Consider the following 144,179-nt stretch of genomic DNA (forward strand, 5'->3'; position numbering starts at 1 on the left):
CACCAGTCATGGACTTGGAGTCAATGTGATAATAAAATCATCTGCAGTACTTTAACATTCCAGTGTTTGCCAGATTTATTTGACCCCGAGGCAGTAATAAATATTAGTGCAGTTGCCCATAATGTTCTGTATCTCGAGTTCATCCATTTTATGTTACTTTATATTTCCTAACATTTCAGGAGCAAATGCATGTTAACTTAATATACTTAAGTTCCAAACATTAATTGAGGATTTCTAATACTTGTTGTCAGTCCATTGCAGAGCCACAGAGACAAATCAGACAAACAGTCACCAGTTGACCTAACATGCATGTTTTTGGACTTTGGGAGGAAGCTGGAGTACCCGGAGAGAACTCACACATACACAGGAAAACAATGCAAACTCCACGTGGAAAATGCCCCAGATGGGGGTCAAACCAAACACCCTCTTGCTGTTATGAGACAGTGCTAACCACCACACCACCATGTATAATATTAATAATGATAATATGATTTATCATTTAGATTTAATGGTTGAGACAGAAATGTGTCTTGTCTCATTGTGTTGACATGATACAGTGTGTAACTGAAACTGATAAGATAGAGTCCATCATATCACTCTCCTCCTTGCTGGCAACAAGTCGTCACTAATTTAACCAGTTTTATGAAAAGTCACTAAATTTAATTTGTGGTAAAACAATTCATTAAATTTATCACATCATTCTTTGGTAGGAAACAATTCAATCTAACACGAGGCATCATTAAGCATGTTACTGACTGGAGAATAATTGTTCAACCTTTCAATCACAAGATCAACGTTTGTACACACCTAGTTTTTGTCTTCTAATATGTTTTAAGGGAAACAACATTTTTGTATGGTCGCAGGGAGGCTGTCAGGATGGATGAAATGCAAACACAGCACAGGATCTGACTGCCTCGTAGTACTCAGTGACGGCACAGGCGGGGCTGCATCGTTTGAGATGGAGCAGGTTAAAGTGCTAAGAGCTAATAAATATTCATGTGTATGTAGCCATTCTACTTAGCCCAACTGCTACTTGACCACACTTTGGGTGTCATGTTGATAATCCGAAAAACAGGTAGATGATGAATAATACAAAACAATTTGTTTCATTTAAGAAACCTTAAAAGCTTGGTTTCAATATTTTATTCTATTTCAACAGAACATGAAGAAGGTGAAAGATGTGCATTTGTGAATTTTAATCTGACTTAATGCAGCGTCTATTCATGACATCTATTTATCTATCTGGTTATCCAGGTCAGGGACACCGAGAAATGAGGACCAGGGTCATTTTTTGACCCTCCAGCCTAATGAGACTGCTCGTCTTTGTCAGCTAGGGGGCGATCCTATTTGGAGCTTAAACACTTCAGGGGGGTTTATGTGAAGACTGGGGGATGCAATCCACTGCAATGACAAATTCCTCAACCTGTCACACACGGTGTGAAAGGTTAGTTTCAGAGGCATTTCATTTGAGTTGGTTATACAGGGTCAGGACAAGGTCTCAGCATTTAAATCAAGGGCTTTTATTTGTATTGGTTTGATACCAAGGTGCCTCTGTACAGAGTTGCAGAAGTATACCCTGGCTATGAATCAGAGAATTCTTCTTCCTCTTGTTCATGTCCTTATCGTGACCCTTTTTAGCAGTGCCAAACACTGGCCAAATAAGCAGCCATACAACATAAGAGCCAGCGTGTAAGGTCCCACAGCAGTTTATAAGTTGCTGTCTGGAGCAACTGCAGTCTCACAGTTATGAACACAACACAGATGATCCATCGTTTAACCAACAGCGTATGCATTGTTGTTTCGGTCTTGTATTTGCATTTGACAGAGTTCATCAGTATTCGTAGCAGTCGCAGCAACTAAAACTCCCATCTTCTGTCATATCTTCTCTTTCATGACAACAAGATCAGAGTTTTGAATGCCTGATGCTGCTCAGGTAATTTGTTTTCACTGAAGATGACAGAGTGAAATGCATTTGAAGAAGAGATTGTTAACACACTGACCTTCTGCTTTGCTTTTGCTGTTTAGGTTTCCCTGCTGACTGGCCCTGTTTAGAAATGACTCCAGAGAGTCACCCACATGGACCTAATTTGTTTTCTGGGAACTTTTCAGTCCATTTTGACCCTTAACTTTTGCATTTGGTATTTTAATTTTCATTGACGTGCTTTGTATACTAGATTGTATGTGCAGTTAAACACAATCACTGTGGCCAGTGACACAATTTTGTGGTTTACTGGATACTCACCCTGTTCCTTGAAATGTGACTGAATTAGAGGGTCTCCTACTGCATTCTGTATGTTTTTTGTTTGGTTTTGATGCTGTCATACTGTTGAGTACTTTAAAGTGAGCATTACGTGACTTCATAGTCATGTATACCAGCAGCAAAACATGCTGAGACACTGTAGAAAATAGTGTCACTCTGGTCAACAAAACTAAAGTCTGAAGGCAGGACTTTGATACTTGAAATCCTCTCGTACATTTTCTGGCAGCTGTTTGCAGTTATGTGGCATCTGCCTCACAAAAGCAAAAGCTAATTACACATTTAGTGCCTGGGACTGTCTTCTGCAGAGTAGGAATAGAACAAAGGCACACTACATCAGCAGATTTGTGAAATGCTGAAAATAAATGAAAATGTGGGTTACCGATTATGAAAGAGAAATATGTAACAGCACTCAGCATTTATTAAAACCACTGGTAAGTAACTTCAGCATCTTTTACTCATTAAATATTGACAACAAACTGCAGCTGCTAAGCTGATACAGTGGAAGCCACTGACTGAAGTTAAAAAGGAATAATAAAAAAAAGAGATTGATGACAGCGAGAATCCTGATCCTGTTGACAGGAGTTAATAGCTGTCTGAGCCCTGTGGATCTGCATGCTCCTTCTTTGTTTCAGAAATGTGTCCCACCACAGTGACGTGCTGACAAATGTGTTTGTGACATATCATCATCCTCTCTCTTGAAGAGGAGGTAAATCTTGAACTGATTTACCTCTCACCCTGATACCTACAAAGTAACAAGTATCAGTCTGACCTAATCCATACTCAACAGAAGGGAGTTAAGGAACAGACATACAGTGATATCCAACATCTGTCACCTTTCAGTCTCCTGCTGACTCTTCTGGCTGCCTTTACATTCACAAATTAGCTGCTTGTTACCTGACTGGAAATAACTTTTCACAGGAATGGTTTGACTTTTCAGTAAATGTGATTACATTGACCCTGCTCATGTCTGTAAGTGGAATATGAAGCTTCAACCTGACTGCCTGGATGTAAAAGTAAAATCTGCTCATACGAAGTTTTAAGTCTTATGGAATAACTTTCTCTTGATTGTTCAATCTGAACAAAAATAGATGGCTAACAGTTGTTTGTAATTCTTACAGAGTTACTGCATGTGCAGCTCACTGGTAACTTATTGAGCTCATTGGATGTTACTTGCACTGACCAAATTCTTTCTAGGTCTTATTGCCATTCTACTCTGGCCGAGAAATATTCCAACACAAGACCTGCCCATAAAACTGCAAACTGGTAAGTGGTATCACTGCGAGGAAGGTCTGATAAATAAAAAAATATTCAGACCTTCATAGTTTTTGCATTTGCCTGTTTCTGCAAAGCAAGAAAATTCTTATATTTCTGTCAGAACCACTCTCGTCAAAACGAGACGAGAACAGAGATGAATTTCAGAAGCTTATTCTGAATGCATACAATTATGTTTGGCGGTATGGCTCTGTTCGGAGGAAGTTCCCGACTTTTCCATGAGCTCCATGGAAGCCAAGACAGGGAACAGCAGCATCCTCAGGTGGAGTGCCTTCCATTTGCTGTAAAGGCAACAAACCCCCTAGAACAGAGCAAGCAACAATGAACACAGTATGACATTAGCCCCTTTCACACTGCCGAATAACCCGCGTTTAATTCGCGAATTTAGCGTGTCCGCTGTTGTGTTCACACTGCCGACCCGGGCTGCCGCGTCAACTCGACTCGCCTTTCGACCCGCGTCGGACCCTAGTCTTTTTGCCGAGCCGAGTTTGATGTGAACACAATCGACGCGGGTCGGACGTGGGCGTGACGTGAGGAGTTTAAAAGACAGAATGGACAGCTGATTCAGAACAACAGCGACAGGTGAGGACAAGTTTTACTCTGTTTTAGCCTACATCAAGTTCGAGACATTTTTTAATATGGCCAACTGGTGAGACAAGGAGGTCCGCGAGCTCCTCAGCCCCCGAGCAGAGGACGTTATTTACCGCCACATGTCGGGGACGGTGAAGGATGGACCTCTGCTGGAAGGGCTGGCGAGAAAGATGGGAGAGCGCGGTTTCCCACGCAGCAAGACGCACCATAAAGTAACATCTCCATGAACTGCATTGCAAAAACGAGTTTTCAAGGTGTCCCGCCATCGTTTGTTTGAAAAATTTGATGCAGACAGGTGTATTTAACCCTACCTCCGGCGCATGGCTTGTGACTACGTCATTGTACACGCCCAGCATTTTATGTGTTTCGTGTGACGCTCTGCCACTAGGCAACTCCCCCTGAACTCGGCTTCAGGCGACACGGGTCACCCTGACACGCCAAGCGTTCACATTGCTCGACGCGGGTCGAAGGTGCAATTTGGACCCGCTAAGGTAGCGGGTCGCAGTGTGAAAGGGGCTATTGTTTGGCAATGAGAAGTCGGTGGAGCAGGGGAGGTGGTGGGTGCAAGCAGAGAGCAAAAAAAAGCAGTGACAGCAAACCAAGTTTAAATGAAGCGCCCCAAATGCCAGCATCCAATAGCGAGCTGCAGCTGATTACCCATTGAGCACAGCTGGCCATAAGGGTTGGGTCGACGTCAGCCAATAGGCAAAGGGCGCGTTGACTACGTGGTCTGCCAGAACTAACGCGGGGCTCCATTTCTGTCAGAACCACTCTCGTCAAAACGAGACGAGAACAGAGATGAATTTCAGAAGCTTATTCTGAATGCATACAATTATGTTTGGCGGTATGGCTCTGTTCGGAGGAAGTTCCCGACTTTTCCATGAGCTCCATGGAAGCCAAGACAGGGAACAGCAGCATCCTCAGGTGGAGTGCCTTCCATTTGCTGTAAAGGCAACAAACCCCCCAAACAGACCATACTGAAACGCAGCCAGCCAATTGGATTGTTGGACCAGGGTGTCCTACAACCCCCCAACTGACCATACTGGAACGCAGCCAGCCAATTGATAAGTTGGAACCAGGGTATCCTACCCCCCCCCCCCCCCAACGATTTATTAGCTACCAACGTGTGACACCATTATGATTAGTAGTATTAATATTACAAAATAATTATTAAACCGCGACTACGCTTGACGTTAAAAAGGTGGAACTGCCGTAGGCTCACATTACCACAGACTGAAATGTGATGCGAGTATTTAATTGGGGCAAGCATTGAACTCAACCACTTAGGTACACCATAAAAATATATTCGGTCTCCACAGCAGCGACAGCGCTTTGCGGCAGGGCAAAGCAGAGCAAGATCCAAGCAAAGCAGCAAGATCCAAGCAAGCAGAACAGGATCCAAGCAGAGCAGAGCAAGATCCAAGCAGAACAGGATCCGATCCAAGAACAGCAAATGAGATCCAAGCAGGCAGAGCAAGATCCAAGCAAGCAGAACAGGATCCAAGCAAGCAGAGCAACATCCGATCCAAGACAGCAAAACGAGATCCAAGCAAAGCACCATCTAAGCAAAGCAGAGCAAGATCAGATCCAAGAACAGCAAAACGAGATCCAAGCAAAGCAACATCCAAGCAAGCAGAGCTTTAAGGCTGAGTTATACTTCTTTTAACTGCCCTGGCGCCTTGCGCGTATGTTAATGGCTCGAGACGTTTATACTTCATTTTGCTTTGTCGGCGGTTGCGTGTGCTGCGTGGCGATTCACCGCCAGGACAGTAGGTGGAGTAGCGGGTTTTTTCAATGACAAGCCTACTATGATGAAAGGAAATTCACCGCCAGGACCTCTTCGAGTGGATTCATGCTTCTTCTTCTTGTAAATAGCCGGTATTTTGTCAGATTTCAACACTTTGGGGGTCTAAACGACTACTTTCTCGCCTGAAAATGTTTCAAATGTTGCTAAAGTTATATATTTACAGAGTTTATAGCTTAAGGGAAATCAGCTTTCCAGGCCAGCTGATTTCGGCTCGGGCAGGAGTGAAGTGCACTGTGTGTAAACGCTCTGCATACTGTTAGATCGAGTATGCCGTTTTCTAGTAGTAGGCGGTTTCGAACACATCCAGTGGCTTGCGCTTGCGTAAAGTTAGAAAATTGAGGTGACACACGCAAGGGGGGGCTTGCAACCGCGCAAGGGCTTGCGTTGCGTCTTGCGTTACCGACTATAAACCAGGCTTTAACACACTTCACCTGACCACCTAGGAAGTTAAAGTCACCGTGAGCTTGCTTATTTTGCTATCCACACAATTAAAAGCCATAAAGCCTGACACAAATGACCTCTGTCATTGCTGTTCGTGCCATCAATTCCGGGAGCGGTTTTAATGATTTGACTTCATCCCAAATTTATTTTCGATCTTAATCAGCATCTTTCATGCAAAGTTGAGCCCTACCAGTGGCTCTTGTTTTATTTAAACAGAGGCACAGCTGCACAATTTTTTATTTTTTTTTTTTTAAATATACCAGTAGGCAGCTATTCTAAGTGGAAAAATCACGTGCACAACCTCGTCCACAGAGGGGGAGGGGTTTGGGGGCGATTCGGAGCTTGTTAGAGGTTGGGGGAGGGACCTGAAAGTTGTATCAGTTCGAATTTTCCGACTTTAGACTCGCAATTTTGAAAACCTGCCTACTGCAGCTTTAAGTAAAAATATACTGAAAATCTAGCTGTGGAAAGATGAGACGTAGCATGGCAACTTGGCATCAACAGGGCATCACAATGGCTTGAGTAAGCAGAGAAACAGGATGCCATTTATTTTCAAACTTCCAAGAAGGCCAGCAGCCTCCAAAATGAGAAGAGGCAAGTGCTTCCTAACACGAGCACATCACATGCATAAGTCGTATACAAATAGCCAGAAAGCAACACTCAGTATTTGCAAGCAAGAAATTAAAGGGAAGAAAGAAAAGCCTCCAGTGTTTCCTGCAACATGTTTCTCAGAGGTTCATCCTGCACCAGTACTTACTGGACAGTTTGCTCTTTATCAGTTCACAGCTGAAATCAGCTTTTACAGGCTGCTTCTCACAGAAGGAAAAATGACAACGCTCCTCCTGAAGGGATTAGCTGTGTCATCAACCGTGGGGACGATGGTTGAAATGTTTTGATGTCATGCAATTAGCATGCCATTTGCTGTGCAAGAGCCAATCACGATCAGGCTGGTGTTACACGAAGTGCCGGACGCTTGTCCACAAAGCATCACAGACATATGCTGTAGAACTGCTACAGATGTCAGATCCTTTAAATCAGAGTGCATCACTGATCTCAAGTGCCAGCTTGTGTTTATGCTCAAGCCTTTAAACACAAAAACTGTTGGACGCATTGTGCTTGAAATTGTCCCCTAAATGGCCCCAAAGAAACGAGTGAGGATGGCAGGGATTGTTTGGACGGGAAGCACAAAAGCCAGTTGGCCAGTACGTATGATTCTCTTAGTATGCGAGCATCACAGCTCACACAGCAGTGCTCAGGAGAGCAGTATGTATCCTTATGATATGGTGTTATTTGTAGCTTAGAGGACTGGCTTTATAGAGCATAAGACTAGCTATCGTCAATTATGGAGCGTTAAATAAAGGATTCCTGTTAGAGGCAATAGCTGTGTATTACTGGACAAGTCTCTTTAAATCGCTCTATATGAGCATCTGTAGAGACCTCCACTGTTTAAAAATGTATAATTCCCAGAGCTCATTTACCAGTTGAATAAATATTCAAAGGTAGTTCAGTCAGCCAAGTACACTTAGGCTCCATTGTTTAACGATAGCCTAGCTAATCGCCTCTTACTGCTGCTTTTGTTAAGCAAAAAAAAATGCAGCTAAGTAGTGAAGTTTCACTGTAGGTCTCTGGAGGTTGTTATACGACGAAGTGCATGCCTATAGCAAACAGGGTAGCATCCTGACGTTCTTCTCTTCAGGATCAAAACCTTTCAGGGCCTATCAACGATGAGCCGAATTAATACAAGCAGACATTCATGAGCAATAATAATCACGGATCTACATGATGAGATCAATTCGACCACAGCCGGGCTTCATTCACAAAATGCTTTTTGTATTCATCCATTCTTCATCCATTGAGCATGGGATTTCAGTTCATGACACAGTGGTCATTTCAGCAGCAGAACAGCTCTGACTTTAGCATTCTCCATGCACAGAATTGATTCTCCCTCCACTGAGTTCACAGTGAAACCCTGAAAACTTGTCAATGAATCTCTGATTTTATTATAAAAGCACTCACTTCACTTTACCTGGCAGCTTTGCATTCAATACAGTGGGAAAAAATAAAAATAAAATAGACTTGTTTGCTGGTGGATAAACGAGCAATGCTGTAGCTAGCAACTGAGAGGAGGAACTAGTCCAAACAATGTTTCACCATTGACCGAAGAAAGGCAATAGTTGTTAATCCGCTGACTCACATCACCTCCCACTGTATCCACAGGCACAAGCACTCCACACCCCGACACGACGGGTGGCGCCGCACCCATCAGACTGTATGCAGATAATAGGCTACCAATCAACAGCGTGTAGCGCCAGAGGCGCGCGCTCCACCTTAGAGCATCACCGCGAGGATCCACGGACCATAGTCACGCAAAATCATGTGAATCGGTGTAAAATAAGCCGCGTGTCTAACCGCGGCAAGCCCTGCCACGTACAGGAGCCCGCCGCGGCCTACCTTGACTCTGACCGCGGCCTCTGTGACAGCTCGCCCGGTGTCGCGTCTTGGCTCGGCTGGATGTCCTCCACGCGTCCATCTCAGCCGAATCTCCGACTCCGCCGGCAGTGGGGATCCATGCCGGACGACAGGGTAAGCAGCACAATAATAATACTAGCATCGGCGCGTATGCTAATCGGAGCTAGTCTTGTAAGCAGAAGCAAAAACTTTTTGCCGCTACGCGGGGGAGCTGCTGTGGAAGGCTGCAAGCAGAGAGCAAAAAAAAGCAGTGACAGCAAACCAAGTTTAAATGAAGCGCCCCAAATGCCAGCATCCAATAGCGAGCTGCAGCTGATTACCCATTGAGCACAGCTGGCCATAAGGGTTGGGTCGACGTCAGCCAATAGGCAAAGGGCGCGTTGACTACGTGGTCTGCCAGAACTAACGCGGGGCTCCATTTATATCTTGCATCACAAATGCAAAATCTGTTTCTCAGTGAATATGTAGGATTGAAAATGTATTTTTAAGGGATTATACAAGACAACAGGTCAGGAGGTGTTGTTTGAGGATTACACTGTTGAGCGAGAAGTCTTTCAAAAAGTAAATAAAACTAAATTGTTAGTTATATACCTATTTCTGACTTTCAACATGGCAGACAGCTTGTCTTCTAAGGCGACTCTAATTGAGTTCTGTAAAGTCTTTCAGAAATAGGCTATTGATGGATTTTTTTGCCCCCTTCACAATATTCTGAGAGTTATAGCTTACTGTGCCGCATGTTCACTTGATAAGTTCAGTCAGGTGTCCATAGAAATGAGCTTCTCTCCCTCTAAAGCACATACCAACAGATCATTGCTCTCCATCTGCTTGACAGATGCTGTTTGCAAGAAATAATTAATTTTGCATCTAGGTCAGAACGTTTGTTCGGAGCTTTGAACATCAAACACACGATTCATGAAAATTACATTCAAAAGGAATTCAGATGAAAGATGCAGAGGATTTCTTCTAACGTCATTCAGCTAATGTTGCAGCTCAAATGCAGTATTGCTGCAAAGTTACTTTTTTTCATCTTTGCACATTTGTCTGATTGTTCAGACTTACATCATGCCGACAGTTCCTCTCTGTCCAGAGCAGATAACTTGTTATGATGAACCCATGTTGGCAGGGCAGTGCTCGAGTATATTTAGCCAATTCCATCACTGATAGTTATAATGCATCCAGTGAGAACAACAGGCACAGGATGTGTGAGACATGCTCAGAAAAGCAGGCATGTCATCTGTCTTGTTTGATTTCAGTATTCCCAATGTATTTCTTATGTTTTCATGGATCCCAAAATCAAATAAGACTTAGACTCTGATGTCTACAATCTACATGAAAACATAAATCTTCATGTTAGTTTAGGCTAACTGAAATCTCGTAGGGGGAGACATCTAAAAGATAACCTTTGTCAGTTTGCAGTATCCTGTGTCAAATGTAGCTTTGTATGCAAGAAGACAAGAATAGAAATTGAGTTTTGCCTCAATACTCACAAGATGTCTTTCTCAATAATGCTGCAGGAGTAGAGGGGCCGACTCTATACCCAGATTGCAGTGAGAAGACATTGTTAGGAGGTTTCTGGAGATATGAGTTCCTCTCCCTTAGTGAATGTGGTTGTCTCAGGCTAGTGGTGTCAGCAGTCACAATGCTTACTGTTGTTACTGCAAAATGAACCATAAATATGTGTCGGGTCCAACCTGGTATACTATGAATGTAACAAGCACAGACTGAATCAGCCTTTGAATTATGATTAAATTTTGATTAACCTTTGCAGTCTCGCACTTTCATTATTCCTAATAGGTTTATTCACCGAGGCAAAATGCCATAACCTCTGTCAGCAGAATGTGTTTCCTCACTCTGATTGATTTTTGAAGGATGGATTTTTGAAGGGTTTTCAATTATTTCCTTCTTGCTGTTGTTTTTTTCTGGAGCAGATTGATTGCACAACAGACATATTCTTTAACAAAAATGTCAATAAATTGAGGTGCAAGATTTGGAATTATTCTGGGTTTACTGAAATCAGTGAAGGGTCATATTTACACTCACAAGTTCAAAGTATACATGCAGCAGCCTTGATATTTGGCTGAACGTCCCTCAGAAAAATGCACTAGGAACAGACACTTTCAGCAGCAATCAACCAGCCTCTGGCAGAATTCTGGTTGGATATTTGAGCACTCTTGTAGACAGACTTGGTCAGTTAATCTAGTTCAGTCTTGGTAAAGACCTGACTTTTAAGTGTAGTTCATGATAAGGTTGAGGTTAGGATGTTAGAAAGACCATATTGACCTTCATCCCTTAATCATCATTTTTTTGTTCTTTTGCATTACTCAATTGTGTCAAACATTCAGGTGTCGGTTTGATGTTAGGCTGAGGAAATCATACTCTTCACAAAATTCCCCACTGTCGCCAGCAGCAAAGCAGTAACAAAACATGAAGCTGCCACCACCATGCTTTACAGTTGAAACAGTGTTCTTGGGGTTGAAAACCTCCACTTTACTCTTCCAAACATACCTCTGGTATACGTGGCCAAATAACCCACTATCTGTCTCATCAGGCAACAAAAGTTTTGCCCACTAGCTTTCTGTTTCTCCATTCGGTAATCTGTAAACATTTGTTGAGTTTGTGGTTGCTGAAATCTGGAACAAGGACGTCTATTTTGGATGGCAGCCTTTCATGTTCACAATGATATGAAATTAGTGTGAGTGCAGACAGGGACACAGATGTTCCAGCAGCTTCCAATTCATGGCACACCTATGACGTGGTGGTTCATGGGTTGTTCCTGAGGATCTGAACTAATTCCCATTCAGATTAGACCACATTTTCTTGTCATATTATGCATGGAGGTTACTCCTGCCAATAACTTTTACTCATATTAAATTAATCAAACTAATGGTCTTGTAGTCCAAAACGTTTTGGGACAATGTGTAAAAATAAAAAAAATAAAAAGAACAGATTGGTATGATTAATCTCATAAACCAATGTTTCATTGCCAGTGTAACATTGACCCAAAGGTCTCCTTGGTTCCCAGATGTTTACAGACTCCTGTTAAAAGAAGATTGGATGCTACACGGTGGTAAACATGTCCCAACTTTTATGAGATGAGTTTCGCCCATCAAATTCAAGATGAACAAACATTCTCCTATAAATAGTCAAATGTCTTACTTTCAGTATTTGATATGTTTTTTTGTGTTCTATTGTGAATAAAATATTGGTTTGTGAGATTTGAAAATAATTGCATTCTGTTTTTATTAACATTTTACACGGTGTCTCGACCTTTCTGGAACTGGGGTTGTCCAATCCTTTTTTCATATCTGAGCTGAGCTTCCTGGACTCTCCCATCAGGCTGTGTTTGTCAGTTCCAGGAGTGCCGTCAAACAAACCTTGTTTATGATGGCACAGAGAAACCACCAGCTGCTGTCAGTCATGATAACAAATAGAAAGTTAAGAGACCTTACCAAGATAAAATACCTTTCTCTGTGTGTATAGATTTTATACATGTGTTGCTTTCAGAAAAAACACAAATTCAAATTTGTTCATTCAGTTCTTTCATCGATTTAAGAAATAAATGTTGGATAATCCCTTCAGTCCAGAGATAAAAAAAATAGCTCAAAGAATTCGCTGCAAGCTCAATGCTGCCATGACATTCACATCAATGATGATTGTATGTTAACTGACTTATAGCTGAACTTGAGAAGTTTGTGAACTTTAAAACTATGTGTTTCTGACTCGTTTTGATGTACACTGACCTATGTTCTGCACATTCTGAAACTGGCCTGGAGCACTAGTGGGTTGAGATACCACGATTCACGGCTTTGGTTTCCAGCCCTGCACCTCACTGTTTTGCTTTATGGTTGCTTGACATTTTTGTGGCCTTTTCGTTGCCTCTTCAACATGGCGACAAATTCATGTGAATTGGCTGTATTTGCAGGGCTGACTCCTAGATTTCTTTCAATGACAGTGGTCATTAACAACAACTGTAGCGAGAGCCAAAGAGCAACAAAAATTTAGCCAGATTCTCTAGTGTTACTTTAAGAAAACATATTTAATGAAATGTCTGTGACAACACAGAGAGAAAGCACAGAAGCTACTTTTTCATCCTTTAATATGCAACCCTATGAAAGCGGATCATTTCAGAGCCTTGGAGTGACCCACTGGCTGCTCTTTTTTTCCATTCTCTGCCTCTCTTGAAAAATGTAGTTCTCAATAATCCTTGGAGCTCATTATTAAGGTATGAAAGATTATACAGTAAATAGCCTGAGAGCTCAGACCACACACATAACCGATTAAAACAATTTTGATTGGCTATGCTCTAGAACACAGAAAAAAGGGATTTTCCCATAATATGTCTCCTTTCAGCTGCATGTGTGTGTAGAATCTGCCATTACATCTCTGAATGTGCTAACTAACCACCAAACTAATCATCTCTGATGTACAGACCCACAATTGCTTGTATTCATTTGCACCGGTTGGGCTAAGAGCACTAATAATGTAGAAAATTGTATCTTTTGTGTAGATCTGAATCTTTTGGGTGGAGTGCAAACAGACTTTTGAAAACAAATTTCACTGTGGACCATTAAAGACAGTTTATACCTACCTACAGACTTATTCACCCAAATTAATACCCATACAGTCTAATCTGCCACCAAAGTTGATAACAAATACCCAGATAACAGAAATTCTTCTTTCTCCAGGTTTGTTGGAGAACAATGAGCCTCACTTTGAATTTTTTGAGGCACAAGTTAATCCATCAAAAGATGAGATTGTTTCATCGAGCAAAATTTTCAACGGGTCTGACTCTGCCTTCATTCAAACTAAGGGAGCAATCTGAAGTGAATCAGCAGTTAAATGTCAGCTCATGGCTACTTCAAAAGAGGAATAAAACTCACACAGCATTCCCATAGAGGACGTTTTAACCCCGGGATGAAGTTGCTAAAATGTAAAAAGCAAACAGGCTGCAGCTATCACAGTCAATATTCATTTTCACAGTTTAATCTGATTTATGGGCCTCTCAGTGGAACCTCATCCATCACTGTCAAAACCCAGTTAAATTGTAATGGATAAAATGTCACAAAGTTTTTATCTTCTCACTTGTTAACTTTTACTGAGTGTCACAGGATTAGTATGAGCAAACCTAGTAGATACCGGCTGCTCATGCAATTAGCTGTTTTGAAATCTTTCTACGTTATTGATTTAACACAGAGAACTCAAAATATCCAATTCATGCTCTTTTAAACCTACAGTATCAAAATTATGAGGCCTAAATACATACATGCTAATATATTACTACTGCAGTAATCAATATTTGTAATTACATAATAAATTGAGAGATTTTGTGCAAAGTAATATGTGCTATAGAGCAGTGTCCCTTGTGTCGCCTGTAGTTCAGCTCTGCAGAATGTTCACTTTCACATGAAGTCAATTTACTGAAGCAACAAGCACTTGTTTTCAGAGCTCTGAAATAACAGCGTACCCAGTGCCAAACTGCAAACAGGCACAGAGATGTTACCTCAAGATGTTGACCCGACAAATTCAATACAATTTTTTCTCAGTGTCTGCAAGGTGTTAGTGTTAATTAATCTGTATCTTTAAAAAGTGATCAGTTTTAGTGTTGTGTCTTAACTTGTTAAGTTGTTATTGAATTGTAGTAAATTCTCAAATGCAGCTTTGAGTAGGAAGGTAGCGGTTTCATATTTCATATATTTTGACATATTTGAATGAATTAATCGGGCTTAATAGACTTTGTGAATGATAAAACTATCTTAACAATTAAAATTGGAATATAATTCCTTAAAAAGCAATAATCACTGGGACTCAAAAGTAAGGGTGCTTTCTTCTTCTTCTTGAAAAATATAAGCTGAATTCCTGCTTCACCCATCATTGTGACAGCCTACATGTAGCATAGACAGATGTGCACCCCAAAAAAAAAAAAGCAAAAAACAAAACGGATTTGTCAACAAGTTCATTTGCATATAGGTCAGAGCATTCAAGTGTAAGATAAAAAGGGCAAAGATTCATCTGCATCTGAAGGCAATTACACCCTGTCAAGTCATTTCAGCTAATTTGTTCACCTATGGTCTTGATGCCTGGGGATATCTGAGAATATGCAGTTTAGGAATTGTAGCCATGGCAACGCAGTTGAAAATCTAATTCACTCTCATGGAAAACAATTAACAATGACATTTTTCTACATGTGAGGCATTTTAGCTTCAAGTGCAGCTTGAATACCCATATGCATTGTTCTCTTGAATCTGTTATTCTGCTTCTCTATAGCACTGCTGGCCGGCTGTAGATCACAAGTGACAAGTCATTTCATCTTTGGCAGGAGTTATGTTTATTTTTAAGGAAGAAGTAGCTGCTTGGATAATTCCCAGTTTCTGTTTCTGCTTGTGTGAGATGTCCCATATGCCCCACACTACTGACAGCTTCCCCTTTGCTACCTGTGGCTGCCCTGCAAGAGATACAACAGAGAAAAATTCGTTTTCTGCATCATAAGGGGCATATAGATACTCTTTCTTCTGACAAGCTGCTTCCCTTTGCCATAGGATTCAAAACTCAGCCGATTCCCCAGATCACACCACATCCTCTGCCTGTGAATGTATTTCTTAATGTTTTATGTCTCTGTATCGAGGGCAGGAAATAATGACAAGATGTGATAGGTTGCCTCTTGGAGTTTGCTCCCACAAGAGGCAAAAAGATGAATTATAGAGGAAAAGAGATAAAATAGGGGAAGTGCCTTAGATTTCATTTCAAAGGAATATGGAATAGTTTGACATTTTGGGAAATATAGCAGTTAGTATTTTTGTTTCAGGCAGAGAGATGATTTTCATGGCTGTGCTGTTGACACACTGAAAATTCCTGGCTCAACACAGAACACGTGAAACTCTGGATGAATTTGAACAATTACCAACAAGTAACAATTACTTGTTTTGAACCTTCGTTTTATCTATTTTTTTTTTTACTATTGAGTGACCCAAACTAATATATGATTATCTATCAAGCTCGCACGAACTGCAAAATCAGTTTGTTGCACAGAAAGGCATCTTCATCGGTGATATCAGTGAACTGATGCAGAACCCATTCGAAACCTACCTACCATACTGTACTATACCAAGATAACGAGACATCAGTATTCGTTGGCGTACCAGTAGACTTCCGGACAGTTTATTTCAGGCTGTGAGAGTGATTCCATCCTCTATGCAGCACAATATTCACAGACAAAGCAGTTTTAAATACATCTGGTTACTGCAATTTACAGCTGCAAATTGGGCCCAAACTTCTTCTGCAGAAACAGAAAGAAGCATCTCACTAGACCAAAATTATACCCTCATGAAGCAATAAGCAGATTGTTTAGGTTTGGCAAAGCCTAGGAGAGGTAGTGAGATATGAGTCATTGTACATGGATTATTGATTGGCAGTAATGACCTTTTGTACTGGTTCTCGATGGAGTGGAGCTGAAGAAGCCTTTGATTGAAGACAATCTACTGTTTGATCAGTATGATGTGTACAGGGTGTGTTATGTTGTCTATTAATATAACTTGTGCTGCAGGGGGTTCCACAGCAGTGCCCAGGATCTGTTTGTTCAGTTTTTTAAGTCACTGGCTGTCGGACTGCAGTGTTACCTTTCTACAGTATTACACATCCTTTGATTTGAAGTGTGTACTGTCTTTTTGCCGTGATCACTAAATCCCGAGGTCTAATCCCAGGAAATATGAGTCACAAACCCTTTTAAAAACCACAAATTGGTTTTGGTGAAAGACGATTTTTTTTTTTTGTTATTCTTTTAGGTTTATCTCTTGGCAAATGTCTGTGCACATATGAAAGTGATGTCAAACTTTTCAACTGACTCTGGGCAAGAAGATAGAAAATATGCATGTTTACAAAAGTATCCAACTAAAGCACACAAAATAAATCTTTAACTACAAAAGGAAGTGCAAGGAATTGTAGGGATCTGGAAATGAATCACACCGTAAATACCCTGTTTGAAATACCCAGTGCATGCCAAATAATCACAGATTACATCGATCGTTTTATTTAGTGAAACAGTGAAACCATTCGGCATGTCTTATAACCCAGTAACAAAAATATAATATGTGTAATTTTTTCTAAATTATTTGAAGTTTTCTTCTTAGATTGCTGCATCCTAGTTGCTCAAATTCTTATCTTTTGTGCTTCAATATTTATCCTGGTGTGAGTTACTAATGTCCCCCAAAAAGTTGATAGAAGTTATAATATGAGCAGAAGTTTGTTCAGGTGCATAGGAAATGCCCCATCTCCTACCCACCTGTTTCCAGAAATAGATGTGCAAAGTACCTCCTCTGTGTTCAAACTTATTGTTGTTCTGATTGTTGTTATTTTGGTCAATTTACCTTGCAACAATGTGCTTTAAACCCATAGATGAAGCTATTCTTCTGGCTCTTGCAAAGAGGAATGATACTGTTAATCCTCCAATTGTTTCCCAATCTTGATAAGAAAAAAATATAATATGTGTAATTTTTTCTAAATTATTTGAAGTTTTCTTCTTAGATTGCTGCATCCTAGTTGCTCAAATTCTTATCTTTTGTGCTTCAATATTTATCCTGGTGTGAGTTACTAATGTCCCCCAAAAAGTCCAAGATAATTATACTGTAGTTTGCATGAGGTATTCTAAATCTTCCCATTCAAATATACAGCATTACCTAATGTTTCAAGAGCATGCCTATACCAAAATGTTTGAGTTTCACTGATTTACAACAGAGGCAATCATAAAGGTAATGAGAATAAAGCACTTTTGTGGTGGAATAGACAGAAAATATCATGTTTTATTGAAGAAATACACAGCCCTTTTGGAATTTCTTCTATTTGCAAAAGAAAAATAGATCATTATTTTTTTTGCAGAATTTAAACTAAATAAGCTATCATTAAAAAACAGATAACCTTCTCATGCATGGGTTGAATTTTTCATGACAGTTGCCACAGAGAGGCAGGAGATCTGCATGTTAAAAGCCAGCGTTTAATTCCCATAGCAAGGCAAATGGCTGTCATTTTGCAAATGCTAGATCTCAAGGGAAGACAGGCATATTATCACCCTGGCTTCATCGAAATCAGGCCAGTTCTTTTTTTGACTCATGCTTACAGAGATAGCGCCACAGCTCCATCACTGCAGGATACAGTTGGATGCATCTTTTTCTCCACATTTACAGGAGTCTATTTCTCTGCAGAGTACGCCGTGCCACCCATCAAAGAAATACTGTCAAATCATTTTGTGCCACAAGACGATGTGCTAAGCAGCTGGCTGAAAAATGCATGTATTATAACAATATTAGGCAAATGTTCCTGAACACAATCGCTATCTGCATTCTAGAACGGAGTTGAAAGTAATGTTTGCAAAGTGCATCAGCAGCCGAGCCATCAGCCACAAGAAGATGTAAGTAAAGTGCAGAAATTTGGGCATGCAGACGCTCGTATTGCATATATTAGAACGTGTTAGTAGGGAGGTCCTTTTGATGAAAGTGGGTTTCCATGTAAGTTTAATGCCATGGTTTGCCGAGCTCTACTTGAATGTGGATGGTAATGAGGACTGACATGTTGAAACAGGCTGTGCTGCTCATCTCCTCCCCAGGTGCGCACAGCAGTCGTAGCAAAGAGCTGCCCTGCGCCTCAGCTTCTGTCCCTGCATTTGTCATCACAAACTGACAACATCACTTCCATGATTCACTTCCATGATTCTGTACTTTACAGTTTTAAGGGCAGGGTCGGCTTTTTCTTGCCTTAGATAATCATTTGAGCCCTGATTTCACATCAGCCCTTAAAATCCTGAACAGAAAACTGATGAAAAACAGTTTAAATGTATTCAACTTGGACTTCAAAGACCAAATCCACAACACTCTGTATGAAGGAAAACACAAGGAAATTAGACTAATAAATTAGGTGTAAATGAAGAGGATATATTTAATCATTTTGCGGCACATGTGCAGTATAACAGCTGCCAACATGTTTAAAGTGGGACCCTCATACCTTTTATTGTATAGAAAAAAATCCTAGCAGTGTAGATTAATACAGGTGAACACAGCCTGTAATACTAAGTAATAAGTAACTCAGAGAACCAAAAACTACTTAAACAACTCTTTATCTTTTTATTTTTGCAAAGCCGTTCTGTTTGGTTCTGTTAAACCTACAGTTTTTGTTGACTTTTCTGTATCTGCAGTGCATCGTTTTCTGAATATATGTTTTTAAATTGGCGAACCAACTCCAACACAAAAACAATTGACGATAGAGAGAAACTGGGATTGATAGCAGTTTCCAATCCTTTTAATTTCAGTCAGAGTGAGACACTGATTGTGCCTTTGGCACCAAATAAAAAAGGCACTTGTACTTAGTAGGTTACATCAGTTATTTTACTGATATACATTACAAATATTCAAAATATTTACATATAGAAAATATCATTTTCCAATTGTTTCATCCATTTCCCACAACTGTACAGCTGAATCTTTTAATAAAACTACAAACCTGAGACACTAAAATAAAACAATTACAGCAGGGACATATTCATAAAGTTTGCTACACAGTAGCAAATTACAAAAACTCATCTGACCCATTACATATTCTAAGTAAACGAAACTCAGATTATATAGTGTTTACCACAAAATATACTGCATATACTACATTGTCAAATCTGCAAAGTATCCACCACCTATGGCTGATCCTGTTGGCAAAATGAAATGTTTGACATTTCAGTTGAGATGTCGACCACTCATCAGAGGACGTCGCGTCACTCTAAATTAACTTGTTCAGCCATGCATCGTTTGTGCATGCAAATGCACACATAAAAAGCAACTCCATCCAGTCCAGTAGTCGTTGAGTCCAGTGTTTCTTTCTTTGATCATAAAGAGCTGCTGAACAGCACGTTTGTGATGAACCATTTCTGTCCAGTGCATTTCTGCAGAGCCAGTTGGTAACCAAACTCATTGTCGCTGCTCGCTACAAGCTCTAAGCATCTCTTTGATTTCCTGTTTTGAATGGATCCTCCCTGAAAAGATAAAAGCAGGCCGGTTAAAATTGTGCCAGGCTCCAGAAGAACAATTTGTGCGCACAATGCGACTTCCCTCCGATAAACACAGACTGCTGTGAACGGATATTGATGTGGGCTGCTAAAGTGTCATAAGCCCTGGTGTTTTCACTGAATCACACTCCCTTCTTCATTGGGCTCCCGAGATAGCATCAGCATGGTTTGAAGGCAAAAATGACAGTGTGATTGCCAGCAGTTTCTTTTACTTATTTTTTCTAAGTGAGGCAAAGAATTTAGAGGAAAAGTACAAGATCGGATCAAAAGAAGAAGTACAACCACAAGCAAAACAAAACAGACCTTAGAGAAAGGAGAATTTTATAACTAATTATGAAGGACACAGACACCTCCCATAAAGTTTAACAGCTAATTAATATTGTTTTGAAAACAATTATTTAAAAGTAAAACGTAGATCTTTAATTTATAATGATATGAGATACATGGGTGTTAAGGGAAAAACCTATAAACAACCTATAAACTTCAATATGATGCTGTTGCCGGACTCTGGACAGAAACGGCACATCAGATGAATAAAAATTCAATTCTGCAATATGTCCTCATAAAATGAAGCAGACTTTTTTCCTAACGTTGTCTGGGCTGACAGGGGGCAGTGACTGAAGAAGAGACCTTCACGAGTTAATATGTTGTGGAGAGAGCTGTGAAGAGAGATGTCTTTCCAATGTGATGAGAGGATGTGCAAGGAAAAAGACCCGTGGACAGGTTATAAAACTTGTGAGCTCAATTACTGTTTCCATATTTCCACAAGAGTTTAACCTTTCTGTGAGGTCCAAAAGAAATTTGGATGGCTAAGAGATTGTTAAAAAATGTTGAAAGCATGCATTTATGAGCCATTATGAAGGAATGGCCTGTGGCAACCAATGGTGCAGTGTGTGGTGCAATCAAGGGTTTAAAATGAAGACCATCAGCTGTACAGAGATCTGTTTCAGAGCCCGTTTGTATTGAATGTTTATTCCAATTAAAGCAGCTTTTTCTTTGTCATGACTGCTGTGATTTGCAAAAAGCTGAAAGCCTTTATTTAATTGAAAACAGTACAATAACAGACACAATAACAAATGTTGAAAAATAATTAAAAAAAAAATAATAATAATCTTATTCTGAATGTAATGCAGCCTACAAATTAAAAAAAAAGAAAAGAAAACATAGTTGGATTGGCAAAAAAAATACTGGAAAAATTTTGCATTTTTGAATAGGAAGCTCCTGTAAGTGTCCAACTCATCACATTCTCCAAACATCACAGAAGGCAAATGTAACAAATAATTAAAAGACCATGGGATTTTATTTGATAGAAGTTATAATATGAGCAGAAGTTTGTTCAGGTGCATAGGAAATGCCCCATCTCCTACCCACCTGTTTCCAGAAATAGATGTGCAAAGTACCTCCTCTGTGTTCAAACTTATTGTTGTTCTGATTGTTGTTATTTTGGTCAATTTACCTTGCAACAATGTGCTTTAAACCCATAGATGAAGCTATTCTTCTGGCTCTTGCAAAGAGGAATGATACTGTTAATCCTCCAATTGTTTCCCAAACGGCCATCAACAAGGACACAACGGGGCCTGTCTGAATTGCTGAACTGATTCACAGGTTTGGATCATGGCCAAAGTCAAGCTCAGAATTCCTGAAAAAACAGGAACAATAACTAAAAAAGTATGAAATATGGGTGCTGCTTCTCAAAAAAGCCTGAAGGATTTTACTATTGAATGTGTATGTGAGCATGTCGCTCATGTATAGCCACAACTCATACAAGCAAACCAAGCTATACACTCCCACTGAATATACTAGATGACTAATCTTAATGTAAGTCTTCACACCTTTTTTTTTTTCACATACTACTTTCAATAAGAGGCTTTTATAGTGAGTAAAAAAATAAAGAATTTTCTGAGAAATTAGACATGAATCTGTATCTGTAGCTAAACAGACTTTGTGCAGAATAGTGCAGTATTTGTAGTGAGATCAAACAAACTGTCGCTCTTATTTGTCGAGTGCTTCATTTCCCAGTGCTGCTGTGGCTTCATCAAGGCAATCTATTTCTGTGTGAGCCTGACACTTTGCACACGTGCAGTCACAACTGTGTCAATAATTGATGCCACATTTCAGAGACATGATATGCTTCAGCCTTGCTGTTATGCTCCCATCCCGCTCAATGAATTATGTAAAGTCAACTAAAATAAAGATTGGGGGTGAAGATGTGATTTAGGAGCATAAAAAGCTTTTTACACTTTGCGACCAGTATCGCAAACCCTGAGAAACGTGGTGGAGGCGTGATTTAGTGCATTTTTTGACTGAAAGATAACTGACAACAAAATTAGATATTTCGGGGACAAATCAAAAGGTGCAATAAATCTAATGCACTTAATGTAATGCGACATATTGTGAGGTACCTACATGTTGTGTTGAAACGCAGCATACAACTTCCAAGCTACCCATGACAAAACACAAACATAAAGTTTTAGGGACCGCTTATGTACAAATTGCAGCACAGGATGTAAGAAAACTCAAAGTTCTAAAGCACTTACACGATTTAAAGTCAGCGTCATAGTTGGTTCTGCTGTCACTTCCGACAAATTACCAAAGGGAGGCTAATCGGGAACAGAAGACTGAGTCCTAACCTTGTGCTTTCCAGTCATGATGTATGTTGTTTCGTGGGTTTTCACCTGAGTAAAGAGCCAGTGAAGCTTCATGCGTTTGGCTGCAGCATAGCTGCACTCGATGAGGCGCGTCCTGCCATTCACGTCCACCAGGCACTTGTTGTCATCGTCATCAACGGTGGGACTGAGGAGCCCAATGTGAAGCTGCTGAGTGCTGGTGTAGTACACATTCTGAAAGAAACACCACATCCTGGAGTAAACAAACTGTTTGGTGATGCATTCTGCATTCAGATGGCTGCTCTTGACATTTGGACCATCACTCATCCAGAGCTTTATATGTCCAAACAAATGCTTAACAATGCCATAAATGAGGCTTGTTCTTGTGCTTTCTTTGAGTATCTATTAGGCATCTATGGGTTGATTCACATACACTTAATATGCACATTTATTCTGCTTTCCAGATAACAACAATAGATAACAAGGAAAAAAACAGGCAATACAAACTAAATAAGTTCATTATTAATTTAGAAATGGGGAGAAAACTAATAATTGTGCTCTTTCTCAAATGCTTTTTTTTTCAGTGGTAACAGTTTGTTTATATTAAGCTTTCAAAAACCTGCAAATCATTTGCAGGAGAAAGGCAAAAGCATGTAATGTATTTACTGGCTCAATACTAACTTTAGTTTGGGGTAATGCCACAGCTGAGAAAAAGCACACTGATGTACTGCAGTACATACTTTATAGTGAATAAAACAAATTGCGTCTTTGGCCATTTTACAAAAGCGGAGAGTAATTAAGGCAACTTACTTGAAAAATCCAAATAATTAACAGACTGCACTTGAAAGAGTATTTGCACAACCTACATTTTCTGGTCATTTCAATTTTAAAACTTCACATTAAATATATGAAAATAAATGCACAGGATAACGTTGAACCTGTGGCTCCAAGGCAGGCAGACGTATGTGTCCCCACAGAAAACCACATTTAAAAATGTTCTTTGCAGGCTTCTTTCACAGTTTAATACGAGCCAGTAAATAAAGAGCAATGAATAAAGAGAAGCTTAAAGCAATGAATACCAATTTATTTGGCAGTAGATTATGTTCTTCTTTTCTCTCCCACTCATCACCTCGTGACCCCGCAGATTTATCTGGTGACACAATGTAAGGGCACAACGCCTACGTTGGCTGGACCACAGTATTTAACTATGCACTACGTAAAACAGTTAAAAGTGGATCCACGCAGCTAGAACAGTTAAACAATACACCAATGTCACAGGGGACATTCTTCTGCATAATATGCATTATTATTTTGATTTTGCCTATCTTTCTTGTAAAGGATCAGTCACTGGTGGCCTCAAACACTCAAATGATTAGTTTGCTGAGTCCAAATGATAAAGAAATTTAAACAATTTCCCTCAATTACCATTTATTTAACCAGAAACATTTACTTTTCATCCATTCATTCATCCATTATCCAATTCAGAGTTGCAGCTGCCATTTGACTAGAGGCAGGATACATCCTGAACAAGTTTCCACTCCATAACAGGGCTTTTTATTTTGTAAACAATAATACAATAAAAGACATTAATAAACAAAAAACAGGGCCATATTTACTTACTCTGCTGGTTGCATTAGTCTCATCTTAGTTGTCTGATAATGCCCAAACTGCCTCCCGCTTCCTTCATGCCAGACTTTTAACAGTCGATTGTATGATTTTTTTGTTTGCACTGCTCACGGGAGTTTACAGCTTCAGGGCTGCCAGGCTGTATGTGGCAGTGGCTTCCACTGTTGCTGTGATTAAATTGATATATCTTCTAACAGTTTGAGTTGAGGTACTGTACTGTCTGTTTGCTGGCAACTTGCTGTTTGAATGGTAAGCTTTATAACATTTCATGTGCACCTTTTGCAATTTCCTTTAAGCGCACTGACGTGCTGTGTTAATCACTGCGCCTTGGACACAAAATCCATTGCTCTCCCAAAGCTACATCAAGGAAAAGCAGCTGAAGCTGATAGTGACAAACTTTGACTGACTACAGCAAAAAATCTGAGCGGTCAATAAATTTGTGTCACTATATAGTCAACCTAAGGACTCGTTCCTCTTGATGATGCAACACTGGTACACAAAATGGAGCAGGCTAGACTTTTTCTTGCAGAGGAGAGTTCTAATCTAATTAATAATGCTGTTACTATTCCAGGGCTTTATTTAAAATGTTTGTATTTATGGCACAGATTCATACTTGGCTAGTTTTAAGGTTATTTAGACATCAGAAAGAATATTAAAAGTCGTTTCAGATGGATAATGGGTTGATAAGATTCCACATTATCATACGGATTACTCAAAAGTGACTTCCCCTGAATCACTTTTTCATTTGTACAGTGATGTTAATATCAATACAGGTGTAATGAGTGTGAAACATGTCAAGTAGATTAAGCAGATTAGTTTGAATTAAGAGGGGCAATGTGAGATCTGTCACAGCAAGCTTTAACGATCTCTAAAAACAATCTGTTCAGATGTAATGGGATGGAGCGATCGATATGAGGTGGAAGAGGCAGGAGAAGGTAAATTATTATCGTGATGTGCCATGAAGTGAAGATACTTTAACATGGTTATTTGGCCTAAATATATCCTGAACAAGAAGTCCAGAGAGTTAAAACCACAGATGAAATAGAACTAATAAAAAAAAGCAAACCGCTGTGATGTCTGATCCTGGCACTGTTGTTCACATATGAGGAAGACGTGGTGTTTTGTTTAAAATGTGACAGCTTTTTAGATAAATGTTGGACACATCACCTCTAAACAGGGGAAGTTGCTGGAAAGCAGAGAAGAGTAATTTTTGTTATATCTTGGAAAAAAAGGTCCAGTAAGAAAAACTCCAAGAATAAAATCAAATATAGAGGAAATATGCTGCAGAGATTCAGAATGAATGAGAGACTGGGAGTGCTCCAACCTGTGGTGTCATCCCGTGACAAAGATACAGGATAGGGACGTTGTCATTGTCCGGGCCCTGGTCCAGGCACAGATCGCTCTTCAAAGAGTTTTTCAGCTGTCAAACACAAAAACACACAAAAGATGTTGTAAAGTCAGTGGTCTGACCCTGCTTGACCAATTATTTGTAGCAATCAGATAATGGGGAGATCTAGTTCATGACATGTATTTTTGACACACTGAAAATTTGCATCTACGATCAATTCTTATGAACACAAATGTTAACGTAAACAGCAAAATGTTTATGAGCTTAAGTTCAAATCCACGTCCTAGACAGCTCTGTTCTTACACTCCCAGCTTCGTTAATTGATTTACTCATTTTATTTATTTACTCTTTCAAAGGATTTTAAAACAGGATGCTAGAGCAACTGAAGAGCTTTAGCAAACTAATCCAAAATGCACACAATCATGTCACTTTTGTATACAGTATCAATAGATCCTAGATTTTTTCCCTGCTTATTGCAAAAGATGTTGCTTTTCCAAAGGGAATCCAGTACTAATGTTCACTTGAACCCAGAACTTGCGAAAAGTTGACGCATCCAGGGTTCTTCTCCCCAAAACGGACGTGTCCACATCTAATTTGCTTCGCATTTGTTAAAGAGGATTCAGAAGTGATGGAAATTAATAGAGAAATAAAGAGGCTCTACAGATCTTAGAGTAAAACACTTGGTAAAAAGTGTCTGAAATAATAGAATAATACTGTTTTGTACACATTATATTAGTTGCAATCTACAGCTAATATCCATTGATAGATCAGTGAGCTGCATATTCTGAGAGGAAAAGAGAAACAACCATACAAATCAAGTAAACAAATCTTTTTTAAGCATGGTTCACTTAAAATTAAAAAGTTCTTTTTTAATTTAGTCAAATAAATCATAAGAGATTATCTAGGAGCCATGATTATGTGAAGGACAATTTCCTGAAAGATTGTATCATGGTTTATAGGTGTTTTTTATCGTTTTTAATGTTTCACATTATGGATATGCTGGTCATGTGGATTTGGGCTTTGATTTTTCATAGATCATTGAAGCAACTACACTGTGTAGAAAACAGCTGATGGTCCCCCTGTAAGCCATTAAACATTTCAGGGGTTGAAACTTTCTGTGTGTATCACAGAACTCTGCTGTTACACCTCTGAAACTGAAATTTTTTAATTAAAAATTAAAGTTAAAAAAAATTAAGCAAAAAATGTGACTCAGGTGACTCAGGGGTTGGCTTGATCCACTTGTGATCGGATCAAACGAGGAGAAGTGTTGCTACCAAATGTGAACAGGGCCTTAGTTTGTCTCCTGAAGTTGCTACAGATACTTTCTGATCACGTGTGGGTAATCTGATAATCAACAAAACACATGCAGAGGGAGGTTGCTTCATGCGCCTGCTCTCCTCATCCCTGCAGAACATTATTTGAACTACTGGGGGTAGATCTCATAGTCCAAAACATAATCCAACTGTCTTGCTTACCTATGACAATGTATTCAATTGAGAAAGAAAAAAAGATATTCATACCCCTCAATAACCATCTAATTCAATATAGACAAACACCCTCATTGTGATTCACAGAATGTAAAAATTTAAATATAATTAAAGAAAATATAGAAGAAGCAATAATGAGCTTGGACATCTAAAATGTGAAACATACTTTGAATCTGCTTGATCTCAATGTTGCTTAATAAAAATGCAAATCACAAGTGTTACGCTTCAAGAACATGACTCAGTGTTTCAGACCCAGAGAGTTATTCATGTTCGTCTTGACAAAGGTCTGCCTGATTGCAAGATCCAAACTACTCCACAGGGAGCTCCAGGGATAGCGGTTTGTGTGAGGAGTGAATTAGGCAAACATGTGAGATCAGACAAATACACAGCTGGGAATGATTTCAGCATCCCAGTGGCTCAGGGGATGTCTTCTTCTATCTGATAATCAGTAAACCCACAGGCAGGACATGCTTCTATCAACAGCATATGTCTAAATATTTCAAATGTGGTGAAAAACAATAAATATGCAACACGAGTGACACCTGTGGCGACACAGTCACAGTGTAACGGCATTTAAAGCCCCGTAGTTTCTGTAACATCATATATATGAATGAAATATGTAGAAGGGGTGCAGTTGCCAGAGGGATTTAAAACAGGTGTGACTGGACACCTCTGATATGAGCAACGCATATCAAAGTAATATGGAGTTTGACTGAGGACTTTTGGCTAACCCTAACCCTCTCTAAAAGACTGTGTGAATGTGAAGGGCAACAATTTAAGGAGGACATTTCTAAGTGTTACACTGTACATAATTAATTAATTCCATCATCTACAGTACATCAAATCATATATAATATTCAGAGAATCCAAATAAGTCTCTGCATGTGGTAGCAAGGCCAAAAAACAAACCTGATTTTCAACAAAGAGTTTTTACATTTGTGCAATAACAACTTAAAACTATATCATGCAAAACATACAAAACATTTCTAAAGAAAATCCAGAAAATCAGTTAACTTCTCTACCTTCTCATTTAAGATGGACTGTGAAGTGAAGTTGAAAACTGTCCTGTGGTCTAACAAATTCCTGTTTGGATACATATCTTTTAGGCTAAAGAGGAGTAAAGAAACCAGCATCCATGCTTGGAACAAGGGTGTATTAGTACAAATGGCATTGATTACTTGCACAACCATATGACACCAATAATGCTGATAATATGCTGATGATATAGTTCAAGTTTTGGAGTAACTTCCAGATGACTTTATATTATAGGAAAATGTCTTGTTGACCACAACAGGAAAATAATTAACATGAGAGAATCCCGGTAATATGGTCCTGTGCTAAATGGATCTACCTGCGATCCAGAGCTATCAACAATGTAAAACATTTAAAGGATTCCCCAAACTGTTGAGCAGCTTAAATCTTACACTGAGCAATGATGGGAGAACATTTAGTTTTCAAAACTGCAGCAGCTGATCCCCTCAGTTTATACGAGCTTACAATGCAACGCAGTGGCAAAGACACCCCTGCCAAAGTATAGTTGCTGGCAGCAAATTCATAGCGAGTGTACATTTTTCCAAAAAACACTGTTCAGTTGCAATACCTATATGATGTTCATTTCAATTGAACATAGTTTGCTCGTAAACAATAAGTGGTCTACCATTTTGACCAATACTGTACAGTGCAGTTTTAAGCACAAGACCAAATTTTAATTTGGACTTTGAATAGCGCTAGATAGGAAATGTTGGTGTCTTAAATGATAACTTCAGACAGAACACATACAAATATGCTACCTGTAAAATATCAGGTTTAATCTGAAAGCGCTGCTGTGCATGATTACAGAGACCTAAAGCTGATTACATGGTGGCACTGTGGACTAATGTTGATAAATTCATCTCCTGCTGTAACCATCACGCTGACTTCAGTGCAGCTCTTTGATTTTCTGTCTGTAGTATTTGTTTCCCTTGTTGGGAAAATGTTGCTTTTTACCCCAGGCTATGAGAAACAATACCTGAGGGGAATATAAGTCGAATCAAATCAAATCAGATCAGATCAAATCGCCTTGTTAACTAGTAATCCCAAATCACATTTGATTGGATAAAGTTACATGCACATTCTTGAGAATATAAATACATTCTTGAGATAAATTAATACATTTTTAAAAGACGTAAAGACTGATTATAGATTACAATAAAACCTAAACTTTTCTTTTTTGCACTGAACTAGGCCGACAATTTGCTCCATGTAATGAATCCCTGAGCCACAGGCTGACTAATCCATGAAATGCATACGACAAATATAGAATAATGAGGTCCCATTGCTCACAGAAATTAATGTAATGAGGTCCTTCGATATCTCTCTGTATGAGGCCACTATTTGTCAGCATGCAAAAAAAAAAAAAAAAAAAGCAGCGCTACCACAGTGTGTGCAGCTGTGCTGGGTGCATCGTAGTGATGCAACATGGAAGGACAGAGGAAATAAAGCTGTTTCAGAACAAGTGGAATGGCCACATAGAAATGCTGCCAGCATGGCCTGTTGGCTGTCAGTTTTTCTGGCAAATATTGCAACAAAACCCCCCCCCCCAGAAGAATATAAGACTGGGACAGTTATGTATGTTTTAGTTAATTTGTTTATCTATGTATCTAAATCTATAACAAGAGGGTATAAAACAGTTTGTCACTGGAAGCTGTTTGCACTCCTCACAGCAGCCATCAGCGTCCCAACATGAAGGATTTCAATGATTTGTTGAGGCACAGTTATTGCCATGTTCTGGATTTTGAAGACACTGAGTTGAAGAGGAAACGGCAGCTTACTACTCCGTATGCAATGGTGTCGCTGTACATTCTCATCTCAGGGTAGATGTTGACCAGGTACCAGCGAAAGGTTTTACACTGCAGCCTCTTCCTCAGAGCCTTCCTCTCAGAGATATCGCCGATATCAATCCCTGAGTCCTGGGATGTGTAAACAGCCACGTGCACACACACACACGCACGCACGCACGCACGCACGCACGCACGCACGCACGCACGCACGCACGCACGCACGCACGCACGCACGCACACACACACACACACACACACACACAAACAATAAAGCTGGTTAGATGCGGTTTGTGAAGAATTGAATCAGACAAAAGGGCCACTGCACCTACTTGTAGTGTTTTTAAAAAGCTTCTATGAAGTTTGGATTTTTCCTGTTCTGACTTGAAAACTATCTAATATCCAGCTGACAAAACCACACAGCAGCAGTCAGGGCCAGTCTCATGTTCTTATCATGGAAAACAACTGAGTACATTTACCTAACTGCTGAAGTTTTGAGGTATTTTATTTCAGTGTTGATCATTTTCATGCAACATTAGACCCACTTAACATCTTTTAGGTAAATGTACTTTTTACCTCACTTACTTTATTACAGTTATCACACGATCTATTTACTAGTTATATGTCAGATAAAGACTCTTTACACAGAATATATATGAGGTTCAGAAAATACAACACAATGGGCCTCATGCAACAACCGTTGGTACGAACAGATTTGTTTTCTTTTGAACGCATATTGTTTTGAGAAGCACAATGCTTTATTTTTGCGGCCCCAGCCAACTAGCCGGACTACCTTCGTCAACGCCAAAACGAGGCTGGAACTCGGCTCACAGGACGCAGTAGGGGGTAAGAAAATGTTCATGCACGATATTGCTATTATGGGGTGTCATACAGCTTCATGTCAGCTTAGCCTAGAGGCGAACTATCCCTTTAAGTCGTGCGTACGAGTGATTTAAGAGAATTTGCGCATTCACCAGTTTTTTCGTATTTTATGTTTTCTTTTAGGTACAAACAGAATTTACGAGTGATCGTAGGAGTTTCGTAAAATAGTCCGCTGTTATTCGAATCAAGTTTGCTTGACTAATGGATTGTATATTTAATTACTTTGAAGCAAACATAAATAAATATATACATTATACCCCATAATGATGCTGACATTATTCTGTTTGACTTAAATTATACACTAATTGAAGGTTAATTTGACTCTGTATGTAACAAGGTTAACCAGCGGCTGACTTTCTACTTCTGGATGCCTTAGCGCGTCAGGCTCTTGGAAGAGAGCGTGTAGATGTCCTTGCAGAGACAGACGAATGGCTGACATCGCGATTAAGACTGCCAAGGACTGTGCTGCTGCAAATATGCAGCTTGCTAGAGCCACAACTCCAGGAGGCATGCCCGATTATTCTGGCATGCTGAGTTTTGCACAATATTGCCATGAACGAGGGTCTCCCACTACCTGAACCAGCCCAGACCAGAAGGTGTGGTGCCAGAAGACCCCCCTACATGGACCGCCCCATCAAAGTGCCATCATGATGAGACAACAATTGATTGCACAGCTTTAGTTGGAGTCATTGAGTGCATTTTTAAGCCATTTTCATATCAAACCATTTCTTTTTTTATTTTGGTGACATTACGAACTACAGGTGACATGGAATTAACAGCACTCGTAACAACTTTGCTTCAGCAGATCCCGTAATTCCACTGCTGACCCTGCTAAAAATGACAGATTTTCCTTTTTGGATATCTGAAAGTAGAACTTCAATCTCAGAGCCCGTAAAGTTGTTCTTTTTGCGCCTTGATGCCATTCTCACGACCCAACACAACACTTCATGGCACAGGAGAGAGGAAGCAGAGCCTTATATTGTATCATTTTGGGCGTGGAGTACACAAATCTACTATCCTCGTGCACGTGCACTTAAATACGCACGGGCATTCATCATTTACGCAGGTCGTTTACACACTTTTTCTGAAGTTAAGAGCGTTTGTTGAATCTGACGTGGCGTGTTCGTACGAGACCTTCTTACGAAAAAAGTGAGAGAAATTTAGAATAAAAATACGAAAACGTTCTTGCATGAGGCCCAATGTTAGTATTAAAGAAACTAATATTCTAACGGTCTCTCTTGTTTATTAGTCTCACGACACCTCCGATTTAGCTGCAAATAATCATGTACTTTAACTTACCTTGAATCAAGTGTAATAAAATTCTTAGTGTTTCACCTGTACTTTTACTTAAGTTAAGGATCTGACTACTTCTTTCACCCCTGCTTGTTACCACCTGTCGCATATTTTCACGCATCTCATCTAACATTGCTGAAGCTGGTGCAGATGTTGCTGCCGTAGCTCTGATGAGCTTAAAAATTTCACATTGTGAACTCAGATGGGTGCAAACTTCAGATAAACATGGTGTTGATATTTTACGCTCTCAATTAGAACTGATGACTTTGTTGTGTAAATGATTGATGGGGCAAAAGCTCTGGTTAGATTTCATGCGTCTTGAATGCAGCCTCTGCTAAACACCCCATTATTGACTGAATGAATTGCCTGCAGATGTTCATCTATTCATAACATGGATTTACATATTAAACAGATTACGCAGGACAAGAAAACAAACTAAGTAAACAAACATTTGACTTAGGCTTTAGGGGATGCTACATTAAACATAAAATAACAGACTAGGATCATTTATTTTAATTGATTTCATCCAGTTTAGGATCAAATAAACGTTTATTTCTCTCAAAACTGATATATATATATATATATAAAAACATAACACAAAAACACACAAGATGTGAGAGACGTCTAGTGCTAATTAGGTTGTTGTTGCTGCAGACATATTTCTGAAGTAATGCAAAGAAGCCCCAAATACAGAAATGAAAAATAATAAATGTGCTTGAGTTCTGCTGAATAAAAGCAAAACCAAATAAAATCAATTAAATGCATCTCACATCTTTGATTGTTCTTGATGCATTATTACTTTTTTTTTTTTACCCCTAAGTCACAAATTCAATCCAATTTAGCTCTTTTATTTATCTTAAAATGTTATTGTTTGCCTCTAAAATGACTTTTTTTTAAACTGTTAATCTCACCATTGAGGCCATTTTAATGAATCTGATTATATATTTATTCATTCAGTGGCACGTATCTAATTCAAGCCACTCTGCAAAAGACATTTCCTGTGGGCCCTCAGAAGGTGTCGTGGGCCTCGTCCAAATAAACATCTGCAATTAGAGGAGAGCAGATGACACTCAACATTGAAACATTTAAATTAGGTGGCTGCAGAGCAGACTGTGCCCGTTGGTGCTGCAGATTCATGCCTGTGTTTTCTGATATCTTGCACAATATATTCATCCAAGTAGATATATGGAGAAGTTTATTTTGGATAAGATCCAGAATATTATATGAATCAAGACTTATGACTAAAAATAAAATTCAAACATTGACAAAGCATTTATGTGTTTCAAGTAAAGACAAATAATAGCTACTGTTATATCATATGATGTGTTTTTTCTATGTTATTAATATATGACATATATATTAGCATCTGTTATTGATATAAGGAATACTCTCATATGCTCACTAGTGATATTGTTTATGCTTCTTTATGCATTTGGCAGACGCTTTTATCCAGAGCGACTTACACTGGTAGGGTAAGGGGGTCTTGCCTAAGGACCCCTACTGGAGGTAGTACCTTTCATGCAGGGAATTTGAACCCAGGTCACCCACATAAAGGTGACAGTCTTACCTCTATATTATCCAGCCCCTAAATTGTAGTTCTGCTAACTGATACCTTGAGCTAGTTTATGCCTGATATATAGAAATGGTAAAATGGTTTAAAAACCATGCTGTTAAGCAGACACTGTCCTTAAAACGGTGAAACTAAAGCAACATCTCATTGTGGTTATGTTCTAGATGCATAGTTATAAAGACTAAGGTTTCTGTTTTTTTTGTACACATAAAATGTGTTTTATTTTGAGAATTGGATTGGGCTAATATATTACAATTGATTTTTATCTCTATTTTATTAAAATTGTATGTATCTAATGAAAATGAGTAGCCAGCAGGGGTTAGAACAATGTTGAGTAAAGGTAAAAATGACAAATCCCAGCAATCAAAGTGGGCAAGAGGTAAAGACACATGTCATTTAACCTCAGCATGTCTTTCTGCTTCTTGTTTGCATGTGGCCAAAGACATTACTCTCGTGGGATGCCATGAATGATGGTTATGTGAAAAAGAAAGTAGATCCTGTAGAGATCGTTGCCTTTTTGACATATTTTCAAGGAGGAAACATTTGATTCTCTTTGAACCCATTTCTTAAAGATAAAGATGATACACTCTAACAAAGTAAACATTCAAATTTAACCGAATCATCATCACCTAAATTAAGAAACGCATTGATTAGTCTCTTGAAAAAGTAAGGACACACATTTTTCACGCTTTCAAATGCTTAACAAATTAAGAGGGTTTCAGATAAGGGGCCAATGATTAGATCCTCTTCATTGAGTAACAGATGGAAGCTGTCCTATCTAAACCTCTTACATCTAAGATCTAGTGTTCTTTTTGCGATTGAATTGCATAGCGGCATTAGGCCAACATCTAAGAGCTCTCCTAGGCATTCTGAGAAAAGGTTGTGAGTGTGCCTAATTATTTAAAAAAATTACAAACTATTTGTTAAATAGTTTATCTTCTCACAAAATAACACATTCCATCAGAGAATGTGCAGATGATTGTGCAACTTCTGATGTCAGAGTGCTTGAGTCTACAGTTAGAAAGAAGTCCCACAGATATGACCTATACGCAGGTGTGCCGGGAGAAAGCTTTTGATGTCCAATTAGAGCAAAACTACTATTTACGTGAACATGCAGGCAAAGACGAGTCACTTTGGAATGGTGTGTTCTCGATCAAAATGACAAAATAATCAGATACGTTGCCACAGTAACACTAGACGTGGTCTGTCTTTCAAGAAAAAAAACTTTATTCCAGCAATATAGCCTTGTGGAAATGTCACAGTTTGGTGTGGCGTCCAAATGAAAAGCTTCCTGTCATGGATACGACGACATTTTTTGACAACATGAGAACATCTGCTCTAAATCAGAGCAAAAATTGACCTTTAAAAAAGGATAATGATCTTCAGCATATCCATCAACGGTTCAGAATCAACAAATGAAGATTCATGGAACTGCCATGTGGAAGTCCAGATTTGAATTCCATTGAAAGGCTGTGGGAGATTTATTTGAATAGGCAGTGCAAATAAGAAACTCTTGAGCATTTTGCAGCTAAAAGAATTTTGCATACAAAGATTTGTGGGTAGTTATGCAAAACACCTACAATAAGGTATTTCTTTGAATGAAAGTAATTTTAGATAATGGGGGACAAGGGTGTTCTTACTTTTTCTGCAGAATAATTGTCCTCATTGTCCTGTTCAAATATACCATTTTTGTTGTTGTTCATAACAATAAAATGTATGCTTATGTACCAAACTTATTTTTTCAATGGATGCAAATGAAAACAACACATTAACTCACCTCCATGGGAATATTCCAAGCCATGTAGACGTGGCTTTTGAACTCATCCATCCAAACTTCTGCAACCCTGAGGGCATTTCGCCGCACGTGAGACGTCAGATCCTCTGTGTAAGGCTTATGAGCGCGCTCTATATGGGCAATGCGAGCACAAGGCAGGACCTCAACACTGCCTCCACACTGCCACACCTGATTTTAAACAAAGAGAGAGAAAGCTGTCAGCCATCTTCAGTAAAAGCCCTTGAATTAACACAGTGTAGAACCTTGAATTCTTAGCTTGCATTAACAAAAAAAGGCCTGTGGAGTAATGAACAAACATCTTAAGTTTAACTAAGGAAGTCAAGAGTTTAAAGCCTGACTTCTGGAACAATCACTTTGCTTTTTATGATACTTGAAGTTCATATGTATTTGTGAAAAACTAACATCAGTCTTGCAAATATTGTAATATATATATATATATATACATTATATTATAATGTTACTCAGACGTAAAGGAAGTTTGAAATACTCCAAAGAGTTAGTGCAGCAGGCCATGATGTCATCATGCTTTGACGACACATTCTGATATGCACATGCCCCTCAGCACCTCTGCCGCCCACTGCATCCCTGACTGTGAAGAGGGAGCCTCAATGGTGCAGAATATCAATAGTCCCAGAAAGAAAAGCCAGATTTCTTGATGACTAAACGCTATAGCACTGACTTTTCACATAATGAAGAGCTCTGGTATGCTCAGGACAAACTTTTCCCACTTGTGACACCTTTAACCAGCATGACAGGTAAAAATAACTCATCAATTACTCTTTTTTTTTTTGTTGTTGAATATTGTATATGCATTATGTATTATAATATGCCTACAATACACATACTGCCCTGTGAAAAAAAAAATCCTACAATTATTTCTAAACGACATGCAATTATGCATTAGGAGTGTTTTTTATGTAAACCCACCTGAGTTAAGTTCCTAAATTCTATATTCTTATATTCTTACGCTCTTAAAGTCTTTAAAAGCTCTTATAGTCACTTTTTCATTAGCATGATAAACATTTTAGATTATTTCATTTGAAAATAATGCTGCAATTAGTATATTGCTGATTAATATGAATTAATCTAAATGCAGTTCACAAATAGTGACTAAAATGTGCTCATCTATTTATATAGAGATGTCACTACCAGGAACCAGGACCACACAGCACAACTGTCACTCTGTCACTCCTTCAAAACATAAATGACATGAAAAGCAAGTGGTGTAAGTAAGCATCACCAAGGACAAATAACAAACATCAGATGTGACATGAACTTGATTTGACTGGGACACTAATGATAGTACACTTTCTGCACACATTAAGCCATCCATCAAACAGATCTGGCTGTGACATCAACTTCAACAACAAAAACTTCCATTTTAAAACAGTAAGGCAAAGTCAAAAGTAGTAGAGAGGATTCTTAATCTAATTTCCTTTTTGTAACTGCACTTACATCTAATACTGGCCATGGGCTGAGAATGACCTACATCATAATACGCTGTACATATTAACTCATGCACTTAGCTTTATGGTTCATAGATCTTTCTTTGCTTGGCAAAAGATCTGAGATAACAGGTAAAATAATAAACCCAAGAAAGTGGAAAAGAAAAGAAAAAAACAGAGGATGGAAATGACTTAACTGACTAGACAGAATACATATGTAATATACTGATGATTGATTAATCAGTTGATATTCAAAGGAAGATTCCTTCATCCCTGAAAATGACCTTGATTGACTCTACTACTGTGTCAAATTATTTGTTCATTCCCACTACCAATCATGGATGGTATCATTAGTACCATGTTGGTGTGCTTGTGACGCTCAAAAAGTTGTGTGGTACATTGTACCCCACCTATTCCCAATGGCTGAGTACAGGGAGGGACCAAAAAGCAATTCTCAACCAGTCGTGTGTCAGCTTCAATATCCAGGCTAATGCTTACTAGCTAACAAATTGGCCCACTCTCAACAATTTCAACCCTTATATACAAGGAGGGTAGCCTTTCGCATCAGAATGTAACATCCTACATATAGTAAAATTGGTTAAAAAGGTGTATTTGTACATAATTTGTAATTCTAGTGCCTAACCTACCCCAACCACACAGTGAGTGAAACCTGTTTAAATGAATGGAAACAAAAAACAACCCACAGAAACATAATTGCAACAAGCTCTCAAACTGTTTGTCCCGTTCTGTGACCACTTCTCCTCCAGGCCCTCATGAGGGTCTCATTGTTTCACAAATTAAAATGCTCTTAAGGATGTTTGCTGCACTCGCTGTTGCTGGCTAATTTTGGCGGAGTTGGTAAGTCTTTGCTCTGACACCGAAGGACACCTCATGTATATCAAGTTAATGTACAGATAAGCCTGCATAATATTTATACCATCTTACAAGATTTTGGCATGTTAAAATTTTGTAATCAGCAGGTAACAAATATGTTGTGTGTCAAAGTTTGGTAGGACTGATGTAAATATTTTGTATTTATTTTAATCTAAATATCTGTAATGTCAAATGATGAATAAAATTTTTTGACAAATCTTACAGTAAAAGTTGTAGAAAATTAATCCATTCTTCCAAAGTGGAAAAAGAAAGTTTAATCCATATGTCAAGCACAGCCATCTGTTATTAGATATTTTGCATCAAGGCATTAATGTCACACTTGTTGGCTCTGAGCACCTTGTGTCCACACCAAATTCTATGACAATACGTCGAACAGTTGAAGGAGACAGTCCACTACCAAAATGCGTATGCGTGTGCGTATCGCTCAACCAATCACGGCTGTTGTTTAATGTGCTTCATTGTTCATTATGAAAAGCAGAGCAATGAGACCTCCAGAAGCTCTTTGTCATCATCAGCTCGTCTTCATCACATTCACAAGCAGCTCTGTGTCTCTGTAGGGTTACATTAGCCGCTTTCGGACAGAGGCGTTCTAAGAACGCAGTTATCAGAACTGTCCTACTAGAATTTCGTTCTGATAACTGTCCTTCCCCAGCGGAACTCTTTCAGTCTGCATTCGCACATGAGTCGGGACCAGGTCGGGACTGATGCGCTGCGCGCAGCCATCTGCGTCAGTGACGTGTTACGTTAGCCGTTTAGCGCCACATTCAACAACAAAACAAAACCCGGTAAAAGTAAGAGAAGAAAAAACACCACAATGAAGCTAATATGGAGAGCGGGGAGGCCACCGTGTTCATGGTCTGCATGATGGTGATATTAATCATGGACGATCGCATCAGGCGTCTAATATCGAGGCTGGAAGAGCTCACAGAGAGAGTCAGGAGATGAAGGATCGAGCGCAGGTGATACTTTTTCATTTCATGAAGGAAGAAAGGAGAGCAGAGCGCTGCAGACAAAGGAGACAACGTGTAAGTTTAACTTATTGTCGTATGAGTAAAAATTTCAGCGGTGATAGGATGACAAGGGGCGTAGCTACCGACCACCAAACACCTCCGTCAGATGCGTTCTATAGAACCATGAAAAGACCCGACCTCAGAGAAGGAGCTAAATAGTTATAGGAACTGAGGGAGATGGTCCCGAGTTCCTGTATGTCCGAACACGGGAGAAAACGGCCCAGCGGATTAAAAGGTTATTAGAACTGCCAAAGGTTCCTACAGTCCGAAAGCGGCTATTTAGCTGTCTGCTTCAGCCATTTTGATTGTAGGAAATTTTCTCTTCACAACCTGTAGTTTCAAACAGCCCAAAAACAGCTGGCCCACTGATTAATTGTGCAGTTGAAACTTCAAAGGGCTACACTAATTATATGAGACTCAGGCTTCTCAGAGCCAAAAAACCTCTACGAACAGATGCTTCCCATTCGGAAACCGTAAGAGCTACGGAAAAAATTCTCACAGAATGAGCGCGGGATGCCTTTGGACTTCAATATTCCCGCGTTTCAGATCTGTAGCACATTCACAGTGAAAGCACGGATGAGAGAAAGAAGGGCTGCAGGAGCTGCTGAGATTCTGAGAATTGGATGAATTAAAATGGGGATTTGAGGTCTTTGAGCCCCGACATCACTTTGCTCTGAGGGGCTCTGAGAGCAAATGGTCAGCCCTAAATGAAATAGGAAAACATTTTATGAATCCCAACATGCGTGCCTATTATGACAGTACATAATGGCATTGGAGCAATATTTGTAGGCGTGAGGGCGATTCGAAAATGAATCTGAGGTCAGAACTCTTGCTCTTCCCACACTCTAATGAAATGGCAGTTGTGCTCTAAAAATTGTGCTCAAAACTTTGGTTCGCTTGGAGGCATACTGTGGGAAATCCGTAGCAGGTACCAACATGGCGTCTTCACTTCTGAACACAGCACGGACGTATCTACAAACTGACATTTGAATGGCGTTTCTAGGTTAATGCATGATGACACAGTAACTGCTCAAAATTTTGGGTTTTTTATGATTTTTCCAGGTCATCCCCCTGTTTATTCCTAGGGGGGCTTTGGGGGGCTGTTTTTTGCTTATTACGTCGCCATGGTAACTCCAATCTTCAATAAAAGTAATAGCCCGCGAAAACTCATCGAGCCGGTCGTTTTGATATATATATTGTTGGGATGTGCGGGCCCGTATGTGGACGGAAGAATAAATATATAAATCTACCTATAAATAAATAAAGAGACACGTTTTCAATGTTAAATCCCATAGACCTTTGCCAACGGAATAGTAATAGGTGCCTTGCCATGCAGTGCTTTTCTATGCAATGCTATGGCAGGCCCCAATAACTTGGACTTATATAGCGCCTTTCAGGGTACCCAAGTTCGCTTAACAAGAGAAAAGAAGGGGGGAAGGGTAGGGCCGGAGGGGTGGGTTTAAGAAGAGTAGGACATGGAGAAGAGATGTGTTTTTAGATTCTTTTTGAACTGTAGCAGAGAGGGGGCAGAACGGATGTGAAGTGGCAGATTGTTCCATAGGGTAGGGGCAGTTGAACAGAAGGCCCTATCTCCATATGTTTTTAGTCTGGTACGAGGAAGGGAAAGTAGGTCCTTGTCTGAGGAGCGCAGAAGCCGTGACTGGGAGTAGGGGTGGAGGAGTTCAGAGATGTACTTAGGTGCAAGTGAGGGGAGAGATTTGTAGGTCAAGAGAAGGATTTTATAGGTGACGCGTGCTTTGACTGGGAGCCAGTGAAGTTGCTTTAGGATGGGGTGATGTGCTGCCAGGGCTTGGTGTGATTATGGGGTGTTGCTCATACAGACCAAAAAAGAATATTGTAAAATATGCGACCTCTAGTGGTCAGGAGATCAACTCCATTTGATCGTAAAAATAGTGACCATGAAGGTGTACGTCACATCCGCATTATTAAAAGAATGCAACCATGATGATTTTTTTTTTTTAACCCAAACCAAGTGAAGTTATTGGCTAAATCCATTTATACATTACTTTTGTCATGTTGTGTTTATTTTCTTACAAGACAACCAGCAAAATGGGGTCCATAAGGGTGAAGGTCACCTAGAAAAAAGAACATATCTTAGACCTAAAAACGGTTGTTTTCTTATCTTAACCAACAGGTGTTATGTAAACCCAAACTGGTGGTGACAGAAGTATTTTAGGAAAGTGAACATAACTCAATATAAACAGTGAAAAAGCCCTTACATCGATGGTAATACACCTTATGATAATTTTTTCTTTTAAAAAGAAACAAGGGATTTGTATTTTCCCCTTAAAACTTGTCTGGGTGATACTTAACATGCACTGTAATGGGTTGTATTTAGGGATAATACTTATATGATCGTATTAATCAAGACGACTTGTTGAATTCTCAGTCTTAGCCAAATTTTGCGTCGGCTGACATTCCCAGAGTAATGCTGGTAGATAGACAGAATAGATTGGATACAAATCAACACATCCACCGTTGACGTATGACTTTCGAGATCAGCAGCCATGCTTTATGGCATAATTTTAAGCTTGAACAATCATGTCAGCATGATCTAAAGGACAGCCACGACTTGTATGCAACCTTCGCCCAAAAGTGATTCTCAGTCCATTCGTTTAGAGTCAAGTTACCTTTCTGACAATGAGACAACTGCCTCAGAGCTTTTGGCTGCATTGTGAACCTTCTGCAGTTTACCACAAATTGTTATTGCCTTTTTCCAAATTCATTACAATAAATGGGCAATTACTGTCAAGACAGAGGTCTGTGACTTCCATAACTATCACCAGTTTTATTGTTATTCCACTCAAAACACAACAGCTTCATACTATCAGATATTAGTGTGTTCTTCCTAAATGATCAGACCAACACTTAACTGACGCACTGACTCATGCAATCTGTTCTCCAGAGTGCCAGTAAAGTGAAAACAATGCTGCAGCAAACAATTACAACACTTTGGTCATGCACAATCTTTAATGAGACACTGCTCTTAATTTCCATACAGTCAAATAGCCTAAATGTGTAAACGTAATTGCTGACCCTTACTCCATGTCACTTGTAGATGGTAGAATCCTTAACCCTTACTGTGGTACAAAGGAAACCCCAATGCACCACTTATAGCCAGTATGTGAATCTGCTATATATATTACTGAGAGTCAGGTCCTAACTCCACCAAATCGTCCTGACTTCACAACAATGGAACAATTTCAGTCAAGGCAGCACAATCACTTCCTAAAACACAAGCCCCATCTCGTGTTGCACTTCACGTCTTCTTTTCCATTTTCTATCAAACCACTGTCTGCCAGACCCTCTTTCTTATACTCTCCTGTCTACATCTTGTCTCACTAACCACGGCAGCTGTTCTTCCTCTAATTTCTTTTTGTAGAACTTTTCTGGCAGAGAATCTGTCTCACATTACAGTTGTATTTGCTTAGATCTATTATCCAGTCACCATCGACCTGAGCGTAAGCTAATTTTAATGCTGCCCTCATCATAATTAGCTTTGGATAAGAGCTGAAGCTTATACCTTTAATGTAACTGTAATGAGAGGGAAAGGGGCTTATTCATGTGTTTAATGATGCCAGTTACAAAAAGGGGACACAGTGGCTTTTAGTGGATTTTGTAGGAACACTCAAAAGGTAATTTTGAAACAGCTGTGAAGCTGTGTAGCATTACAAGGATTCCTTTTACTGTGCAGCAATAGTTATAATCAAATTCCAAACAAAGACTCACGATTGTCAATCTAATTTAAGAATTTTTGCCAGCTCCTGATTTGTGCACGGCTCACAGCCTTAAAGTGCACAACAGAAACTGTTCAGTGGCTCATAAAGCCTCATAAAGCCTTTAGAATTTTACAGATTTTACCCTGAATGAACAAATATATTTTAACCAAAAAAAAGTCCAAAAAGTAAGTGAAACCCAAATGACACTATAATATCGAAAATTTTCATATATCTACAAAACTACATAATTCCTGAGGGGACAAATCTATAAAACCTTAAGTATTAGAAGTTAAATTGTAAAATATAATTACAGTCGGGTGTTTTCAATCAGAGGGATGACAAACTGGAGTTACAGTAGTTACAGAATGCGGTCACACCGGATGCCGTATGTGACAAATTGGAATATTACCTTCAAATAAATGAACAAGCATATTATTCAAAAAGCTGATTTCTTCTCAAGCCATTTATGACATCCAGTGATTTTAGGTCATCTTTGTGCACTTAAAGGGGAGAGTTTACAAACCTTTAAGCACAATTACCATGTCAGGCAATCACCTCCTGCAGTGGCAACTAAGATTGCTTTTCTCCTTCACTGGAGGCATCAGCCACTTGAGGTTGTCTTAATAACAACAAAAGATGCTCATAGCCAAAAGGATCAAGATTCGCATATGACGTCTTTTCTTTTCCAACTTTTCCCTGCTGTTCACTCATTCAATACTTTTGGACCATACATTAAGAAATAAATGTATTTGCTACTTCACTTTCAGTTGAAAGACGAAAAATGCTTTACAATAATATTACGCAGTTATTAAAAAAAAAGCAAGAAATAACCGAGTACTGTGATTACGCTAATGTACAGTAATCGACAAGTATTCTAAAACTGTCTTCGTACCTGAAATAGTTACTATGCTTTAATGTAGTTCTAAGAGGTAACATATCAATAAGTAACTGCACTGTTGCAGATCCGGTTAAGCTACACAACGGCTTAATCAGGATCAGTATGTTTGTGCTGTGTGTACAGAGGTTGCAAATGCTATTAAGAGTTAGAGCTAATGTTTGCAGAAGTCATCAGCAGACACAGTTTTACAGAAATCAAGAGATGATGTTAAGTAGCCAGCTGGCTACAACTTAAAGCTTTGCTGGTGACATTCAGCATGACTTCAGCTGACAAAACTGGATCTGAGATGAGAATTAGTCTTTCCTTAAAGGGGCACTAGGTAGCATTTTCACCTAAAATTATAGCCTTCAGGAGTTTAACAAAGGCTAAACAAGTCAATAGTAAGCGAATGAAGCCTGTCTCGCTCCCAACAGGGGTCTGTATGCTGAAAATCCCATATGTAACTTCGGCAGGAGCGACCCGCTTCTGAAGTGTCGTGTGACGTTCGATGTTGGCACTTCCCATTTGTGAAATTTCTCCAAGCGTGATCTTGTTCATCTACCATAGTGATCTGCGTTTTAGATCGCAAAGAGACAGGTGATGACGGTGCTCTAATTCCCCCCTGAGTTCGAGACGTAGCCTAGCTTCAGAAATACACGGACTGACCTGATTAGAATAAGAATAGCGTTTTGATCCGAACAAGAATTGTTATCTACAAATGAAAATTGATTAATTTGTGATTGTAATCGGAATAGTGTAGAGCTAGTCTGCGTTTATTGCGGCGTGTGTTGGTAGTGCTTGCGCGCATCTGTCTAAGATGTAACTTTTGTAAGTGTCTGCTAATACAAAGGAATCACTCCACGAATACACCATGATGAGGGAAGAATCCCATTCAAGATCAGCAACAGTCCATCCATACATCCATTATCTGCCGCTTGTCTGGGGATCGGGTCGCGGGGACAGCAGCCTGAGCAGAGAAACCCAGACGTCCCTGTCCCCGGCCACTTCCTCCAGCAACAGGATTATAAAATATTATCTTGAGTTCTCTCTTCAGAAAATCTCTGATTATAGTATCTTACGTGGGCAGTCTACACTTGTGAATCAGATGACCTAACTGCACTGACTAAATAACACAATGGCAGCATTCGCCACGATGGTTAGTTAGTGGGTGTGTACAGGTGGGCATTTTTACGACAGTGTAGAATTTCAGTTTGACCAATAGAGATCGCTATACTGCCGCTAAACTACCTTGTATCCCTTTAAAATGATATGAGAGATTTTGGGTGGTCGATTAGACATCTATGACAGAATGTTAAGCTTGACAGACATAGCATCGGTAAATAAAGCTCATCAAACTATCGATTGTTGCCCTCTGTTTACCATACTATAAACATGCACGCATCATACTTTCAGTTAGATACTATATCTACTACCACTGGATATTTTATACTACTTCCTTTTAAAAACAGACCCAAAAGTGCTAATCTTAATAAACTGATCTTAATAATGTTGCCAAAAGTATTTTACAGAAAGTACATACAAGAACGTCTCAGTGAGTTGATTTGTTGCTCTCGTCTGAAATGGGGCTATGGGATGCTGTATGTAAGTGAGGACGGCGAATGGACTGAAGTAACCGGAGGGGTTTAAAAAAGATGATGTGGTGTCGTTTTAAGCTCAGCAGAGTGAGATCTAGGGAAGAATGAAGAATGAATCTGCCATGAGTCATCACTGCAAGCTAGAGGGCTGGTGTGAATCTTCCTATTAAACATCATGGTTCTTTGACAGTTGAATGGCACCAAATACAAAGATATAACTTGTCAATTTAGATTGAAACATGTTTAGTGATCACGGCTTGAGTGGTTTCCTTAGAGTTTCTAATTTCCATCCATCCATCCATCCATCCATCCATTATCTGCTGCTTGTCCGGGGATCGGGTCGCGGGGGCAGCAGCCTAAGCAGAGAAACCCAGACGTCCCTGTCCCCGGCCACTTCCTCCAGCTCTTCTGGGGGGACCCCGAGGCGTTCCCAGGCCAGCCGAGAGACATAGTCTCTCCAACGTGTCCTGGGTCTTCCCCGGGGCCTCCTCCCAGTGGGACGGGCCCGGAACACCTCACCAGGGAGGCGTCCAGGAGGCATCCTAACCAGATGCCCGAGCCACCTCATCTGACTCCTCTCGATGCGGAGGAGCAGCGGTTCTACTCCGAGCCCCTCCCGGATGACCGAGCTTCTCACCCTATCTCTAAGGGAGAGCCCAGACACCCTGCGGAGGAAACTCATTTCGGCCGCTTGTATTCGCGATCTCGTTCTTTTGGTCACTACCCACAGCTCGTGACCATAGGTGAGGGTAGGAACATAGATTGACCGGTAAATCGAGAGCTTCGCCTTCTGGCTCAGCTCCTTCTTCACCACGACGGGCCGGTGCAGAGCCCACATCACTGCAGACGCCGCACCGATCCGTCTGTCAATCTCCTGCTCCCTTCGTCCCTCACTCGTGAACAAGACCCCGAGATACTTGAACTCCTCCACTTGGGGAAGGATCTCATTCCCGACCCGGAGAGAGCATTCCACCCTTTTCCGGCTGAGGACCATGGTCTCAGATTTGGAGGTGCTGATTCTCATCCCAGCCGCTTCACACTCGGCTGCGAACCGCTCCAGTGAGAGCTGAAGGTCACGGCCTGACAGCGCCAACAGAACCGCATCGTCCGCAAAAAGCAGAGACCCGATTCTGAGGTCGCCAAAACGGACCCCTCAACGCCCTGGCTGCGCCTAGAAATTCTGTCCATAAAAATTATGAACAGAATCGGTGACAAAGGGCAGCCCTGACGGAGTCCAACCCTCACAGGAAACATGTCCGACTTACTGCCGCCAATGCGGACCAAACTCTGACACCGGTCATTAAGAGACTGAACAGTCCATATCAAGGAGTCCGGCACTCCATACTCCCGGAGCACCTCCCATAAGAGTCCCCGAGGGACATGGTCGAACGCCTTCTCCAAGTCCACAAAACACATGTAGACCGATTGTGCGAACTCCCATGCACCCTCCAGGATCCTGCCGAGGGTATAGAGCTGGTACACTGTTCCACGGCCAGGACGAAAACCACACTGCACCTCCTGAATCCGAGATTCGACTATCCGCCGGATCCTCCTCTCCAGTACCCCCGAATAGACCTTGCCAGGGAGGCTGAGGGGCGTGATCCCCCTATAGTTGGAACACACCCTCCGGTCCCCCTTTTTAAAGAGGGGGACCACCACCCCGATCTGCCAGTCCAGAGGCACTGCCCCCGATGTCCACGCGATGCTGCAGAGGCGTGTCAACCAAGACAGCCCTACAACATCCAGAGCCTTGAGGAACTCAGGACGGACCTCATCCACCCCCGGGGCCTTGCCACCGAGGAGTTTTTTAACCACCTCGGCAACCTCAGCCCCAAAAATGGGAGGCCCCACGTCCGAGCTCCCCAACTCTGCTTCCTCATCGGAAGGCGTATCGGTAGGATTGAGGAGGCCCTCGAAGTACTCCCCCCACCGACTCACGACGTCCCCAGTTGAGGTCAGCAGAGCCCCGCCCTCACCATACACGGTGTTGACGGTGCACCGCTTCCCCCCCCTGAGCCGCCGGATGGTGGACCAGAATCTCTTCGAGGCCGTCCGGAAGTCGTTCTCCATGGCCTCCCCGAACTCCTCCCAAGCCCGAGTTTTTGCCTCAGCAACCGCCGAGGCCGCGTTCCGCTTGGCCTGTCGGTACCCATCAGCTGCTTCCTGAGTCCCACTGGTCAAAAAGGCCCGATAGGACTCCTTCTTCAGTTTGACGGCTTCCCTCACCACTGGGGTCCACCAGCGGGTTCGGGGGTTGCCGCCACGACAGGCACTGACCACCTTACGGCCACAGCTCCGGTCGGCCACCTCAACAATGGAGGCACGGAACATGGCGCATTCGGGCTCAATGTCCCCCACCTCCCCCGGGACATGGTTGAAGCTCTGCCGGAGGTGGGAGTTGAAACTCCCCCTTACAGGGGATTCCGCCAGCCGTTCCCAACAGACCCTCACAATACGTTTGGGCCTGCCAGGTCTGACCGGCTTCCTCCCCCACTAGCGGAGCCAACTCACCACCAGGTGGTTAGTGGTTGACAGCTCCGCCCCTCTCTTCACCCGAGTGTCCAGGACATACGGCCGCAAGTCCGACGATACGACCACAAAGTCAATCATCGAGCTGCGGCCTAGGGTGTCCTGGTGCCAAGTGCACATATGGACACCCTTATGCCTGAACATGGTGTTCGTTATGGACAGTCCGTGACGAGCACAGAAGTCCAATAACAAAACACCACTCTGATTCATATCGGGGGGGCCGTTCCTCCCAATCACGCCCCTCCAGGTCTCACTGTCATTGCCCACGTGAGCATTGAAGTCCCCCAGCAGGACGAGGGAGTCTCCCGGAGGAGCACTCTCCAGTGCCTCCTCCAGGGACTCCAAAAAGGGTGGGTACTCTGAACTGCTGTTCGGTGCATAAGCACAAACAACAGTCAGGACCCATCCCCCCACCCTAAGGCAGAGGGAGGCTACCCTCTCGTCTAACGGGGTAAACCCCAATGTACAGGCGCACAGCCGGGGGGCAATAAGTATGCCCACACCTGCACTACGCCTCTCACCACGGGCAACTCCAGAGTGGAAGAGAGTCCAACCCCTCTCGAGGAGGCTGGTTCCGGAGCCCAAGCCATGCGTCGAGGTGAGTCCGACTAGTCCGCCAGCTTCAGTAGCCGAGGATCAGACCGCCAAGGTCTCCGCCTTCGGCTGCCACCCAGCTCACAAAGCACCCAACCCCCTTGGCCCCTCCCACGGGTGGTGAGCCCGTCAGAAGGGGGACCCATGTAGTTTCTTCGGGCTGTGCCCGACCGAGCCCCATGGGCACAGACCCGGCCACCAGGCGCTCGCCAGCGGGCCCCACCCCTGGGCCTGGCTCCAGGGGGAGGCCCCGGTAACCCACGTCCGGGCAAGGGTACACATGTCCATTTTTCTTAAACATCATAGAGGGTCTTGTGAGCTGTTCTTTGTCTGGTCCCTCATCTAGGATCTGTTTGCCATGTGTGACCCTACCAGGGGCTTAAAGCCCCGGACAACATAGCTCCCAGACTCATTGGGGCACGCAAACCCCCCCCACCACGGTAAGGTGACAGCTCATTTTTCAAATTAGTTTCTAATTTGAAAAATTAATTGACAACTTGTCTATTTTAAATGCAAAGCTTGAAAATAGATGCAACAGCAGGGGAAACAACACAGTACATCTCCAGACTCCTGACGAGATGAAAAGAACTCCCATCACCATGTGTTCCTGTGATTTATTATGTTACTTCAGGAACTTTCTCATTTTAACTTCTTTTTGCATATGAAGCTATCTGCTTTCATTTTCCTGCAACGCTCCTCCTGTCCCTCCAGAAACGTTAACTGTTTTTTTAAAAACACCTCTCTGCATTAATTTCCCATGTCCTTAGTATCTTAATGAAATCCTTCACATCAAAGCATAGACTTACTTTAAGGGTAAAGCTTAGTTTATTCTTTTGCTGCCCAGAGCATGAGAGAGGCAGTGCATTAAGTTTCCACTTTGTATCAGGTCGCACTTGTCTTTTATTTGGACTGGGGTGTTCATCATTTCCCATCTCCAGAGAAATGTTAAACCATTTACAGAAAATACTGCCCTGAAGAGGCAAGTCAGGAAAAAACAACCCTATTCATATTTTTCACAAGAGAAAAATGATCATGTTAATCTAAACCTAGTTCAGACATGCACTTGCATGTAAACAAGTTGGCCATTTTTCAAGTGAGTACAGTACAGTATATATTCACCACCACAGAACTCCACTATAGTCTGACCATTATTCCATCACCTGAATCCCTCAAACTAAAGAGGGGGACTGAGCCTGACTCCAATAATCTTTATCTGTCACTTCACACTCATCCTTAAAATGCTAATTGTCGCAGTGATGATTAAACGTGGAGGCCTGAACAGAAATGCGAAAAGGCAGATGCAAATTATAATTGATTATGAAACATTTTTTTAAACATATGAAGGAAAGGTAAGATGTTAATTTTAGGTGAGGAAAGCTCAAGACCAAGTTGATTATTTCAGTGTAGCCCAGGCACATACAGTGTTCAGAAATTTTGGCCTCAGACTTCAGAGAGAAGCGTGATGAAAAATTCACCAGATCAAGTTTCCACATTATCTCATTATAAGGTCAACTGCCCTATAAACATGGGGATAGACGTTCATATTCTGCATCAGTTTAAGGCAGAATTTGGTAACCTTTGAAAGATGGGCTTGGTTTGAAAATGTAAATGAATGCACTCACAGATCCTTTCCCTCCCTCTCTGCTGTGCTTCAGCTCTGCTTCCAAAGCCTGTCCCTATAGAAGAGGTTGTAAAGAATGTAATAGCTGCCAGTAACCTTGGCAACTGCAGAAATTGTTGAAACCTTTTAAAGATTCCTGGCTCATTGTAGATTTTTTCTTTCTTTCTTTTTTCCCCCCATTGAAACATGGTTGAATCTTGCAAACTATATTAGAAGCACTCTGAAGGGCCTGAAGAACCTCATTTTCTCCCCGCACAATACCAGTCTCATGTATTACGGTCAGGAACATAACAATAATTTCAGCAAATATGGCCAACTTATGTTCTGCTTTGAGCTATAAGCAGAATAACTGATGCCAAACAAAACACTATTTTCTACAACATAAATAACCTCCAGTAAAGCAAACTCACTAATGGACACATGGACACTTCTATCAGCATCACCATTTCTCTTTTTGCGCCTGAAGTTGCAATGATAGTTCTTCCAGAACAATACATTGTGCTGTGTACACATTTCTGGAGTTTTAGAGCTTATTTCAGCCGCTTAATTACATTTTTTTTTTTACAACACATAAATAAATAAAAGATTTTTCATTTATCTAACTAATAAAAAGTGATTAATTATTGCAAAATAATTAATCAAGGCAAAAAAAAAAACAATTAAAATTAGTTTTCATGTTTTAGCTCTAGTATATTTATTTTTAAGATGTGGTTGATGCAGTCTAAATTGAAATTCAAATTATACATATTTTTAATCTTGGAATGGTACATTAAAATAACAAAGACACTTAGAAAACCATTACAGTCTTAATGTAAGGTTGCACTTAGAGACCTTTCTGATTATCACAAGCTTTTATAATCACTTCCCACCACAGTAAGGTGTCTCTAAAGGTAGATTAAGTTGGTAAAAACTATTTTCATGAGAAAAAATCTACAAGAAATAAGTAAGAAAAATAGAGCAAAATAAATCTGCTGAGGTTTTAGGCACAATAGAATTTTACATTGTTATCCATCACAAAATACCAACAAAGAGGCATGTGATCAGATCCATATTCTGCAGTAGGACAACAACCCCAAACATTATGCTGGAGTCACAAAGTTCAGAGTCTTGCAACAGGTGCGCCCACATCTGGGATTTACATGAACAGACAGAAGACACACAATCTACAAGGAATCTGTGGGAAGATGCATCGAACAACCTATCTGTCCAGTAAGATAAGACAAAATATGTGTGCACGTGTACCAAGCAGAACTTGTTGTGTGTAAAAGGCAAATTAATAAAAGCCCTCAACAGTAATACTGATGTGGGAAATTAAAACAGGGTGCCAGGGTCATGGGTCTGTGTTGAACAGAGAACTGCATTTAAACACTGTTTCCTTGAAATTGCTGCTGGGATTGCGTGAAACCAACTCCAGAGGCAACAACATAAAGAACTTAACTAATCTGTCTTAATGACGAGTATCTCTTTGGTAAGTCTGTAATGAGGAAATCCCACAAGCAACCACTCGAGAGGTGGTTTTCCCAAAGTAAAAGCCTGCATGCAGAAACACTGACATGCTCAGTTTGTTATTTGTTACGTTACTAATTCTATTTTAGTCCAAACACTTTTCTTCAACCCCACAATTCCGAGCGTAAACATACTACACAATTGTCTTGGGAAACATTTCTCGTAATAATCCAGCAAGTTCTCCATTTATAAAATACAACTGATCATAAGACCAAGATTGATAAGTTTGTGAAGCATTTACCCAAACACTATTACAACTACATATACTTTAACTTTCTTCTTACTTCTAGCTGTGCCACCGCATGTTATTTTGTAAATAAAACTTTTCTGATATACAGGATGGAAATAAACTTTCTGCAGCGTAGAATGAGACCTGAAATACAATAAAGAAATTTGGTTGTTAGCAACAAAAACAACCTTTTTATGTGTGGCACATCTTCATTTCTAAGTAAATGACAAGAAATTATGGTTAAAAAATGTTCATTTCTGGCACTCTACTGTGTAATTCATGCCTGCTGTCAATAAGAGTCAGGTTAAAATAGTGTTCCCACATTTCTTTTCTCTTTTTTTGGACTTCATTCTGGTTCAAATAGCATTACTGTTCAACAAAAACCCTCTAACGATGCATGTAGCTGTGATATTTTTCATTCTGTACGAGAAGCCTGCATCACCATTCAGATCACTTTTGTTAGACAAAGGCTTTTTCATTGATTGTCCTGTTGGTCTGAGATTATGCAGTGGGATTCGATAGATTTTTAGCAGCCCAGGGGTCATGGCGCTCAATCAGTGCTGTTCTACAATTACAGTCTGAGTCATTACGGTAAAACGTGTTGTTACTCACTCTGAATGATAACATAGAACTCAGTCTTTTGTACTTTCCACTGGGTGAATAAAGTCAAAACACTGGTGTAAAAAGTGAATACAGACATTATTCACTGAAAAATAACTTTATAAAAAAAGTCATTAGAAACAAGATATGATGCTCTACTACTACATGTAATGGCCCTGTCACACTGTTGCGTATGAGAGAAGCGTATGAGTTGCGTATGAAAATTAATAATATAATTTTCATACGCATGAAAAGTCCTTGAAAATAAAGAATGACTAGCGTATGAGTAGCATATGAACTGCGCATGCCCAGCGTACGTTTCAACGTGCCTATATCAGTAGCCTTTCCACATTGCTCCATTATTGCAGTAGACGACGCGCTATCAACATCTCTCGAGACATTCATCTCGATCATGCCTCCCAAGAAGCAATAGTCGTTTGCCCGGGCCCTGGGCCGAGGAAAAGGCAAAAAAAACACAAGAATCATTCTCACCCAAACCTGCTGAAATGCCTGATGCACCTGCGGCTGATGAGTTACATGCTTCTGAGCGATCAAGATCCCCAACTCCTCCTCCTGACCGCTCCCGTGAATCGTCGGTTGCCTGCCGCCTCCATCTCCGCCCGTCTGGCGGAGATGGAGGCGGCAGACGGGCGGAGGCTATAAATACGCTAGCTGTACGGTACACCTTCATGCCAACAAATGGCAATTTATGTCCAGCGTTCTCGACCTATCAGTAACGTACCTATATCGTACCTCTAGCGTATTCAGCGTATGCCTAGCGTATGCTTAGCGTATTAACCATACGCACAAAAGTTTTGAGCATGTTCAAAAATTTATTTCTGCCTCAGCGTATGCCAACGTATGCCAACGTATGCCAGCGTGCTTGAAACGTATACAACCTATGCCTAACGTTCCCCTTGATGTCAGCGTATACCAGCGTATGAGTGATAATTTTCATACACGACTCATATGCTTCTCTCATACGCAACAGTGTGACAGGGCCATAATACTCTATATTTTAAATTTGAGAAATAAAGACATGTTATATTTCTCCTTTACGATGTCTGTTATTCTAATTCATTATTTCATATACTGTTTATTACCACCATTACTCAAACTGTCCAAACTGTGTCTGTGAGAATATTGCAAGACCATCGACAAAGTCTGATCAATGACACTTGTGAATATCAAAGAGAATGAAAATAAATCACAAAAATAACTACAAACACCTACCTTTGTACGCATAGACTGGCACTAAATATTGCATGTATGTGCTGAATTCCACTTGGTCTGAGAGGAAGCCTCACTGATTTTATTGCTTGTTGTACGGCATGCAGGTAACTCTGTTACAATCTCTCTTTAAAGGTGGGGTATGAGATCTTGGAAAAACGGTTCCTGCAAGCTATATTTTTGAAAATACACAACCTTGCCTCTCCCTTCAGCCCACCCCTCGAAACCACGCCTTCAAAACACATGAACGAGTCACGAGTCTGTGAACGCGCAGGGGGGAGGGGGGAGGGGGGTCAGACATTTCCTCTTGCTACACCCTCTACAATGGACTAAAATATTATTTTTTTTTTCCAAACATTCTATTTTAGTGGGTGCAATGGGGTCGTGAGGAGATTTTCAGACAATATGATAAAAAATGCTCCAGAAAACATCTCATACCCCACCTTTAATGCTGTTGAAACACTATTGTCATGAACACAAGTGAATGTATGTTTAATCAAATCACGGTCTATTCCAGTCGATCCTGGAAATATGCCACAGTTTTTTTGCTGGCTGAAGTTTCAATCGCTATAATTAATTTGCTTTAAGGGATATTTGCATTTACAACTCATTCTTTGGAATTTTTTTTAAAACAGTACGAATATAATTAAATTACTTATTAAGCCTTTGATTGTAATTTGCAAATCATGTGATTAATCACAATCAAAGACACACACACACACACATATATATATATATATATATATATATATATATATATATATATACATATATATATATATACATACAGTATATGTACATGTTTTGCAAATATAAGTAGCTTTTTTTTCTTACATATTACAGGAGATTATAAATCAAACAGAGCACCTGGCCTTTGTTTTGAATTTCTCTGAGTTTGATTTATTGTGTATACTATCGCAGCCTTTCACAAAGCCTTTTACAGTGCTCATACAGATTACACTTAGTTTTTACTGAATATAAATTACATGCTGAATTCTTGGCATAAATCTACAGTGTAAATCATTATTATGACAGTAATGGTATTTTATTGCCACTTCCATAAATACTGTTTACAAAGCTCGCTGTATAATTGTTTTTCATAGCCCTCAATGGTCATCATTCCTCAACGTAACCTTGCTGGCACTCGTTGAGAGTGATGATGTCTCCTTTGGTCTGTTTTTGATGCATTGTCCTAGGTAGGCTTCCAGTGGTGCAATATCCAGTATTCACAGGTGTTTTGGGAAATCACTTATTTTATAATTCCTTCCCAGGGTCCTTTGATAATTTGCTGTGGATTCTATTGTACTTGAAGGATCACCTCAGAAACCTATACTTCTGGTCTGCCGCAGGTTTAGACTTTCAGAAAACAATTCAGCATCTTGTGATGTGAAGCTCAAACAGACCGACTATATAGATTTGTGTTGTCAGTGTCTGACTTGACATTGTTATCTATGGTGGAGTGGAGACTTCTGGGGGAAGATTTTTTTTTTTAGCTTATTACTGCAGAAAACGATTATCGAAACTTCCCTGCATTCACCGGATCAATCTGGGAACCCATCAGCTATTGTCTGATGGCTATGCCTGTTGGGGGGGTGGCCAATGTTTTTAGGCCTGTAGAGTGATCAATGTATATCCAAAAAGTGGATATAAGGCCAAGACTTTCTGCCCTGGTCAGATTAAAAAGCTAATAAAATGTTATTGGATGACAGCTAATGTGGTTCCACATGTTTTGCTTCTGCCTTTTTGAATGCATCCTCCGGGCTAAACTCCAACACACTCAGTCAAGCTTGATTTATGGTTTTGGATTAAATCTTACAACAGCGAAGTGAACCTCATTTGGTAGCTATAGCACAGCCTGATATGCACCTCCCCAGTGATTAAAGTACACGTTGCCGTGATGTAGACTGCCTCAGCTGCAGTCTGTGTTTACTCAACATATTGCTTTGGTGAAAGATAATGCTCCTATGAGACTAAAGTTTTTTTTCCCCGACTTAATTCTAATATTAATAAAACAACCAGTACTTTGCCTCTGTAGTTATATCCTGTTTTATCATTTTGGTAGTTTTGCTGGTCCTTTTATAGACTCAGTCTGTTGAACACTTTTACTCTTGTATATTGGGGAATTTCACTAATTTCAATGAAAGTATACGTACTTCAAAATGTATTTGATCTAAAGTGCCATCAAAATCAGGCTTAAAACTCTTCTTTTTGATAAAACTTACAGTTGAGAGCTCAGGTGACCGTGAACCATCCCTTTAGTTATGCTGGTATTGGCCTTGACTGCTGTGGACCAGTGGCGGCTGCTGACTTTTAAAACAGGGGAAGCCCATATTACGCGTTCAGGGTTGTAGTGGCTCGTGCCATCCCAAAGCAGAAGATAGCAAAGTTAAAAAGAATTAGTTATAACATAGCTGTGTCTAATATGACAAGTATGCCCAGCAAATACACAGAAAGAAGGTATAGACTTTGAAAATTCACACAGCAAGGTCAAAATCAAGTATGATCGAATCTAAGGCCTGTAAATGGCTGGGTCAGAATCTGTGGAGCATTTTTCCCTGTCATAATGAATACTTAGAGTTTGATGGTGGTGGTAAGTATTCTTAAAAAAGGTAACATTTGTGAATGGGCAGCATGAATTCTGGAAAGAAACAACTAAAAGTATGAGTGAAACTCCGACAGCACTTTCACAGACAACCAGTCTCTTTCGTATCCGCTTTGGGACTGAAGTTCCAGCGTGCTTCTCCCCGCTTAAAAGTTCGGCTGCCACAACATCTCTCATGATGGACAAACACTGACTCCAATCATCACGACACAGCCCCTCATATTCACACGCCCACATCTAATCTACCCCCAGAGAAGCCGGGCAGCCTCGGAAGTGATGAATTTTTGTCGAATTAGCCAATGATGACCTAGAATTGTAGAAAAAAACTTGACTCTCCCGCCCCCTCCTGAAGCCGGGCAGCACTCGGCTCGGAAGCCTGGCTGTTAGTGGCGGCTTCATAAGATAGCCAAAGACGTCTATAGACGTCAATTGCGTTTTTTTAACGGAGCGGGCTGGGGGACACTCTAGCGGAGCGTCACTAAATCTTAGGCTTGTAAACACTAAACAGAGATTATACTGGCAAAATTACCCGCAAGGTGGCAGCAGTGCCACTTTGCACAAAAAAAAGCTTGTTTTCTCCATTTTTTTGGTCAAACAGCTGTTTTTGGTGAAACCAACCTATGTTCTACTGTCTATTACTAAAGGACTGAAAATGGCGGAAACAAACTTTTTTTTCCTGATCAAAGAAGAGAGTCTACTCTTTCTTTTGGTAATTTGGTGTGTACATAGTCATAAGACACACTTTTCTGTGGGTCTTGGAAAATCAGTCAAAATACTGTAAAACACTTGGCAGTATGGGTCTCTGCACTGAAAATGGCTGGCAGCCAATGAGTTAAAAGGAAGTTCTCCACTCCACTATTGCCCACCAGCCTAAACATGCTTAGGGTGGCAATTGAGTCAAAGAGAAGATTCTAAAAGATCCATTGGTTTCCTTAAATACAATATTTTAATGAATTTATATAATGTGAATACAAAAGTAATGAATTATGCTGATTTGGAGTTAATTAAGTCATTATGAATCGGATTGAATTGGATACTGAATGGATTTAGTCAGAATTATTTTTTGTTCAAACTGCGAGTAGATATCAATGTTGTGAACTGGCACTACATAAATAAGTTGAATTGAACAGAACTGAAATTTAGAGTAGACTATCAATACGGTTATGCTGCTTTTAAAACAGATTTTTTTTAACATCTGGCATTAAAAAACCTTGCCACCAGGGTGCATTGCAGCTGTGTAATTACAGATTGATACAGTCACAATATAACCTGACATTTGAGTAACAAGCCAAAGGCAGACTCCTATATATACCATTTGGAAAAGGGTAGTCATGCATAACTTGGAGCCAGGAAAGATACCTCGCTTGCGATTGTGACCTGACAGGTCTCGGGCAAAGCCTGCAGCAGTGTAAGGTAAGACACACCAGTAGCCTACACAGATAACCATGCTTAGAAGAGCCAAGACTCTGTGATGGTCTAACACAGAAGTATATATCAAACTTTAGAAAAACAAACCTTAAACCCAGCTAATTTAAGGGTTGGACTCCCTAAAATTGCAGTCGCATGAAGCAGAATTAAACCAAATGCTTCGCTGTCAGTCGAATTGTGGAAATATATGACCATGATTTACAGCTACCCTCATTTAATGGATGTAAATGTGTAGTTTTCAGTTTCAAATCATTAGTTTGTGAGTATTTGAGATTTCTTCTATTAGAATATATAACTTTATATGAAAAATAGAAACAATCAACTGAAAAATGTCAATCCGTGAAAAGTGTTTCTAAATGGATACTAAGTTGCAAATTTCACGTTATTTAGACCATTATTTTGACCATTTTTGTTTACTGTTTCAACAGTAGCAATCATCTGCATCTCTTTAAAATAATGCTTAAAGTCTCATATAATTGACATAGGTTTTAACGAGGACTTATGATGCACTTCTAATGACAGAGCTCGTCACACCTCTCTATGAGAACAGATAATACATAATGCATATTATGATATAAATATAATGCTTTCACAGTGTAATCAAATGTGAAAAGGGCAGTGGTTAATTTCATCCTCAAGCTATTGAGGACAGACCTTTAAAGCCACAGCCAAAGCCTGTGGGCTGTTGGTCTGATTTAAGTGTGTCTCTGTGGATCCCTCAGCCACCAGTCTGTGTGTTGGCAGGTGGTCTGAGGGCATGACCAATATACAGACAGGCAGACAGTCAGACAGACCCTGCTGGGACTCCATGGGATTTCTAATGCGAGGCCAAGACAGGGTCCTCCAGGCTTGTAGTTCTCAGTTCACTGTGTCAACGTCTGTTTCAAAGCCACTACACAACCATCGACTACATTCACCTCCAGGCAGGAGGCGAGTACCTACAGTCCAACATCGCTAAGTACACGACAGAGCAGTAACTGTAATATAAGCAAGTATATGGCAGAGAAAAACTCAAATCTAACAAAGCAACAACCTGAAGTCATATTATAATATTTATGATGAAATCATAAATGTGTCCATATGTAAGCTAGGGGGGGGGGGGTATTGACAGGCCCAGTAATTCTAAAAGCAGAGAATATCTGGAGGAAAATGACTTGCAGGATTAATCTTCCTTACTGATGATTGCATTCTCTCTCATTAGCGAGCATAGACATATCCACATCCAGTGTCCTGTTATGAACTTTTCCCCATTTTCTTCTCACTCTACATTATAGCAAGAGAGCGGCTGAGGAAGAGTTGTCTGTCCCCCATCTCTTGATGTTATTGAACAGGCTAATAGCTCCATTAATGATCTCAGTACACTATATGTGTGCAACCATTAGCTATTCCTAAGAAGGGCAGCTCCTAATCTAGCCCATCTGCTCATGGGTCTGTTTAATTGAATGTACATCAAGCAATTTTCAGCTCCCAGTCAGAGCTGATGGTGTACAAATTGATTATAGCGCAAATGACAAAGTGTGTCTATCTCCTCTGAACAATGTCAGCATCCTCCTCACACGTTGATAAAAGTAACACTGACGTCCAATAAGTCTCTTCAGAGCAATCACTACAGGAGGATGGGGATTGTTTAGACTTCAGAAAGAAATCAGTAATGATAATTTGCTCTAGCTAAAACTACACAAGTAAGTATATCACAACACATTCTGACAAACACAACCCAGGTGGTCAGATAATTCAGAGATTCCAGCAGCAGTTCAGTTTTGGTGAACCTGCTCTGGTCTGTAATGGTTGCCCGATTTAGGTTTTGTGCGTGATGGATTTCAGCCAGTTTGTGCAGAGAATAGGAAAATTGACCTATAACAGCCTAACCATATACCAGGTTATGACCTTAACCTGTTCTATATATAGAGTTAGTTTAGTTACAGAACTCCAAACAAGACACTTAACCAATTTTGGAGCACTATTTATATGTTTCATCTGTGACTAGTTCTACCTAAGAATTCCAGCGAACTGGCCTTTTCTTCCTTTGCGTTGCATATATCAGAATCCCTCTCAGTACAGAAAGTAACAGCCTTAGAGATAGTAATCCCACACAGTGCAAATCTTAATCTTTCTTCACATTTTACACTTTCAACAGTGAAAATTGTAAGCGTTAATAAAGATAGGCTGTGGCCTGCATGGTAGTGGGGTTGTTCAGTAAAAGGGGAAATCTGGGGCGGTCGGTGGCGTAGTGGGTTAAGCTGCTGCCCCATGTACAGAGGCTATAGTCCTTGCTGCAGCTGGCCCCGGTTCAAGTCCCGCACCAGATGGCCCTTTGCTGCATGTCTTCCCCATATCTCTGCATCCTGCTTCATGTCTCTCTCTCCAACTGTCTATCCATTAAAGGCATAAAAAGCCCAAAAAAATATTTTAAAAAAAAGGGGAAATCTTGATCTTTTACATTTGTGGTGATGATTTCTTGTGTTTTCCCACCATTTTCACCAAAACAAGTTCCAGATTGACACCATGTTGTTGAAGATGTCAGTGCATCCAAAGCTTACAGTGGTTGGACTGAAGAAATACATACACATTTTCAAGAGGTCCTCCCCTTCCTGCAATGACTGTGTGTGTGTATAGACAAGAAAATGTGCCTGACATCATTTGATAAACTGTCGATACAGAAAGGTGACACATCTCACTGGTCTGCACACTAATCTGTGATTCTTCAAATCTAGCCTTTATACTGTAACTTTAATGCTAAATTATACTGAGCATAATTTTGAAAAGCATTGTTTCAGTAGTTTCGATTGTGTCTAACACCTTTTTTTTTTCCTCCCTGCCGTTTAGACCGCCTGTTAGCCCCATCGTGTCTGACTGAATGACCAGTGAGTGACGCAGTTGTGCTTAAGGACGATGTGTGAACGCTGTGCAGAGGTGTGGATGAGTCTGCATTATGTGCTATGTAACTTAATTGCTGTGAATAATTCTGGAAATAAGTTATTTATTTGATTTGGCAGAGTCACAGAGAAAGGGCCAAGTTTGAGTGTTTACAAGTAGTCGGTAATTATGGCTTTGTATACAAGAAAAGTGTTAAAATATGTACATTGTTTGAAGGTAGGCACAATCAAATATATCATATTGACAAAGCACATAGACAAAGGCTGAACCCAGTGTGACCTCTGGACACATGTGTGGCCATGGTTCAGGTGGCCATTGTTAGGTTATCCACTAATTAGTGGATTGTCTGTGGTTTAGTTCACCACCTGTGTGATGTCCAAGCGTAATTGGGCAAGACACCAAACTCCAAGGTGCACCAAAAAGAAGACAAGCCATGCATGGCAAGAATCTGGAGCTGAATGTTCAACTTTATTCCGTTGTGTGCAGAACGATTATTCACCAAATTACTGCTCCTGATCCCTACAACTTAAAGGGATAGTTCGCCTCTTTTGACATGAAGCTGTATGACATCCCATATTAGCAATATCATTTATGAACATTGACTTACCCCCCGCTGCGTCGAGCCGAGTTCCAGCCGAGTTTTTGCGTTGACGAAGGTAGTCCTGCTAGTTTGCTAGGGTCCCGAAAATAAAGCGTCTTGCTTCTCAAAACAATATGCGTTCAAAAGAGTAATACGTTTGCATCACAAAATCGTCTGACCTTTCTGACCTCCAGAAAAAGTCAGACCTCACAATCGCTTGGCGCTATTTCTCTCTACCTTTGTATCACTACGGGCTGTGTAAACTGTGCAGACCGAGCACTCCCCTGCTTCTGAGCAGTAAACACCGTAACAGGTGCGGCTATCGCTAGGTGGCTGAACGCATTGATATGAAGGGAGGCAAAAAGAGCGCCAAGCGATGTGAGGTCTGACTTTTTCTGGAGGGACAATTTTGTGATGCAAATGTATTACTCTTTTGAACGCATATTGTTTTGAGAAGGAAGACGCTTTATTTTCGGAACAGCAAACTAGCCGGACTACCATCGTCAACGCCAAAACAAGGCTGGAACTCGGCTCACAGGACGCAGCGGGGGGTAAGTCAATGTTCATAAATGATATTGCTAATATGGGATGTCATACAACTTCATGTCAAAAGAGGCGAACTATCCATTTAACCTCAGCACCACTGTTAAGTGCACACACCACATTTCTTGATGTCAGTTCAGTGTTTTAAAGGGATATGCCACCCCCAGGCCAAATTAAGTGTATCCCCGCATTCCCGAGACATAAATAAGTGTGTGGGAGCATTTTCCTGGCGACCCAGGCATTGTCCGAATCTCACAGCACTGACCACTGCTTGGTTGCACGTAATACATACATGCTAGCGTCGCCAGCGTCGCCAATCGAAGTATTTCGCCCAACGTGAATTAATTTACTTGATTTACCTTCTAAATACTGTGTGAGTGGTGTACTTTCACATCGAGTGCTACGTCTTTGGGAATCCCCACCCCCGACTTCCTCAAACAAACCAGCGTGAAGCAGCCAGGGGATGGGGATTCCCAAAGACGTAGCGGGGAGTGTGCTTCGGCTGTGTTTTCCGCACTGGAAACTAGTTCCCAAACTGACATGAGCAAACCAAGCCTTCCGTGTAGATTTACACAGTCATTTGCACTCGATGTGAAAGTACACCACTCACACAGTAATTAGAAGGTAAATCAAGTAAATTAATTCACGTTGGGCGAAATATTTCGAGTGGCGACGCTGGCGACGCTGGCAACGCTAGCATGTATGTATTACGCGCAACCAAGCAGTGGTCAGTGCTGTGAGATTCGGACAATGCCTGGGTCGCCAGGAAAACGCTCCCACACACTTATTTATGTGTCGGGAATGCGGGGATACACTTAATTTGGCCTGGGGGTGGCATATCCCTTTAAGTATAAAGCGAGTGAGCAAAGCTTTTCCGTAACTTTGCTCCAGTATGAGTGATTATCACATTTAATTCTTTACACATTACCTGAATGAACAATAGACCTCAGGTATGACAACACAACTCACCCTGATGCCCAGCTCCACATTTTCTCCCCCGTACACCTCCATCCCTTCATCCAGCAGACCAATCTCCTCAAAGTACAGCCTATCCACCACAAAACAGCCAATCAGGGCTGGGCTCCTGGAGGATTTAAGATGATGAACATCAGTTTTGTTTTTCAGTTGCTATAGAGACAGTGAGGTGAAGGAAGATGTGTGACCAAGCGGAATCTCTAATTTGCTTACAAGTGCTACGTGAATCGCCATTTTTAGCGAGGTTGACATTTGTTACACTTAATGTTATATATAAATCATGCAACATTATTTGATATTTGATGTCAGATTGTTGTTCACTTACTGGATTGGTGCACTCTTGTTGCCCTTGTGCCACCAGGACTTGGGGGGATTGAGGTAGCGACACCACAGTTCCCAGTCAAAGCCCTGGGCAGACAGCGGATATTCTTCAATCTCGAATGTGTCATACTTGATGTTATCAAATGATGGGGATATTACTCGAGTTCTGTCCTCTTTAATTCTCTGCAGAATAGGTTCGGCCCTGTAAATATGGAGAGAGAAAGCAATTTCACTGTGTGTATTTGGTTTGACAGGCTTTCTCTATTACCTTTGCGATTGTCCTTGTCATGCAATCGTAATTTCAGGATATGTATTAAATTCAATCTATGAAAAATGACAAAGCCTATTACTCAACTGATAATACAGTTTTACTTTTCATTGAAAATTAGGAAATACAATGTATTTAGTCATTTGCAAACTGTTACTAACATGTACTGGACTCATCTTTAGGATTGCTATTGAATCAATTGGGAAAAGAGATATATCCCAAAAAAGGAGGGTATTAAAATTGGCTAAACAGAATGTGGAAAAAAAAATCCAGAGAAGAGAAAGACTTAAAAAAATTTTGTAGGCCTGTACTAGCTGTTTAAAAAAAGTGTTATAGGCATAGAATCCAATATGAGCACCTATCTTTAAAAAGTTTTCTCACTTTTACTTGGTATGTTGTCTTCGTACATTTTACAATAGTTAACAACAAGTTATTTATTCATAGGGTTTAAATAGCTTGTACTTCATTGCATTTTCTTTCAGATGATTCCAACTTTTTAAAATCAGGGCTGTATTTCTGTTCCTCCAGTTAATATTTATACACTATGGTGGTATTCAGTGTGAGTGGATTTTTACTTTCCATAGGTACTAAAAAGAGCCAGCATTGCAGAGATTCTTTAGAAACTGAAACAATTTTGCAAACACGCCCACGGGTGACTCAAGAACCAGTGTTGAGTTCAGCTTATCTCTCCTCGCGCTGTACTTCTGAGTGACTCACCAGCCAGCATTAAACTCGACGTGGGCATCAAACAGGGCAACGACTGGGGCAGTCGCAGCCCTCCATCCACTCACTCTGGACCGGATCAAACCCTCCTGCTTGTCATGCCGCACCATCTTAATAAATCCTGGACGCTGGCTGTTGGTGTCAGACACAAAATCATGCAGCTTCTCCTTCAGCTCATCTACAGAAAACACACAGACATACATTCATTTGACATCATTATCTGAGGAGTTTTTGAAGGTCCTGTTTGTGATTGGTGAGTAATTGTGAGAGCTGCCTGTGAGCAAACCACCCACAAAGCATCATCATGTCCTCCTCCAGTGGCCAGTATTTCAGTGGTCGGAGGCCAAAGGCACTCATGCTTCACTGCTTTGATCAGTCGACCAAATATGGAGCAGCTTGAGCCAGCACTGCAGACCTCCATGGGGCTTGCCAGTCATAATGGGGTATTGCGATATTAAAAAGAATCTGCAATCCCTTTCAAAACATAGGGGGATCCTTCAAAGTTTACCTCCATTATTACCCGAGTTCCTCCATTATTACCCTGCAGGACAACAGTTACTGTTACTTATATGTGCAGTGGTAGCAGGTTTTTGTCTTTTCTTGGACCAGCATACGTGTATTACATTCCTTTCAAGTTAGATTTAGAAATATGTCAATAATTGTTAAAGGGCCAAACTTCAGTATTCTGTAAAATATCACAATCAAATAACAAGTCTCCACTCTACTATCAATCAAATCCAGCTGGAAATAAAATAAAAATAAGATATAAGAAAAAAAACTTTTATCAGCCATGAGCTTTATCATTCCATATATAAAATATTTTTCTTCTAAGTTTCCCAATTTTAACCAAAGGTGCATTATGAGCTAAAAGAGAATGGGAAGCAACTGCCACCAGACAAAAGTGGTGTGACATCCTGCTGTGTCCGGCTTATGTAGAAGCAGCATGACACATTTCACAAATTCAGAAAAACTTGATGTAACAACAATACTTAAGAAAGTTCTGTTACAGAAACAGTTACATTAGTGTATATTAGCGTCCAATCATTCATTTTATGCACAAAGTTTCTCTTACACCCTGGACAGGTCACCGGTCTATCACAGGGCCACACCGAGACAAATGAGACAATTATGCACACTCACACTCACTCCAAAGGCCAATTTAGAATCACTAATTAACCTAACATGCACATGCACTGTGGGAGGAAGCTGGAGAACCAGTGTGTGGTAAGATCACACTCAACCCAAAAATACTTACCACAATGCACAGGAATCTGAATGAAGTTAGCACTTCAAGGTCAGTGTCTGTTATATTGGCAGCGTGATTTAATTTCTACCGATATGGTCCATTTTCTCTCTCTTTTCCTGTCTCCATCTCCTCTCCTCATGATTCGAGTATTATGACCACTTTTCTATCAAACTAAACCAAAGCAAACCAGGCAACAGTGGTAGAAACCTGCAGCTGGTGTATTGTACCTCCACATTCTCTTCAGGAATAAGCAAAAGGCCAATCAAGTCAGCTAATGCACACCCAACACTGTCCTAAGACAAAATAAATGTGAATAAAAACATGGACGCACTGTACATCAGGGTTTCAAAATGATTAAATAAATTGATTATCTCAATTTGTCAAAACTTTTTCTCAGACAAATACTGACAGCAAAACTCACCTGGTATGACAAGTCTATAAATATTTCATAGACACAAATCAGAAATTCAGAATGTTTTACTCCTTGAGACACCAAGGTCTGCTGCTATTTCCCAGCAGGGACTAAACAAGTGTGGAACAGAATAACTCTGTACCTTGTTGAATGTGCACTCTGTGCAACATGACACTGTGGCACACTGTAAGTTTTTTCTTGGTGTGGTACGTCCCTTTTTGACTCTTCCAGACTAATAAATCAAGTTTTAGGACATTTAGTTGAAAGATTAGCATTATAATTAATTTACTTTGGACTCTTAATTCTAGCTGGAGGAGAGCTGCAGTGACTCACAAGAGCTGCTGCAACAAATCTAGTAACTTTTAGTCCATCAATAATTAAGACATCCTAATGTGTGTGAGAAATGAAAAAATACGAATGATGTGGCGTTATGCCTTGTAACAAATCACAATAAAGAACCATTAATTACACCAGAAATGGCTGATGGCCAGTGCTCATCAATCTTTCAGAACTGATGTCTTGCAGGAGCTCTGCTGGAAAGAAATGTGCTTTGGAATGGAGTTGGACTGGAACAAACAAGCAAACAGGTTAGGCAGTCATGAAGTAAATCAAGTGACATAATACTGCTCAAGTCTCACAATATTTTCTCGGGTGATAATGAGAAAAGCTAATTGGTAAATTGAAAAATCCCCACAGCATTAATCTCAGGACTGCCTTGCTCTCAGTCTGACCTAAAACAGTAACAGTACAGTGTGTGACTGCCTGCATATACAACACTATATAGAAGCTTTCTACATTTAAAACAACTAAGTTTAAGCTCTTGTTTAGATTTTACTTTGTAGATATTTATTGTGACAATATCAGACATCTTTGGTGTTTTTTTTGTGTTCAATAAGGAAAAAGATATTTTAATTTATAAGTACAATTTCAATCATGGTTTCCTTTGATCTATGACCTGTTCCAGGACTGTACAGTACATGTGCATGTGACTAAGCTCAGCTTGTCTGTCTACGCCTCCCTTATTGAATGTGCTATTCATGTGTCTTCAAACAGAACACCATTTATCATCATTTATGTGTTACTGCAGATGGTAAATCAGCAGGTCTCACACTTGTTGCTGTGTAGTTTGTATGGCACCACATGGCAATTCCTCACCACACAGCTCTACAGTTGGAAAATTTGTGTTTGAAATATCCAACAGATACTGGCTCTTCTTCAACAATCAAACCCACGGTCCACTTGCTGTTTGTTAAAAACACCTTTGCTGAATTTCCAGTATAAATATAATCCAACTTGGCTCAACAGTACAGACTCAGTTTTGTTGATATCATCCCAGGATTGTTTGCCCTCCAGCTTTCATTAGCTGGACCATCAACAGCTGTTTGCTTGATGTCCAATTGGTTTCAAACTGTTGCTGTAACTTGTCTGCTCACCTGAGGTGCTGAAATTAATTTACTTGGGGCCCCTCCTCTCGCAGAGATGCATAATGCTGGAAAGAGGTTCGGTGTTTCTAGCTAGAAACAAATCATAACACACACCGCATGAAAGAAAAAACATAAATAAGTAAAAGGACATTTTTGCTGTTTCTTCTGGTGCTATACTATAGTGCAGTGTTTCCCAACCTTTTTTGGCCTGAGTACCCCCTGAGCCTTCTTGTCACACCACGAGTACCCCCTCACACATACAACGCGTGCGATGATTCTCCAAAAGTAGAGCAACACAGTGGCTATTACATGAAAATCATTTTATTTAATATCCTTAACTTGAACATAAAATTCTCAGGCTTTCTCTCTCTTTTTTTTTTTTAACCTCAGTTGAATTCAACATAAGAATAAAAAAAACATTTTCTTGAAATATAAATAATTAACCAAAATAGTATAAATACTAAATCAAAATAATCTTCCTTTGTTATCTAACTTGAACAAGTAACATTTCTCTTTTTTCTAAATATTTAAAAAAATATTTAAATATTTAAAAAAATAAAAAAATAATAAAAAAAAAATCCCTGTGCGCCGCGTACCCCGGGTTGGGAAACACTGCGGAATATCTTTACATTTTAGGTTAAAACATAACTTAACCTACAGTATTACAGATTATCAAAGACATTTGAATTTTTTTACTATAATTTTCAAGGTTCAGTGTTAAGGATGTAATCGAGGATTTGGTGATAAAACTGTTGACTGTGACCAACTGAAACCTTCCCCCTTCAAATATGTAGGAGAAACTATGTTGGCCTTGAATAACTCAAAGAACGAGAGAGGCCTGCTCTAGAGCAAGCGTTTGCATTGTCCATTTTATGCTACAGTAGAAATATGTCAAACATCTGTAAACATAAAAGACTAATTATCACCTAACAAAAACACAATGATTTTTTTATTCTCATCTAATTCTGCACTAATAAAAACATCCTGAATATTATATTCCATTTCTTTGAACAGCTGACCAAAAACACTATGGCATTTAAAAAAAAAATTTCAATAAATTTAATTTTGTAGTTTACAATTGGCTTTGTTGGTTGAAAAATAAATAATGGAAGCGGGACAAAAGTAATATTAGGTGAAAAAAACTCAGCTTTTAAGACACGAAAGCTGAAAAATTATAAGAAAAAAAGCCCTTTTCAAATTTATGAGGAAAAGACTGATATCATACATCAAAATCGTGGATGAAATCTAACTATAGCGTTAAATATATGAAACACACAGGACACTATAGTGCACCTTGCAATCAGATTTATCAATTGGGAAAAAGCTCTGGTCTCATCCCAAAATCATCATGTTAACATACTGAAAGTATCTGAACTTTGGTGAGACTGACTTGGACTGACTTGGCCTGTTCAGATGATAAGATTGTAGTGATTTGGATGAGATAATAATGCAGCCATTGGTGTGGTGGTTAGCACCGTCGCCTCACAGCAACAGAGTTCCAAGTTAAATTCCCAGCTGGGGCCTGTCTGTGTGGAGTCTGCATGTTCTCCCTGTGTATGCGTGGGTTTTCTCTGGGTACTACAGCTTCCTCCCACCGTCCAAAAACATGCATGTTAGGTTAATTGGTGTCTCTAAAATTGTCCCTAGAAGTGAGTGTGCGTGTTGTTTGTCTCTGTGTGGCCCTGTGATGGACTGGCGGCCTGACCTGTATCCCGCCTCTCGCCTAATGACAGCTGGGATAGGCTCCAGCCCCCCCGCAACTCTGAATTTGATTAAGTGGGTAGAGAAAATTAATGGAATAATGCAGCCATGTCGGACCTGTGTGTGCCATTTCCTTTTTCATGACATCTGAGGTGTGATGAGGTGCATCTACTCATGCAAAGTAAAGCAAACTTTGTTAAAAATTCAGTTGATAAAACTAATTATTGATTATCAAATCATTCATCTTTTTTTGAGGACACTTGAAAGGCTCCATTGTCTTGACATGCTCAGATACAACAGCTGACTCAGACATTTCCTGACAATTAGTGACGCTGCAGAGACAGCTCGCCAGAGCAACTACTGACTTAAATAATATCTTATTCATTCTCTTCTGCTCGAAGATAGCATGTTATCACAGAATTCTTTACATGTAAGTTGAAGGATGAAATGCTACATCTTCTGTACAGCCTGTCTGATAAATTAACCCCCCCATCCTAAAAATCTAGCTCTTACACCAGTGATTCTTTCTTAGGCTACAGTTTGGGACATTATCCAATTCAGGAGAAATCACCGAGGCCAATTTGCCCTTTTCTCCCTTGATGGCTACTTGTTCTCCTGCATACTAATACCTCTCGGAGGTGGGCTGTGACAACGCAGGATAACTAATGTAAAGTTGTGGATGCCTGGAGGTTAGCTCAGGATGATGACCCATTCAACAATCCCAGCGGCATCGTGGGTCAACAGGCTAATAACATTTAGCACAGATGAGATACACAGTCATGATGACAATGATAACACCCAGACTATCAGACCCAGTGTCACAGAATGCTCAAGTAAACTGGGTGAAATGCCATCAGCAAAATGTCAAAGCGTGAATTTAGTCTCTGAAGGAGCTCGAGATCATGACTCTTTAAGCTCTCAATTATGTGATGAAATATGGATGTCTATTGCATGTGATATGTGGTAATCCTCAGTTTCACTTTTCTATTTTTGAACTTTAGATATATTCAGCAATAATAACCCGAAAGACTATTCTTATCCCAGTGTTTTGTGTTAAATTAACAAAATATACCATATTGATCTAAATTCTGTTTCAGAAGGCTGCAGCACACTGCATGTTTTGCATTATTGACTTTGGTAAACACTATTTCCCAAGCTGACTGTCTCAGTCCTTGTTACAAGCAGCACAGCCAATCTATAAGAGTAAAACCTATAAATGACTTTGGCACAGTATCGTTACCGTTTTATGGCTTGCTTTCTGCCTTTTTAGTGTTGTCCTGCGCTTTAAATTACCAGCTACTCCTTTCACAGGTGACTTTGAGTCTATTTTTTATTTTTTTTGCATTGCATGGCAGACGTCTCCCATCTCCCATGGCAGTCATCTCGATGTTAACAGAGCTCAGAAGTCCCACAATGTCAGAAAAGACTGAATATTTTCTTAAATTAAGTCTATTTATAATACGACCAATGCATGCAGATGTAAGAATTTGGCTTAGGAATGCAGATAAGATACTTGCAAACACCTCATCACCTCACTGGATTGTTAGATACCACAGGGCAAATTTCATGGCTCTGCAGCTAATTAGTGTTATTCATCCATCGACTCAACCCAGTGAACACGGCCCCTTAATTAACATTAAAGGAGTCTGGAAACCATCAGAGGAGCCATAGATATACACGTACCCCCTGTGACTTGTGAGTCTGTCACAGCTTATTCTATTTAAAATGCCTTTCAGACCAACCAGCACTAATGGCAGAAACTCTGACGCCATGCGCGTAATTTGCACGGGGGTTACGGGGGTCATGACCCCCTCAAAAATCAGATCCAGCTAATATAACCCCCCCAATATCATCAAATCAAATCATCAAAAAATATCATAACATTCTGAATGAATAACTTTTGTTTGTTTTCTTTATTCATTCATTTCATTTCAAGATAGTATCATGTTTTAAATAATCTGTAATGTAACCCCCCCCCCCCCCCAAACCGACTACTTGGTATTACCCAACCCAATTTCTCTACCAAAAGTTTGTTTATGCGCAGCCGCTGGACCTGGTGAGTGGTGCCAGAGGGTGCCAGGGATCACTGTGTGGAACCAATGTCACTGAACTGTATCTAAAGTTGCTGTTTGCTCCAAAACAGTCACACTTTTTTGGGGTTTGTTGTGCTAAGAGGTGGATTAACGAGAGTTAAATTGATGGAAAAGGGCTGTGACGGCTGCTCAGAAAGTTCACAAAGCTAGCGCAAAAATCTTGAATGTTGTCTTGCACATACCAAGACGTTCACCTCATGTGTTCCTTATATGTGATCCTGCAAGGCGAAACCAGTCGCTTTGGTAAAATTTACAAAACTAAGTTATTGTGCTCACATGAACGGCCATAAACTAAGTTTCCAACGATATGTATATTGAGGCTATTGCTATCGCTAAGATAACTGCATCCAAAGTTGGCATGGTTCTCCTGTCACGATAATGCTAGAAGAGGAGAAAATCACCTTTTTAAGCGGCGTTGACAACTGGAATGACTGCTAATGTGTTAAATCTTCACCGGGCTTATCAGTCAAAACATATGTTTTTCCGTGAAATTTGTTCAACCCGCCCAGTTTTCCAGTCGTTTCAGTAATATATTGTGGTCAACTGTATCAAATGCAGCACTGAGATCTAGTAGAACTAAGACTGACATTTTTCCACCGTCTGTATTCAGACATATGTTGTTAAACTCTTTGTCAGAGCAGTCTCAGTGCTGTGGTTCTGTCTAAAAGTTGACTGGAAGGTGTCATAGCAGTTGTTTTGTTTTAAAAAGTAATTAAGTGGTTGAAAAACCGCTTTTTCAATGATCTTACTTAAAAATGGGAGATTTGAGATAGGCCTGTAGTTGTTCATTTGTGTCTTGTCAAGACTGTCCTTTTTCAGCAGAAGTTTGATTACAGCTGTTTTTAGTGGCTCTGGAAACACACCCGACATTAAAGACAAGTTCACCATCAGTAACAGGTCTGACTCCTTTAATAATATTATTATTAATTTATAGCAATCTTAATGTGATAGTAAGTGGGCAATATGTGAAATCAGTTCAGAATAAAGGTGCAAGCTGCTCTCCAGTGCGCCACCCTGTATTGTGTGATGTATCGAGAGTTGCATTGTGCATAATACATTTGCTGCATGTAGGTGCCAATACAGTGATGAAATTGATTTATCTTTAAGTTCTTGTCATCTGCCAATGTTGGCTAGTGCTTAAACACTGAATTTAACTACTGTGTCGTTATGGCATAAATAGTGAAGTGAACTGCTGCATTTACGTTAAGTAGCCTAAATCAGTAAAAGTATCACAATGTATTTCTAACACAGGAATGGCAAATTGGCGAGCAAGAAAATGATTAAATAAATAAATAAATATGCTGCGAGTTTAACCCCCCCAATGGTAGACCCAAAGTTACGCCCTTGTCTGACGCAAGCTGCTCCAATTCTCATCTAATCAGGACTATCAAGTAATTTTACAAATTTTACACGATTTCTTTTCAGGTGAAAAGGTTATCATTTTGGATATGAGGCCAGTGCACCCAGTTTATCTCCTTTCAGATATCAGCTGTAACATCTTCACAGATGTAGACCAGCAGCTGGATGAAACTGTCTTGTCACTTCAGCAGCTGGCAGACCTGTGTTTGAGATGACTGATCGATTAAATGGAAACTCTGGGACAAAAGTGTCATCTTTCGAATTATGAGTGAGAATGCTACTTAAAAATGACTGCAATGTAAGGGGGAAAAGTGCTCATTTGAAGAAAAACGCCTTAATTTTCCGCTGTCTTGGCATGCTTTTTATGTGCCGATGCCACATCAACAAAATCCTTTAAGCTTGTAAAATTACCACTGATCTGTCTGCAGCAGGTCTCACTGCTCTCAGAGCAACATTTTCTTCTCAGGAGAAGTTGCATTAATGCATTAATTCTTCCCATATTTGACTCTCAGAAGCTGTACTGATCGAAATAGCAACTGTAAACGCTCTGGTCTGCAAGATGCAGTGTGCAAACAGCCATTTATAACACCAGTATAGCCACAGCAACAACACGTCTCATTCAACCAAACTACCAACAGATAGTTTGTGAAAGCTTTGCGAAGAGCAGGAGATCAATTTGTTGTCAAAATTGAAAAAATACAAAAACTATTTTTTGTTTTGTTTTTAAACTGGAAAATAACCGTTGGGTCTTTGTACCTTGACTCTTAATTTCATTCCAAAGTTCACCAGAGGGCTCTCTTTACTCACGATCACACTCTTGTCATCCTTCATCATTCAACAACTCAAGTCAGCGAGATATCAGAAACATATCAGACGCACATTTATCTTTGCCGGAATATGTACAGTATTGTGCGAAGAAATTGAACCAACACTCATTTCCTCATATGCTGTGAGGAAAGTCTTTGCTAAGTTGTATGTGATATTTTGCTTGAATTATTCACAGTTCAGTGTTAAGTGAGTTAACAAAAAAAAAAAGCTCCTCTGAAAATAGTCAGGTACTGAAAATGAACAAATAAGTAACCATTGTCTTAAAAAGGGAAAAATATTCCGAAAAGACCTTCAAAAAGACCTGCAGAATTATAGCTCAAGTCCCTTTATAAGATAACAAGAGAGTAGAAAAAAACAAGGGGCGGTTCACTTTTGCAAAGTACTGTATATTGTTGTGAGAAACAATGAAACAAGGACTCTACAGTTGCACCTTGGATTACATTGAAACCGTTTCACAGCAGCCAATTTGAAGTTTGTGTCAATCAGGATAACAGGGTCCATGTATAAAAACAATGAAACTGTCTTTTAATGCCAATCATACCCCAGGAGTAATTTCTGTCATTTATCTTTTGCATGCCCATGAATTAATGATCAAATTTCGGTGTGTTAATGTCTCCATATATTTGTCTGAGGATAAAGTTGCTCCAGTGAAATTCAGCATCAATAAAATGCAAAATATAATTCTATATAGAATAATATCACGGTAACACGCTGGAATTCACTGAGCTCCTGAGAGCGAGCCATTCTTTCACAAATGTTTGTAGAAGCAGTCTGCATGCCTAGGTGCTTGAATTTATACACCTGTGGCCACAGAAGTGATTGAAACACCTGAATTTAATTATTTGGATGGGTGAGTGAATACTTTTGGCAATAAAGTGCACGTGGAAGCAGTGTTTTTAGCATTTTGTATGCATGGAAGAATTCACAGTATGACAATAATCTCTATTACTACAGACCTTCACATGTTGATTCAGCAAGTTGATAAAGCCAGAGCTTGAACAGAAGGCCAGTTCTCCTTTCAGCTTCTAAGCTACAACTAAACAATTCCAATTTGAGGGAGGGGATTAGGTGTCAGCTCACACTTAATGTATGAAATGATGCTTCTTACCGTTATTGCTGTTGTCGTCCACCAGGATTATCTCTTTAAGAAGGTGGGAGGGGGTCCTGTTGATGGCAGAGTGGATGGACCGCCGGATGACAGACAAGGCTTCATTCACAAAAATGAACACAACGCTCACTTGAGGGAGATTCAGAGAATAAGTAATGTTTCTGCACCTGTGGAGGATAATGAAAAATACTTGCTTAGAGTTGATACATTTGTCATGTTCAAAGGTTTAAAAGATGCATTTGGGTCATAAAAAGCAGGATGTTGTCAGTTTTTCTGCCAATCCAGCTTCTTGGAAGATTTACTCAGGACTTGTATTCATTAATCACACAAGCATCTATAAAAGTAGTTTACGTTATAAAGTGGGTCAGTTTTACAGAGAACGTAGAATTGATTGTGTGCTAATGTCAGGCAGCAGTCACGCTCATTTCTTTCCCGTCTAAAACCCTGTTTTTTCTATCAACACATTGATATGATTTAAGCCTCTTCTCCCAAGAGGAAACTGATGCCTGAAACTTCCAAGAAATATAGGGAAAACAAACTGCAACGGAACAACCCTAAAACTTCAGGTAACATACCTTTGAGTTTGAACTACGGCTTTTTAAAAACCAAAATCCTCATTATCAAAATTTCTTCTTCCTGTATATCCTTCCTTCCCAATAGTGGTAAAGTGCCGAAGCAAAATCTTATTAAAATTCTCCAGTATAATCTCTCGATATGACTATTCTATCCAATTGTTGAGAAAGAATTGCATTGGAATTGTGATTCTTAATCTGTTCTCATCCAGCCAGCAGAATACCACAAAGTCACACTGCTGCTCACGGTTCTCATGCTCTCCATCATGCTGTATCCACAGAACGCCCCGGCTTGGTTACTGGAGATTTGAAACAGAGACACAAAATGTGTCTGATAAATGTCTTTCCTGCAACCATTTCAGATGAGTGCAAAGAGCCTGCATTTAGTGGGATTTAATGGTTTGCGGGGAGTTCAGAGATGTGGAGAAAATGCCCCGAAGATCTTTAAGCTGTGCAAACTTTCACACCAGGATGTCACCTCACCTTCTTCTTCAACCTTGGTGATGTTAACATGCAAGCTGAAGTAAAAAATGGCTCACAGGTTGTCAACACTTCTTAGAAGGTGGTGCTAGTGTTCCAGGGCTAAATCAAAGCACAAACTTTTATAAATACTTTAGTTTCCAAAGTAGGAACCCAGGGGCTAAACAGAATGGCATGGATATATTTACCATTATAATGCCACTGTTTGGGAGGTAGATCTACTAATGGTGTTTTTCCATTAAAATTCTACTTGACATTGCTCTTCTCTGCTTTGTTTTCCATTTCGGAAACTATCCTCTTGATGTGGGCAGGAACAGCCGTTCCCCATTTCAGCATGCTGCTAAGATGTGGTGACATAGCAAACAAGACACACCATTTCCCTGAGTGTGTGTGACTGTGAATGAATGTGTACAGTAGCTAGTGAATTTGCAACAGGATTTCAGAAGACAAGGTTTTCAGTATCTAATTGTTGTGATCATAATAGCGTGCTTCAGAGCCCAACTCTGGTCAGCACAGAAAAAAAGTAATCTTTAAATCCATACTCTTAGGAAATAAATGTGCTTAAAGAGTCATAATTCTGCCACATATAATCATATGTGATTCATACACCCACATGAGATACCCGCGTTTTGTGATTCATGCCCACACAATGGCAAATCGTCCGCACAGATTTTCAAAATACTTAAGAGTACAAGTACGGCTGTATGTAGAGGGCTTCAGCGCCACTGCAGAGAAGTTGTTGTTACATCCACAGGTGAGGATTCTCTCAAGGGGTCTGCAACATTTCCACTTAACACTGTTAGCTTGCATGCTGTGGTAAGTCGAACAAGACCAACAAAGAACGAGGAGAGAGAGCTGCGATCAAGAAAACAGCGCTGTGATGCATCAGAGAAAAGTAAGAAAAAACGAGACATTTTAGGGAAATATTATCATTATTACTGTATTATTGCTAAAGAAATAATAATCTATAATGGGTTATATATTGATAACAGATATTAACTTCCAACTCAAAAGTTAAATAAAGAAAGCTCTGGAGCACTTGGTTATTCCTGAATTAAAAAACAACTTTTTTGTTACAATAGAACTGGATCAATAGAAAACAGAGACAGAATGTTGTTTGTTTGTTTCTTTAGAAAATTGAAGAATTTTCATTTGGGTTGATTTGGTGTATTTCTGGAAAAGATTTTGACTATCTGTGAAGTGGTTGACATCAGTGGTGAAGAATTAGACGAGGAGAAACACTGAAGTTCAACCCATCTGACTATAGGCTTCCTGTGAAAACATCAGCGGTAAGTTTTTAAAAGCACAGGCGGTTTTCTCAAAATTATGGGTTCCTTTTTCACAGTTTATTGTCAAGTCAGTTGTTAGTATTCAATAAATAAGGAATACTGCATTCAGACACTAATATACTGTGTTTCCCCATACCTGATACATTTTTTGGACACTGTAACCCATTCAGCAACAACCATTTAGCTGCAAATTTATTTGTAGAAATTCACAACTATTCAGTGAAAATTATTAGTCATTAAAAAAAAGGTCACTGGTAAGACTACAAAAACGATTAAACAAGCTCTGAAGGCCAAACTGTAACAATTTTGGACTAAAAAGTTTCTGGAGAATAGCTTTTGGGTTTGGCATCCTGTGAACTTAACAGAGGTTTTCACATGACAATTCTTTTTATTATCCAGTAATTCTGTGACATGATTCAGAACGGTTAGGTGAGTTGGCCTGGAGTGACTCCATTATGAACATGATATCATGCTGATATCAGCATAGAAAACAGCCTCACGGAGCCTCCATTAAGGCTGTTGACTCAGTCTCTTTATAATTTCACAGAGCACGCTACCTATCATGTCAGAACACACAGCACAAGATGTGCAAAAGGCATGTATGGCCGCATGTCAAAAAGGTACTTGTGGTACAGGAAAGGCCCTAAATTTGTGAGATTGTTATGTTTTGATCTGCACCTTTTTTTGTACTAGACAGAGTTCAGTTAATGAATCATTTATGTGTTCATATCTATGCCAATTTTTGTTTTGTTTTTATTTTTTCTAATGCGCTAACACGCCATAACTGTCAGCGAAACTGAAAATTCACAAGTCCTTGGATGGCAATGGGTCAGATGAGGCTCCAACTTGGTTCGTTGGTATGAAAGTCTGTGATGTAAAGCTGCACTTTTCTACTTCTTACTCCTATATAGGCGTTTTTTAACATTCAATAGTTGTAATAGTGTCACTTAATGAAAAACATATGCATATATTAATCTGCAAAGGAAAACATAGGCTCGTAACATATTTTGAGCCTTAAAGCGCAGAAATTTTACAAAATTCAATCATCCAAGGCAGTTTCATGGAATTGTTTAGGCATGTTATGTTTTTGGAGCTCTGTCCATTTTCAAACCTTTAATGTAGTTGTTATACATTTCTGGAAAAAAATACAACAGCAAAAGCATTTACCCAAACATATCAGATCTATATTGCTGACTAGCATCCACTGTAGGGGTGGTATGTAATCTCTGTTTGACCACTACTCCACCTGGAGTCTTACCCATCAGGCCTGAGGTCGGGTATTGGCCTGCTTAAAGAGAGACGATCACTGAGGTAGGCGTTATATCCATAGTACTGGAACATCTTCAGTGCCACCCGCCGGTTGTCTGGACTGAGCTCCTGACCCCAGTGAGCGAAGAGCGACGAGTCAGAGAATGATGTGTCTGGCTGACCTTCCTCTCCCCTCCCTGGTGTCTCTAGTGGGCACAGGAAGACAAAAAATATGATTACTCGTCGAGGTCACGGCCTCGTAACCTACTAGTGAGGTTGAGGTTGTGCGTGAAATGACATTTAAAGTATGTGAATAAATGATAGTGCATATATCATCAGTGTGATGAATGCTTTTCCTTGTGCTGTAATTTATGTTAAGGGTGAACTGTTATTTAAAGATATGGACTGGTTGTCCTTCGACAGAAACACCATCCTCTCTAGGAGTTCATGCAGATGACAAGCTCTCCTGTCCTTGAGCATAAGAGTCACTCCCTGCCAGCTGTCGATTGGCTGTTCTGTAGTAGACTGCTCTTCACACACAGGACAAAGTGAGACTAACTTCCCGAAAGATGTTGTTTCAGTAACGCACAACCCTAATAGTTAATGATATTTTGTCACATTACATATGATTGGAGAGGGACTAATTTTTCGCTCCAAGAGCGCTGAAATCAGAGTGGTGCAAAAACAAGAGCAGAGAGACATTCAACAAACAGTTTACTGTGACAAGCACAGCATTACCGTTTGTACTCCAAGACTCACTTCTTGTACAGACTTCATACAAATATCTGCTAAACATTCTGTACAGCTTCCAAGCGATTTAACTGCACTTTGATGCAAACCTTTGTGCTTAAAAGTCAGGAAGTTTTATCCACAGGAAAAGAGTTTAAATGCCAAAAATACCGAACATAAAGTGGATACAAATGAAGTCTAGTCAAAATCATCTAGAGGAGTATGCAGTTAGTTATTCTCTATTTTATGGCCTGATTACAATGTCTAGCTATGAAAATCTAAGGGTAGTCTGAGCTTTCACTGATTTTTCAGTTAATACAGATATTTTGTTGAGTCCTTGTGCCTGTTGGGACATTATGCAGAGATTCAATAGTCTGCAACAGTCAGGTCTGAATATTGAGGGTGATATTTATAATCTCTGGAAACATGGGGAAATGCTGAGACATTTTATTTTGGAAAACTACAGGCTCTAAGTTAAATTTCTTCAGTACAGATGCTAATGTAGAGGAGTTAGCTTGAAAAAATTTTACACATTCATACTCTAAACAGCGGCTTTCTATAAAAATAAATACATAAATGATCAGGAAACAGTGTATCTCCTAAAATCTACATCTCAGCCATGGATAATAGTATGATATCGTTAATTAAAATGTCCCACTCTACAGGAAATGAAGTCTAGAGAAAACTAAATCAAGGTATCATGCCCCTGCAGGATACAAATTTAAAAAGGAAACAAATGTCATTATAGAGCTTCAGTTTTCCATTTTGTGACTGACATATTGACATTAGCAAGAATTCTCATCCTACCAGTCAAAAACAGCTTTGTTTTCTTTTTCTCTGTGACATGAAGTTAGGAAGAGTGACCAGAGGAGTTTCTTCTTGATGTCATTTGTCACGATGGGGATTTCTGCTGTTTTTTTCAGCTCCAACTCTTATGAATCGTTACAGCTTCAGAAAACAACAACAGTTTAGGATATTATATGAGGACTGAAATCTATTGTATAGCCATAAAGACCCATAGATGAAGGAGGCTTCGAGTCCTCAGTGACACTGTGCAAAACACAAGGTTATGGGTGTGTAGATGTGCATGTGTACAGCGTGTGTTTTTAGCAGACTGTGTTTTATGCAGATTGGGAGTAGTTAATATTTATGAGCAGACTGTTTTACCGTTGAAATGACAAACCGTGTCAGATGAGTAAACACTTAAACAACGGAGGGGAGGTAGGTGTGAACGGATTACATTATGAACCAAAACGAAAAAAAAAGAACTGCTTCTAAAAGGGCAGCAGATGACAGAAAATTCTTTGAAAGGTAAGCAAAGCTATAACAGTTTATATCCTGTAAAATAATGCCAATGCCTCTCTGACACACCTGTTTATGAGGCGGACATATTTATGTTTCCATCTGACTTTTAAGCTGGCATAAAATCAAAGTTTTCAACAGCTGCTTGGTATGCCAACCTCTGTCAACCACAGAGGAGCTGCTGTGGCATGCACAATGTGGGAGAAGAATACATTGTATTGCAGCTTGTTGCATAAGGGGTTGTGTGGCAGACCTGTCACACTGTCCTTGCTGACCTCTGCCCACCCCCCCAAAGAATCTATAATGTGCACACAGGCATTAGTATTGAACAATAGAGCAAAGGTAGAAGTGCGATGAATCAGATTTTTTCTTTTACATCATGTGGACAGCAGTGTATATGTGCATCAGTTATCTGGGTGTTTAATGTGAGGCAAGTAAAAGTAAGTACGCAGGTAAACACAAAGCTGTGTAAAACTCAATATATGAGTAAAGCTATATATGGTTTAGTCTACACATACTAACAACATCAGCTTTACATGCAGAGGGAAGTGTCAAGTTTATGATTGTACTGAAGAAAACAATATCAATTCTGCTACATTTATTCTTATCTGTAATGAAAGCTTAATCCTGTTTTTGTGTGTTTCTGAAATGTGGTGAAGTGCTATTCATCTTCTCAACATCACAATGGCAAAACTCTGTTTTAAAAGAAAACATGCAGTGAAATGTTAACAATCAAAAAAAAAAAAAATCAATCAACATCTAAGGTTAGAAAACACAATGAATGTATGAGCCTGAGGTGGAATAACTCCTCACATCCAATAAGGCTGTTAAAAGTTCCACTGCTGTGAAGCAGAGAGGAAGACTCTGCTCTTAATAAGACAACCCTGTGATTAGGATAACAGTTCTGTAAGTCTTTCAGTCTGTTTAAGTCTGCCTACAGACCCATTCGTCTGACTTCTTGAGCTGGAGATTAATTGATTCTACAGAGAGCTCCCTCAGCAGTGAATCCCTGAAGCAGCGGTCAGGGCAGGTTGGTGTTGTTTGAACGGGGAAAATGAGGGATTTGTCTGTTTAGAGTGTGTACATATACATGGCAGCCATACTTTACGTATCGGTTCAAACAAACCACATGGGACAATGTACAATATATCACATCATTTGTTTTTATATCAAGCAGATTAAGAGGCTAACTTTTAACCTTGTATTAAGGGAGTTGATTCCTTCGGAGGACACGTTCAATCAAGTAACCCAATGTTTCAAGTTAGGCATGATCAAAATAGTATGTGTGTGTGTTTGTGTGACTGTGTGTAGAAAAGAAAAGCATGCCCTAATCTTCCAGCAGCACTCACACCATCTGTGGTGAAACACTAAGTGCGCTGTCATTGTGTGCAGAGCGAGGAACCGAGTTATAGCTGTCTGCCCCCACGGTTACAGAAGACAGAGACGGGTAAAAAAAGATACTAGAGGAAAACACATTGTCTTCACCCTAACTGTAAAAAACTGCATCTTTAGAGAGAAGACAACACTTAATAAAGCCAACACTGGTGGAGGACAACAAATCTACAAAAGAGAAGTACATGTTATTTGATTCAGTAACATAGTTCGTAGTAATGAAACCACAGAATTGATCAAATTAGATTTATTCATCCCAGTGTGCCTGCAGAAAGGATTCTAATTTGTGAGATACCTGTGAGATAAATCTCTCCAGCGTTAAATCATGCTGGTACAGATGAAGACTCTTGATAAGGCTGCTGTAGGCAGTAGGAGTTTCCTCTGTACTCCCCAAGTTACACTGGGAGGAAATATGGGAGCATTTGCACTTTTAGAACTGTCTTAGTGAGAATCAATGAAAAGTAAAATCTCAGTCATGACATTTTAGTCCAGTCCAGATGCTGTAAACTGTAAGAAAGCAAACTGAGGCACTGCAGGAAGGAAGCAGAACATTCTCCTCAACCTCATCAGGACTCTAAAAGCCACCGTTGAAAATCTTTTGTTTTTCTGCATGTTGTCCTATTTGTATATTTTACAGGTTTTCTTTCTAAAACCACAGGATTCATGTATGATTCACTGTATTTCAACAATAACAGTAATTGCAGCTTGTTGTGAAAGGAAAGAGACATATAGCAACTGAGAGACTTTAAGTTGAAAGCTCAAATTCCTCCTGTTCTTCCAGACCCAAAAGCTCAGTTTGCAAGCTTTAGGGCCGCAGGAATTACTTCTAACAAATGTTTATCTCATATTTAAAGACAGAAAGGAAGAAAGACCCCTTAACCTCTGAAACTCATAAATATTAACAAATGGGTTTAGGTTTCAGTAGACTGGTTGTTACCTTAAATCTAAAATCGACAAGCAAGTATTTCTTTAATCAGCTAAAGATACTCTTTTGTGATATTTCAAAACGACTCTGCAGCTCTTTGTCTGTTTCCATGATTTCACTGTCAGTTAGTACCCTTCAATTAAAACAGACAGCTTATCCTCAGTAATTGTGTCATTCTACATCCAACATAATGAGCTGGAATAAGAATCCAAAACATCAAACGCTTTGTAGCTGTCAAAATAATCACTGTACATTAATTCTATTACTGACTGAGGAGGCGGAGGAGGAGGAGACAACCTTGATGTAGACAACAGTCTTTTATGGAGGCAGGTCTCACAATCAATGTGAATATCTTAGGACACACCAATGCTGTTTCCTATTCACATCATAGGAGCTGTCATCTGAAAGAGAGTAACTTAGAAAACTAATATACCTGAAAAAAAAAAAAAACTGGAGGATTTTTGCAGCTTCCGTTGTGATTTGAGTGAGTAATGATTCAAAATCATCAGTCTAACTGCGCTCAGTGGAATCATAATGTTATGGTACGAAGGTATCGTATCCATCTTGGTGTCTTGTTTATTGATCATGTTACACATGTGAATAGCTTTGTGAGATAACGCATAAAAGTATACATACCTATATATAGTGCTGAGGAGTAATTTGGACACAAATAAGAATTCAAAATAAACAACATATTGTTATTAGTGGTTAATTCTTAATTGTTACTTGTACATTTCGGATGATGATGGTCATAGCATTCCTTAAGATAGCTCCACTATCGCTAAACAATTAAAGTTTGTCATTTGAATCAGTCCTTTGCTAATGTGACTGACCATGTTGCACCTCTGGGCTCAGTCAACACACAGGGTGGGATTCACACTTTTGAGTTTCCAGTCTTCATTTCCAGTTTACATAACGTATATTCTTTGTGCAACTGCATGCATCAGACATCCACATCCTTTCTAAATGTACCTTTGATACTTCATTACATGACATTACTACATATAAAGACTCCTAACTCAAATGGTTGGTTCTCTTAAAAATAAATAAAACAGTGACTCTGCAAATATTAGGACCAAAGGGAATTTGAATGAAGATCTTAGTGGTTAAACTTCTGGTCAAATCTACTGTCATTACTGAATAAAAAAAATTAAAAAAACCTAAAGACAAAGAGAGAGGTGAAGTTTCATCAACAAATACACCTTAGGGGCAAAACTGTTTAAAACAGGGTGTGGATTTCACTAATTAAGTCCCTGAACATCAAGCAAGCAGAGGTGCAATCTGTTGTGAATCGTCTGAGTTTGAATATTAAGAAATTTCTGAACGGACACTGGAAAAAAAAAAAAAAAGTAAAGAGGCAGAGAGACTATGAAACAAATCTGAAGTGAGAGATTCATGCGTTCTGATCACAAATAAGATGCAACACCTGTTTGCAATTCTGACATGGACCTTACTTTACGAGGTAATCATGGCAGCAAAATCTTTATGCTTTGATCAAATCAAAAATTTCAAGGTAAACGGCAGAAATGCAGTGTTCGTGCTACAGACAATCAACAAGCCAGCTGCACTTACATATAAAGGATTCAGCACTTCAGAGATTTGCAGGGTATGTGACACCACAATTTATCAAGTCAGCCACAAGTCTTTTGTTTGGGAGCACTCGGTTGGTTGCTCAGAGTGTTAACTCATTGATCCTGTTCAAGTGAATGAGAGAGCTGATCTGGAAACAGATTCCTTAATTTGTGATGGCTGTCTTATCTTATTTCTTGTTCTACAGTATTTCCAACGGCAACCCACAGTTACCACTTCATCATGTAAGTACTAACATAAGAAAGATTCACATAGAAAAGCACGAATTTGCGTTATGCAACAGCCTGACTTCCTTCACTATTTGTTCAAAAGCCTTTGTCTCAAAGAGTAGTTTTTTAATTTTTTTTATTCTAACTTCACACTCAAACAGATGAAGGGACATGTCCAACTCAGTTTGAATTATAAATACTATAAAGACTCTTATAGGTGGGTCAGTCATGCTTTTATCTCTTCATGAATGAGCTTTCTCTGTTCCCGCCGTTGCCAGCTACAGGTATTACAAAATATAGAGGCTAAACGACACAATCCCATTACTCCACATCTATTATCTTTGCACTGGCTCTCACTGAGGTTTAGAAGTACTTTAAAAGTTTAACTGATTTTGGCAATAACTGATTCCAAACCATTTTTACATTTTTAATTTCAGTCCCCACAAGGGACTTTGGGTCATTAGGAAAATAATTTTGGCTCATCTATAGTCCAGACTAAAGATAGCCTGGGCCCCAGTGCCCAGATTTATAGAACTGCTTTTAATCAGTGTATCTGGCAGTTACTATTATCACGGTCATTTTGATTGGGAGTCAGCTAAGTTGTAAGAAAATTCCTTGAATTAGACTAAATGAGCATTGACTCCAAAAAAAAAATAAATAAATCACTAAGCCTGTTGTGAAATTAGCAGGAAAAGGGACAGTTAAGGCAATCTTGTTGATGATGTCCTAATTTCATTATGTGTCCCATAAAGACATGAGAGAGAGCACGACTGAGCGATACAAATGGAAAAAAACAGAACCCGTTTCCTTACATTAGTTTGGGAAATTTACCTGATTCATCTGAGCTGTGGTTTGTGTTTAGGGGGTCATAACTGAACTATGTGACGTGAATTCAATATCTTGTTGAGTAAAGGTCTACAGCCTGGAAAAAAACCTGTCAGAACAACAACACAGTTATTTGTAGGATAGTTTGGGGGTTGTTTTTTTTAATTTTCCTCAGCTAACTTTATGGTTTGCTTTATAACTTTATGAATTCCACTCAACAGTAATAAACATGCAAAGCACAATACTGGGCATGTGCTAATAGGAACAGGGTAAATTAGTGCTGCACTGTCTCGCTTGTCTGTGCAGTGAGTGTCCTTTTTTCAAATTAGTTGTGAATTTGTTTTTCATTGCATAAGAAAATAAGCATCTCCTATGAGAGCCTGTGAAAAGTGTGTGACTCTCAGCCCTGTAGAAAATGGTATCCCATCATTTTTTTAAAAGAAAAGGCAAGCAGAGGTGCCAAAAGACACCTTTTTGGTACTATTGATTTGAAAAGATGGAAAATTGCTTTGTTTAGGTGCGTCGGCGGGTTTTCTTAAAGTTAAAACCAAAATGATCAGAGGATTTGAGTATTTTTTTTAATTCTCTTCTGCTGTACGGTTATCCACGATCATTTCTGTTAGAAGTGATTCAGCAGCGACTCCAATGAACCTTCCTGTGCCCCACCTCACTGAATATGGGCTGAGCACTTAAGCAGTTGCCGAGTGCTGGTTGGATGGTAACCCGAGGAAAAATTAATTTATCGCCAAACCCTTAGCGGCACAAATGAGTTTTTTATATTAGAATTGGAGGTAGGATGAATATACTTCGCGTTAAAGGTGCTGCATGTGGTGACAAACTCACATAGAATAATCATTTGAGTCTTCAGTTCAAGATTTTAGCTGCTAAATAACCTGGATTTTTTCTGGTGTTGAGCTCTTTGGATAACAAAACAGAACTAAAACAGGAGTGAACATTTTCTTACAGTCATGAAGTATACCCTTAAAAAGATCATGCTGACAGAGAGAAAGGAAAAAAAAACAGATGTAGTTTTGTAGAAGTATGTGTATGCTACAATAACAAAATCTCGTCACCTACGTTCTCATTTAGTGAAAAGAATTCTAATGTTTTTTGTAGAAACTAGCACCTCTTACACACTATAATGAGTTTTGCTTTCTTGTACAGTAGATTTCCACTCAGTACACTCTGTTATTACTGCTGTCTCACTTGAAGTCCCTTCTTTCCCCACAAACCAAGAATAAATAACCAATAGGTCTGTTTACTGACTGGAAGGTTGAGTCCACCACTGCATAGGTGCCTTATGGAGCTCTGTGGCTCGAGGAGTGGGTTATTCTCTCATTAGGACGCATCAGTAGCTGCCCCGTCACACAGACATTTTCCTCATGAAAAGAGAAAAAGGGGTGTCTGGTTTTGTCTTTCCTCTTGTTTATTCTCAAGAGGTGACATGCAGTGGCAGAATTTAGGAGAAGGGTCATGTTTACTTGGAGCAGCCTTTGTCATTTCTACCCCTTTTGTTCATTTCTCCTCATTAAAGGGCTGAAATCATTTGTGCCTTTCAGAGGGGTACAAAGGCTTTCTTTGTGCTTTTTCATCCATTAGGAGAAGGATTTCCCTCCAGAAATTCAATGTCATTAACGCCTAAAAATTCGGAGCAACTAGCTGCAATATTTCTCCTTCTATTAAAGAACAGCCGATGCTATAAAACAGTGCCTACACTATCTGATAGCAGGCTCTGACTATTTTCCAGACATATTTCTCATTGTTACTGTTGGACTTGAAAAGGTGGGTTATGTCATTCCATTAAATTCACTCATCTGAGATGCCTTTTCTATAATATCTTTACAGATCTAACTTTCTTAGCAGGGCCTGTGAAAAAAGAAAAGAAAAAGCTATTAATCTTTCAATTCTTATCTGTACCCTTAATATAACATTACCTGTCCTATATTGGACGGGGAGGTGGGGAGTGCGTGTGTGTGTGTGTGTGTGTGTATGGGGGGGTGTCTCAGAGTCTTGGGTATAGCCTCCTCTCAGAAGGCACTTGTCAATATAGGATATAAATAAAAAATATTTCAGAGTGATGAAAGCAGAAAAATAAACTTATGTAGCTCAGGGCATGGAAACATGTCTGCTGGAAAATCCCAGTCATTTCTCACAAAGGACAACTAACTTTTCAGTTTTAAAGTATAACCACTGGAAAAACATATACTAGGACCAACGTTTCATGTAGCTTTCCTATAAACCTCTAAATGATAGAGATAATAAAGATAGACATAGAATAACAATCACTGTTTTTAAAACAAAATGATCAATTGAAAAACTGCATGAGTAGAAGAATAAGAATGAATGTTGTAAAATGTGTCATCATCCCCCAGTGAAATGGACAGGGAACGAGAGGTCTCCATGGAAACCCAAAGTGTAGCTAATGACAAAAATAAATAATAGGTTTCTGCTGTATGAGGCACATTAATGCACAACAAGGCTTTGAGCTAAATGCTAACACCAACATGCTAATATATTCACCATGACATGGCTAACATTTCTTATGTCAAATGGATATGATGTCAGTTTTGTCTATTTGATAACTACTAGCAGGCTCAGTTTAATGTGAACAGCTAACATTTGCAAATCAACACTCAAAGCACCTACAAAGGTTTTTTGAACATCTGAGCACCATTTACCAAAGCATTTGTTTAAATATTGCAAGCTATATTGTTATCGCATTACTCAGTGATATCACATCTCTTCTGTTTGCTAATATCATGCAGCCTTACTCTGAGTATCTACCCCATCTGATTTTATAGTACATAGACATCAGATTGTGAAGCACCACGTCATGTCTCCAAAACATAGACTCAGTAAAGCCTGGTTTATAGTCGGTAACGCAAGATGCAACGCAAGCCCGTGCGCGGTTGCAAGCCCCCCTTGCGTGCTTGCGTGTGTCACCTCAATTTTCTAAACTTCACGCAAGACGCAAGACGTGAGCAGAGCTATAGAGTAGCCACTCTGGACGCGAGCACAAGCCACTATCTACATCACATCCGGCGGCGTGTTCATCTTCCAGTTTCATCCCCTAATAAAAGACCGCTGTTTTCAAATGCCAAGGTAGAAAGCGAAGAAGAAGCATGAATCCCATAGACATAATATATTATATATATTATGTCTATGATGAATCCACTCGAAGAGAGACTTGCCGAAGAGGTCCTGGCGGTGAATTTCCTTTCATCGTAGTAGGTTTGTCACCTACTGTCCTGGCAGTGAATCGCCACGCAGCACACGCAAGCCCCAGCAAAGCTAAATGAAGCATAAACGTCTCGAGCCATTAACACAAGCGCAAGACGCAAGCGCAAGGGCAGTTAAAAGAAGTATAACTCAGCCTTTAGACTTCAAACGGTGTTGTGTGGTAACAGACACCAAGAAAGCAACAGATCCTTTATTCTTGTAAGTGATAAGATCAGGCTTCTGTGGATCAGACCTTTTCCAACAAATCTTACAGGTACTCAAGCTGACTAAGATTTACAGATTTTGGAGGCCAAGTTTTGAATTGTTCCCCAAACCAATCCTAAACATTTCTACAGAGTGCATTATCTTACCCAAAGAGACACCTCTGCATGAGTAGATATTGTTGCCAAGAATGGGCGTGGGTCTGCATGGTTGGCAGTAATGTTAAAGGTAGATCCTAAGTGTAAAAGTAAAATCCCCATGAACGCCAGAATCCAAAGTTTCCCTGAAAAACATTTCCAGATCATCACTGCTTTCACTGATTTGCCTCACATAATGCATCCCGCTGCAGTCTCTTTCCAGGAAGCACTCGCCCACACTCAGCCACTTATATCATATTAACGGTAATGTAATTTATTCTATTAGCCCACTTTCTCCCATTTGTCTGTGGTCCAGCTCTGATACTTACAGTCGTTACCCAAGGCAGCTGCAATCTGCAGTGGACAGGGATCAGACTTGGGGACTCTGACCCTTGTCCTCTTAGCCAAATGCAGCAATGAATTGTGTGTTTTGACACCTTCCACAGCAAGCATGAGGATTGTAAACTATTTATGCAGAAGTAACTCTTCTGTGGGACTGGATAACACAGGCCAGCGAGTCCTGCTGAGCCCATGACTGTCACAACTCACCAATCGCTCTCCCTTGGAACACTTGTACTAACCACTACATTTCGGGAATAACCCACAAGACCTGTGGTATTGAAGATGCTCTGATGAAGTCATCTAGCTATCATAATCTGGTCTGTGGCATAGTCTCTTAGATTTCTTACTCTTGTACATTTTCCAGCTTCCAACACATAAACTTTCCAAACTGACTTTTTACTGGCTGGTCTAATAAAGTCAAACCTCTGACAGGTACAAAAAAATGTTTCAGGGTCTTGGGGAGACTTTTTCATTTAATCTATTTATTTTTGGACCAAAGTATGTTGCAAAAAAGAAAAATGTGTTGACATTGTTGAACTTTGTATCGGGCTCTGCCAAAAGGGCAATTTAGCTGACACGTAGAAACAAGACGAAAATTCCGGAAGCACAAATACAGTAATGGTTTTTCAAGGTTTCAAATCAGCATATTTCATCCGCCTCTGCCTTCTTGTAGATAACTGGCTATCTAAATAAAATCCATCCATCTATCCATTTTCTATACTCGCTGAATCTGTCGGTCGGGTCGCAGGGGGGCTGGAGCCTATCCCAGCAGTCATCAGGCAAGAGGTGGGGTACACCCTGGACAGGCCACCAGTCCATCACAGGTCCACACAGAGACAAACAACCACACACACTCACAAGGACAATTTTTAGAGACACCAATTAACCTAACATGTATGTTTTTGGACAGTGGGAAGAAGCCGGAGTACCTGGAGAGAACCCACGCATACACGGGGAGAACATGCAAACTCCACACAAAAAGGCCCCAGCTGGGAGTTGAACCTGGAACCTTCTTGCTCTGAGGGTGACAGTGCTAACCACCACACCAGCATGCAGGCCCCTAAATAAAATCTTTAAGGTAAATATTCAGAAATATCTAGAAATATTTGTAAATACATTGTGCATATGAATGATACATACATTTAAAATAAATACATTTTGTTATGAATTGAAATCTAACAAGAAATATTATCTTTGTTACTGTTATACTAAAGAGCAGATGAATCATTGCTTTTTAGTTGTTGGAAATACTTTTAAATATTTTCAGCCAACAATTAAGTTTAGCCCCTGAACTAAACACTATGAAGAGGAAAATCCAGGTGCTCCACACTGTACAGTCTAGCTCACCTTGTAAGACAACTGGATTCTTGTGAGATCTGTATGATCACAGTCACAAGGGAATCCATCCACAAATATTTGAACCAGTCAGGGTCTAATATTGGCAGATTTTAGGTGTGAAGATATTGAACGATGTCAACTCCTTTTCACTTGCAGTGCTTCACTGATCTGACTGGTTGATAATAGACAGATGGTTGTTCAATCACCTGCTAAATATTTCTTCAAAAGTGCCGGCCCTTTTTTGGAATAGTTTTGGTAGAGGGCTTTCCAGATGGTTCTGCGTAATAAGCCATCTGGATCATTAGGTCATGATCCATCAACTGTACTCCCTACGAATTTCATAGCACTCAACACAGCAATTGTTGAGATATTTCACACTGTACACCTTGATTTTTTTCATCAGGTGGTATTGAAGAAAAAAAGGTACAGGTAACTTAACAAATGAAGCTACTGTATTTAATGTCACTATTCAAAAACCTGCTTTTCTCCTGAGGTTTGTGCTGTTTTTTGTTGTGATTTTTTTTCTTTCAATCAAAATGCTCATAAACACTTCATTGCATATAAACATGTGACTTTCCCACTAGCACAAACCAAATTTTTTAGATATTTTGACTAACGTGCATGTAGCCATGTCTTCAAACTTCAAACAGTCTCGCTGTGACAGCGGAGCAGTAGGATGCAGCCTTGTGATTAAAATAATTCCATGAAATGTCAGAATAAAACTGAAAGTATCCACTAGAGATTATAATAAGCCCGTTTCTGCCTCAGAACATAAAGCTGACTTTGTGTATCTCATTCGCAACGCCAGGAAAAGTCGAGCATTCCCACAAAGCCTGTTCTCTAATCTCATCATTAGCATCCTGACATAACACACTCACTTGGTTTCCTAGAAATTGCATTAGTAAACATGAAATGTTTGACAGCTAAGTTGTTTTTTTTATATATATAAAGCACCAGCTGAAATAAAAACCCTGCAACACGTAATGAAGAAAACCAATTAGTCCAGTGAAAACAAAATTTGATATAGCCGGTTTTATGTCATGCACCTTCACTGTGTAACAAGTATGCCACAGATCCATAAATACTTCTATAACCAGTCTTTATGAAAGAATCTTATTGACAACTTAGTTTTATAAACAGTAAAAACGCACCTGCTCACATCTATTGAAATAAACTGCTAACACGATTTTCCCGTCAAAATTAACTGCTCATTGTATACATTTCAATTAACAAATCTATGGCAACAATTCACTGCCTTTACGACAAGAACTGCAACAAAATAAGGGCTTTAGCTGACTGGTAATTTGATTTGATGATGAATAAAATAACGAGCAGTGCATCACCAGGAGGTAAAAGCTGGAGAGACTTCACAGAACCGAATGTGCAGCATGTAACTTAAAACTGTGGGTTCAAATCAGTGGTTGTAACAGGAGCGTTGCTTTGACACAGAGAAGAAATTGAGGGTAAAGAGAGAGAGAGACAAATGCTTGAGAAAAGAAATTGGGCTCTTGTGGTAGGCTGAAACAAGTAATGGTCAAATTCCTAAGGTTTGAAAACAGACCATCTATTCTCAACATCTGCAAGTAAGCTGGCCCATGACATGAATCAAGATTTCTAAACAAATGAATACAAATCATGAAAAAAATGATAAACCACAAAGCTGACAACAGAGATGGAAGGTAAGGATTAAAAACAGGTTGAAAATCTGCTACAGAAATACCCGTTCGGCTATATCCATTTTCTTGTTAAAATCTAGTGTTGTTCAGCTCTAATTCACTCAGAATGAACTGGTCAAATAATTTACAAAGAGGACACCTCAATGTTACACTGCTGACAAATTACTGAAAACAGAAGTGTCAACTCTGCTTCCAGAATAGCAGATCAATTAGATCACCAGAGGCCTGATGCATTAACGATGCAAACATAAGCCAAGCGCAGGACTTTTCCTCCATACAAACTGCTGTTTAGAAAGGAAGGATGTGTGCATCTCATGCATCTCTTCAGATCGTGCATACACACCTCTTTGAAACTGTTAAACCAGATGGGAAATTGAAATAGAAAAAGGCAACATAATTTAAGACAAAATTAAACAAACAACTTAACTAGAATAGTGTAAGCGTGATTTTTTTCCTAATTTTATTTTTTCTTATTAGTTTTATAATATCCTCTCATTGCAGGTACTAAAACTAAACTTGGCCGTGCATCATAGTCAGGCCTACTGTTGGCCTGGTGTGCACTGCAGTTGTTGAAAGATTTTGGTAATGCCAGAGAACAAGTATATAGAGATTGTTTTTTTTTCAGGCACAAGAAGATAGAGGCTTTATAGAGCTGTTCTTCAGCTGCGTGAGGAACTGGTTTTGTGTGACATGATGCTCTTTTTTTTGCCTCTTTGTGTGTAATCTGGCTTTTTCTTTTTCTCTCTTTATCTATTTATGTATGTATTCATTTATGTATTTATTAATCTATTGTTTTTTTCACCTCTGGAACTTTTTGATCTTAGAAGGCCAGATAAAGCCGATTTCCTGTTTCCTGCTTTCAGTTTGATGTTTGGTAGAATTGCTCTCCTTCAGTGTTCCAATGTTTTATTGTCATGTCTATTAAACTGTGGTGCAAAAAATGTTTTTGTATGCAAATTACTTTCTAATGGTGTGTCACTCATTCATGGCAAAAGAAGAAAGTACAAATCAGGCTCGTGCACATGCATGCGCTATGACAAAGATTCATTTGTTGATTTCACTTTAGAGTGAGAACCAGACGTACACCTGGCTTAATAAACATGGTAAGAATAATCTCTGCACATTTCTGTCTTTGTGTGCACACAGTTATTTTCATGAAAGGACACAGATTTTCATGCGTCAGGTCTTTGGGCTTTGATTTGTTTTTAAACAGAATCAGAGGATCTTCACTGCAACAAACATAAGGTAGTGCTGCTCGAAGCTATATAATATACACTATATAAGTACTATGACTCCTCAATATTCACACACTAACAGCACGAATACATTGCTGTTTATGTTACAGGTCTTTCAGATCTTTGTCATCACCAACTACACACCAATGAGATAAGAATCACTGCAGTTTTGAAATTAGCTTCACATTTGTCCATTTGCTGAAATTATATCCACATCTTGTGTAATTTCAGTTTATAGACACTGAATAAAACAAGTTTTTCCATGTGAACATCTCTTACTGTTCATTTTCAGTTCAAGTGGTGTCCTCATTTGTTTTGCCCTTGTTTTTTTTTTAAGAGAGATTTGTAAAAGAGACACATGAGGTTTATTTTTTTCCCTCCTTGCTTCTGTTTTATAGCTTTCATGATAAAAAAAAAAAAGAAAAAGCATTTCACAGGAACATTTTTACAGTAAGCGCAGTTCATGCTAGTGTATGATAAGTGGGAGTACAGTATTTAAAGCATGTGAGAAATTAAAAAAGCTGTTAGAGCACAGGGAGCTGCTACAGCGACTACGCTCTCTTCCGATACTTGAGGTTTTGTGACTGAGACAAGAGATCAATAAATCAGACGGTACAGTGATTGGATGGGGTAAAAAATCTATGCACTGTCAGGCCTTGATTATACTTTGTCAAGAACAATTTTTCTACAATGCTCCACTATCAATAGGCGTGTCAGTGCTAGAAAACTACTTATTGCTTATTTGTCAGTTAATAAGGGTTAGAGGCAGGTAAAGAGAATGCATAATAAACTACAAGATGTAAAAAACAAATAAAATTTTATGAGAGCAAAATCATTTCTTCACTGCAGTACAGCTGTCCTGTAGCCATGTCATTGACCGCATCATCCAAAATATACACACAGAGCCGAATAGTTTGCAAATGATAATCTACTTAAAGAATATAGAGTAGAAATAAATATTAAAAAGATATTCGTAGTTTGGTAGCTACTGAAAATGTATTTTATAATCATTAGTGTTGGTGTTCTCAGTGAACTCAAATGTCTGTCCATATGCATGAATGAACAGGCATGCTCATTCACGCGGAAATGAAGACTACTAGCCTCAGGCGGTCTTCTTTTCCAAAACCAGCTGACATCACATGCTGCACCTTTCACCACACCTGCGTGTAAAGCTTTCAGTTAAAAAGAAGACGCAGTAGCAGGGCATAGAGGTCAGATTTAAGAACAAAATAACCAAAGCCAGTGTAACAAAGGAAAAATACAAGTAAGTGAATGAACAAAAATAGGGAGAGTAGGCTACTCTTAATAAAACTCCAGCCAAGCAAACTACAATAGAGGGAACAAGCCAAAGCTGGATCCAAAGCGCAGCAAAGAAGTTTAAAAAACCTAAATAGTACAAACTAGAAGTGCTAAAGACAGTTTTATTTGTTCACGCAATTATTTGAAATGATTTACGTTCATTAAGGACCACCTAACCCACACAACAACCTTTATCCTAAGGTCATGCATTACCAAAGCCAAACCAAGACCTATTGCCTCATTAAGATCAGGCTTTAGTCCCCATGAGGACTACTGGTTTCGACAGGGGGTAAGATTATACCAGAAAATGTTCCCAAATATGTAAAAAAAGAGCTACAGATGGCAACTAGTCACTGTTGGTGACGTAAAATTCTATTTTAATAGCATGGAAAGCTGTTACAGCTTCCAGCTGATTTGCCAAACTTTAAAGTTGCCATATGTGATTCCTTTGATGAAATTCTTACATTTTTATATAATAGACACAACAATTATATAGCAGCTATTTTTTTTTAAATTGCGTTTCTTAACCTTAAAGTTTTTCTGTATATATTTAAGAGCTGGCATTGTTAGACAAACTGTACATGTAGTGGTGTCGACTGCATGTTATATCTGTGTGTATCGAGTTATGTATGTTTGCTGTCCTTCTGTGGCTGGTCAAATTTTAGTGACTGCCAGGGACCACAAGCTGCGTGTTACTCAGCTATTTGAATCACAACAAAAAGCAAAGCACAAACTGTGCTGTAAATGTAAATTTGGGAAAGCTTCAAGACAATATTCAAATCAAATGATCGGCTAACATCAACAGTCATCAGCTTGGAAACTGGCTGTGTGGCTCTTGGAGCTGAAGTGAGATTATTTTATTGCTGACTGTCACAGATGCTACACTGCTCAAATATCAGGCACTACCAACCCATCAATTTACAGAGAGGGGTCCTAGCACTGCAGTTAAATATACTAAAGAAAATATTTTTTCTATCTGATGGTACAGTTTTGACCACATAAATGCATGTATCAAAGCAAACAAGGAACAAATAGGATATACAGATTTATTCAACAGGAAACAACCATCCCAAAACACACAAAAAAAGACAAAGAATATCTCACAGAAAAGCAGGCTAAATGTTTTGGCTGTTTGCTCCTATAGGCAAGGCAAGCTGTTCAACCTCGATCCAAAAAAAAACTACCCACACCCAACCGTTCTTGCCAGGATACACTGACCAGTATTTCAGTCTTTATAGCTACAGTGAGTCCGTGTACCAAACCCTGGGCGGCTGATTTAAAGGAACTGCCAAAGCAAATACTCCATTATGAAAAATAAAGGTTTATTTTGCGTTCTGTTTCAGGTCTGTAATCTCAGCAGAGCAGATGTGCTCCTTCATTTTGCACATCACCTTGAAAAAAAGCCTTACAACCTGCTCTGTAGTCACACCATCACAAATCATGACTTGTATAGGTCGAACATTAATTTCAACATGAACATAAGGAGATATATAATTAGCTCCAAAACTTGGTACTTTGTTACAGAAAGTGAAACAGCCGAGTGCTTATCACCACTGAGCAGATGCCCTGCAGTGGCTCATGTCAAGGGAGTTTTTCCGAGTGCTGGTTTGCACCTCAGGCCAGGCAGATGGAAAAGCTGCTGGCTTGCTACTGATGGCAGTTTCCGGCCTCTGTAGCAGGCTGACAAAACTCTGCCTGACAGCTGAGTCTCTGTCATGTTGTGTCAGAAAATGTAAAAGCTTTCAGAGAGCTGTCAAATGAGGAGAACAAAGAAATACAGTTTTAAAATCAATATTGATACCATGTCATTCAACGTCAAGCTTTTTCATTGATTATATGGGTTAGGGGTTAGGACATACATGTTTATTTGTGAAGTGTTATGAGAGAAAATATACACATTCTCCACTTAAAGAGCTTTTATTATTCTGATTAATAGATTTAAATTTCATTAAGGGGTCTAGTAGAAGCCATTTATTTGCTGTCATTTTAAAAACTTCATTTTTTTTCAAACATAAATTACTAAAGCAACTTTCATCCCTCATGTCTAAAACATGTCTTCCTTCCTAAAGGATCAAGTGCAAAAACTAGCCAATAGGCAGACAATAACATGTTTCACAGCAGTGGCGGTTGCTGACTTTTAAAACAGGGGAAGCCCATATTACGCGTTCAGGGTTGTAGTGGCTCATGCCATCCCAAAGCAGAAGATAGCAAAGTTAAAAAGAATTAGTTATAACATAGCTGTGTCTAGTATGACAAGTATGCCCAGCAAATACACAGAAAGAAGGTATAGACTTTGAAAATTCACACAGCAAGGCCAAAATCAAGTATGATCGAATCTAAGGCCTGTAAATGGCTGGATCTGTGGCTGGATCAGAATCTGCGGAGCATTTTTCCCTGTCATAATGAATACTTAGAGTTTGATGGTGGTGGTAAGTTTTCTTAAAAAAGGTAACATTTGTGAATGGGCAGCATGAATTCTGGAAAGAAACAACTAAAAGTATGAGTGAAACTCCGACAGCACTTTCACAGACAACCAGTCTCTTTCGTATCCGCTTTGGGACTGAAGTTCCAGCGTGCTTCTCCCCGCTTAAAAATTCGGCTGCCACAACATCTCTCATGATGGACAAACACTGACTCCAATCATCACGACACAGCCCCTCATATTGACACGCCCACGTCTAATCTACCCCCAGAGACGCCGGGCAGCCTCGGAAGTGATGAATTTTTGTCGATTTAGCCAATGATGACCTAGAATTGCAGAAAAAAACTTGACTCTCCCGCCCCCTCCTGAAGCCGGGCAGCACTCGGCTCGGAAGCCTGGCTGTTAGTGGCGGCTTCATAACATGATTTCCTCAGCGAACGGCGGCCATTTCAGAACAAATCACTTCATTAAGCTACAGGACAACATGTTGTAGTTATGAAAGTAAATGCAGTATTGGGCATATCTTGTGTTTTGTGAATAACTGTTTTATCGTCAATTTAACATTGAAGATGTAGCAATTTCGCCAGAGAATGGGAGAGGCTGTCTGGCTTCCCGTGTTGTCTCTGAATAGCCGCGGCTGGTAACAACAGTCTTCACTTTCTGTAGAAAAACGAGCGCATGACTGATTTCTTAAAAAGGAAAATACCACTTTAAATAATATGTTATGCATGAAATTTTAAATGCCAAGTTTTCTGTGTGAATTGTTTTTGTTTTAATTTCCATCAAATAATTCCTCCTCACTAAGCCTTTGTTTATTTTTGATTTGAGTGCAATTATATTATGTACACAGAAACTAGCCAATAGGCAGACAATAATATGTTTCACAGTGATGTAATAAAGTAAAGCAAGAAAAAACCTTTCCACGAGCATTTTTGTCTCAGGTAGTTAAAGAACAGTATGTTCTGTGGGCGAGAATGACTCTTTGGTTTGAACTTTGGGACTTTGTACACGCAAAACATGCTATACAGTGCACACTGAAAATGAGTACACCCCTGTTGAAAAGTAACATTTTGAACAATATAATCCCGAATTGGGATTAATAAAGTATTTATCTATCTATCTATACACACACAAGTTATTCCCAAAACGTGCATAGAGTAAGTTTAATACAACATCTGTTCAGCTTACAACAGAAAAGAAAGGTCAATAATATAACTTAAATGACATATTTGTCCATTTTTGTGAAATTATGCTGGTGCAAAAGTGAGTACACCCCTATGTTAAACTCCCTGAGAATGGGCCGTGTTGGCCCGAAATGTCATGAAATGAAAAGGCATTAAAAGGGAGGTCATCGTTGTGCGTTTCATCCTTGCCTTACATTGAAATTTTACATTTTGAGTCTGCACCAGGCTAAAAGAGACGTGTGTGAGATTTGACTGAAATCCTATGGAGAGTATCATGATCTGCTTCAGTAGTCACAGTACATGTTGACAAGCATGTTTCTTTTGGTGAAATTCAGCTTCCTACTGTTGATGGCATCCATACAGCCCCAAACCATGTCACTCCCACTACTATGCTTGACTTTAAGCATGGGGCACTTTTCTTTGTACAAATCACTTTTTACCACCACACAGGCTTGACACCATCGAAAGCAAATTTGTTCATCTTGGTGTCATCAGATCACAGGACATGGTTCCAGCAATCCATATCCTTAGTTTGTTTGTCTCTGATGAGACAATGATAAACAAATTTGCTTTCGATGGTGTCAAGCATGTGTGGTGGTAAAAAGTGATTTGTACAAAGAAAAGTGCCCCATGCTTAAAGTCAAGCATAGTAGTGGGAGTGACATGGTTTGGGGCTGTATGGATGCCATCAACAGTAGGAAGCTGAATTTCACCAAAAGAAACATGCTTGTCAACATGTACTGTGACTACTGAAGCAGATCATGATACTCTCCATAGGATTTCAGTCAAATCTCACACACGTCTCTTTTAGCCTGGTGCAGACTCAAAATGTAAAATTTCAATGTAAGGCAAGGATGAAACGCACAACGATGACCTCCCTTTTAATGCCTTTTCATTTCATGACATTTCGGGCCAACACGGCCCATTCTCAGGGAGTTTAACATAGGGGTGTACTCACTTTTGCACCAGCATAATTTCACAAAAATGGACAAATATGTCATTTAAGTTATATTATTGACCTTTCTTTTCTGTTGTAAGCTGAACAGATGTTGTATTAAACTTACTCTATGCACGTTTTGGGAATAACTTGTGTGTGTATAGATAGATAGATAAATACTTTATTAATCCCAATTTGGGATTATATTGTTCAAAATGTTACTTTTCAACAGGGGTGTACTCATTTTCACTGTGCACTGTATAACAAACCCACTTACGGAAAAAGATAGAAATCAAATTGAACACTTTAACATTTCTAAAAGCAACCAGTATTGAGAGTGCTACAGTTGCAAATTGTTGTAAGAAAATATTTCTGGAACTGGGATACAACAAAAGGACAAAACAAAAGGAGATTGACAGGCGGATCGGTGCTGCGTCTGCAGTGATGCAGGCTCTGCACCGGCCCGTCGTGGTGAAGAAGGAGCTGAGCCAGAAGGCGAAGCTCTCGATTTACCGGTCAATCTATGTTCCTACCCTCACCTAAGGTCACGAGCTGTGGGTAGTGACCGAAAGAACGAGATCGCGAATACAAGCGGCCAAAATGAGTTTCCTCCGCAGGGTGTCTGGGCTCTCCCTTAGAGATAGGGTGAGAAGCTCGGTCATCCGGGAGGGGCTCGGAGTAGAACCGCTGCTCCTCCGCATTGAGAGGAGTCAGATGAGGTGGCTCGGGCATCTGGTGAGAAAGCCTCCTGGACGCCTCCCCGGTGAGGTGTTCCGGGCCCGTCCCACTGGGAGGAGGCCCCGGGGAAGACCCAGGACACGTTGGAGAGACTATGTCTCTCGGCTGGCCTGGGAACGCCTCGGGGTCCCCCCAGAAGAGCTGGAGGAAGTGGCCGGGGACAGGGACGTCTGGGTCTCTTTGCTTAAGCTGCTGCCCCCGCGACCCGATCCCCGGAGCAGCGGAAGATAATGGATGGATGGATGGATGGATGGATGGATGGATGGGATACAACAGATATTTTTCTCATCAGTTTACAATTCAGCTGAGACAACCTCATGCAAATAAAACCAAGTCGCGGGTATTATCTTTGGTGAGAATATGTAATCACTTCATTTCTGCACCGAATTACCCCCTTAAAAAGGATTGGAGTCTATTTTTATGCTAAGCATTTGCATTCAAGAGGCATTTGTGAATATTTGATGGCTTGTACTTGCACCAGGAAGAGGTTCAGACAGGCAGGGGATGTTGGACAGTGCTTTAGGCATCTGCTGCTGCTCCTTAATGTGACCAAAATCATCTGTAATCTCATACTTTTGTCAATGAAGTGCATATGGGCATCAGTAACAAATGAAGACATGAAAATGTACATTCTTTTTTCACAGTAACCTTTCTATGCTCCATTATTTTCCTATCTTATTCATTTGAAGTAAATCTGTTTATTTAGTCTAAAGTTATCAGGAAAAATAAATTGACAACCTCTTATCAACTTAATCATTTATCATATATATCTGCTTTCTTGCTGGATATATATACACACACGTATGTATAAAATGGAGTATGTACACCATAAAAGAAGCCGAAGTTGGTAAATATGCAAAAGAATAAAAACAAGGTTAAAGTACTCATCTTGCACAATGTAATGCAAAGTTTCATTATCAATTCATCTTCTAATTTTCTGATCGGTATCTTAACAAAGTGGTCTTTAAAATGTCAGAACACCACAACAAACAAACGGCACATTTTGGAGAAGTAACAACCAAAAACTCCTGTAATTTTTCCATGAGATTTTAAACTAACATCAATAAGAAATTCATGAAATTGCTGCACGTTATTTTGTAGACTTACTAGGGCTGGGCGAGTTAACTCATTATTATCGCGTTAACTTGTTAATTATTTAACGCCGATAAATATTTTATCGCGCATTAACGCAGGTTTTATTATTGTAAAAGTCTGTTGCTCACAGGCTTTTATTTTGTAAAATTCTGTTGCTGTCTGTTGCGGAACCGGACAAAAAAGTAATTGGCGGATCCACCAAACAAACACCAAACAGAAGGGTACGGAACTTTTACTCGGCCATTTTCATTTTAAAGTTCTTCCAGACGGCGGAGTCGACAGAACCAAAGTCATCTGTAAACACTGCCAATATACCGCCCATTGATTGGATGCGAGACTCCGGTTCTTTTCACAGATGTTTATTCACGCCACATCAACACCATAGAACTAAATGTTCAAGTAAACAAAGTAAAAGACAACATTAGTTGTTGTAATCAATAAAGACATAGCAGTCTTAGCATTGTCGTTGGTAATAATAAATAATCAAAGTAATACTTGCCACTTTAGCCTGCTTCTCAACCAACGGCAGAGTCATTCCCCAGAGGGAATCTTCACGGTCAAAACTAGGATTCTTTTACACTTCTCCTCTGCATCACATTCACACAGTTACAGCAAACACCACGAAGCATGGAGTAATAAAATACAAATAAACTAGCAGGTAACATCACCGTTACAGGTGCTCCTCTGGCTGTGTTCGAAACCGCATACTTCTCCTACTACTCCTACTAACTTTAACTTTTTTAAGTTCTCGGATGCATACTAGATTCGCCGAAACGTTGAGTATTCATCATGAGGTTACTTGTCATACTCAAACTACCCAAGATGCAACGTAACTTGACGTCGCCGATCATCATTTCCTGTCAAAACGGCAGTTTCAAGCTAGCTACAACGAGGGTAGGTTCACTTCCTGTTTTCAAAACAAAAGCACCAATTGTATCGTAATGGCTTTCCCTATAATAAAAGGCAACGGGTATTTTATTTTGTGAAAATAACCGGAAGTGCGTTACTCACTGCGGCTAGCTTTAGTAGCGCCGAATTCGTGGGAAGAAAATTGTAAATAGCCGGTATTTATTCAGATTTTCAACACGTTGGGGATCTAAACGACTACTTTCTCGCCTGAAAATGTTTCAAATGTTGCTAAAGTTATATATTTACAGAGTTTATAGCACGAGCTGAAATCAACTTCAGGCCGGCTGATTTCGGCTCGGGCAGGAGCGAAGTGCATTGTGTGTAAACGCTCTGCATACTGTCTGATCGATGAGTATGCCGTTTGCAAGTATGTAGTATGTAGTAGGTGGTTTCAAACACAGCCTTGGTCTCTGTGTGAAGCTCACAGAGCTAACCGGCGCTATTTCCTGTTTTACTTGTTTCAACATAAAACCAAGTATTTCAAAATAAAAAATTTAAAAAAACTCCTGCATTTACAGCCAAGTTGAATTGTCTTATCACCGTAGTAGTTCCAGTCTAAAATATCACTTAAAGGCAAAACACACAATTGATACCAGCAAGTCATTCAATGAAACAGACAGTAGAGCGAGGCTTCTACATAAAAAATACATAAAGATGCTGATGTTAAAAGTGTGTTTGCACAACAAATGTTATGGCACTTTCATTCATATGGCAGTCATTTAACATAAAACTAAATGCTAAAGGCTTTACACTACTTTTGAATAAATTTTTGGATTTTGCGTACAAATGCGATTAATCGTGATTAATCAGGGAAATCATGTGATTAATTAGATTAAAAATTTTAATTGATGCCCAGCCCTAATACTTACTAAATGATAAATTGACAGAGTGTTTTAGTACCAGCAGGTAAAGAGACGGGCTTCTCTCCTTCACAGCATCACTCAAAGTTTCCCATGACCATGAGGCATGTGACGCTCCATTTGTGAGAAACAGCAGAAAGCAGCTCATGTTCAGACTTGCTCACACATAGTCCACATACTAAGATGTTTCAAACCTCCAGTGCTATCCAGACTAATGTGGGGGAAAAGGTTGGGTGACTTAAGAGCTCAAGTTTTTCTCAGTTATTTGAACCTTAGAGCCATTAAAAACTTCAGGACAAGAGGTGAATTTCAATTTGGATACTTACAACACGAGTTAAAAAAAAATGCTGCAATACATGAGCAGAGAAGAGCTTCTAAGCAGAAATATCACAGGAAGAGAATCGATTTAACCACTATAATGTTTTCTCCAGTGCCACCTTTACTTACACATTTTTCATATATATAAAGATATATATATGTAAATGTGAGTTAGGCAAATTTCCATTGGGATCAATAAAGTATCTATCTATCAATCTAAAATGTTGTTATGTTTGGCCAATGTCAAACTGTTGGGGATTTAAATGATATAATAAATGATCCTATAGTGCAAGCTTATGCCATATATTTAAACATTTCACTAAAATGATTCGTGGTAACTTTCCACTCTTTTGCAGCCTTTGAAGATGGGATTATCATGTAATTGACAACAAGATTTTCTGAGTATCTTCTTGGCAGCATATTAATAGTTTGCTTGTGATCTAGCTGTGAAAAGAGTTTCTGTCTTTCATGGCATCTGCATTTCGATTTCAGACTGTTTAAGACAGATTTGGGGGTGGGCTAGTTTACAAGTAAAACTTCTTTGCTTTTGTATGAAGAGAAAGCCTTTTTGGCGGTAAAGACAACTCTGCTGTGCATTCGAGTGTCTCTTCAATTTAGCAAAAATTAAAATAATGAATAGAAAATTGTGAGAGGAAACGCTATTAATTTGGAAAAACCTGGAACAATATTGATTTTCCTCTTTGCTGAGATAGAAAAAAAGTTCACCTTAAGTTCACCTTCACTGAGGTACAACTAGCTGTAGCAAGAGTCAGCAGGGACACAAAAATATCAGCTGACCAAAGGCAAAAGGGACAGTAAAAAGTCTGCACTATGTGTGTAGGGAACACGGGAGCAAAGCTGAAGAGCTCCAAGTAATACAACTAACCAGACAAACTGACAGTAGGCAAAAGTGCAAAAGTGGTAATGACATAATAATAGGAAACAAGTAATCAGGGGTTTGATGGGAACAGCTGATCTGGAAACGTAGGATGGGTTAGAGTTAGTGAAGGGCAGATTGTAGGGCTGGATCTGAAATGTCAGGATGGTTTGTGGAAATGTCAGAGAACCCAAAGAAGAATGAATGAATAACTTCATGCAAAATAAATCAAGTTTGAGAACATCAGGGGTCCGTTTCACGTAGCAGGTTCAACCAACTCTGAGTCTATTCCTGATCTCTGAGTTGATCTACTCTGAGATAGAAGGCAAATGCCCATAAAACGGGTGGTGGCCACCACCTCTAACGGGAGGGCAGTGGCTGAGGGAATCCCCGGAGGGAATCCACCCCCAAGACACGATTGTCTTTATAAAATATAATAGGCCTATATATGTCTTTTTTAAGCCTATTCATACAAATATTTATTTGTCTTTTATGTCTTTTTTATCTTTTGTCCCAACACATTCTGATGGTGCCGCTCAAAAAGATAATTTTCTGTAAATGCAAAAATCTATGCGCGGTCTGATAACCATCTCCGACGAATATTTATTTCTCTGCGCAATAATGCTGCACCTTCATCCACGGGATCGTTGTCAAAAGGACATTTCCGTGAAAAAAGTTGCCTCCTACTGTGCCTAATGGACTTATAGAAGTAGAAGAACTCGCTCTGCTGACTGAATGAATGAGGAAATCAAATGGCGTGTGTGGCTGAAAGAGGGCGGAGACAGAAAGAAACTCAAGGTTTCTTGAATAAAACCTGGTCCCGACCAGGTTAGGTTCAGAGAGTCTGTTACTCCGGTAACTGACCGTGAGGTTAAGTTACCTCTCTTTGTGAAACAGGCTAGAGTTACCCCTCTTTCTCGGGGTTGAGTTACCTCCCTTTGTGAAACGGAAAACTCAGGGTTTCCCTCATTTCAGGGTTAACCAACTCAGAGTTTTCACTAAACCTGCTACGTGAAACGGACCTCAGATCTAAACATAGATATTTGGGATCCCCAAATCCTCTTTTAAATAAAAACAAGAAACAGAAACGCTATGTCTCTATTCTCTGTGTAGCGTGCTCTCAGGAAAGACAGAGAACGGAGATGTTTACATAAAGATCCAACCTTTCTTGACATCAAGAAACATCCCCTTTTTATGACCCTTTCAACGGATTAGGCCAAAGGAGATAACGGAGCCAGATGTGAATTCAACCAAATGGGGTCCTTTGTTTGAGTCTTCGCTCCCCCAAACCAGCTACGAACAATAAATTATGCAGGACACCTCCTGATAAGGGAAGCAGATGTAAGCTCAACTCCTGCCTGGTACCAGTCAAGGAATGTTCAACTCTCTACTTTTTTTTTAGAATGAGAATCAACCATAAATCCTCACTTTCCCGGAAATAAAACTGTGAAAATCGGAACTGCATAAATCTACAGATCATTTTGAAACATTCGCCATTCTTTTACATGAAGTATTTACCAAGTTATGGAATACTGGATTTAATAGAATTTCTTCCGTGGAGCCACAGCGACACCCAAAGGACACGGACGACGGACACTTTCACTATGTCAGCCTAATGACCATGGACAATTTCAACTATGAGATGCCGGAGATTCGCGCTCTTATCTCTTACAATCTTATGCTCTGACTCTCTTACTTCTAACGGTGCGTTCACACCAAACGCGATGCGAATATTCGCACCGCCTTCATCGCGCGATCGTTGCCGCAGGTGTAAATTAAATTCCATCGCCTCAAACGCCTCTTTCGCGCGAGTAAAAAACGAGTGAATAGTTCAAGGGGCTATCCATGGCTGATCGCGTCCTTGTACCTGCTGTGGCAGTCCGAGATTCGTCTGAAACGCACACGCCATCGTGTCTGGATCAGTGACATCATCCGGTGGTGCATTCAGCTCGGATAATTTCATCGCCTTCTCCAGGAGTTGCTTCTGGATGACGGCCGCCTCGAGCGGCACCCCAGGCCCACCAGGACCCAGCCCGACGACCCGCTCGGGAGGACCGGCGCCTGCAGCCGGCGTCCCGCCGAGAGATCACGGCACCGATCCTCCCGAGCAGGCCACCAAACTGGGTCCCGGCGAGCCCGAAACACCGCTGGAAGCGGCCGCCACGGGAGGATCGGTGCCGTGATCTCTCGGCGGGACGCCGGCTGCAGGCGCTCCGCAGCTGGGCCGCGGCTCCGTTTCAGCTGCGGGGCGCCTGTGGCATTGTGTCCTGCCGAGAGATCGCGGCGCCGGTCCTCCATGAGTTCCGTCTGGATGACGGCCGCCTCCAGCGGCACCCCAGGCCCACCAGGACCCAGCCCGACGACCCGCTCGGGAGGACCGGCGCCGCGATCTCTCGGCAGGACACCATGCCACAGGCGCCCCGCAGCTGAAACGGAGCCGCGGCCCAGCTGCGGAGCGCCTGCAGCCGGCGTCCCGCCGAGAGATCACGGCACCGATCCTCCCGTGGCCGCCGCTTCCAGCGTGTTTCGGGCTCGCCGGGACCCAGTTTGGTGGCCTGCTCGGAGGCGGCCGTCATCCAGACGGAACTCATGGAGAAGGCGGTGATTAAATTTTTTAATTTTATTTAGTCAGGGACCATGTGCAAAGTACATTAATAACAAAGTAAATAGATGACCTGCACCAGATTGTAGCTTAGAAGCTAATTTCCATCTGCAGTCCCATCTGCATGTCACAGACAGCGCCTGTCCATCTGTCTCCACGTCACTGTCGTCCAGAATCTCAACGCTGATAGGCTGTCTGGCGCGAATATTTCGCCAAAGTTGGATTTTTTGAACTCGCGCGAATCGCATATTTTCACTCGCGCGGCGGCCACCGCATCACCGCACCGCCTCACCGCTCCTCACCGCTCCTCACCGCGCCGCCCGACCGCTCCTCATCGCGCCGCCGGCTCGAATCCGCGTCTAATCGCGTCTTTGCATTGACTTTGTATGTAATCGCGTCGCCCGACCGCGTCTGGTGTGAACGCACCGTAACTCTCAAAATCCGCAACTCTGGGACCGGTCCTCCAAGCCTTGACCACTCCCTTTGTCCCCTCAGCTTACGCTTACAATTTTGGACCTCTTGTAATCTTGCCTTCCCCCGCAACTCTTTTGTCCTCTCTCTGTTTTACTCCGTAACTATTAATTCCCATTTTTTTTAGACTTCCCTTTTTTTTATAAAAGTCTGATCCGATACACGCGAGTGTTTGCTAACTCACACCGCCCGGCCCAAGAAGAAGAACAGTCGACTCAACGTCACCCAGCCGGTCACCAAGGAAACGTGGTCTCCAACAACGACGCCCAGCCGCGGGTAACCAAGGAAACGTGGTCTCCAAGGACTGACGCTCACCTTGTAAAGAACCACGCTACTCTACGGCAAAGTAAGATGCTGAAGTCTGAGATCTTTGGAGCAGTAGAACTCTGCTGAACTCGGAATGCTGAATCCTTCCTCTGGAAGTGATGGTTGTGCAGAGATCCGTAGGAAATAACCGGCCGAAGTGATTAGCCATAGCAGCTCCGTGTGAAGGCCCAGACTTAGTATTAACGTTTTAACCCCAGGTCACTAGTCCTCCCGTTTAGCTAAGTTATCTCTCCCTTTCAACCGTGTTTCCTTATAACTATTGCAAAATACCCATATTCTGTCTCTTATCAATTGTTTATACACCTATATACCTGTGCAATGTTGAATAAATGTTTGTATTAATCCATTTAAGAGCGTCACGGACAGTTACTAAGTCGGTTGTCACTTCAAACAGAACGTACGAATCAGAATGAGACTACCCATTTTATTATCTTAACAGTTTTCCTCTCTGAACTGTAACTTAAACAAGTTAAACAAATCAAAGAGGTGGTGCCCTAAGTTCGAGGTTTAAGGTTTATTTGAGACAGTGAGAACGTCTTATAAATCCTTATATTTGATGCATATATAAATGCCCAATAACGCTACATCTGTTTTAATTTTCATTTGTAATTCGGATGGCAGATATTTATGATATAGGGCAAGAAATGGGCTAAAAACTGTAAATGATATTAAAATCACCCAAACTTCTAAGAAATAAATGCTATGGAGCTTGAGTTTAATTTTGTCCAAAACACTAAACCAACAGACTTGCAGAGTTATTACACATTACACAATGGTCCATGGTCATTTTTGCCCAAAGTATTTAAAACACAGGTGTAATGAGCTGTAGAAATGAACAGATTTAAGAAAGCTTTTGTTCTCATGAACAATGACATTTCACAGCCCTCTTAATGGAAAAAAAATTCAAACAATAATTTTCATGTCATTGCTGTAAATGTTTTTCTCTGGACTTTGAGACAGATAACTACAGTCCCTGTTGTGTCTGCATCAGTGATGGATTAATCATTAATGACGGTTTAGAAAAAGTACTTTGATAGATCTCAATTATGGTTTAGCCACGGCGAGTCTCATTTTGAGGCTACAGTAATTCACTTCTCTATTGTTGAGTCTGAGCCTGTGATCCATCTCCACCTTCCCCATCATTGAGCAACAACTCAGCCAATAAAGATTGTACGCTGACAGTTGAAATCCAGTGTTTTTGTGGACAGGTTGTGCAGACTGGAAAAAAAACAGAGCAGCTTCAATGGAAAATAGGAAAAATGTTTATGTATCTAATACACCTTGTGGTGGGTCAAAAAAAACCTCTGCATATAAAACTGCACATAAAACTACAACTAGAACTTTATTGGATTTATTGGAGGCTTTCGTTCGTTCGTGAGCAGACTGGCTTTGTGTACTGACTACATATATGAACAGCACGTTTTGCCTTTGCCATGCATTCAGCATATTATCAACTATGCTTCAATTAGTACTTAATAATCTTGCTACATGAAATTTGACACATGCTTCTATCACCTTTTATTTAAAGATGCAGTTCCTTCTTCACAGGCGAGAAAGGTGCCGTGACTGTCATTGAGTAAAGAGGGCCTTATTGCACTTACAGTAACGAGCACACTTGTTGCCACACTTGCTTTTTTTTTTTAACTTTGCTATTTCCACTGTGGGTTGTTTGCTGTCTGCTGTGTTTGACACTGATGTAGAGGAAAAACAAAAGCTTTAGCTCCAATTTGAAAGCTCTAGAGAATAGTCACACAATGTTTCTCCTGCTCATTTGGCTCAAACGATGAGAAAAATGCTCAGTCACGAAATCCTAATAATGATGGAAAAACCCTTAAAGAAAGCTTAGAGAGATTCTCAGAAAAGCTTAAAATATGTACATATAGTTCATATTTGTGCCGTGTTGAAAGAAACACATAAATGTTGAAGCAACACAGACTTAGTAAGCTTGTTATTGCAGCTTTTTTTCCCTTTTGGAAAATCCCCACAGCACACATTCAGATACTACATGCTCAGTTGCTGTCAAATCAGTGGAAAGGAGTGTGTGTCTGAATGGTACTTTTGTTTTTGTTTTTTTCATTCATTCATTGATCAAGCTCCCTAGTTTGACCTAAATCTCTCCCTTGGGTTTTGCTAAATGCTATATGAAATTAGAGATTCTAATTTTCTGTAGGAGGCTTTTTCTCCTGACAGCCTCACGTCAGAAATAGGCAAAACATTTGCTCTCAAAAACATGAATATTATGAATTTGAATAGGGGTTTTGACATATTGGCAGAGACAGTCTCAGCAGCAAGAGAAAATAAATAGGCTACACTTGTTCTTACACTAGATGAAAACAGTTCCTAGTTAATGATATGGGTGTGTCTGAACCGGAGCACACTTTCTAATTCAATGTCATTAATTATGAAAAAGTGCAGAGGGGTGAGAAAAAAAGACCGCTGACAAATCTTGAAAATATTGAGCTACAACACACTTCACGTTCCTGTTTATAGCCTTTACGAAGGCAAAGGCAGCAGATATTTTGTAGTATGGAGGTTAAAACCTCAACAGTGCAATTTCCATCTTTTTTCCTCCACACACGATTTATTTTCTTCTACCACCCTCACAATAAATTGTCAAAACCCAAACGTTTTCATTATGAATGGTTTGAGTTGCACAAAAATCACCACAAAAACATAGTTCAGTGGATTGACTGAGAATGTTTCACAGATTCATTTCAGAAGAAATTGTCTGCAGGTAGAGTGTTTTGCACATTAACAAAAATTTGTCGTGCTAACGTCAGAGCAGCATGATGTTTCTGACATAAATGTTTCAAGAGTTTATATTCCAAATATCTTTCCAAGGCAAAATAAGAGGGTTTTGATGCTCATGTTACTCCAGGTCAGATAATTGGAAACATTTGGCTAACAGGATACCAAAGATGCGAAGATGATCTGATTATCATTGTAGTGTCTCAGTGTATAAAGATATATGGCTTTTTGTCAACTTGGGTTTTCTCTTGCCTTCAGAGTTAAACCAGATTTTAATCTGAGTTACAATGTTTTTGTCTGTTTTTTTCTTTCTAATCTTCCGTAACTCAGTCAGGGGAAACAAAGCCACACGAAGAACTAAGAGTTCTCCGATCACAGATCATTATCGCCAGATTTTTGGGTCGAAATTATTTGATAGGTGGTCACTGAAAAGACTTATGAGAAGGGCTGACCGTAAATCAGAAGGGTTTTTTAAACCACCCAACCTCAATCTTGAGACAGACATTAAGCGTAAAGTAATGAGCACATGTCCAATCGGCATATAGACAGTATTATGGAAACCATTTCTTGGTAAGTGTAGCACTTATTTCCCTCTCATGAATAAAACAACTGTAACTCGCCAGAACAACTGAATAAGTGGAACAATGGCAGCATAAGAAGGTGACACAAAGGGTCATGTTCCAGCGAAACGGGTGACAAAAAAAAATAATGAAAAGAAGAATTCTGTGTTATTAAGGCACAAAATGCAGTATTTAAAGTCACTGGGGAACAATAACCATTTAGTATCAAATGCTTCTTCAATTTTTTCCCCCTTACTCTTACTTTACTATTTATTTCTTTTTGTTGGACCACAGCTTCATGACCTGGTGTTTGGCATTCTGGCCTAAACAACAGCAACATAATAAAACAAAACACGGCCACAGTATTATTTATTGCTAACTTGTTGTGTTGTTCCCATTTAACTTTTATTGTAATCTATATTTCATACCAAAATAGAGCTATATTCTTTAAAGCTTGAAGCTGTTACCAATAGCCAAAAGTGATCAATGATTTGCCCCAAGTAACTGAATTGGAACAGCTTTATTAAGTACATTTACAATGGTGAACTGATGAACTTGGTATAAATTGTCATGGGACAACCTTTGAATCAGCATTCTTGTAGGAGGCTTTTACTTGTCTAATTTTGTCTCTTCATCATGATTTAGCCCTCCGGAGTCAAAATAATACATTTTTTTAATTCCAAACATTCTCCAGTTGCTTCATCGCCCTGCAACAACATCTCGATTTGGGGAAATGACAGAATATTGCTCCATTTCATATTCCTACTTCTCACCCTACACAGACTCTCTCACATGAGCAGCAAGTGCTGACAGATTAATCAGAGTTGTAATAAATCTACAGCAGAATATTAACAGTCCCTGTAACATTAGCTCAGTATGTTAGAAGAGCATAAGACTCTATGCAGAGAGGTAAAAGATGCATATTAAAGGGATAGTTCGCCTTTTTTGACATGAAGCTGTATGACATCCCATATAGCAATATCATTTGTGAACATTGACTTACCCCCCGCTGCGTCCTGTGAGCCGAATCCCAGCTGAGTTTTGCGTTCCACGAAGGTAGTCCGGCTAGTTGGCTAGGGTCAAAAAAATAAAGCGTTTTGCTTCTCAAAAAAATATCCGTTCAAAAGAGTAATACATTTGCATCACAAAATGTTGTCCAGGAAAAAGTCAGACCTCGCTTCGCTTGGCGCTATTTTTGCCTCCCTTGATATCAATGCGTCCAATGTAAAACAGTGCAGACCGAAGAGCAAACCGAGCACTCCCTAGCCACCTAGCGATAGCCGCACCTGTTACCGTGTTTACTGCTCGGAAGCAGGGGACTGCTGGGTCTGCTCTTCGGTCTGCACAGTTTTACATTGGACGCATTGATATCAAGGGAGGCAAAAATAGCGCCAAGCGAAGCGAGGTCTGACTTTTTCCTGGACAACATTTTGTGATGCAAATGTATTACTCTTTTGAACGGATATTTTTTTGAGAAGCAAAACGCTTTATTTTTTTGACCCCAGCCAACTAGCCGGACTACCTTCGTGGAACGCAAAACTCAGCTGGGATTCGGCTCACAGGACGCAGCGGGGGGTGAGTCAATGTTCATAAATGATATTGCTAATATGGGATGTCATACAGTTTCATGTCAAAAGAGGCGAACTATCCCTTTAAGTTCTATTCAATCTTTTTTTTTTTTTTTTCAGCCAATGCTGAGGTCTGCAAAGCACAATCACCAATGATAAGTTCACAAAGACTAAGAGGCTTGGTCTATTATAACTCCTTAATTTCCATCTGTCTCTCTAAACGTGGCCAGCGTCCTGCCTGCTGCTTTCTGAAGAGGCAGTAAAATCCTGCCAACTTACAAAGACTACAATATACACTCAAAAAAACCTTAAATCCTTTCATGTTTTACACTCAAGCCAAACAAAGACATCCAGCAGCTAATATAGGTGATCAATATTAATCTGCCACAAATCAGCAATATAGGAATTCATCAGATGTCATGTGTAAACACCAAAGATACGGTGGCCTGCAAAAGTATTCAGCCCCCTCGGCATTTTTCATATTTTGCTGCCTCACAACCTGGAATTAAAATGGATTGATTGAGATTTTGCACCATTTCATTTATAGAACATGCCGACAACTTTGAAGATGTCATTCTTTTTTAATGTGAAGCAAACAACAAATTGGACAAAATAACAGAAAACTTCAGCAAAGTCAGTACTTTGTAGAGACACCTTTTGCAGCAATTGCAGCTTTGGAGTTGCTTTGGATGAGTCTCTATGAGCTTGCCACTGGGATTTTTGTCCATTCCTCAAGGCAAAACTGCTCCAACTCCTTCCTGCTTCAAGTCTACCCACAGATTCTCAATTGGATTGAGGTCTGGACTTTGACCAGGCCATTCCAACATATTTAAATGTTTCACCTTAAACCACTTGAGTGTTGCTTCAGCAGTATGCTTCAGGTCATTGTCCTGCTGGAAGGTGAACCTCCGTCCCAGTCTCAAATCACAGGCAGACTGACACAGGAATATCAAGAATATCCCTATATTTAGCACCATCCATCTTTCCCTCGACTCGGACCAGTTTCACAGTCCCTGCCGCTGACAAACATCCCCTCAGCATGATGCTGCCACCACCCGTGCTGTTGTGGAGCACACTATTGGTGAACTGAAGGCCAGGTGGGTGTGTCTCGATACAGTGGGGGGGGACTGCTCTATAGCCCAGAGAAATCTGGCATGCTGCGTTTTGCACAATATTGCAATGAACGAGGGTCTCCCACAACCTGAACCAGCCCAGGCAGACCAGAGGGTGTGGTACCAGAAGACCCCCATCATGGACCACCCCATCAAAGTGTCATCATGATGAGGCAACAATTGATTGCAGGCTTTAGTTGCAGTCATCGAGCGCCTGCCCATGGCGAGACTTTATTATTTTTTTTTTAAGCCATTTTCATATCAAACCTTTTCTTCTTTATTTCGGTGACATTACGAACTACAGGTGTCACGGAATTGACAGCACTCGTAATAATTTCCCATTTATTCGCTTTAGCAGGTCCCGTAATTCCACTGCTGACCCTGCTAAAAATGACAGATTTTCCTTTTTGGATCTCTGAAAGCAGAACTTCAATCTCAGAGCCTGTAAAGTTGTGTTGAAATCATGATTGTTTGTTTGAGAGCATCAAATGTCTTGATGTTTCTATGATGTTTCTTTTTTTGGGGGGGGGCTTTTTATGCCTTTAATGGATAGTCAGATGGAGAGAGAGACAGGCGCCGCCTCTCGTCTAAGGCAGCTGGGATAAGCTCCAGTCCCCCCCGACCCTGAATTAGATTAAGCGGATATAGAAAATGGATGAATGGATGTTTTCTTTTTAGAAAAATTATATTACTTTCAACTTTAAACACAAGCAAGAATGGTGGGATTTCCTCATGTCTCTGCGGGCCGGGTGAACAGGAGATTACTTTAGAAAGTGTGTCCTTAATGGATAACTGGGCTGCTGTGGCAGGAATCAAGAAGCTTTTAACGTTTTATGAGTAGTGTTCTGTTTTTGCTTAGTCAAAGATCACTTTGTGAGCATACTTCACACACTACCACAAATGTTTGCATAAACTGGTTGTGTTGCCTTGTGGTGTAGCTACTACGGAGTACCAAATATTGCTCACTATCTTTGTTTGTTCCATCTCTGACTCCTTGACATGACATTTTTCCTATTAACTAAATTTGTTTTCATTTTCTTATCAACCAAACACTGTCTTTCTGCCATCTTCTACAATACCTTTCCAAAAAACCTGCACAGAGGTGCAACATCTGACGTCTCAAGACAAGCAACTGCACAAAGCTGCAGGCGCAGAGCACACTGCCGTGATGAAAGAAGGTGCAATATTAACAACACGTGACAAGTGACAGAAACAAAGCATGCCACACAAGAATCCTTTTAGCTTGATTATACTGTTGTCATTATTGCCGGGAGTCAAAATCATAATTGGAGTTGAAATTCAATTTATCACCCAGCTCAAGTTCCAACCGTGCAATGATTGTGTGAAAGATAAGGGTGGCAGATAGAATCAGTTGAAACCATCGCTTTTCTACATGTCTAACCTTATTGAACAGGGAGTATTGAGTGTTTAATTGCAAGTGACAGAGCAGTTGTTATCAACTCCAGAAAAGGGTGTTTTACTTCATGTGGAGACACTGCCTCCACACCTCAACTCTCGTTTGTCAGATGAGAACCTGCATCACCAGACAAAATCTCTGAATGTACTTCTAGAGTTACAGTTTTATCATAAAAACTATGTTGTCTTGCCATAGAAATCCATATCAAGCTCACAAACATGAAGCATTGTGTTAAACAAAACTGTGGTGGATGGTAGTAGCTGAAATATTGATTTATGGTCAGACTACTAGGGTGAAAGTAATAAGCAGAGTATATGTTACCCAGACTATGTTACCCAGTCTGAGTCATGTTGCAAAATGGTTCAGAAAAGAATCAGGGCTTTAATTCAAATGTGAAACTCACATCTTCAGTTGTCCCCAGTTGTCCCCAGAACACAGTACTTATTTGAAAGGAGATCAGAACTACTTAATGGATTTAAGTTACATTCAGTTCACTACAAGGATGTTTACTGGAATTTTGCTGTAGTTTCTTTTTTTTCTTTTTTTTAAAGTTACAGACCTTGTTGTCACAGTTAGTTTGGCTTTTTGATTTCCTGCTCCATCTTCACAAGTTTCCCCTGTCTCTTTTTACGCATACAGAGCAATCACTTTGACAAGCGTCTTCCCCTGTGAGTGACTGCACTACTTCTGTGCCTTTTGTGCCATTCCTTCTAGCAATTTCTGTTTGGTTTAGCTTTTGGCTACCTCTTTGTTGTAATTTATATTTCGGCTTCTGCCAGTTTTGTTATCCTGCACTTGAACTATCAAAGCTCGCTCTTTACTCAGCAAACTACTGTCTGTGTCCTTTATTAACCAACAATATTAATGATATTCGCTACTGCACTTTGAGACTAATGGGTAAATCACACTCTGCTGGTAAACATGAGTGTTTTAATATTGCTGTTGCAGCATTGTTTAGGTCTCAAAAATATTTGTCCACAGATAAAATGAGCTGTCTCTCTCACACAAAATATGTGTTTTAACTCTGTTTAAAATTGTTGTGTGAAGCAAAGCTGAAGCCAAAATAAAGCAAATAGAGCAAAAATAAAATACATCATCTGGAAATGATTGTATTTTTGCTTTGTGTATGACTTGGCATTTTAATTGACTGAAGTGAAATCATCCAAACATACTTTTATTGCTCATCCCTTCCTGCCAGTCTAAATCTCTCCTGTCACATTACATTTTCTCTCCAACCAGCAGCTGTGCCCGCTGTCCTAATCATCACCTGCAGCACCTGTCCCTCATTCACGCTAATTAGTCACTCAGTTTAGGCCCACTAAAATCAATCTTTTGTTTGATTTTTGTCACCCAACAGGAAAGATACAAATAATTAACCGGGTTTTCATAGTTTCTGTGTTTGGCAAGCCTCCCCTGTCAACACAACACATGAACATAATGACTTACGTATGTAATAATGTCTTTTACATGAAAAAAGCCCATTCAATACCAGGTGAAAAATCTAGGGAGCAGCACAACAGGTATTAATGCATTTACACCTTGACTTGATAAATGTTTGACATCCTTAAAGAGTCAGAAAAGAGCTGCCCCTTCCCCCTCCGTCATGGCAGGAGTATTTGTTTAGTTTGTTGCACCAATCTCCTACCTGCTGAGGTAATGAGTTCCTAAATGAAAATCTGTTTGAGAAGTTGCATGATAAATTGAAACAGACCAATCATTGCTGGAAATAAACAGGTCTCTGCAGTGATGCTGATATTTCAGTCTGTACATGTTGATTATGCCTTGCAAACTTATTTTGCATTTTAAGTATTTTTTTTTCATAGACTCACAATACCAATTCGAGCACACCACGTTGCAATTAAAATACTTAAATCAATTCTTATTCTTTGAGAAAGAAGGCTGTTGTCCTCTAAAGAAAAATCTGAAAGTCTGGCTATTTTCCCTCTCCTCCTCACACAGGCCTGTGATTCTGGTGTAGCTGCATACCACGGCCTGCACAAGCATGCACAGAAACGTGCGCTCTAATTTGGGTGGACGAACATGCTGCCACCTCTCTTATTACATCACTCATTCTTCTGATCCTGCACTCATTATAACTCTGGGAAAATTACACAAGATAAATATCCTAATGCAACTTTCCTCTGAGCATCGATGGAAATGCTAATTTACTGAGATTACCCATTGACTTAATGGCTGGTTCTACTTGAAGCCATCATGGGAACTGTAACAGTCATTTGCAGCTACATCAGCAGAGAGGTAACGACTCTCTCTCAGGGTTTGTTGTCGCTGCGTCAGGCAACACACTGTATATACAGTATGTATTTATCCTCAGAGGTCAAAGGAATAAAAAGCTGTTTTCTTGAACATAATCCTGATGAAACATGACTTTTTAAAGCAGCATGTATCTAATGTTGTCTTACACCATAGAGTAATCATTTGTTTTTCAAGAACACAAACCCAGCAGGCCTGATAGTTTCAGCTTTACATGAATAACCAGTGTGAAAGGAATCACTTTACCACAAATTGAGACCTCAAGAGTAGTCAATTCATGTAGCTGCAATAATCTGTTCATTATTTAGTTGTTTGAAAGGTAATCTGAAAAGATTCTTATCAATGGAAAAAATGTTCCAGTCATTTTTTTCAGTAACAATTGCAAAGATTTGAAGACCTGAGCTTCTGAATGGTTATAATTAGCTTTAAAATGAGCTAATCAGAAGATGTCATTGTGAGTTCTGAAGATTCTCTGTAACAATATTCCATCGATGCAATCATTCTGATGCCTTTCCAGCGCTTTTCCCATAATCTTCTAAAGACACCCTAACCCCAAACCTTACTTTACTTAATGCTAATATCTCAACTAATATTGACACTCCCACTGCTTACACCATCAAATGTATCTAATGAGCTCTTAATAAATAAATGGATGGTCTCATAACTCTAAATTTCACCTTCAACTTTGGCTAACATTCCTACAGCTTTCATGCAGTGAGATGCAGTGATGAAGTTATTCTCTGTTTGGTTGTATAAGTTGATTTATATAAAGTGATTTCAGACCTGGGTATTCCCTGGGTGCAACTGGACAGTAAGATGCAGCCCCCTGTAGATTTATATACCTTAAAGAACATGTTCTGTGTTTATTCACACAATCAATATGAACACTGAAGGGATGTCTTCACATTTCCAAAAAAATCTGCAAAAATAGCATTCATTTGTATTTTCTTCAGCCAGTGTTCACCAATGTTTACTTTTGTTTTTGTGTGTTCATGCACTGAGCCTTTGCACCGCACTTAACCTTTACAAACTTGCTTCTCTAAAACACCTTGTCAATGTCTCTATAAGTAATGTAACAAGAACTCAATAGCAGCAAGTTGTGGGAGAGAAAGTTCCAGCACAGACGACGTGACCCAGACATAAGACCACAAACGGTCAGATTTCATCTGATTTTTGTTTTTGGTTGCATAAAGCTGGGCTTTACGTGCAGCCCTCATGATGTTCATGTGGGAACCTGTTCAGTCCAGCTCTCCAATACATTTTCCACAGCTAACTGTACTTAATCCAAAAAAAAGTTCAGTTGGTTTTTTATGCCGTTGCCATGTTGCTTTGTCCTGGTAACTGGCCACCTAACGTCATCACGTAGTGGAATATTTCTGTCTCACCCCTGAGTGAGAAGCTGACACCAGACTCATTTCTCCTTACAGTGAGTCAGCTTGCAGTGAATGTTCCGTTCTCGCATACAGTAATGCTCTGTAGAGTGGGAGCTCACGTTGGCCTCCAGCTCCCTAAAACTAAGTGCATGTAGAGTTTGTTGCTGTGAATAGCGTGCAAGGACTCCTCCAGTGTCCAAGTCACCTTATTAAAGGGAAGACTTTAAGAGCCACGGCATACAACTTGCACAATGGTTTCACGTCATAATATAGGAAAAATCTAATGTATTCTTGGAGGTGATAGATGTTTTTTCTGGCTCTTCACAAATGTAAATTAAAAAGCTGTCACTTAAAGTTTTAGGTCAAAAGTCAAAAGTGTTTGCAGCAGACGCATTCAGCACAATTACCCAGCAAGGCTAGACAATATGTCTTTCATCTAACATGATCGGCCTGTTGACAATGTCTCCTGATTAAAATCTGAACTCTAATACTTACAAGAATGGAGGCTATTCCAATTAATATGATCTCTGTCATGTACATTCATTTTATTTCAGGGACATGGTAAAAGGGGTTCATGGGCTATATCTAGTACAGAAACCGAAGGCAGCCAATAATCATGGTGTCTGCGTAAGCTTGTGTGGAAATGAGTTCAGAGAAACTGAAAATGTGTGATATGCATGATGTCTTTAAAACTAATTCCACAATGATTTTCCTAGTTTTAAAGTAGCATGAAAAGACAATGAGCTACGACCAGCATTTGAAGGAAGAGCTTCACCTTTTTCGGGAAATCCATTTATTCTCTTTCACATCAAATTATTGATGCCAAACTCATGTCTGTGTGGTGAATACTGTATAAGGCTAGAGTCTTAGGATAAAGCCTGGAACTGTAGTGGTGAGCAAGCCTTTCTTTACAGGTTAAAAACAAAAACAAAACAATGAAAAGATGTATATGTGTATGTGTGTGCGTGCGTGCGCATGGGGAAATGTCTTTGCTCAGGTGCAGGAACTTCAGAGATATGAGGTGTTAATTAGTTACCTCAGAGCTACTTTTAAAGAGAGCAGGATGAGTTGTTTCCTTGTTTCTATTCTGTTGAACAAAGCCAAACAACTGCTGGCACAGAAACTAACCTGTGCCTTAGAAATTGCAACAAAAAAGAATAAAAATCAATGTACCTAGATTGAGTTGTCTGACAAAGAGGCTGCTTAAATGAGAGCACTATTCAATCTTGTTCTGAATGAGCTGTCTAAATTGTGTATGTTTGTGCGTGATCTTTTTAGAATATTTCATTTTTTAAAGGAGATTTGCAAAAGAAGCAAATCACTGACTGTGTAGATGGTGCAGATTTTTTGGACACAACTCTAGCATGAAATGGTCTTTTTTTTTGTCAAGGCAATAGAAGTAGCTGAAACCTGTACTTTGGAGGTAAGTCACTAGGGGCACCTAAACAAAGCCCCACCCCGCTGATGCCTATTGGTGCCAAGCTGAAATGGAAACCTGCCTCCAGGAGGAATGTTTACCCAAGCTTAGCACAGAGCCTTATTGCTCAAAGAAGCATGAATAGATTTCTGTCTGCGTTTGTGTTTTGCAGCGTCTTTGTGCCATTTCAGATTGGGACCTGCCCAAAATTAGCCTCCCTTCACCCCTAATGACAGGAATAGCTCTTTTAAAGACACAGAGCGCGAGAAATAAACTGTGTGTGATGAAGCGTAAAGTAACTGCACCAGCAATAAAGAATTTGAGCAAAAGGATTCCCAACATTCCAAAAAGTACAAGGATGAGTGCAAGTCAGAAGGAGTTAAGTGAGAGGAAAATTGCTTTAAAACTGTTTTAATTCATAAACCCAGTTTGTTCAGACTGAGGGAGCAGTGACAGAACGAATAAATAAATTGTCTTTGCAAGTTTTTCACATGCAGAATCAGACTGCTGCTGGAAATCTAAGTGATATACTGTGATGCAGATTTAATGCATTAGTTTTCCACTGCCAGCGTGAAATGTTTTGTTGGATTTAGACTCTCAAGAGGGATGATGCATTATGTGGTTTTAGAGTTAATTCTCAGGTGTGTCATAATAAGTCATAATAAGTAAGGTATTTAACTTGAGCACATACATCTAATCTGATAAATATCCAAACTGAAGTTAAAACAGACGGCATGTATCCAATGATATTATCAAATTACACTCCATTCATTTCTTTAAATCGGGAGAAATGCTATTTAGACTTGATGGTCAACTATAAAATAACTAGAGCGTAATATTCTTATCTTTCAACCTACTAGCTCACCATTTAGCTTTTGCACTGTAGTGTCATTATCAAGGTTATAGCCTCAGCTGAGGCTATAACCTTGATAACCTTGATAATGACAGAAGAAAAGCTGCATGTCCTCAAAGGATTTGTAGACTAGTCTACAAATTCTAGTCTTCTTTTCTTTTTTTTTTTGCGTGCTTTGTCCTACATCACACCCGCCATATAACCTGATCCTCGACAAAGGAAGTTCTTAATGTATCGGTTTCCGAAAAATAAGCCGTGCAGTCACGAGAGCAGCTTGAAAAAGACCTTAACACACCTTGTTCCAAAAAGTAAAGCGTAACCCATTCAAACTTTATCATCATGACGCACAGATTGTGTAAGTGAATGTGAAGTGTTGCATGAAGCGCATACCCCCTCACCACCCCAGCATTAAGTGGACATTCAGAGGTTTTACCTTGTATGTGCTGGTTGACCACATTCTCCAGCCGATCCAGCCTCTCCATGATCCGGAGAGTGTCACCTTTTTTGTCACCTTCTAACTTTCTCTCCGTTAAAGGCATCGGGACCTTGATGTAGATATTGGCGATGTAGTTAGTAACCCATCCGACATAGAGCAGGCAAACAATGTTGGTCATACCGCTCAGGATCACACATGTAGAAACCAAAGTTTTAGTTCTCCTGGTGCAAGCCATGCCGACATCCCTCCATACAGCACAGCCTGCAGTCTCCCGTTAAACCGCAGCACAGGGCTACAGTCGCCCGCGGAAGAAAAAAAACAAACAACAATAAAAAAAATAAAATAAAAAAAAACAGGAAACCCTGGAATAAATAATGAACTTATTCCCAGCGACTGCGCAGCGATGCGATGTCCGCGGCGAAGAGCGTCTACTTTAAAAGTGCAGTTGGGTTTATTTTTTCTTTCGATGCTGAGACACTGGTGCTTTTCAAGCATCTACAGGTGAAGACTCCCTCTCTCGCTGCGTGGTAAACCTCTGGCAGCTCAGTTGCATATGAGGGTTGGGAGAACAGGAGGGACACTGAGCATCCTGCTGCAGCCAATGAGAGAGATGGTGAGGACCGACAGCCTCCCCGCTGCACGCGTCTCCGCTGCGCACTGATTCACTGTGAAAGTGGCTCTGACCCGACCATACAGTCCAAGGAACAGACTATCACAGCCCATATCTGTTCTGACACCCATACACAACAGTTTTGCGTTCCATATGTTTGTTTCTGTGCTTGAGGAAATCCAGTAGAAAGGTTCTGAATGCATCATTATCTCCGATTTTTTTTTCTTCCGTGACTGGGAGTATTTTTTGAGAGATGACAAATGTCCAAAATTAGGAGTTAACTATCTACTGCAACACTGGATCAAACCACCAGCTGGAGACAACGAGACCACGTGAGAAAGTTGCGTGCGGGACTGTAGTGCATGCAGACCGGATATTGGGAAGAGGCAGCACTCATCTCACGCTGTGGATTTTGAGCTTAAAGGTGGTAGGAGATCCTGGATTTTGAGTCCAGCGAAGCTGCATTTTGAAAATACACAGGTAAAAAGTCCCAACCCTTTTCTTCACTTTCCCCCCGAAGGCACGCCTCTAGAGTACATGAACGTGCACGAGCACGGAGGTGCACGAGCGCTGTTCTGACAGCAAGCATCGATCGTTGCCGTATTTAGTATTTAGTATTTAGTTTATGCTAACTATACGTTTAATAATGCTAGGTGCTAGCCAAGCTGGCTCTAGTTTAGCTTCCTGCCAAGCTTCTGGACGCGTAATTCGTTCACGGAGCAGGGTACGCGCACAGGGGGAAGGAGGGGGAGGGAGGAGCAGATTGCAGTTTGATAGACGGCATCAGAATCCAATCATTGTGAACGGTCCGTTCAGTATGATTGGATAGTGTTTTTCCTAGATTGTACGTTCTAGAGGCCACTAAAACTTTTCATATTAATGTCAAAACTTTTAATTAATTGGTTGCAATGGGGGTGTGAAGAGTATTTCAAGCAATATGTAAAAAAATGTTCCAGAAAAAGATCCCCTACCCCACCTTTAAATACCTCCACTACCCAGACAACCACCCATCATCCAAAACAAGTATATGAACGTTTTTATTTTTATGAATGATTGCGCCTCACTTCGTTCAGCAAGAAGCCTCAGACCTTTGACCCTCCCTCCAATTTATTCACTCTTTTAATTCCTTTCACTGACTCTCATATCTGCAGGAGTGCTGTTTCCTGCTGCAAAGACTGATATAAAGTAGTCTCTTAGTTGCTGAGTTACTGTCCCCCTTCTGTGGGGTATTTTTTCCACAGCTTATGTTAAGGTGCCCCTGTTTCTCTGCAGCCAAGAATCTAATTTCACATGCAAACTGCAGTCTCATTTATCAAGATTCTTCTTTATGTTTTGTCGAATATTTTCTACTAACAATCCTTTTCATCCAGTTTGGAAGACAGCTACAACGCAGCGAGCTGTAAGAGAGAAATTATTCAATCTAGTGATTTGAAAAAAGTTACTTCAATAAATGAATTCATCTTTTTTCTTTTTCTTTTTTTTTTAACTGCAATGGCATATTGTGACATTCGATATCCGCTCATTTCATTTCATGAATATAACCAAAGCATGTTTATAAAGAACGGTTATCAAAGAAACCAGAGCAAATACTGACAGTTTTCTGTTTGTTTGTCGTAATATCCAAATAATTTACTTCCCATATTGCAACATATTTTGTGTGGTATTCCACATTACAGACTGGGAAATAGCTGCCACTTAAAGCTGCAGTCTGCAAGATTTGTTGTTGTCATACGTAAAGTCCTACTTTTTGGCATTTTAAGAGTTTACATGATCTATCAGAACGCTTGAAGTTGAAAACGGGGACCTCCGTAGTCGCAAAATGCAAGAAATGCTTATTTTTTAACCGAAAAATAAAAAGTTATTCAACTTCCTGTCCCGCCCCTTCAAAACACATGAGAACTCGTGCACGTAGACGTGCACGCCAGATGCGCCTACACGACTCCTCATTCATCAACTCACCTGTCATTTGCGATCATGGAAGACACAGTAAGTAGACTAGCCCGTAATGAAGTTCAATAGTCTAGATAAATAAGCGTGGGGACGAGCCTACCTTGTATCGCGCGTGCACAATCGGTGATTGACAGGCAACAGAGCCCAGCTCGTAAACCTGATTGGTTACCTTTTACCGGTCCGGTCTGCAATTTTGTAAACAAACCTGCTGGCTTTGGAGGGACCTAGCGGGACATATAGGGGACCTAGAGAACTCATTTTTTTTTGTATTGGGGTATTTAATGTACTACTTTCAGAATCCCCGGACAGTTCCAGGCATTATGCTTGAAAAAGAGTTGCAGACTGCAGCTTTAAAACATGGAAACCTTTATTATTTTATGAAGTCCAGCTCAAATATGTTGTTTGAAAGTAGCACCATATAAGTAACGGCATACAAAAGCAACAGATACACAACACATAAGCATTTGGTGAGTCAAAGAGCATTATTGTTGCACAATTCCTGCTTTCCTCATTCAGCGGATCATTTCAAGACAGATATGCTTAGATGTAAACAACACCATATAGCATTTTAGGTTTGTTATTTTTTGGGGATTTTGGTTTTGTTTCTGTTTAAAGAAAGAGAATAAGTTTGATTTTTTTCTTTAAAGACTTTATTCATAGTTGATTTAGTTATTCTGTCCTTTGTTGAGGTCAATTTTGGGCTTGTTGCAGTTTAATTGAGTTCCTAAGAACTATTGTACAATACGCTCTGAGTTTCATCTTTTGTTGACCTTTTTTAAAAGCACAAGTTTGCAAAACTGTCCTCCTTCTCTGTTCTCGAGCTATGAGATGATCAGTGCAGGAGCCCGCTGCTCATTCATCTCAGCTCACAGAGCAGCCCCAAAGCAAAAGGGTCGTTTTCTTTAGTCTGCAATATGTGAAGAGTTTTTCTATTTGCAAATTACATGGATGTGATGAAAGAGCATTTTTTTGCTTTTATTCTTTCTTCTACTTGTCTTTGCTCATTTGACTCTCCTGAAAATCAATAAACTATTCCTGGGCTTTTGTGGCCCCAAGTTGGAATAAACTGCTGTAGAAAGAAGGTACAACTTTATAATGTTTAATATAGGATGCAATTAAAGATTTCGTTTACCTGTGAGACAAGAAATGAGTAGTCATCAAAATTCCAAATTGTAATATTTAGGATAATAAATTATGTATAGCTATTCTCATTTGTCACATGAATCAAATAAGAATAGTTGTATTTTAATTACCTGAGATTTAGCATTTTGTGCCCAACAATGATGGAGGTCACCTTCCAGGCCAGTCGGCCATGTTACTGCAGCAGCCCAGAGGAGACAAATCAAACACTGGCTTCAGAGGGTGCTTTTCATATTTTTTCTTACACACTTTGAAGAAAAGGTACTCAGTTGGTTGCAATTTGGTAAATTATCTGCATTTGTTTAGGTACTTTTAACTGCATTTCAATTCTTCAAAGCGTCTGTCATTTACCCATTTGCAACAGGTTACTATCACATATATGGACTTTATAAATGTAGGGCTTTTTTTCCTCTGTGATCTCTGGACATATGGAGGGCATTGTGGGGTTCAGTGTCTTGCCCAAAGACACTTCAGTACATGGAGGGGTTTCTGATCCAACTGCTGATCTGGTGTGCTGGTAATAAGAGCAACTGCATGTGAAGGATGAAAACTATGTCGATGATGGTGCAGTAACATTGTAGAAAGAATCTTTTTTTTTTTAGCCCCAACCACGATTGTTTTTTTACCTGGCCCAGGTAGTTTTTTTTTTAATCCGAACCAGTTATTTGCTGAAGCCAATCTGAAGGTGATGTTTACATGTAACCACAACAACCAGCAAAATGGCATCCTTGAGGGTAGCAGTCAAGTCGTAGAAAACACATTTTAGACCTAATCATGATCATTTTCTAACCCTAACCAGGTGATGTTATTGCTGAAATCCAACCATTATGTGACAAAACTGTTTTAGTAAAGTGTTGTTTGTTGATGGAACGTATGTTGGTGCATTTTCAGGCCCATAGCTGAAAATGCAGTGCTTAACTTAGAATGACATCTGCTCAGATCTCCTTCACGAGATGCCCTAATGAGCCATTTTGATGGGTTTGTAGTAAAAACTACTTATTTGACCGATTCAGTTTGAGGATTTGTTAGACAGCCTACAGACCAGACCTTTAATTGAATAGAAAAGGGAATTGACTGAAAATAATTTTTAATGGGGCTGCAGAAGTGAGTGAATCTTCTAATACTGGGCACTTTGCGCAGTGTACTGTAGACGTGAATTCAGTTAACTTGGGCTTAATGAACGAGTACATAAAGGCTGAGTGAAATTGGAAATGAGTTTGTTGACTAACTAACACAGGCTTTTATTGTTTCTTTTTTTATGACTTTAGCTTAAAGGGCAGAAGTAAAACATGAAGCTCACAGTTGAGACTATAATCCCTAGGTGTCCTGATTACATACTACAATACTGTTACCATGACAACCTCAAAGTCTGGTGCATTTTTAGATGACAAACCATAAACACCTGCAGGTGTTAACGTTCAACTTCAGCTGACTTCTTTTGAACTGTGGTGAAGGCTCAGTGGCACTTTGAGGAGGGTATTAGGGGCCTTGATGCTCATGCTAAACGATTTAGCCAACAAAACAACTGTCACACTCAGTCTAAGCGAACGGGCTTCCCCTTAGTTGATTAATTACTATGTGCAAGAGGTTATCCTATAATCATCACCGTGAAGTCCCACAAATACAAGATAGTCTGTTATCTGTGGGACTTCACGTTAAGCTCCTTGATTAGTAATGACAGCAACCATTAATCAGTAAACCACACAATTGGCAAAATTTAGACAAAAAGTACAAGAAAACATAAAAGAAAAGATTTCACAGGCACTTTTAACCCTTCTTCTGACATGTATCTGAATTCCAAAATCAGCATTGCAATAAATGAAACTCACATTTATGCCATGTGTGAGCCAGCCCTTGTTCTGGCATTCATTCACAAGTAATTCAAGTCTAAGCATTAGTGTATTCGCAGGCAGTCAAGGACAGTTCAGCTAACAGGACTGCAGTATATTATGCTCAAAACACAACCAAGATCTCCAGATTCACTGAAACACAGATACATCCACTGTAAATACTTAGTGTGTACAGTGTATACACCAATGCAGCCACAGTGAACCATGCATGACTATACACAATTTAATTTACTTAGATTCTATTGGGGAAAAAAACCATCCAAATGTAACCCAGCAAAATTCTAGATTTCAGAGGAAGTTTGACCCACTTTAAAGAGTTTCATATTCAGGAACACAAGATAAATCATGGTCATGAGATGATTAATGGGAGAGTAAAGTAGAATAAAAAATGTGTTTATATACAAACCCAGTTTGTAATGTTTTATTTTCTCTAGTTTTTCATTTTTATGGGGTATTAGATCATTTCAACCTGATCTAAAATGAAACTATGTGATTTAACTGTCCCTGATACTGATCTGCGTAATTCAAAATAAAGTACAGTTTTCATCCGAAACTTTAATTTCTCACGGCACGCAGTTACACACCAAAATAGCAATGAAGCTATAAGAATAGTTATGCTTGTTACAATGGCACCATACTTTTTTAATCGAAGATAACTGCGCTGTGCCAAAAATGAACTGTAGAAGCAGCCATTGAATTGAAGATATGCACATAATGTGCATTATGCACACTTTTTGGTTGAAAAAATGTAGTGCCAAAGAAAAACAGACCATCTGAGGCCAGAATGAAACAGTGTAAAAACCTATAATGTTTGCTCCAAGCACTATAAGTTTTCTGAGAACTGATTTTTTTTTATCATGTGAAACGTTAATCATCACATTTAAGGTAAATTAAAGTTGCAAATTAATGTAGTGAAATGCTAAATGGAGTGGAAATGAAAAGCAGCATAGAATAGAAATGCTGAATACTTGGGCAAATGTACCTCTGCAGTTTGTTCAAGAGTAAAACATCTGACAAACTTAGCAGTTACAAAAATGTTAAGCTAAAAGAAATATTAGAAATTTCACAACGGGAAATGATTGTGCATTTTAAGAACAACAAAAGTTATGTTGTTCTGACAATGCATGACTCCTCATGCATCGTCATATTGACAAAGGATTCAGAAGGGTGCATTTATCTTTAAAGGAGATCGAACACATGCTTTCAATCTCCTTCTCACTCAATTGCCTGTCTGTTGTTACAAAACTTGAGGGGATTCAGCATTATACAGCTAGTCTTCACCAGTGAGAACTGCAGGGTAAAAAAAAATCAGGTCAGAACAGACTTTTTATTAATTACATGAGTAAATCACACCGCTCTAATCATAACCACCTCAATTACAAAATAAGGTGCTGTAATACATGATGAAACAAGTGAAATTCAAGGAATAACAGCAGACTCAGACGAGCGTTACTCATTTAATTGATTCACAAGAGGTGGACACGATATCACAAGTTAAGTTCCATGCAGCGTGATCAAATTCAACAGGCCTGCAACGATTAATAGCAAATGAGAAGAAACATTTTTGAAGCGTTCATCATGAAAAGTTTTGTTAAGACAGAAAGGGATGCAAGCTTTCATGAATTAAACTTTACTGGTGTACATATTGGATTAGATTGTATCACTCAGTGTTCAACAAAGCTGGTGCTGGCAAAATGGATAAACAGTTTTTTGCACATTTATGTACACTCAGGTAGTTATTGTTGCAAGACTATTTCATAAGATTTAATTAAGCTGCCAAGATATTGTGTTCACCCCACGTACTCACACTTGTCATGTCCATTTATAACCATCAGTCAGAGATGGTCAGAAAAAAATGTCTATCCTCCCTGCAGCACATTCAGAGGTGAAATCTCATTTGAAGCGTGGCCTTCTTTCACTTAAAAAAATCATTTTAATCTAAAATGCTGTGCTCTACAAGTGTGTCACAACTAATCTTTTCAAATAAAACCACCAAAATGAAAAGCCACAGGTCACAAGAAGCTAGAGTGCCTCAGTGGAAAAGGAAGGGAATTTGTGTGTCTTTAATTTTGGGAAGTGTTTGCCGAGTAAATTGGCTTGCAAAATAGCTGTAAATGAAAAGCCCACAAAGAAACAAATGAGATGACAGGTTTGAACTTTCTGGGTTGTTTCTGACTGTATTTCTGGATCAGAACATGGTGGCAGTGAGCTTGAGGAAAAGCAGAAGCCCAGTTTGGCAGAATAATCAAGAAAAAAGATGAATTCAACGGACTTTGAGAGGAAATACAAATAAGAGTTTATAATCTCAGTTGCACAGCCTGATATTTATGCTTGCAAGAAGGAATGAAGTAAGATCTGTGTCTAAAGAGTCAAGAAGTGAAGTAAGCAAAAGCTTAGCTTCATCTTCTCAAGCACTTTCATGGGTTGTTCATTAAACACAATCAAATCAAAAGCTAAATCAAAAAGGGAAGCATTGTGTATTGAGGTTTATTCTTCAAATACAATGTTACAGCAACTGCACTCCTTCTTCTGAGGAAAATAGAAAAGTTGTCTTGACCCGAAGACAAATTTATTCTGAGTTTCATTAAAGGTAGGGTAGGAGATCCTGGATTTGGAGTCCAGCGAAGCTGCATTTTGAAAATACACAGGTAAAAAGTCCCAACCCTTTTCTTCACTTTCCCCCCGAAGGCACGCCTCTAGAGTACATGAACGCGCACGAGCACGAAGGTGCATGAGCGCTGTTCTGACAGCAAGCATCGATCGTTGTAGTATTTAGTATTTAGTTTATGCTAACTATACGTTTAATAATGCTAGGTGCTAGCCAAGCTGGCTCTAGTTTAGCTTCCTGCCAAGCTTCGTTCACGGAGCAGGGTACGCGCACAGGGGGAAGGAGGGGGAAGGAGGGGGAGGGGGAGGGAGGAGCAGATTGCAGTTTGATAGACGGCATCAGAATCCAATCATTGTGAACGGTCCGTTCACAATGATTGGATACTGTTTTTCCTAGATTGTACGTTCTAGAGGCCACTAAAACTTTTCATATTAATGTCAAAACTTTTAATTAATTGGTTGCAATGAGGGTGTGAAGAGTGTTTCAAGCAATATGTAAAAAAATGTTCCAGAAAAAGATCCCCTACCCCGCCTTTAAGCTGTGATAACTCAAACTCATTCTAGACTCATAGGAAGACAAGGCTCCTGGAAGAAAGGAGCGCTAACTCCCCAGAGAAATTGTTCCATAATGTGATATTGTGAAAAGGCTTATCAAACATCCTTTTCAAGGCAGAGCCAATGCAGCTTTGTTGTGCAGTACTGTCATGTGTGAAAGTACAGAGGCGGAACAGGCAGTTAAATTTGATCGGCCTCTGATGCTTCTCTGAGTCAGAAAACACTCTTCTCTAACCAACAAGATTGTCACCTCTCAGCTGATACAGAGACACCGTTGCTAGGTGAAACATCAACTGGGAACAGTGCCAGCTTAACGAATAGTGCAAGGATTCAGAGAATCTGAAAAAAACTCTGCACACTTGGAACAAACCAGAAAATTATATTGACCATCTGTGATGGCGCTACATAACTGCAACACTCTGGCATGTAAAGAAAAAGGGGAACATCCAGAACTGTCACCATCCTTCCCTGGACCCAAAACCTATCTAAAATTAACTGAGACCAAATAGAAAGCTGTCCTTTGGACTTCTAAAACTGTGATCTGAAATAAGAGACACTAAGTTCATACAGAGTAGAGGCACCATTGAGACCATTTACTTCAAAGTTTGAGCATGTGTTCAAACATGGGGTACCTGGTACCCTCTGAGATAAATGAGCAAAAGTTGTGTTGGCTCTGTTGATACAAAAATGGAGAACAGAAGCTTGCAGCCATCCTAAAAGGACAAACATCACACCAAATGATAAAACTTGGTTACTTGTGTGGTTAATCATTATTGATGACTGTGAAATAATTATTTCACTGTGTCACTGATGTCTAAAGGTGTTATTCTGTATATCATTATGTTGCTACTTTCTATATTTGTGCATTTGAATATTTTTCTAATTTGTCTTATTATGGAAAAAAACCTGTGACTATTGATTAGAAATGAATCATTGCAGACTGTTACAATAATACAAATAACTACCCATTCTAAAATCTATATACACCCATATGAATATATACACATATATAACATTTGACATCAGCAATAGATATGGTGCCAACATGAGAATATCTACAGTTTCATTCAGGTGAGGGTGAAGAAGTCTCCTGTAAGAAGTTTGGATAATTTCAAACCTCAATTAAGACATTTTCCCCAACACTGAATTACTGTAAATTTTATATTCTTTGCAGATTTGCTTTAACATAAGCCTTTATTTCATAGATTGGTTTTAATTAGTCAAAGTGAAGAAATAAAGTATCTCTTTGTATCTGTGAACATTTGAAAAATGTGTGTCCTCGCAATATTATACTAACCCTTAGGTGATTTAAGTGTAGTCCTTGTAATACATGAGCTTTGTAGAAACAAAAAAAAAATCAGTGTTAAAGCCCTTTGTTTATAAGCCTTTAAGCCAGGGATGATTCAAATTTCCTAACAAGCTTAAACATTTAATTTTGAACCTTCTGAAAAAAAAAAAAAAAAGACAACCGTTTTAAATGTAACAAGCAGAAAATCCACTTAAAACTTTTATTTATTTATTTATGGTTGATATTGAAAATGTTATTTGTGTGCTTTGAGAGACTGACTAAGAAACAAATTTCACACTGACTCGACATTTTCATATGTATGAATGAACTGAGAGGTTGGGGGGGGGCGTAATTAATTTAAGAACACGTAAAAAAGAACTCCCAAAAAAAGAACAAATGAGCTATGCCACTGTGGAGTATATTAAGACCTTCTGTGTTGATAGTTTATTGATCATCTATTGCAGTGAGCTAATAAAAAAGATTCAGCGTGTGCTGATGCAGAGGGAAAGTGAGTACATGAAAAATGACGCATGCACAGTCAGACACAACTAATACAACTGACTACACGGTACTACATACATTTGATGCTAAAACCAGGACATACATAACAGCTGAACGACTTCACTACAGTCAAATGATAGTTTTCTATAAACTTTTAAAACAGTCTGTCTTAACAGTCACATTCAGCAGAAAACGTGGGTTTTGTTCAAGTAATTTGTCAGTTACAGTCTTTAAGTAAAAGGTTAGTGTAATCTTATCAGTTAATGTTGCCTTATACATAAAACATTTAGACTCATGATTGTGTGGAGATGGAACCTTAATTAAGTCACACGAGCTGCCTTACGATTTTCATTGATGTTGTTCATTTCAACCTCAGTTAAGTGGATTAATAAAAGAGCCCATATTCCATCCATCTATTATCTATAACCACTCATTCTAATTCAGGGTTGCTGTGAGCTGGAGTCTGTCCCAGTTGCCACTGGGCGAGAGACGTACACGCTGGACAGGTAACCAGTCCAGAGCCCATGTTGAAGTTCAGAATCACATATTGTGGATTCATTAACGTAGGTAGACATGCATTGCATAGACATGAGGTTAAAAAAAACAAACGTATTTTTCTCAAACTGTACATTACTTCAGTAACTCTGCTGCTTCTTCTTTCAGGCATCCCTCCGGAAAAGCACAATCGGCTCTAACTGGACTGCTGCTTTAAGGCAACGTTGTAACCTTTACAGAAATCACTTGCATGTTGACCATTTCGTGTGAGCAGCTCTGCTTGAAATATAAGAAGGTGTTAGATCAGTGGTCCCCCACTTGGAGGCCCCTTATACACAAATATCCCAATTGTCAATCAGGCACATCTGGAGCGTCAGTGAAAATCTGTCTCTTGTGTATTTTCACCATCGTCAGAGCATTCGATGCCCCTGGAAAACTGAAAACGAATGCTGTAAACAGGCTGTCACAAGCATCACACCTGACACCTTAACCAGAACAAGAAAGCTGAGATGTCATGTGTGAAAGTGTGGGTTTTTGACTTCCACTAAAAGGGAAAAGCCAAAAAGCATAGTATGACATCTCTCGGGATTAAATAAAGGAGGCAGAAAAGGTTTGCAACGTACCTCTCTTTCTTTTTTTATACACACGTCAGATACAGTAGAGATTGAATGTGTCTTGAATGGGAATAATAAGGAGAGAATGACTGCTGAATCAAAAATAAATGCTGAATTAAATATTTGGTATGGTTATTTCAAAATGGTTCAAAAAGAGAGAAATTCAGATGCTGGCAACACTACCAAGAGAAATATGCAAGAACATCCTAACAAAAGCCAGGCATGCATCTTTTTCTACACACACACAAAAAAACTATGGCTCACTACTTTCCTTCCAGCTTTTAATCATGTGTTGCACAGATCTTAACTCCGTTTTAAGTTTTAGTTGTTCAGCAATCTTCTTGGATGCGTTATTTGCTTGATGTAAACCAATAATTTGTCCCTCAAACAGAGTAACATGTTCCACAATGTGTCCTCTGACTTGGTTGTTTAAGGCACGAAAACATACTCACTGCATCAGTTATATTTTAATAACTTGTTATCAGCTGAAACATTAATCACTGCACTATTTTTCCAATGTGAGTCTCTTACCCATCAGCATCGTTAAATCCATGTGGGGACTTTTGTTTTCTTTAAAGGGGATAGAGAATCAAAATCATCTTTTTCACGTTTTTGGTGTTAGTTCTGAGTCTCCCCGCTGTGGGGAGTACACACGAAGTGCCAGCAAGTGTCAGAACCTATGTTTCAAGTACTCCCCTTTTTTGAATATCCCCCAGAAAAAGTGCCAATCTGTTTTTGTGAAAAAGTGATGTCACTTTTTCAGCAATCGCCCCCCCCCCCCCCCCCCCCCCCCCCCCCCCCACACACACACACACACACACACACACACACACACACACACACCCACACCCAAATCCACAGCCACCCCGTCTCAGACACGCCCCTTCGGCGAGAAACAGGAACTGGTGTGCTTTCCAAGGCTGTGAAAGCGGACTACGATCCCGGAAAGCAATGTTCGCGATCAATGGCTTTTATTTATTTTTAACAGCATCCCCAGTACATACAACCGCCGACTTTTCCTTTGCTCTGCGCATTTCACGGAGTACAGTTTCACAAACCTTGCACGATTCCGAGCAGGCTTCAGTCGGAATTTTGCTCAGTACAGGGTCAGTTCCGACAGGGACAGACACAGACAGCAGCGAGCTGTGCGCTCCGCTGAGAAGGTGATCGGCTGCAGCCTCCCATCTATCCATGACCTGCACGTCTCCAGGACTATGGGGCGAGCAGGTCGGATCACAGCTGACCCTTCTCTATTTGCTCCACTCCCCTCGGGCAGGAGGCTTCGATCCATTCGGACCAGAACCTCCCGTCACAAAAACATTTTTTTCCCCCTTGCAGTTGGACTTATGAACACTTCATAATCACCTCATAACCTGCCCCAGTCACTTTACCATCATTAAAATTGCACTAATGAAGCTGCACTGTTGTTGCTCTGTATATTGGATACTGTGTATTGTTGTACACACCTTGTACATTTTATATTCATATATTTTTATTCTTTATTTTTTATTATTATATCCTATGTTACATGTTTGCACCTTACGCCGCAGCAAATTCCTAGTTAGTGAACACTGTTCACTAACAATGGCAATAAAACGAATTCTGATTCTGATGAGCTTTCTTTTCAGTCAGTGTATTACTCTACAGCAGGGGTCTTCAATGTTTTTCAAGCCAGGGACCCCCAAACTTATGGAGAGTTGGAGCAGGCACCCCCCTACTATTTATATGGCATACAATTGTGTTTTATATTTAACGGGGCCTAGTGCCGTGTATAAACATAGCTACTCTGTTATTGTACATTCAATATTAAGCTATTCAAATAATACACAGGTTAATAGATTCATGTTTTTATTTTAAACATGTGCAAGGTACAGGGTGGCCGTGCCACTGCCATTTATAAACAAACATCTTGCATACAACACTGAGCTATTCAAATAATCCACAGATTTTAACTTTAAACATGCATGTAGATGGGACAATGAATCCTCAAACCATCTGTGGATGGCACACGTTTGCACACTATTTGTGAGAAAAAACTGTTTTTAAATCGTCTAATCAACCAAAGATTTCGCGACCCCCCTGCAGTACCTCCACGGACCCCCTGGGGGTCGCGGACCCCCTGTTGAAGACCTCTGCTCTACAGCTCTGTTTTCAGTGAGAGCAAGGGCAGCCAATCAAGCAACGGCAACCGAATAGCGCCAACACCTACCTGCATTTCATAATGAGGTTGCCAGATAAGCTCTGAAACCTCCCCAATAAGGGCAAACGACGCATTCTAAACCCAGCATAGTAACATAGCTGTTTCAGAGAGCCTTTTAGGGAGGTTCTGAGCCATTACAGACCCAACCATTTTTTCTTGGGCTACATATCACATCACAGAACAAGGATTAATGCCCCATTCAACCATTCTCTATCACCTTTAATTTGGGACAGAAGCTACATACACTTCATCCTTTGGTACAGCTCCTTCGTGAAGCCTTCACTCTTTTCTCTTGTTTGGGTGAATTTCTAGCCTGGCTGACGCGTCCACAATCTCGATGAGATGGTGGTCTGGGAACTAGGTGTGCATTTTCTTGTATTTGAGGCGTGGTTTACGAATGCCTAGAGCCGTTTATTGGGCGCTACGAATGTCTATCAAATGACGTCAGGTTCTTCCCATGCTGCTTTGCGCGCGATTCATAGCCAATTGTATCACTTATACCAGATGACGACAGAAATTCGACGAGGAAGAAGAAAAAAATGGAAAATAAAAGTAAACTTGCGCTCTAAGCTACTTAAATTGACAACAAAGTAGGCCTATATGCTATATTCTACATGAATTTTTATGTTGTAGAGTTGTGAATTTATTTTAATAATGGAGAAATTGAGCAGCCTTGCTTTGTTGTCTACAGTAGTAGATCAACCCTCATCTTACTTTGAAGCTCCCGGCTCCCAGAAGTGACGTTAACGAAGCTTTAGCAGCAGAAAAGCTATCAGGCTTGTGTTGATGATAATAATAAACTCCTGGACTATGTACAAACTTCCAAATGCATCGTTTGGTGAGTACAGACCATATTTGTACAACTGTAGAAGTTTGGTGTCATGACATGTGATTTTAGTGTGGTAATTTTGGAGATACGGACCAGGGTCCGTTAGCGCTTGTACTAAGCTATTCGGGATAACTCGGTAACTCAGCTGATGTTCAGCCAATATCGGAAAAACTTCGGGTGGGCTACTTGGCTGGATGTCACGGTTCAAATGACCCTAGGGTGAATCTACTCCGAAACACTTTCTAAGGCTGCATTGAACGGTAACGTTGTGTCCGCTGTCATGTTGGATTAACGCTCTACAAGCTTCGGTGTAGCGCATAGACGTCGTCATCGTCTTGCTGCCCCCCCCCCGTTCTGTGATTGGTTCCCAAACTCTAGCAAAAATAAGGGCGGTGGTTTCCAGGCTGACTTTGCAGTGAGAATGAAATCGAGCGCAAAGCAGCATGGGAATTCCCAGGCTAGTGAATTTCAGGAATTGAGGCATACTTTAAAACAGTTTGCTGAGATCGATACTTGGGTCATGGGCAGGAGGACGGAGGAGAGGGGGGACAAGGGGATGAGAAAATGAGAGAAATGAGATGAGCCTCATTGACAATTGGGTCATTCACTGATGGAGTCACATGTCAGCAGTAGGTAGTAGAATAGACAAATACAAATTTTCTAAACTTAAAGCATGAAGATAAAAACACAAAGTGGTTTAAAGGCGGGGTAGGGGATCTTTTTCTGGAACATTTTTTTACATATTGCTTGAAATACTCTTCACACCCCCATGCAACCAATTAATTAAAAGTTTTGACACAAATATGAAAAGTTTTAGTGGCCTCTAGAACGTACAATCTAGGAAAAACACTATCCCAATGATTGGATTCTGATGCCGTCTATCAAACTGCAATCTGCTCCTCCCTCCCCCTCCTTCCCCCTGTGCGCGTACCCTCCTCCGTGAACGAATTACGCGTCCAGAAGCTTGGCAGGAAGCTAAACTAGAGCCAGCTTGGCTAGCACCTAGCATTATTAAACGTATAGTTAGCATAAACTAAATACTAAATACGGCAACGATCGATGCTTGCTGTCAGAACAGCGCTCGTGCACCTTCGTGCTCGTGCGCGTTCATGTACTCTAGAGGTGTGCCTTCGGGGGGGAAAGTGAAGAAAAGGGTTGGGACTTTTTACCTGTGTATTTTCAAAATGCAGCTTCGCTGGACTCAAAATCCAGGATCTCCTACCCTACCTTTAAACTTAGAAAAAATGCAAGAAATGACATCACAGCAAACAAGGAAATATAACAACCCAGTCTAACCTTAGAACGTGTAATAGCTTCATTTGTCCTCAGTGTAAAAACGTATTAGAGTCCCAATGAAGGCTCTATTTCAGGCGCTGACATGTAGGATGGCAACATTTTATTTTACTTATTACCTGTTGTTTGCTGTTGCAAAGTAAAGGAACTTAAGAAAAAATGTCAGTCAGACAAAGCTTGAACCCTTAGTCTTATGTCTGAAAGTCTATAGATTAATACCACTAGTTCTGCTCTCTTACCTTACAAGTATTTTAAGGCATCTTAATGTGGCAAACATTAGTTTTTCTTACACTAGCCAAAGGTAAGCATGTTGGGATTTTGGGGCTTTCAAATGGGAAGATTTTACAGTTTTTGAACCGTTTTTGTTAGGCTGCTACGGTATGCCACCTTCTAAAGTGGGACTGAATTATGAAAGAGAAAAGTCAACAATTGCTGTTCACAACAATATATACTTTGTAAAGTATTTACACACAACTGAATGTTGATGATGTGTTTGATTTTGGAACGACTGAAGCTTTTGTTCCTGCAAAGATGTATTGCTCAACATCTGTGAATTCAGATGTGAGCCGGTGCCAAGTCTTATGTCAGACTCTGAGTGAACAATAAATAACAGCATGTGAATCAATATCTTTTTACTTGATGGGATGTAACATGTGACTACAGAATGAAATGACTCCTGGGCCTGCCTGAGTGACTGTGTATACTTGGTCCTTTCATGATGTGCACTGCTCTGTAGAATCCAAATGAAGGTATTTATAATTTGTGTAACTGATCTCATCAGTAAAAGTAAACAAAAGGAAGAGAAGACAGATGATGACGGATAAAAGAGATAAAACAGCTTGGCTTTTTTTTAGCTCTTTTTTTTTACCTTGAGTTCCATTTTGACAGAATCCAGCTTTATAGAGTTTAAGAGTTATTCCCTCAAAATGCCCAAAGGAATAAACCTCAGTTTGAAGGATCACATTAAAGAAGGAGGAGCTGCAGATACAAATGATTGACACTCCTTAATGTGTTTTGTCAACAGCGGAGTTGAAGAGTTAAAGGGCAAACTCTTGTGCTAAATCTATAAAAAAAAACATCCCCATAACATCTTTCTTTTGTTCATTAATTTTAATAGGTGAAACCTTCAGTAGATGGCTTCACACACACACACACACACACACACACACACACACACACACACACACACACGGGGCTGTGTAATGTATTATTGATCTATACATTCAGTAAAAAAAGATACATTTACATCTGGCTACACCCTGCATGCCCCCAGTACTGCAAAATGGTCTCTGGTGTGCAGTCTGCAAGTACATCAGTGGAATCAGATTTACACTTCAAAGCAACGTTGAAAAGAGATGGGGGAGAGACTAAAAGACTGGAAGAGAAAAATAAGGTAAAGTGAAGAGCCTATGGCTTGGTTTTGATTTGATTTTCATTAAGTAACAGAACATAAAAGTAAAATAAATCTAAGTGGGCATCCGTGTTCCCTATGGTCACTACAGGCTAGTTTGTTTCTGCCATCAGGACGAACAGGGGAGAGCTCGACACACGCAGCTGGATAGTTACAGATCCAGGAGCAGCTTTGATCGGTGACTCAATCCTGCTGCTTCTTCTGTTTCTATCCTTCCTGTTTCCTTTGTTGCTCAGAGGGGAATGAGCAGCTAACCTTTGCCTCTGCAGGAGCTTCCCCTGACACTGCTATGACATCTAGAAAGTCTGCTTTTGCCTGCTTTGTGGATGTGAAGAACAAGAGGCTAACTTCAGTGATGGGAAGGTGCTACTCAATTACTTAAAACAGCACTGACCTTATTCTAGTAACTTGAAATAGCAGACATCATCTATTTTGCACCAAGCTGGATCATAATTAGCCTCCGACACACCCATCTCCACAGATATTATTTTGCACAGTTGTGAAAAATTCACATCGATGTAATCACACATTACATTTTGTGTGATTCACATTAACTGATCTTATACTGACTACTGAATATGAGATGATGCATCATAACTTTTGTGATTTTTTTTACTCATTTAATTGACCAAAACGTTCGCACGTATTCCGTTGAGCCACGATAAAACGCGTCCACAAATCACAGAAGGCTCACAGACAAATTAGATGCTACGCACGCATGCCTTTATAGCCTCACAAAGACTCATCAGCCTCTATTTCAAAGCAAACCATTCACTCCTTACAAAGAACATGGGTCCATATGTTGCTTGACTGTTCAGCAGACAGCATTGCACAGATGCCTGTTCTGCAGATGTGAGGTGGATAAAACAAAAGAGCTCATTTGGATCAAATGTAATAAGTAGTAATCAAATCTATCCATTGAACAGTCGCAGAAAAAAAAGGAAACAAAGGTAATGGTGAGCAATTTGTAGCTTTTTAGTAGAAGAACATTGGTTGTTGTATTTGGTTTAAAACTTAATTATAATTAGTGTTTGGCATTAAATTAAGGAATGTTACAGTAACCCCAGAAGAACATCAAACAACATGCCTTGCTTTTCATTTGTCTTAATTATGAGGCATAACAAGAGAAAAAGATTAATCTTGTAGCAAAGGAATGTCTAACCTACTCAAAGATGCGTTTGCTTAATTTGATCTTTACACTTGTGTCCTATTTCATACCCACTGGTTCTTAGTGTTATCCCATGTGATGCGATTATATTTCTGCACCTAGTGAATAACTATTGCCATCCAGAATCACAGACATTACCTCAAACCCATTTCAAGTGGGATAATGCTTACATCCAAGTGTCCTTTTTAAATTTTTGCCATTTACATGTTGTATAGATATCCTCATTCAAAGTAATTCCCCTTTTATAGAAAAATAACAATTTTTCCTGTTACTGTGTGAGGTTCTTGTGTTTCTTTCTATATAGTGTGAAGAGGTGACAAACAAGGTTGCTGCCAGCTTTAGAAACATACTTCAGGGGACATCTTTGAGCTCCCATGGCACATGGCTTAATGTTGTGCAGGAGCAACAACAGCAGTGGCAAAATTGTCTTCTTTTCTCTTTCAGTCACAAAGCACAAAAGGGAGAGAAAAAGTAACCATTTTCCCGGTGTAAACTCGATGCTGCTCTTATCAGATTATTGTCTGCAGTTAGTGTTAGCACCGATGTGTGAACTGAAGCATGTATTGGTCTTCAAATCTGTCACTGGTTGTACCTTGTACGTCTGCACAAGCTAAACACTCCTCCAAGGTGATATTACATGTACAACTAATTAATTCTGCCAAATGTGTTTTGAAGGAAGTTTAAGTGATCCTTGGATTATTCTCAAGGCCAGGCTGATCTTAAAGAAATAAATGGTATGAGAAGAACTTCTTGACAATGCAATTACATGGTGGAGATATATTGTTTTAAAAATTTGTGCTCGTATCCTACAAAGTGACAAGCTTCTGCTTGACTGAGAATACTGCATCGAGACATCGCTATTGTCACGTCTATCATCTGAGCCAATGTGGATACCAGGTTTTAGATTTTGTGATTTAATGGAAAGAGGAGGTTGATTCTACTGTTGTTTTCCATGAATTAGGCTACCAAAATCATAAACATTCTTGATCCTGACCAAGTAGTTTTGGTGTCCAAAACAGACTCTAAAAGTGACTATAATAAAGGCCTTAAAGCCATTTAAGAACAGGAAAGTAACCCTGTGCAACCCTGGAGCTGATTCAGAATCCTTGGTTAAAAGCCATACATTTTCTCCACTTCTCCACCATCTCCTCTGCGTCTTGATATTTCCTGAGCTGAGAAAGGTGATCAATGCATTTGTGAAGATAAGTAAAGCCTTATGTCTGACCTGAAAATGAGTTTGTCCAGCACAACTAACTGACATCTGCATCGTCTCTGCTGTGCCATCACGTAATACATCAATTTTCACCACAGTGTAATATTTAGTTAGAAGGATATTCTGTGTCTTTAAGGATAGATAGATTGATTGATAGCACTTCACACCCAACCTCACTTAAGAAGAAAAAAAAATGAATGGAGTGCTGTTTTTTATGCTGGTGTCAGTATGCAGATGATAGGATATTGACGTTTGACACCATGGTCTCAAGTTTCGACTCCTGTCTGCGGTTAGGATCAGTTTAAGATTATTTTCCTCAGTTCGAAAAACATGGAGGAGTTCATAACAGGGAGGAGAGGAAATGCCGGACAAGCTGAGACAAGGATTTATGCAACGACATAAAAGTCTTGGGAAGTCTGTGGTTTTCAAAATTAGTTTTGTGACCTTGGAGATATGCTATTTCAAAACATTCCCATGTCATGTCGATCAAAAAACATCATTTGGCTGCCATCATACTTTACTCTAAACATATTTGCTTTTTCAGGCAGAATTGTTGTGCAACTTGTATTAAACAGAAACACATTTAAGGATTTTAATTGAACTAATTATGCTTGTGGACCTGTCTTTTCTGTAACCACAGTACTTTGCTTTTAGAGCACATATCTGAGCTGCACAATAAACCGTCTCAGATATGATGTTTCATTCAGTCTTATATTTGTCTGCTGTATCTATCTAATATATTTTCACTTTCTCCCCAGAAATTCAATTTGATCTTGGAGATTACCGGTTTCATCTTACACTGCAATGAATGACTCAGTTGTGTGACTTTTGTGCCATAAAGAACCATGCTAAAAGAATCTTTTAAATTGATCACACACTAACATGTTATTATCACAATTTCCGATTGTAAACTTTTTCTCTGAAGCCTCAGAGCAATTACTGCTGACTCATTGTGGCTAAAAAAAATATCCAATTAAGAGTTAAAGGAAATAAAAACTCAGAAACAGAAGCACCACAAAGCATTCGTGTAGACAAACTGATACTGTCCTTGAGGAATACTGAGCAGTAAAATTAAATTGGCTCCCTCAAACAACAGCTTCAAATCCCAATGCCTGTGTTAGCAAATGGGATATAATGGTGTCAGCTCCAGATACATGCTGAGAGGGCTAAATAGTTTCTCCCCCTGAGCTCCCTGCTGGGTCACTACAGGTGTTTCACACAGCTTGAGCACATTCAGTCACATCATCAATGAAAGCTGCAACCCGCAGGTCGCCTCTGTGTAACAGCCCAAGCTTTGGTAAAGTCTGCCCATCTTAACTTCCTCTGATCGGGGAGCTAATGGCTTCCACGGGAAAGAGTCTGGGGTGTTGAGGCGAGCAAAGCTTAAGTTTCTAGTTTCTTTTGATTATTTGATGAAGAAATGTAACCTGCACAGTGCCTTGGGACTGGCAGTTACGACAGGTGACAGATTCATCGTGTGCTTAAATAATCTGTTTTCCAACTGCACAATGTAGAGGAGGCACAAGCCTGTTTCCAGGAAGGAGGTCATGCTGTAAAAAATTGTAACTAAAACAAAATGCAGCATTTTGCAAATCACTATATTCTGTTTTAATCTCCAGTGTGAATGGTAAATTGTTACTGTATACAGTGCCCTCTCACATTATCTAGGCTACACAATGAGACGACATCTGTCTCATTCACCAGTTCACAGGAACACTCATACTATGCTTCTTGTTCTCAGGGAGCACTGAACTTTTTCCAGTGTTGAGGCATGAATCTGTTTTTTTCTTTTATCAAGTAAAAATAGGGGAACCTTTTAGCTTTTCCTGTAACCTTACAGCTCAGCTGTCAGGTGACTGTTTTCAGAGAAAAGGCTACCTTCAGAGCACCAAACACCAGACAGCCACAGTTAGAGACTAACAGATGAGCATTGTGATCATGGAACATTTAGCAGCCGAAGATAATCCCCTCAGGAGTTGGTGGAGAGCAATAACAAGTTCACGAGGAGAGTTCCAGTGTTGCCAGGCACATGACAATAACAAATGCTTATGTTCCTTGGTATCTTGGAATCAACTCAAGAGGTGATGGTATGTCAGAGCCTGTTTCTGTTGCTCTGAATGCCAAAAATTGCTTTTACATTTTAGTATATGTCAACATTTAATGAATAGCAAGGTCGTGGAAAATATTTGTAGACAGCGATATTCTACTATTTATGCTTTTGTATTCTGAATTACTAAAAATCCAAGTCTTTTTTTTTTTTAATTGTTCTTTATTGGCTGTAGCAGGATTTATTTATTTATTTATTTATTTTTTTCATAAAATCTCTTTGGCAGTTTAAAATAAATTTGTGCAGATATTTAAGGCTCCAAGATTATTACATGCTGCTGCTCAATCAAACCTGGCAAACATGGTTATTTGTTGTTCTGTGTACCATCTGTAATTAGGGCAGCATAATCAGTACAGTACATAGCTCATAATTAAATCAGAAAACAGATGACCAGCAAAAATTTAAACACGCCTTTGCCTAATAACTGCACTCTGCCTTGAATTGAATGTTTCTGAAAGCATTTGCTCTTGTCAGGCCTGCTGGTTTAAAAAAGTCTGTTATATCTTGAAACAAAAATGAATTCAACCTTCATATTTTTTGTTGAAAACAAAGCAGATGTTTCACGTAAAATCAATACATTTTGTAACATGATAAGCTGACTTCTGTTTAAAAGCTGGAAGCTTTTTTACAACAAACTTTTAAGCCTTCAATTACATGGTAGGCAATGTATAAGACTAAATAAAGCTTGAATAAACACGAAGATGACACATAATTACACTGGCAGTTGTCAGGAGGTTTTCATGGTCACTTGCTTGTTGATGTTTCTCACTCGTCATGGGCTGATTAGATTTACGGTCACCGAATAGACGCATGAGAATCTCTGGACTGTGACCTTGACGAGCGCATCTTATCTAACTAATTAATTCATTACTGCTCCTCCAAGTCATCATAAATCAACGTGTCAGTCTCCAACTGGAAACAGATGTAGAGGGCAGCAGACAGTCTATTATGTTCATGTATAACTGCTGATATGAAACACCATCATGTTGTCAAGGATGAGAAGGCACAGAAGCCTGGTAAGCTGAATTTTAAGTGACTTTCAGCAACAAAATTTGCTGAGGTGACCATGCATTGTTTTACACCAAGCCACATTGTGCATAATATCAATTCAGAGTCACTGTCTTGACTGTACACATTTGAAGTTTACTGTTTCACAATGCACTATTTTTATTGGGCTTTTTTTTAGCATTGGACAAAATACTTTTTGTTTGTTTGTTTTTTAGTATTTATGTGAGCCTGAGATGTGGTTGCTGCAAACTGTGTGGCTGCTCTCTTGGCCAGGACACTCTTGAACAAGACATTTTTAACATCAATGAGCTCTTCCTGGTTAAATAAAGGTTAAATAAATAAAAAAATAAACATATTTGTATTCATACAGTGACATGGAAAAATGTGATCACGTGTGCTCAAATTTCTGTAAATCTTTTTATGTCTATCTTCTTTCTTGGTCCAACCCAACTTTCACAGTTGGGAACTGCTCTTTCATGGAGTTCAATGCCTTCATTTTTTGGACGTTATTAGTCCACAAGACTACAGAATTTCAACATTCTTGTTTAAACATTCATTTGAAAATCTCTGATGTTGAACTTTGTGGTAGGGATGCAGAAAGAGTCTGGTTCTGAAGACTCTTCCTTGAGTAGTAGTATTTGTGCAGGTGCTGCAGAGTATATTACATCTTCCTGAAGGTCTTTTACAGTCTAACAGGGGCTCCGACCTGCATAGCTTTTCTTACAATTTAATGAGCCGTTTTCTTTTTGCTGGTCTTCCAAACCTTCATATGATCTCCATTCATTCTTGCTAAATTGCATTTAATGATTACAATGGGAACTGAGTAAAAATATCTGTAATGTAATCTTCAGTCACGGGTACATATTTGATGCTTTGGCTGCTCTCTTTCTACAGATTACAGGAATGAAACAGTAAAGGACTGCATCAGACAAATTAAAGATTGAGGTGGTATAAGTGTACAAACTTGGGACAAGTGGTTGCACGCTACAAAGGTCACCCAGACAGGAACAACAGAATTGATTCTATCTTCCTTGCTATTAAAGGCGGGGTAGGGGATCTTTTTCTGGAACATTTTTTTACATATTGCTTGAAATACTCTTCACACCCTCATTGCAACCAATTAATTAAAAGTTTTGAAACAAATATGAAAAGTTTTAGTG

General features: G+C 39.8%; 1 protein-coding gene across 1 annotated transcript; it reads right to left on the reverse strand.

Moving 5' to 3' along the window:
* Positions 1-19,115: 19,115 nt before the first annotated feature.
* Positions 19,116-120,826, reverse strand: galnt18b (UDP-N-acetyl-alpha-D-galactosamine:polypeptide N-acetylgalactosaminyltransferase 18b). The gene is made up of 11 exons (XM_075460462.1): positions 120,178-120,826; positions 77,256-77,451; positions 73,657-73,823; positions 63,480-63,663; positions 62,499-62,696; positions 62,168-62,282; positions 35,281-35,466; positions 29,753-29,890; positions 25,432-25,527; positions 22,551-22,715; positions 19,116-19,842 (listed from the first exon to the last, which is right to left on the reverse strand). Exons 1-11 carry the CDS (start codon positions 120,413-120,415, stop codon positions 19,696-19,698), a joined length of 1,830 nt encoding a protein of 609 aa, XP_075316577.1. The 5' UTR covers positions 120,416-120,826; the 3' UTR covers positions 19,116-19,695.
* Between the last annotated feature and the right edge of the window lie 23,353 nt (positions 120,827-144,179).

This window comes from Odontesthes bonariensis, chromosome 1, assembly GCF_027942865.1.
Source record: "Odontesthes bonariensis isolate fOdoBon6 chromosome 1, fOdoBon6.hap1, whole genome shotgun sequence".
NCBI lineage: Eukaryota > Metazoa > Chordata > Actinopteri > Atheriniformes > Atherinopsidae > Odontesthes > Odontesthes bonariensis.

What these genes read in the sequence shown, in the direction of transcription:
- galnt18b (XM_075460462.1), bottom strand. Translation starts at nt 120,415, where the DNA reads ATGGCTTGCACCAGGAGAACTAAAACTTTGGTTTCTACATGTGTGATC. An exon ending in GTCGAGTTTAATGCTGGCTG is followed by an intron (nt 62,697 to 63,479) that starts GTGAGTCACTCA and finishes CCATATTTACAG; the next exon opens with GGCCGAACCTATTCTGCAGA. An exon ending in ATGTGGAGCTGGGCATCAGG is followed by an intron (nt 35,467 to 62,167) that starts GTGAGTTGTGTT and finishes GTTTAAAATCAG; the next exon opens with GTGTGGCAGTGTGGAGGCAG.